The sequence below is a fragment of the Danio aesculapii genome, chromosome 8 (genome assembly GCF_903798145.1).
Source record: "Danio aesculapii chromosome 8, fDanAes4.1, whole genome shotgun sequence".
Classification (NCBI taxonomy): Eukaryota; Metazoa; Chordata; class Actinopteri; order Cypriniformes; family Danionidae; genus Danio; species Danio aesculapii.
The window spans coordinates 26,860,151-27,004,329 of record NC_079442.1 but is presented as its reverse complement, the minus strand read 5'-3'; the positions used below and the strand labels follow the sequence as shown (position 1 = coordinate 27,004,329).

General features: G+C 35.5%; 2 protein-coding genes across 5 annotated transcripts; both read right to left on the bottom strand.

Annotated features, from left to right (window-relative positions):
- Positions 1-47,926: 47,926 nt before the first annotated feature.
- Positions 47,927-56,255, bottom strand: tmem51a (transmembrane protein 51a). The gene is made up of 3 exons (XM_056463518.1): positions 56,037-56,255; positions 52,802-53,278; positions 47,927-49,448 (listed from the first exon to the last, which is right to left on the bottom strand). Exons 2-3 carry the CDS (start codon positions 53,158-53,160, stop codon positions 49,046-49,048), a joined length of 762 nt encoding a protein of 253 aa, XP_056319493.1. The 5' UTR covers positions 53,161-53,278; positions 56,037-56,255; the 3' UTR covers positions 47,927-49,045.
- A 1,457-nt stretch (positions 56,256-57,712) lies between these two features.
- kazna (kazrin, periplakin interacting protein a) lies at positions 57,713-142,627 on the bottom strand. Of its 4 annotated transcripts, none has more exons than XM_056463511.1 (17): positions 142,136-142,627; positions 123,535-123,570; positions 119,079-119,162; positions 95,413-95,604; positions 85,889-86,025; positions 85,621-85,791; positions 80,554-80,637; positions 78,724-78,898; positions 77,358-77,542; positions 73,719-73,842; positions 69,304-69,509; positions 69,032-69,150; positions 67,372-67,603; positions 65,331-65,432; positions 65,078-65,244; positions 63,375-63,495; positions 57,713-61,175 (listed from the first exon to the last, which is right to left on the bottom strand). In XM_056463511.1, exons 1-17 carry the CDS (start codon positions 142,320-142,322, stop codon positions 61,020-61,022), a joined length of 2,478 nt encoding a protein of 825 aa, XP_056319486.1. In that variant the 5' UTR covers positions 142,323-142,627; the 3' UTR covers positions 57,713-61,019. The 4 variants fall into 4 exon arrangements, with proteins under 4 accessions (XP_056319486.1, XP_056319485.1, XP_056319487.1 ...); XM_056463510.1 differs by having other exon boundaries at positions 57,713-61,178; positions 142,136-142,626; XM_056463512.1 differs by lacking the exon at positions 123,535-123,570 and having other exon boundaries at positions 57,713-61,178; positions 142,136-142,626.
- Positions 142,628-144,179: the final 1,552 nt, after the last annotated feature.

Here is a 144,179-nt window from a genome sequence, read left to right as displayed (position 1 = left end):
CACCAAAAAACTGCTATTATAGACAACCATAAATGATTAGCATTTTTAACAAAGCAAAAACATAACAGCTACTCAAAAATGAAATCAATGAGCAAAACTAAACACACATTAAACGTGGTACATCAACAACTAATGGAAAGTAAGCTGTGTATATTCAACGTGCAAAAGTATAACAGCTACAAAATATGTGAAACAATAAAAAAAAAATCCCAGCATTTTTCTGAGCAATACAACACATATATACATTTTGAATAACGTGATCTGAAATATAACAGAAATGTGTCATTGTGTCTACCAAACGAATCAATATTGTTATACAGATAACAAATGTGTGCTTATTATTTGAAATAACAAATATAGTAGTATTAGTAGTGATAATTAATAATAGTATGTTAATAGTCTCTCAGTCTCTCTCGTGCGTACACTCGGTCTACCTTGTGCGCATTTGGTCTCTCTTGCGAGCACACTTGGCCTCTCTCGCGATCACACTTGGTGTACCTTGGTGTATCTCTGCTTTCGCTTGACTTTTGTCCAGTCTGGCACCTCATACATGATGCATCTTCTTTAAGGTGGTTGGTTGTCATCCACCAATACCGCTGTGGGTAGATGTGGGCTAGACTGCAGCCCAAAAATAATTAACATACCAAGTAAGGGACAAAAGCATCATATTGTAAGGATAACGAAGTTAATTGTCCAACTCTGCTATCAACATGCATTGAGAAAGTAACTGTTATTATTTTTCTGACTAAATAAATAGAGGTTTATGAGCAGCTAAATACACTATTAAAGGCTAAATGTAAAAACACCAAGTATTAATCAAGTTTCTTATCAATGTATAAGCAAATAATAATAATAAAAAATCTTAAATGAAAATTTGAATGCACTGTGGTAAAACTATGTTCAATAAATAAAGTTTGCTTTGCCTAGCCTTACCTTCTTCTAGTGTAAAAATATTCTAAGAACTTAAAAGCTCTTTAATGACTCAAATGGTTCATTTATTCAATCTCTGTGGAACAAAATACTCTTGTAACCATTATCTCTTAGTGTACATGGATGATGCAACCACATACTGTACACATACATTTTCACCTGATCCTATCCCAATTTTCCAGTTTATTTTCCTTTAAGTTGAAGGATGATGGAGAACACACACATATGCATAGACAATATCCACACAACATTCATGTCTGTGTGTGAGTAGGCATGAATGGTCCAGGTGGAGAAACAAATCAAGAAACGGTACTGGTGCCGTGAGAGCCATAAAGGCCGAGACCACCCTAAATGAACTAAACACACACGAAATTACACAATCACAAAATATGTGTGTGCTCATTTAACCTGGCTCATATCTGGGATACAACCTTGCATTTAATTCTCAAGTTAAGATTGCTTCCTTTTATCTTCCAGAAGGCCTACAATAAGGGCAGGTTCCTGTAATTACGCAAGTATTTCTGTACAAGCATGAGTTAAGAGGCTCGCTCAAGGGCACAGCGGTGACAGAACATGATGGGCATCTTGGTAACCGTTCATTTCATGGGCTGCCTCAGCCGGAGATTAAACCTGTGACCCCTGTTACCACATCAGCGCTGTTACTCCACACGGCCATTACTCCTCATCTTCATCTAACCTCAGACACAGACAGACCACCGGTGGAAAAATGAATGTCAGGAATCATAATGCACAAAATGTCAGCTTAAATAATGTATAACAGTCCCATCTTTTAGTTAAGAGTCAGTTGTCTTTTAATAGAAGCATCGCTTTTCATTACCTGCTCTCTTGAATGTACCACATTCCCTGAAATGCCCTAAGAAGACTTTATAGCATCATATTATAGTTAATCTTGACAAACTGTTTGGAGGATATCAGACTTGCCCAATTGAGTTGGGTAACTGCTAAAATGGGTGCCAGACTTAAATGTATCAAAACAAGTGGCAGTTCTAGCTTTGATTAAAAGGAATAAATAATTCATTTACACAATTATAATATGTAGCATATACATTTCCTAACATAACCACATGTAATGATTTTAATCCACATTGTTCTGCTTTTTCTCAGCTAAACCGCGTGGGTATTTGATTTTAATTCAATTTAAATGTTTACTGAACTCACAATTAATATATATGACACTCAAAACGAATTATAATTCATGCTGAAGCCATAATTCATGGCTTTGTGTGACAAGTCATTATAGTCTTGCTTCCACAACAATCTATATTGTTGCATTATGAGAATAACTTGATTATGCAATTCATTTTATTACTTCACAAACATTTGGACTTTTTAAGAGTCATGTGTATGCGTTTCTGCTCAGACGGACTACATTGTGAAAACACATACTTCCATTTTTTTTAAAAACAGCATTGGCTTATTCTGAAAATGTAATATATGTAGCCCTATATATGATTCTGGAGTTTGCGAATTATGTATTAGCTACGTATGACTGCATTTAATTTTTAAAATGAACGCTACGGGGTGATATGACGCTGTTCCTTTTCGTGCTTACTAGCTGGCAGCTAACCGCCGTATGGACAGCTTTCCAACTGTTAGCAGTTTGTCCAGTAGGCCGACATGTACGTCCGTGGACTTGAGAGGTAGAGAGGAGTTGACCATGACGATGGGGTTTGAGTCCGGTGAAGAACAGTTCCAGAAAGCAGGTAAGACATGAATAAAATCCAAAAAATAAAATAAACAAGTAAATAACAGGGTGAGAGTGTGGTAAAATCTGAAAACATGGTAAAATACTGACTGCCATGAAGGCTGCCGTGGTTGGGTTTAGGAAAGTTGGTGGGCACTGGTCAATCAGTGCTTTTGAAAACACTATCGGCTTTTCTTTTTCTGAATTGCTTTTGAAAATTGTTGGTTGGGTTTAGGGAAGTAGTCGGGTCAATCAATACAATTGGTTGGGTTTAGGAAATGAGGGGGGTGGGTCAGTCGATTGTTCAGTCGGTCAGCAAGTTAAACAGTCAGACGACAGCGGCCTCTGGTGGATTTATGCGAGAACAGCAGGTGCGAATGGCACTCGCGAGAAATTTGAGATCTGAAAAAGCGTACACAGCGGCCTCTGGAGTATTCGCGAAAACAAAAACTGCAAAAAAAACGTGGCTCCTGTCTCCAGAAATGCATATAGTTTTCAGAATGAGCCTGGGTTGTAAAAAACGGTTCTTATTTGAACGTCAAATTCACCAAAGAATGCACTTGTTTAGAGAGCAGAACAAAGCAGAATAACTGCTTTCAAAATAAGAAATTTTCTGAACACAAAGTCAGCATATTACAGTGATTTCTGAAGGATCTTGTAACATTGAAGACACAATAATATGTAGTGCTGCATTAAAGGTGCAGTGAAGTGCTTTGAAATGAGCATTTTTATTCGATGTTTGACATAATTTCAGATGAAAAATGTAGAGATGGTGGGACAGAGTAGCTACAGTAGCGTTTCGTTTTATCATAGCTCTGCCAGTGAGAGCGGTTGAGTACATCAAATGAAAAGTCTTAAAGGGAGCAGGACATGTCAGATACTAGAGAGTATTTGATTGGTCAAGATTTGATGCAAAAATGTAATATTAAGTGACGTGAAAAAAATCAATTTAGGCAGAAATGACAAACTGCAAGCTTTACATGTTTATATTTGTTTTATATCATCTAAACATGAATTTGTCAATGTTTTAGAGCACACTAGCTAATAGATATCCTTAAAACTAACAGACTAAAACTAACATATAAAATATATATATTTTAATTTTCATGGGACCTTTAAGAGAATAAACAGATTTTGAAACCTAATTTATTATTTCATAAACATTTAAAGGTCCCCAGAAGAGCTTTGAAACTATTTTATTAAATTATTAAATGGAAATTTGATGTAATCTAAATTGAACCATGAAGACAGGGAAGGACATATAGAAACTCCTCTTTATAAAAAAAAAAAAAGCTGATCCAAATAAGTTGAAGTGACAAACTGCAAGCTTTGGATGTTTATATAAGTTTTATATGTTCTAAATGTGACTTTTGTCCGTGTTTTGGACAAAATTATATCTACAAGCAACCTTACATACTAACTAACATACTGATACTAAAATCTAAAAAAAGCATTTTTAATTTCACGAGACCTATAAAATCATTCAAATAAGACTCATCACAGTCATGTAAAGGCTTTTCTGCTCAGATGAACAACAATATCAAAATGGGCTGGGTAACTCATAATGGACTAACTCAAGATCTGCCTTTTATGCCACTAATCTCTTATACAAAAGAGATTTACATAGCCTTGCTAGTGTGCATTTATTTGAGTGTGAATGTTACTGGAAGAAAAACTGATATGGAAAACTGCCAAGTTTCAGAACAAATCTCACTAAGATCGCAGCACATTCGATAGCATCATAAATCACTTCCAGACTTTAATTATTAAGTAGAGCTTTTATAGTTGCAACATCGTTTACTGATGCATCTAAATCAAAAGAACAGGACATCTGCTTCCTTCTCTAAAGCAATTGTATGATTTAAAATGTAAACAGCTCAACTGTAGTTCAAGTGGGGAACAAGGATCCACAGCATGGCCCACCAGAGATGTTGCATACGCTGCAATTTTCGCCAAATCCACGATGATGTTGATAATTAATGACACTTAATACACTGCTTCTCTGGTCAAAGAGTTTAATCAAATCAAAACGTTCCCTGCTTGATCCCTCTGTCTCTCTCTGTTATTCACTTCAACCAGCATTCCTGATGGACTGAGTGGAATTTAGGCATTCCGGCCAAAGTCTTCCGCACACACAAAGCGCACTGGAATTCTGATGTTGTTTCAAAGTGCGGAGCTGAGCCCCTTCTCCCCTCTGATGCATTATTATATTGTGCGTGTATATATTGCTTTACTGCCGACTGTCTGGTCAGTATTGTTCCCATCAGGACGACTTCGTGGACATGCTCTGACTCAGCTGGGGTAACTGACTTTGGATAACAATATGACTACCTGCCAGCAAAGTGCTTGTAGCTTGTAGCTTGATGGTTCATGGCGCATTAGCAAACTGATGAATGTGTTCACATACTGTATGCGCACACACACGTATGCGACTCAAGGCCTTTGCAAGCATTGTGGCACATTTGCTATCAGCGTGGCCGAGTCCTTGAAAACAGTTTATCAATCACTACTGGCTCAGAGAGAGAGAAAGATTGTGATGGAAGAAAAGAGGAAGGGATCAAAAAACAGTTGAAGAGGGACACAGCGGTTTCTGGCAGAAGCAGGTTCCGTTGGATCATACTTGAGTGTGTGTGTGTCTGTTTTGGAGACCATGTATCTATGAGCGTGTGTATGCATCACTCAATTCTAGCATTTAAATCTGTTGTCATTTATCATGCCGTGAGGTCAGTGCTGAAAGTCACCATGCACAACCACTGCCACCACAACAAACAGTTTGAGAGAACAGAAGAATTAGACTACAAAAAATGTGTTGTGTTAACTATTAAACTGGAATGATCAAACAATATAGTAAAGTATAGGAATGTTCAAAAGTTTGGGGTATTTTTTTTTTATATATTGTTGATTTTGTTCTACTAATGCATTCAGTTTATCTAAAAATGTCAAAAAAAGGAACTGCATAAATGATTTATTCTGTTGTTTTGAACTTACAATTCACCAAATAAATATGTGTATTTTATGTTTATATGTATGTACAGTTGAAGTCAAATTATTAGTCCCCCTGTTTATTTTTCCCCCCTATTTCTGTTTAACAGAGAGATTTTTTTCAACACATTTCTAAACATAACTCATTTCTGATAACTGATTTATTTTATCTTTGCCATAATGACAGTAAATAATATTTTACTAGATATTTTAAGACACTAGTATTGAGCTTAAAGTGACATTTAAAAGCTTAACTAGGTTAATTAGGTTAACTAGGCAGGAAAGGGTAATTAGGCAAGCTATTGTGTAATGACTGTTTGTTCTGTAGACTCTTGAAAAAAATATCTTAAAGGGGCTAATAATTTTGACCTCAAAATGGTTTTTAAAAAATTTAAAACTTCTTTTATTCTAGCTGAAATAAAACAAATAAGACTTTCTCCAGAAGAAAAAATATTATCAGACATACTGTTAAAATTCCCTTGCGCTGTTAAACATCATTTGGGAAATATTTAAAAAGGAAAACAAAATTGAAAGGGGGCTAATAATTCAGACTTCAACTGTATATATTTTCTGTTAGTTATCTGTCTTGATTGCAATGCTATTTTTGGGATGGCATGGACTTTGGCATCGCTGGGGGGTGGAGTGGGTGTTTTTCTGGGCGGGCTGGAAAGGTTAAGGAGAGGATCTTGTTTTGTTTATTGCAAAAAAAAAAAAAAAATGTAAAAGATGCTGTGACCACTCACATGTAAAATCAAGAAAAATGTAATCCCAAAAAAGACTAGAGTTATTAAACTTTGCTCTCACAGAAATAAATTATATTACAAAAAATTAATCAAACAGAAAACTGATGCTTAAAATGTATTAATATTGTAATAAATCCCTTACAGACCTACACTTGTCTATTTAAAAAGGATTATAATAGTAGCAATAACAATCACTATACTGTGCAATTTGGTCTATATGAGACTATTTTAACAATTCTGCAAAATACCCAAAGGAGCTCGTTGCAAATTTATTATAAGAGAAAACCCATGAAAATAAATGTTTAAGCAATAATGTAAAGGGAAGTAACATCCATACAATGATGCTATTCTATAAAAGCTTGCATCAGTATAAAGTATTTAGATCAATTGTTTATAATTTAGAGGTTTAACAATGCCAAACATTAATTAAGCTATATGCAAAATACATTAAAAATAAACAAAAACTAAAATGCTAATGGTGTAAAAACCAGTGGAGTGCATCAGCTAATTAATGTGAAGTGGTAATTAAACATTCATTTGCTCAAATTGAGTAATGCTATTTAGGTTCAATTTTGCAAATGTATGTGTTTTCAGTGGGTTGGAAGTCCACTTCTTAATTTGCAAGCCACATTAACACGAACCAGTGGTTTATGTGCTTAATTGTCTGTTTTGGGCCACAAAACCATTTCCTGTTACAGACGAGCACAGGTACTTTAAAGACAGACAGATAAACTAAGGAAACATGCAAAATGCATGCCAGGGAAATGGTCAGTTGAAGAGAAAATAGCCAGATTTATTCATTCATTCATTCATTCATTTTCCTTTGACTTAGTCTCTTTATTCATCAGGGGTCGTCACAGCGGAATGAACCACCAACTTATCCAGCATGTTTTGCACAGTGGATACCCTTCCAGCTGCAACCCAGTACTGGGAAATACCCATACACTCATATGCAAACACATATACTAAGGACAATTTAGCTTACCCAATTTACCTATAGCGTATGTCTTTTGACTGTGGGGGAAACCGGAGCACCCGGAAGAAACCCACACCAACACCGGGAGAACATGCAAACTCCACAAAGAAATGCCAACTGTCCCAGCTGGGACTAAAACCAGCGACATTTATGCTGTGAGGCGAAAGTGCTAACCGCTAATCCACCTTGTCACACACAGCGAGATCAAAGATGTAAAATAAATTCAGGGATGATCGTTGAGCAAGGATGAAACGAAATAAGAAATTCATTTTCAGGAAATAGTTTCATATTCATGCAACATAATTGTACAGAAGCGTGTCTGTGATTTCTGCTCAAACTTTATTACAGTTATAAAAGACACACACACACTTTTGAACAAAGATTGGGACTTCCCTCTGCTTTTCAAACTCTGTAATTGAGAAATTTTAAAGCGATTGGGTTTTCCCTGAGAGACACAGACTGACACACACATCCTTAAGCCACGTGTGAGGGCCTTGATAATTGCAGCTAAACTCAATGTTAGAGCTTTTAATGATTTTTGAGGTAAACCCATCAGCACATGCTCTTACTGAATCATGAACTGTATTTTTGACATAACCAATCAGTCTGTGACAAACTAAATCAGTAAATATTTAATCAGTGGCGATAAAATGAATCAGTAAATGTGTATGCTCATAGTGAATCAGACAAACAAACCTGTAAGTGATATTATGAATCATTCAGCGTACACTCCAATATACTGAATCACTGACAAATGGGTTGGTGTAGTATGAACTGTTAGTATCTGTATGTGTTACTATATAAGTGACAAACTTAAACAATAAATATTAAATCAGATAGAGACATAATGAATCAGTAAATGTGCATACTGATATAGTGAATCAGTTATTGGCAAACAAACATATATGCACACTGTGGCAATCCCGGATAAATAAGGGACTGAGCTAAAAGAAAAGTGAATGAATGAATTAATATGTACAGTTGAAGTCTGTACATTTTTTTCCCTGATTTCTGATTAACAGAGAGATTTTTTCAACAGGGTTCTGTGTTGAAAACAAAACAGTTTTAATAACTAATTTCTAGTAATATTTTATCTAGTAATTTATTTTATCTTCGCCATGATGACAGTAAATAATATTTTATTTTAATATTTTATTTAATATTAGATATTTTTCAAGTCACTTCTATACAGCTTAAAGTGATATTTAAAGGCTAAACTAGGTTCATTAGTTTAACTAGGCAGGTTAGGGTAATTAGGCAAGTTATTGTATACTGATGGTTTGTTCTGTAGACTATCAGAAAAAAAAATTGATTAAAGGGGCTAATAATTTTGACCTTAAAATGGAATAAAAATGTTTTTTTAAATGCTTTTATTCTAGCCGAAATAAAACAAATAAGACTTTCTCCAGAAGAAAAATATTATCAGACATACTGTGAAAATTTCCTTGCTCGGTTAAACATCATTTGGGAAATATTTAAAAAGAAAAAAAAATCAAGAGGGGGCTATTAATTCTGACTTTAACTATATATCTGTTAAAAGTGAGTAACAATTAATGTTTAAGTCTATATAACCTGGCCTGAAAAAAAGAGAAAGACAATTCAAGCCAAATAAAGGCACAGTGGAAAGTGGAAATCAAGAGTGATATTTCACTGACATCACTGTATATGAGTGACTAGCACTGTCTGACCTTTTACTTCACCACAACATCATCATACATATTGTCTACTAATGAATTGCTAATTGTTCTATTACCCACACATTCATACATACCAGATCAGTTAAATATAATACAATGGACATACACAGTTCATTCAAGCTCTGAAAAGAATGGCATACAATCAGCAGAATCTGTTCTCAATCAATTTTTTCTTTCATCCTGCCATCTGCAAATGTACCCTTTTTGCATTTCATAGCATTAAGTTACTTCTCTTTCCTTCTTTTCATGCTCCTGAATTCTTGCCATATCTGCTAAACTGGTAACTTTTGAATGGTGGGTAAATAATAAAAAGTAAATAATAAAATGTGTAGTGATTTAAAGGGATTTTGGGGCCTAAAGCTCTAAAACTAAGATTAACCTATTTCATCACTCATGCTAATTTCTTTGGTGATTACACTGCATCAAAATATACTTAAGTTATTTATATATACATTTTTGAAACTGTTGCTATCAAAGATCATCACAACACACTGGCAAAAAGTACACTGGACCAAAGCTTTCATTCATCCAATTAAAAAGATTCAGGCTAATGGTTTACATCTACATTTTATCACTTGACCCAATGAAAAATAATTAATTTGCCTTAAACAATATTTTCTATGTCCACAAGGACAATTTCATGTAACCTGGTTCAAAGCACATTTATCTTGTTGAAGAAAGTCAATTAATTTAAATTCTCTTTTTGTTTTAAACAAGATATAGCTTTAATCAAAACAACAATTCATATAAAATGTTCATTCATCCACATAAAAAATAGGGTAATGGTTTACTTAGATCACTTGAGTCAATGAAAAATAGATCATTTGCATGAAACAATATTTATTTAAGTCCATGAAAACACAAAGCATATTGTGCTACTGTTTAATACACATGTGCTGGCCTGTGTGAGTAACCTGAATATTTTACATTGGTCAAAACAAATATTTCTAAGTTGAGCTCTTAATCAAAAACATTTATATTTAACTTTGTATTGACCTTAAAATATATAACTTGAAAATAAAACAAATACAAATAAACTGAAATGAAAGATACATTTTTAATTGGATGACGTACTGCTTGATTTTTTTTCAGTGTATGAGTTCACAGTAAACAGTTGTATTATTCAAATCAAAAGTATGAGGTGCTTCAAGGATTAAGGGCTATGAAGTGTGCGACTGTTTAGAGTTATAGTTTATTGCTAACAACAAAGTTAATATGTCTGATAAATAAGATATTTTGGTGTAAATTTCACTTGGTTGAATCAAGCCAAATTTACCAGATGGCGTACTGGGCACAACAATGAAAAAAATTAATTATTGCCAAGATTGTTTTTTTAATGGTTCCATTTTGAATAAAGACAAAAACTGCAGACCACAGATTGCTTTGTGTTGAAATCTTTTGGCTGATGAGAGCATGAAACCATTAAGAGACAAACCAAAAACAATAAGGATTAAGTTTTGACTATAAATCAAGCTCTAAAGACTGTCAGTTCATGTTTGCTGCTGTTTATAAGTTGAAATTTGAAGTCATTCTGTATTGTCTTAATAATTTTGCACATCACAAGGTCAATGCAGGCTCGCTACTTGATGTTTAGCAACTATGCGGTTAGTTTGGTGAACAACTCTCAAAACTGACCAAAGCCTCGTTTTGTTAAAGCCTCTAAAACTGCTTCAAAATGAAGTGACAGAGAGAAGAAAGCTTTCTTTCATCATTCATCTCATTTTTCATCTTCTCCGAAGCAACTCTCTCTCTTTTGTTTGATCTGTTCTCAAACCCTTTGATGTGCTGTGCCATATCATTTATAAAAATGAAGTGTAAACACAATTTTTGAAGACGCACTCAAGTTTACACAAACACACACACATTTATATTAGCTATCAAAAGCTGCCCATTAGACAGATGCCAGCTGTTCTACAGAGCAGCCCTCCACACACCCACACAAAGATGGAAGATGGTTTTCGCCCTTTTGCTGATACGAATCCCTCAATGACTGTTAAACCCTGAAACACGTTTCTTTTCCAAACCGTTTGCCCACTGACACCAAAAATCACTTTATTCCCCCATTCTCTTTCTCTTGTTTTTCTGTCTCTATCTTTCCTCTTGTTCATTGTTAAACCAGATGTTTGCCTGGCTCTTCCATTAGTAGGAGCTGCTCTGTGCATGTGTTTGTGCGTGTGCCTGTATGTGAATGAGGAAACTGAAATGACTGAGCATTTAATATTGAACATGTGGGACAGCATTGAACTCTGGGTAATGGAATGTTGGTGCCACAGATTCCAGTTTCAGGTGAAAAAGTTAAACATTAACAGGTCTGCGTAAAAAGCAATGAGATCAGGGGCTTCCATACTGAAGGTGCTGCACAGTGGTAATAATTCCAAAAATAATGCATGAAATATAATATATAAGTGTAATAATGATAAGCATTTACAAATTACACAGACAATAAACAATACAAACACATTTATAAACCCAGCAACATGCCATTAAACACATCATTATATGACATCAATACATTTGTACATAACACATAATTTTAGTAAAACTTTATTTTGATGGTCCATTTGAGTATTAGTAGACTGTCTGCTTAATATCTGTTGATACTGCTGCTAAACAGACATTGACCCGACTATAAAAAACTTTGTAAGTACATGTCAACTTACACTAACCCCAACCTAACAGTTTACTTCTAATCTGATGTGAATTAGTTGGCATGTAGATGCAATGTAACCTAAATTCAACAAACGGACCATCAAAATAAAGTGTGAACATAATTTTAGAGATGCACAATATACTGACGGCTACATGTTGGCTTTTATATGCTTATTTTAAATGTAAACAGTTAAGGCTTTATAATAAAAGCATCCATTTTATTTGTCTTTTACTTTTGAATAAGGCTTAGAAAAAAAAAAAACAATATCATTAAGATCTTTATTTATCAGCCTACGTATTGGTTATTAGCCTTCAAATATATAAAGTCATCAGTATCGGCCAATGCTCTTTATTGGAGCAATAAAATACAATATTTTACACAATGGTGATATTTGGCCTTCAAAGTATCCCAAATAACTCAAGAAATCTAATTTAATCGCAGCGTTTTTATAAATAAAAAAGAATAAAAAAGAATGAAAATCTGCTCACGATGTTTTAAGGAAAAAAGTCTTATTGAAGGCTACATTAACGAAACATAAATGTACTAAAAACTGAAAAGTTAGTCTTTTGCGATTTGAAAGGTTTTGTGTACAGACGACAATGTTAATAAATCAACTCCTGTTCATAAATATTTGTGGAAACAATTAAAAATGCTGTAATTCTTTCACAAAGCTGAAAACATCATTGAAGGTTTTTAAAATCACCTTGACATCTGTATCTTGAGTTTATAAAGCAGTACTAAATATGATGTTGTATGGTTTTGTGTGTTTTAAAAAATTCACTCACTCACTATCCTTCGGCTTAGTCCCTGATTTATAAGAGGTCACCACAGCAGAATGAACCACCAATTACTCTGGCATATGTTTTATGCTGCACTTCCAACTGCAACCCAGCACTGGGAAAAATAAATAAAAATTGTTATATAAATAAATTAACAATTATATTTATACAAAGGTGAGTAGAAAATTCAACCGTAGTTCATACTGAATAATTACAAAGTTGCAGACACTCAAGATCATATTTTAATAAAACTTGAAGCAACTGCACATTGCAGTATTCAGGACACATCAGCATAAGGCACCATCAGGATATTAAATTTCCGTGAATGCCATGTGGCTAAAGAATTGGTAAGGCCTCAAGAAACTGCTCTCACACACACACATACACACGGCCAAATATCTACAGTGTGCTTGTGTGTGCATGACAATGTTATTTTGTGGTTTGAACTTGAAGTGAATGGCACAGAGCTCTTGAGGAGTTTCTTGGCCTCTATTTTTACCCTCCCTTTCTGGGTCTCTCAAAAACTGCTCATTTCTGAGGATCAGGGAATGGAACAACACTTACACACTGACACACATTTTCTGTGGCAACCAGCGGTGGTTACGGCTAATGAGGTGTGCAAGGACCAAGTGGCCACACAGACGAAAACAAAGAGCTCCATCTGAACTGTCCTTGGCCACACACGCTCATGTTGTGTCTCCAGAAGTTTAACACAAAGGGACAGACTGAGTCACTGGAGTGAAAGAGCCACTGAAAGAATGAGAGAAGAAGAAAAGAAGTGTTGAGAGACTCTGGGGGAGTTCGCAATGATGGATTGTCCGGTTAGCCTGCCTTTGAACTGCACCACTCTGAATCAGATTCATTTGATTCACAATTAAACCTGCACCATTCTGATTCACCCTGAAGTCAAACAAAGCTGGATTCAGCAGCAGGGTAGAGGATGTCAACATTACAAAAAGTATGTACCCCTATATACATTTGAGATCATGAACATCCCAGGAGGTACTTATTTTTTTTTTGTTGCAGTTTTTGTTTTCGTGAATTCACCAGAGGCCGCTGTCTCTCATGAGTGCCCTCCCCACCCCTTTCCCTAAACCCAACCGATAGTGTTTGTAAAAGCAATCCAGAAAAGCCCTAGCGGCCGCCTTAATTTTTCCACATTTTTTTCTTACCATTCTCACCGTTATTTACTTGTTTATTTCATTTTTTGCCCTTTGTTTTTGTTTTACCTGTCTTCTGGAACCGTTCTTCACCGAACTCAAACCCCATCCTCGCAGTCAATTTGTCTCAAGTACGCTGACATACGCGGCAAGCTACTGGGCAAACTGATAACAGCAGAGAAGCCATCCACATGAAGATAAGCAGCTGGTAGCATGAAAAAAAAAACAAGCCGTCGGTGGCTTCATACCGCCCTATAGCATTTAGTTTTAAAGACGAAATGCAGCCATACATAGTTCTGGCTACATAATTCGCGCTCTTCAAAAATGTATACAGATGTACGTTTTCCCTATGAGCCTCTGTTGCAAAAGTCACAAGTGAGATAAGGTAACAAACAATTTACTGAAAAAACAGGCAAACGTTTCTGTCACGTTGACCATTTTCAGTGCCAAGCTAACAGTCAAGTTCCTTAACATGACTATAATCTAATATAATACTTTTAAGTATAGACCTTTTTCTTAGAATGCAAAATTACCTATTATGCTTTGCATGTATGCACAAGGGGAATGCTAAGAACAGCTGATGCGTATAAACAATCACATTTGGACAGCGTTGAGACGATAGTTTTAATCTATTTTTAATCTATTAACGTCTTTGAAATTATACTGTTGTCGATCAGCACCACCTCCTGGACTGATCATTTAAAAAATGTGATCTAATGAGATGAAAAACAACTGCTGTGAGGCATTTTCCCCTCATTGTCAGATGGCATATTGTGCAGTTTAAAAGAAGCCTTGTCATCGCTAAAGTCAACATTTTAAATTCAATTTTTTTCAATTCAATTCACCTTTATTTGTATAGCGCTTATACAATGTAGATTGTGTCAAAGCAGCTTCACATAAAAGGTCATAGTAAATTGGAACAGTGTAGTTCAGTTTGTAGTGTTTAAGTTCAGTTCAGTTTAGCTCAGTTCAGTGTGGTTTAATAATCACTACTGAGAGTCCAAACACTGAAGAGCAAATCCAACGATGCACAGCTCTACAGATCCTGAACCATGCAAGCCAGTGGCGACAGCGGAGAGGAAAAAAAAACTTCACTAATTGGCGAAAGTGAAGAAAAAAAAAAACCTTGAGAGAAACCAGACTCAGTTGGGCACGACCATTTTAATTTCTCTGCTGGCCAAACGTCTTGTGCAGAGCTGCAGTCTGAGCGGCGGAGGCTGGAAGCTGGCCTCAGCGAAGACTCGTCTGTCTCTGGAGCGTCACAGGAATCAGTCTCATGTTCTCCACTCCTCCATGACCCCCACAGTAGCTGCTCAGGATACGGCCTGGTCCAGGATATGGAAACCTTGGGATCTTCTCGTCTTTGGTCTTTTCACTTTCTTTCATATAAATAACCAGCCCAAACAAATGTAATTCACTAAAATGTTTGCTGATTTAAAAAGTGTCACAAAGTGAAAATAAAATGTCATTTTGAAGAGACAGAAAAACACAAACCATGATAAATACTTCACAACACACACTAAATAAATGAACCATAAACGATTAGAATCAACATGCACATCAGCCAGCAGATTATCAGTAACGCACTTTTATTGGTCATTTTTGTAAACTGCATGACTTACACACCTGTTTAGTTTCATGCCAGTAATCTGGTTTGCTCTATAATGCAGAGAAGTATTGCGTGTGTGTGTGTGTGTGTGTGTGTGTGTGTGTACACATTAAAGAGCCGCTGAGCTAACAGCTGAAAGGTCGGTAACACACACACACACACGCACACACACATGCACACACACACACACACACACACACACACACACAAACACACAAACACACACACTGTATTTCTGACGGCAGACACGTGAACTAGGAGTACATGTTTCTCTCGCGCTTAAACCGCATCTGACAGATCATAACGGCTTTAATACACACCTTTCAAAGTTGAGCAAATTACCGGTTGTAAACGCTGTAAATGGAAGTTCTAAACATTCTACCGGAAGACGATGGTCACTATGGCGCCCTCCATACAGCAACCAAGAAAATGGTCTACTACATACCAGTATTTACTATACTATATTATACTAAAATATAAAACAGTATGCTAGGCTTCTAACAATGAACATGCCAACTAGTTTATCATTAAATGTTTTTGAGTCCAAATTAATTTCAAGTAAATCATTTTAGTTTTATTTGTTTTAGTTTCAGTTCACTAAAATAACAACACTGGTTTACAGAGATGAGGGTCCTCTGATTTTAGTTTTTTACAGCACCCTAGTAAATTTCCATGTAAATATAAATATGATAATAATTCAGTCACACATAACATAGATCAGTACAATGGTATAATCATCCACACAATTAGCGTACAGCACACACAAACCTACAATCCTGTCATTCACATACCATGTTTTTTTTCATCTCACCCTCTGTTGCTTGTTCTTGTCTAACATTACCTGGCTGAGCGGTGAACCACAGAAAACACACAATGTGCCAAATTAGTATAGAGACACCACACACACACTCTCAAGCATACCCAGCGCTCAGCACCACAACACACCTGTCAACAACTGAGAGAAAGACTGAGAAACAGAGATGGAAAATATCCTTCAAGTTACATGGCCCTGAACGGACTCAACGGCCCATTCCTAATCTCCTAGAGTATGTGTACATATTTTGGTGTATGCGGAAAGAATAGTATTTGTGCAGGTATCTGCTTAACCCTGTGCTCAACAGGGAGAGAGGAAATTAAAATGGGGTTAGTGATTAATTGTGAGTTCATAGCATGTAACACACACACACAACCACAGAGCACAGTGGGCATGGGATTGGTTGAAGGTAACTTGGCAGATGTCCCTACAGAAGGAGGCAGAAAGCAATAAGGAAAATGAAAGAGAGAGTGAACAGGGAGGACACACTATAAATGATTAATGTTCAGAAAAATATAGCATACCTTATAAAATGTAGGAAAATATTTGACCCAAAATAAGAAACTGGGTTTTAATCAATCATTATGCAAGTAATAAGAATTGGGAAACTATTTTTACTTATTCATGATATCATAAATAAATGCAGAAAATGGAATAAACATAGTAAAATACTAGTTAAAAAAATGTAATGTACTGAAATGTAAACAATACTGTTGAATTACTAAGAAGATTATTCAACATTTTATAATTAATGTGCGAAGTCAAACCTATCTAAACCTTTAGGACATACATCTGTGCAACCTTTTTTTAACAGTTTTGGTGGCCACTGATTACCAAATGTGCACATTTGACAACTATTTTTGTTAAAAAATCACTAATTTGTATATTCCAACTGTGCTGGGAACCAGAACTCAAACAAATTAGTTTATCTTAAGGATGCATTTTCTGTCCATTTTTTATGTACAGTACAAAAATAAAAATACCTTCATTTTTATCCAAAGTTTAGAGTCAGCTTTTAAAAGTCAGCTTTTACAATGAATGTGTGAATCAAAATATTGAGTAGTTTTGTACAGACGTCAATTCATGCACACCTGACCCCGGTTCCCATCTGTCCTCATCATGAAACATGCTGAGGAAAACATGTCACCAATAAACCATCCTCAGGGGAGAAAAAGACTGATAAAATGAGCACTCAGAGGGGAGGAAAGATTGATGGGAACATTTGCGTCACATGTGGATGTGCAATATATTAGCACATATATCAGCATAAACCTCATCTCCCTCTGTTCACCTGGACAGGTGTGGGCTTGTTTTGAAGGACAAGCACTGGAAATGATGTTTACATGGTCTCGCATAATAGAAAAGCGTCCTTTAGTGTGCTTTAGTCATTTCCATGAGATTGTGACTACAACAGCAGGTTCAACTAAGTATTTAGAATAATAACCCATCTGGGTTTTACAATGACCAGTTCTTAAAATATTCCATTTTATACCCACAAACAGGAATAATTTGTTGTATCCTCGGTTTTGAGTGAATTTCTTTTGAGCAGTACTTCAGACAGCAGAAGAAATAAAGGACACACAGCTGTAAACATGTAATTAAGTGGTAATCTTAACGGGTAAACACATTCTCAAACTTTCACATACATTCATTCCTTTCCACCTCACTCTTAAATTTCTCTCTCTATTATTCTGCCTCTCCATTCCTAATCTATGACTCAGTATCAGTGCAAGAAGGAAAAGAGGAATAATATAGAAAGAGGGCAGAGAGAAAGAGGACGAGGAGAGAATGCACCCTCAGGGTGCCATGTTGTTTGGGCCTGCCTCCTAACTCACACTCACACACTTATATACAACAGCCCAAGTGTACAATAAACTCTTTTTCTGGTGTTTATACACAGAAATGTACTGTAAGCAGTCAGGATTACTGTATATCGGAGCACTAATAAGAAAAGCTTTTGACACCCTCCTCTTCCCTCATGTGAGAAACTATAAAGGGAGGGTGAAATTACTGCAAACTGGAAATCATATCATACTGAAGTGACAGAGGAGGAAGAAAGAAAGATGAAGACAGCTGCTATCCTCATGATCTCATTGCACAAAGGCAGAGAAGAAGAGTGAGACACATTCCTGTTTATGGTGTTTTAATCGGTCTCGTTTGTCCATGTTCGGCCAATTTCATGATTTGTGACTTTTAAGGGGAAGGTGTGTGTGCAAGTGCATGTATGGACCTTTTCAGATCTTTTGATTAATATTGTGAAATGCACTTGCACAATTTATATATCCATGCAAAAGAACTCAATGCAGAACAATACAGAGTAGCAGCTTTCATTTCCTCTCTGATACATGCAAAATGACACTGAACACTGTGGTTTTGTGTTATCAGGAGCAGTAGGAAAACACTTTTGACATTTTTTTCCACTTTCAAATCAAACTAACAATAACAGACAGGATAATTGTGTAAAAATTACATCAGTAGGTGGTTGGGTTTTTAAATACCTCCATTTACAGTAGATCTGTATTTAGTGTTGTCCGTTTCAGATTAGACTGACAGAATTTCATTCTAATGCCAGGTGTAAACAAGGCCAAAGTCTACATCTGAAATGACATAACAGAAAACTACAGTAGAAACAGTAAACCAAGTTACAGTTCACAGCATTCATAAAGCAGGCTGCAGTCCTCCTTACTCCCTAATATGTTGTCCGGTTTACCCTCCACATTAAAAAGGTTTTAAAGCAAGGTATAGGGGACCAGAAAACCATCCCTAGAAATGCCCTTCTGCTACATCTACATCACAAATTAAACATGCACAAAGGAACATAGGAGGGAACACTTCAAAGACATTCATTCTAAAGGGCCCTTTAAATTGGTCAGTTTTGAGCACTTTGGTTTGAATTGACCTTTCATTCTGGCAGCCATGAATGTTCTCACTACAAAGAGCCCTTAGGAAAATGAATTTATCCTGTTTGGAATGCAGCAACAGTAGGCAAAAAGTTCCTGGACATGTGAAGTGGCATCGACATTATTGGGCACATGACAACATGACTGATATAGTGCGTCTGGATTACATTCATACAGCACACATTTACTACACAGAATTTACTTTTTTAATTTAAGCTAAATTATTTATTCTAATTAAAGGTGCAGTAGGTGATCTGCCAAAATGTTATTCATTAGTCATAATTGCCGTCCAAAGCCACACCTCCTGAAATCATGAACGACGGGGAAATGACGCTGTAGAAAGGTTCTTTGTTGTGGGAAGAAGAAGACAGAGTCTGCAATAAGGTAAGTGAAAATGTTCTTTATTTTTAAGCGTTCAATATCACAGGGCTCAAAAGTGTATGCAGTCGCTCAGCTCTCTCTCTCAACTGGTCTCTCCCGCTCCCTTATGACAGTGTCTTTCCGGCCCAATTACTGGAGAAAGCAGGTGTTATAAATTATTTCTGATTGGGCTACTGACCAGCCGCCAGTGTCTCCACTCGCTCTCCCCCCTTTCTGAGTGTTCAGCCACCCTCTCTCCACCACAGAAGAACTCAATCATGTTTACATTATTTTGTACATTGGATTCCACTTTAATGAAATGATATTAAACAAATTCGATTAATGAAACTATTTAGCAGAAAACGGCATGTTTTAATATAGCTTTTAGACCAAGGGCGATCTTTTAATTACCAATCATTTGATGGGCTTTGATCTACTCTCTGTATTATGCTGCCTGACTCCCTGTATGGGTTTCAACAAGGTCCACTACTGATGCAATGGAGGCAGGTACTTTCACTACTACAGCTGCTCACTTCTGCTCGTGTTCAAACCAAACTAAGATCGCCACGATTTTTCACATGGCAGGTTTTACATCCTTCAAACATGTTGAGAGGTCGAATTGATCGACTTGAAGAGGGAATATGTCTTAGCATAATCCACAAAGACGTGACTTTGAAAAGTATGTAGTCATGTCTCATTATAATCATTGCATTAGTCTGAATGTAAATCGCCTTGTCAGGTAGCGCTGGAGCAGCGTAAGAGAGTGGACCATAGCACATCAAATGAAAGGTATTAACAAAAGAAAAATACACAACTTAAGAGACAACTTGTATTTGCACCAGCTCTGCGATGCATGCCCACAACTTCATGCATTGGGTTAAATTAGGCTTTGCAGTATCCATGTTCAGTCCTTTATTTCCACTGTTTCTATTCAGTGAGGGAAGGGAACCAACCCTGTGATGTCAGACACAGCGACATTCCAAGATGGCGGCGCCCTAGGTCTAAAAGCTGTAGTAAAACATGCCGTTTTCTGCTAAATGATTACATTAGTCGAGTCTGTTTAATTTATTTTCATTAAAGTGGAATCCAATGCACAAAATAATGTAAACTTGACTGAGTGCTTCATTTCCCCTTTAAAGATGACAGTAGACAATCCACTAGATCATGTCATTCGTCAGTTAGAAATTGTTATAGTACTTTATACTATTACAATTCCATTTTAAGTTGTGTAGCAAGCTAAACTTGACATAATGTGCAATATTTCATGCATGCAAGGATCGCTGGTCTCACTCTCTCACACGCTCTGTCCTAAAGCAACAACTGTATGCTTAGTGGTTGGCCGGCGGGGTACAGGAATTACCCTGATTACTAAGCCATACTTGTTAGCTATTAAAGACAGAATTTTCAGCGTAGCATGGTAAACAATACTGGGTTGTCATTGTTCAAAAATGAACCATGGTGAATATAAAATCAACTTCACCTCAGTAAAGCAGGCTAGGCAGGAATAGCGCCGCCCACATCCCTTTAGCCAACCCTTTTGTTTTTTCCCGTCCCAATCATATTGTACATAATGTAAATAGTATATTTTGGCATTTACCTTTTTTTTCTTATTTTTAATTAATTCATTGTTTTGGTTTACTTGGAAATTGTACATAAAAGTCACAGTTTTTGGTGTATATGCTTTGGTTGTCTTTTGTGCTTCATTAACTGAATACATAAATTTATTTTTAATTGTACTTTGAATGTCAAACCCCATTCCTCCAGACTAACATCAGGGGTTTGTAACAGCCGGAAGATTTCTGTGGCTGAGCAACACTTCAGTCCAAGCTTTGCGTGACTAAAATAGTTTTAAAACAGAACATTACCTGTCTAAAAGCAATACTTCAGCCATGGTGTCATCCTTCCACCAACGTGCAAAAGTAACTCCAAAATTATTTTTATAGTTTTGATTCATCATTTGTTTTTACCGCTCTCTCTCCTGTGCACGTCATGAATGTGGCGCACATGTATACCCAAATGGCAGATCTGCCTGAATGGATGCACAGATGTACAAATCTACATTTGTTGACAGACTGTTAGTCTTATGCCTTACCCAGAAAATAAAAATACATATAAATTATGATATACATTTAGATTATTTACTTTAATCATTACTATTGGAATGTGAAGAGACTTTCAACCAGCACAACAAAAAATGTTTCTGAAGACAAACACCTACTGCACCTTTAAATACTTGTAAAGTACACCAACATGGTGTAAAAGGTAGGGATCTTGTTATGCCGCCTCCTCATTTCGGTTAAAGAACCCCTATTATACATTAAAAATGATCATATTTATGTTTAAAGGGTCTCCACAAACAGGCTGATATGCATGCAAGGTAAAAAAAAAAAACACTTTTATGGTCTTATAATATGCATTTATTTTTTCCTAATTATCCCAGCAACTCGCATATGAATCGTTCAGCGATTCATTTGTTCCCAAACCCCTCCTTAGTGCGAAGCTAATCGGCACTGATTGGACCGATGACCGCCTGTTGCGATTGGTCGATTGGTCAGCGTTCAGTGCGAGACAGAGTGAAATGCCCACCACAGCCTATCAACAATATTGAAGTAGTCAGAGTGCCCACCCATTTGGTTAATTTAACCGAAAAACTCCCATAATTTCAACCAGCCGCACCTCTCTCCCTCAGCATTTTGGTACGGTCTGTGAAACCCCTGGGTCGCCAACACTGGTATAGGATGCGATCCAGGGGCTGCCCGAAACACGCTTCAAAGTAGTTAACTTACTAACACCACAGTACCCCGGTTCTCAATAGCGTTATTCAGACACCTCACCCCTGAACCTAACTCCATAAGTCTCCCGGATTTTTGTGTGTGCATGGGTGCATTAAAGCAGTGCAGATGCTCACAAACACATTTAAGTCTGTAAACAAAGCGGCATGCGTCGCGTTTTCAGCGTGGCTTTAGACGCGATAAGAGAATGTAAAGAGTAAACCAGATACAGTACATGTAGTTACAAGCAACAAAACACAATTAAAAGCATAATTTGCAAGCAAGAGAAAACAAGGAGGCAACCATTTACTTACACTTGTGAAATGGAGCAAGAAACTGATTCATGAACTGTGTACTGATAGTTTCTGTCGAGCTCTGTCAAAGTCCCATACATCAATAGTCTTTTCTGATCCTTTCTTTAACAAACTTCCGACGAATCCCCCGCTGTAAGCATGTAGATTGCAGAAGCATGCGTCAGAAAAATGACAGGAACAGCAGGCTGGGCTATAATGCTGAGGTATTTTTGCAAAAATAAACTTCAACCACTGACTCTTCACAGCCTCATCTTTGGGTAGAGAAAATAATACAAAATTTCCATTACACTTCCAATAATATCCAGCTGAACACAGCGTATTTTTGACTTCAATTCAACTGGGATCTGTTTGTATTCCTCTTTTTCTTTGCTACGGTGTTAGTGGGCGAGATCGCAGGGCTTATGTTTTGTATCAACATCACACCGAAACGGCTAAAGACTTGTTATCAAGACGATTCATTTGAAGCACTATGAGTCGACTCTTTTATAGATGAATCAATAGTTTTAAACACTGTCCACTTTCAGATTTAAGCCTTAGCTAGATATTTTACTTCACTTAGAGTTGTGTTACACACTACATAGAAGGTCGTTTTCAAAAACCCATAATAGGGGCTCTTTAAATCCTAAAGTCACATACATTAAATCCCACAACTGAATGCAGTGGAAGCCATAAATACAAGATGGCAAATAAGGTACAAATGTTGATTTAAAAAGTAAATGAAAACTAATAATAACTCTGTTACGTGCAACAAAAATATATTATTTTACCCAGTATTCCTGGTTAAGTTTTTTTTTTGGCTTTTAGGGCATTAGCTTACACACAGTATATGTTAAAGGTATATTTTGCCCAAAAATGAAATCTCTGTCATAATGTACTCACTCTAAAGTGGTTACAAAACTGTATGACCAATAAACCTTCTTTCTTCTTTAGCACAAACTATGGATGTAATGGCTAGCAGCTTCCAACATTCTTTAAGAAAAAAAAACATTTAAAGGTTTGGGTCAACTGGATGGTCAAAATGGTAAATAAGTGGGTGAACTATACCATTCACATTAAACTCTGTTGTGTTTCATTTAAGTGACATGCAAAGAAGCTACATGTTCCAGATCAACGACTTTTGTAGTTCCGTGACAGATAAAGTGTCAACTTAATAGGGTCAGCTCTCTTTGGAGGAAGTATGCAGATCACTGGGTTCTGGAACAGAGTCAGAGTGTTACATTAGAAGGTTACATTACCCAAATAACAGAGAGAACGGGGTGGTGTTAACATCAGCTGATCCAATAAGAGAAAGCGAGTGAGGTTTATTTCTCATAATGGGATAATCGGCTTGTTTCGAACTGTATTAGAGCATTAAGATGTATTAAATGTCTGGTGGTTTAGCCTTTGTTGGACAAATGTAGCAGTTTATGCTGGCAGGTCTAAAGAGATTATCCTCAAGACTATTTCTGCATTTCCCAACCATATTGTAGGCTAACAGTCACATTATGACCCTTACAATGGAAATTTTGATGGTATGGTGCTTAACAGTGTGTTGCTAAGGTGTGCAGAGTGGTTGTTATGAAGTTGCTAGGATGTTAGTTATTTCCAAAAGTTTCTGTCATATTTTTATTTCTTTCTGTTTCCATTTCTCCCTCTGTCACTTTTAAGACAGAAGGGCTCATTAAATGCATTTCTACATTCACCCTAACATTATAGTTTACTTAATAACTCATATGATTCACCCTTGGCATGTCCCATACGCACGCGTATCCAAGTGTGTACTCGTGTAGTGAGTGTGTGGAAGGCTGTGTTCGGTCTTGTCCATCTCTCAGTGTTTGCACTCACTGGTCCAATGACAAATGCAAATTCCAAAGTCTGTGTGTGCATGTGTTTATGTTGCATCTTGATGTATTTGTTTGTATGTGTACTCAGGTATGTGTGTGAGTCTAAAGGGGGTCTTTGTCAGTAAGGTTCACACCTGTTGTGTGAACACCTGAAGGCTTTGCTAATAGCTGCTCTGTTTGCATTATGTTCAGTACCTGTAGCATATCCTGCAAACAATATTTCCAGTGTGTTTGTGTGTGGTGTGTTACTCTTTTTCCCCGAGTGTCATCGTGAGGCCAAATCTAAATTCTATAAATAGTGAACAGAAAAAGCAAAGGAGAGGTGGAGCTTGTAAAATTGACCATGATCTGCTCATTTGACCAGATTCTTCTGGGAAGAGTCTTAAAATAAAGTTTGTGTGTGTGTTAAGGCACATCTGTTTGACGTAGATTTTCAGCCTTTTTTCTTAAAACAAAATGATTATCACTAAGATTTAATCTAATCATATTAGAAAAAAAAATTTAAACCAAAGTGTGTTTCATATCTGCAACAAAAAGAAATTCCAAAAGTATTGAATGTACACAATTTTGTTTTACAAAAAATATTTAAATGAAATATTTTTACATAAAAATCCTCCTGATCAAACAAACAAATACAAAATTACACCACTGGTTAATCCAGTGTTATGGTCACAGATGCTCAAACAGAGCATTGCTCTGATATACAGTACAGAAAAGATGCAGAAAGCATCTATGAACATACTATGCATCATGATAAAAACTTGAAGCAGATAAGCTACAGTGGCAGAAGAGAACACAACTGTCTGCTGAAAGCGAAAAACTTGTTTACTCTGATTACAGGGTCACAATTTTGCATAAACAACATGAAAATGATACCTTGTATCAAGAGCTCAGATTGCTGGTGGTGTAATGGTGTGGGTACTTTCTGCCCCTTTGTACCTTTTGAGCTGACCAAACTGAGTACTGTTGTTAACAATTTCTATACTTTGATGACCACAGTAGACCAATCTTCAAGCTGGACAACATGCCACGTCACAAAGCTCAATTTATCTCAAACTGGGTAATTAAACAGAACAATGACCTCACTACACTGTAGTTGTGCCTGTCTGAATATTAACATGGCATAGGAGAAAATATATTAAGTGAGGTAAATGACATGTGAGTGGGATTGAAAGGAAGAGAACTTGTGAAAGTGATGAGGGAGTGCAATTGATGAGTACAAGTGGGCAGTGGTGTAAAGTAACAAATTACAAATTCTCAAACTACTGTAATTGAGTAGGTTTTCTCAGGAATTGTAATTTCGTCCAACCTAAAATCAACCAAATAGAAACGTCTAATGATGTTACAGATTGACGTTGTGTGGACGTTACCACTATGACGCCTATCAGATGTTAGATTTTTGTTGCCATACCTGATAAATAAATGTCAGTATTTGTCGTCAATATGACGTTGGTTTAAGATGTTGACTCAATGTTGGATTTTGGTCACTTTCTAACACAAGATAAAATCAACCAAATATCAACGTCGTTTGACATCGTTATTGGACATCAAAATAACATAGTCCTTAGAGGGTGGCTAGACATTGTATTCTGGTCACCTGACATCACAACCTAAATCTAACCTAATGTCTTATGACGTTGTGTGCCTTCTGGGCAATAACTAAATGCACAACAGAATATTACATTTACACACATCCTCAAATTACATGTAAATGCATCAGCATTTTACAGTGTAATATTTACTACTCACGAGTACTTTTAAAAGGTCTACTTTTTACTCATACTTCACAAGTCAGTGGTTCTCAGTTCCAGTCCTCGGGCCCCCTGCCCTGCACATTTTGTATGTCTCTCTTATTTGACACACAAGGATCAGTTCATGGTGTGTTAAGTAAAGAAGACATACAAAATGTGCAGGGTGGGGGGGCCCGGGGGGCCCAAGGACCGGAATTGAGAACCACTGCTTTAAGTAATATTTACAAAAGATACTTTTTGTCTACTTGCACTACATTTTAGGCAAGTAATGATACTTTAACTTAAGTATGATTTTTAAGTACTCTTTCCATCACTGCAAGTGGGTCAGAGTCTTGGTTTACTTTCAGACCAAGACAGTGGCCTCTGAGCTGTAATGAGTATGTGGAACAATATACGTGCGTGTGTGATAGAGAGAGTAAGAGAGCCAGCGTGGCGCATTACACTTGCAGGTAGACATGTGCTTGCTGTATCTGAGCCCCAGAGGACCTGCAGTACCTCTCTGAGATATAAATCACTGTGTCTGTGTGTTTGTGTGTGTGTACTCTACAGATCAGATACAGTTAATGGACAATCTTTTTCCACTTACACACAAACACACATTTAAAGAGAGGGTTCAGTCATTTTTGTCCTCAAAGAATTTTTCAACAAACAACAACAAATTCTGTCATTTCAGTTTGAATGTTTAAAGGATATACTAAAAATCTACCTGACAGATATATAGGATATATATGATTTGCAATATAACAATCAAACATTAAGCACTTTTACTGTCTGATTAACAGCAATTTACTACAATAAACAAGTTACGTAATAGGCTTGGGCGGTAATACGGTACACCGCAGGATCAAAACATAGCAACGGTGTCAGCTTCCATACCGTTACACCGTCATAAAAAACAATGCACTTATATAGGAGACAAGAATTCAATATCAAATATTATTTATTTAATGCCTAAAAATTGTCATCATGGGGCAGTGTGGAGGAGAGAGAGGTGAGGTAAGATGTCGCGCACCAAGTGACCTGGTCTAGAAAAAGAACACAACCTCTGCAGTTTGGCAGTATTTCGGGTTTTGACCGAACGAGAAGGGAGACATGGTAAATACGAACAAGAGGTCTGCATTCCCGTTGCTGTAACACGGGACCCGACCAGTAAATGAAAGTGAGCAAGAAGGTCGCTGGTACGAGTCCCGGCTTGGTAAGTTGGCATTTCTGTGTGGAAGTTGCATGTTCTCTCCGTGTTGGCGTGGGTTTCCTCCGGGGGCTCCGGTTTCCCCCACAGTCCAAAAGACATGCGCTGCACACTATACAGTAGGTGAATTGAATAAACTAAATTGGCCGTAGTGTATGTGTATGTATGCATGTTTCCCAGTACTGGGTTGCAGCTGGAAGGGCATCCGCTGCGTAAAACATATGCTGGATAAGTTGGCGGTTCATTCAACTGTGGTGACCCCTGATGAACAAAAGGACTAAGCCGAAGGAAAATGAATGAATAAATGAAAGTGTTGGTTATAGGAAAGACAAGGAAAAGTAATGCAAAAGTAACTCAAAAGTAGGCCCACACAGAATCTGCGCGTGCAGAATTCTGCCGATTTTTAGCCCATCATTAATTCTGTGTATTTACTTCAGTAAATTTGTGTAAATCTATATTTATTCAGTTTTTAAATTAATTTCAGTAATATTACTGAGGAATATGAAAATGTTCATCTGATTTATGTACAATGCAGTTTGTACGGTAATATTTTCTGCCTTTTAGTAGATATTTTATATAGAAGACTTGCTTTGTTTAACAAATAAAGTGAATCTATTGGATTTGCATTTTAAATATTAAATAAAAGTTTTAAAGATATTATTTTTAATTTCACATATTAAGGTTTTAGTTATGATACTTCCAAAATAATTCTGCAGAAATCCGCAGATTTTTTACCAAAATTCTCAGCAGAAATAGCTAAAAATGTCCGCAGATTCCGTCTGGCCCTACTCAAAAATAATGTAATGCATTACTTACCAAGAAAAGTGACTAAGTAACACAACTAGTTACTTTTTGGAATAACTCACTATTGTAATGCATTACTTTTAAAAGTAACTTTCCCCAACACTGATGCTTATTTATTGCCAACAGCTATCATGTTTTTTTTCTGGATGGACTTTTTGGACAGCGACGGAAGAATTTGCGTCTTTCCCTTCAAATGCTAAAACCACTGTTTATATACAATGTGCACTTTCGAAGCACATGAATTTCAAAGCATGTGCTTGCCAGTCACTTACTAAGCATTGAGTTGTAAAATTCTAAACACCCCTTCATTTCACATAATTGTGACTGCAAAGACTGCTAAACCCTTCTAACCACACTTTTAAATGAAAAGAGTGAACTACTTCCTTTAACCAAGATCATATCAGTGTTTAAAATGAGGACAAGCTGGGGATTAGTTTAGTGTGAAAAAATGAAGAATTAAAATTTGAATAATTGGATGCATGTCTTCTTGAATGTAGTTTGTTTTATTGTTTCTTGCAATCTTGACAGCTCTGAGTTAACCACACCTTCAGCAATCTAATGACCAACACGTTTTGACCTGCATACTGTGTATATGTGAGCCCATGCTTCACACAAACACTAGTGTCAGTCAAGGCATTTCAGTGTTTTAGAAAACTGTGTAAAACATTCAATGATGCCTTTCTGATGTTTGTCTTTAATATTATATCATATAACACTTCCATATAATGCAAACATAACTAACATAACATGCAACATATGAATAATTCTTAATGACTAACAATACAGAAAGTAGAGAAAAGTGTGTGTGTATAGAAGCGTGTGTTAGCATAACCCTGACCTTTTTTGCGATGGGTCTTTACACGTACCCTGAGGATGACTGGGAGTTGTGATTGATGAATGAGCAGATAGACCAACAGTGGCATGGAGGAACAGGTAAGGGAGCAGCTAAGTGTGACACCCAGGACGACCCTGAGGGGAAAAATTGCAAAAGACGACCTTTCTAATCTACACTATGCTGCAGGTGAAGATCTGAAATCAGAATCCTAAATCTGTAACAGGATGTAATGAAGGTGGTTAATCAGAGGAAGAGATCTTTCCTGTTTTGGAAATTTCTTATATATAAATCTTTGACCTGAGAAGATGATCTCAAAACCATCCAAATTTAAGAAAGACAAAGATTGCTTTATAAGTCCCTTAAATAGCTACAGAAACATGTTAACATAACGTATGCCTAATCTTTCAGGTTCATTGATTCATTCATTTTCCTTCGGCTTAGTCCCTTTATTCATCAGGGGTGACACAGCGGAATGACCCACCAACTTATCTAGCATAAGTTTTACGCAGCAGATGCCGTTCCAGCTGCAACCCAGTACTGGGAAACACACATATACACTACAGACAATTTAGTTTATTCAATTCACCTATAGCGCACGTCTTTTTAGCCTGGAGGGGGGGCTGGAGCACTCGGACGAAACCCAGGCTAACACAGGAAGAACATGCAAACTAGGGATGCACGGATTCCATTTTTTATAAACCGATCTGATCACAATTCCAAAATTCTAAATATCGACCGATACAGATCAGATCCTGATACTGTGCCATCTTGTTTTTAACATAATGAGCAATTCCAGCATTATGGATGTGACATTTGCAGTAAAAACTCAAAACATAAATTCACAGAGAAAGTATTAGTTCATTTTATATTGAAACAGCTGTTTATATTTTCCTAAACAACTAACCAAAGAGTTATGGGATCTGAAAAACATTAAAAACATGTTAACATTTTTTTATATTTTAAATGAGGAAATTAAACATGCGTTATGGATGTGAGTTTGCAGCATACAACATGCTTTATAGAAATTCAGTGAATTAAACTTCACAAACCAAAAGAAATAAGGCTAATCAAAACAATAAGAGTTGGCTTTCAATAGAACAAACATGATTGATTTTATTTTATTTGACATTTTTGCATTTATGAGGGAAACACTTCGTTATGGGTGTGCAAATGTGAAACTGCCACTTGTGTGACTTTGGTAAATCAAATATAATAGTTTGAAAACATTGACAGAGACATTTTTGAGTATTATATAGTATAATATTATATTATTAATTATATATTAAATACTAGCTTACACAAAAAAAGTAGAAACTGTTTCTCTATTTTGGTAAATACTTAATTTTTTTCATGGCAAGGTTGACATTTGCATGGAATTGCTCTAATACAGTTTCTATAGTTCTGGTGATACACTCAAATAATCTTTAGTAAAAATAACAGACCAATAGGCCTACTGTATATGACAGACGACGCAATCAACTAAAACATGATGCTTGCTGTAAACTAGGCTACATTATTTGAGCATTCATTACAAAAATTATATGATCTGTTTGGTCCAGCTTCTTTTTTTAATATTAAGATTTTTCTTTGAAATCTGTAATAGGCTACCACTTTTGACCCTCATTGCTGGTAAAATAACTAGCCTTATATCAAAGCCTGATATTTTTCTGCAGGTTTGACGCAGACTAAACTAAACTGTCTGAGGCCAGTGTTTCTTAATAAACACTCCCTCGCCTGAACTCGCCATGAGTGAAAATGAAAAGCACATCAGATGCTCAAGACATAATCTTTAAAATGATGACTTATATTCAACATGTAGCAATTAGATGAAAAGTTTGTGATACAGCAATTACAGTGGAGCATTAATTAAATCCTTATTTTCCGTGGAGCGAAGCAAATCATTCACACGCACAGTTATGTTCAATGCTCATCTATTTATGTCTGAAAAATTATCTTTTGGAATGGATTTTGTTTGGCATAATAAGTATCTTAATTTTATTGTATATTTTGTTGGTCAGTTATCTACAAAATAAACTGGATCAAATGGCATTTGAGGTGAAGTCCAAAACAAGGTATGCTTGTATGCTTCTGCGTCAAAACACGATCTGTTAAATAAAATATTAATATAAATAAAATTACAGTGAAATATTCAGTTTCAGAGTAGCCTATACAATAGAATGGCTTCAATACATTTGGGATATAGTAGGCATACATGACAACTTTCGTGTGCCTTATAATAGGCTACCTTCATGGCTTTTAAATTACACAGAACGGATTTGGATCGGTAACAGCTGGCCGATACCCGATCCAGCAAAGATATGTGGTATTGAACCGATATCCACTGTGTCGCCCATCTTTCAGATTAATAACAATAATAATTTGTTTTATAAACAAAACTTTTGAAAGTCTAGATGTAAAATCATTCGTTTCTCTAGTACAACAGCTGGTCCCAAACATATTGCGTTTTCTTGAAAAAGTTCCATGTTAAAATTGGATTAATCCCATCATAAGACCTGCAGTGTATTGCCAGTAGCAGTGGATAATACTTTTTTGCCTGTATGTGTTTTTTTAGCTTTAAAATCCCGGTAGCTATTGACTTGCATTTCATGAATTAACAATGACCACTGTTACAGCAAAAAATTAACTAACTAAAAAAGTAACGGATGGCCTAAAATTGGGCAAATGAACAACAAATCTCCCTTTTTAACATTAATTGGATTATGAAAGACACACTGGAATATAAAAAAACCATTATAAAACCAAACTAAACAAAAAAATCCAGAAAATCAGTATAAAAATACACAAGCTAACTTCTATATACTCTGATTTATTACAGTGGTACAGTATTCATTTACTCAACCTGACCTGCACTCGCAACTCTAACATCAATCAGAATACATTTTCCATGTAAATATGAGGGTTTTTTAGTCATAAGCAGCCTCAGAACGTGACAGGCCATTTCAGCCCCTCACTTAGTTCCCATTTTTGTAGCACTGCCTCACCCACTGGAAATCTTATTGGTCTGAAATATCAAAACTGTATATTAAAGGAAATTACTCAGGAAATTACTCACTGCAGTGCATCTTGCTGACACATGACAACAGTAGCCGGCTGGAGATGAATAATGGAACCTTCGTCTTTACTTCAATTGGTAGTGGCAAATGTAGAGTGACTTAATGCAGCATGAAGTTCAACTTTCAATGCCAAATTTGCCGCTGTCACTCATTTAGCTGAAAGCCAAAAAGAGAGCCAGCACTCAATGAAACTGAAAGAGTCTGAGTGATTCACAGTGTGAACAGTGATAAGCAGTGTAAATGATCTTTTTAGGTCACCTTTTATGCACACACAAGACTCTGGTGTTTCAGCTTTTTCAGCCTGGTCCTGTTTTAAAAATCTAAACATTTACCTCAACAGCTTTGAGTACATACCAGGTCCTCACATAGAAAATTATAGTCTTTCTCAGCTAGTGAAAGTTGATCCTTAGTAGCAGTGCAAATCAGATAATAACTGCTTCTGCTACATTTAGAGAGATAGAGGCGGTAAGCTGTGGTGAAAAGTAACAGAATTAGCTTGTTTTTTTCTTCCCTTACACATTTCCTCTGCAAAAACTCGATGAAACTAGAAAAAAAGACTATATTTATGCCTATAGATTTTATGTCTAACAAGCCCTTCAAACACAAAGTATATATATTGTTACTGGTTAGGCCTCGGCAATAAAACGTCAATAAACATTTGATTTAATCTTATTTGTTCATATGCATTTAAAATATGATTAACTGCTTGATATGAACTAAAATCATTGACCGTAACAATGCTGTTATCCTCTTTACTACTGGTTATAAAAACAAAATGAATGTAATGTGTAATTGCTCACTCAGCATTTTACCTACAAAATGATATCAATAAAACAAGTTGAAACGTTAAGTTACCTCAGGTAAGCAATCCAATGTCCATAAACTCATTAGTCTTCTAATAAAATAACTCTAAAGAGGGGTATTTTGCGATGTACTGTATACAAACAATTATACATCCATTATATTTATAATGAATTCAGCATTATATATGAATGTTGTTTCTTATTAGCATTATGTTGTCTGTTGCCCTCATTATTTATTGCATGTTTTTCTAAAATTATCATGAAAGTTTTTATTGCAGCTGGAAAAAGATTTTATTTATGCGTTTGTCTACTGTTGGGGAAAGTTTCTTTTGAAAGTAATGCATTTCAATATTGAGTTACTCCCCAAAAAAGCTAATTGTTGCATTACTTAGTTTTTATGGAAAGTAATGTGTTATATTATTTTTGAGTTTCTTTTTTTTTAATAGAAGAGCTCTGCAATTAACAGTGCTCTGTATAACGCACTCGTATTTTCTCACTGAGTGCGTGATTCTATGACTGCATAAATTATTTCATCAATTTATTTTTAAAAGCTAATTAATAAACTAAAAAGTAACTCGCATTTCATTTTTAGGAAAGTTTTATTACAAATATTACTTAGTTTTTTTAAATAATGCGTCACTTTATTTTACAAAAGCAATATTACTTAACTCATATTACTTCCCACATGGAAATAACCTATGAGGATATATGCGCATTTATGAAATCTATATGCAGTATATATGTACATATATGATAATATACATGCTGCATATATGTAGATGTTTTAAATTTTTTAAAAGCCATTTTGGTTAAAGGTCAAAATAATTAGCCCCTTTAAGCTAATTTTTTTCGATAGTCTACAAAACAAACCACTGTTAGACAGTGACTTGTCTAATAACCCTAACCCCCCTAGTTCACCTAATTAACCTAGTTTAGCCTTTAAATGTCACTTTAGGCTGTATTAAAGTGTCTTGAAAATATCTAGTAAAATATTATTTACTGCCATCATGGCAAAGATAAAATAAATCAGTTATTAGAAATGAGTTATTAAAACTATTATGTTTAGAAATGTGTTGAGAAAAATCTTCTCTCCGTTAAACAGAAATTGGGGGAAAAAATAAACAGGGTCCTGTATTGCTTCTTTATATCCACATACAGTATAAGCCCTATATGTACATGTTCCGACAATGTTCAGACTTCTTTAAAACTACAATTAAAAGAATAGTTCACGCAAAATTTTGGTTGATTACTCATTATTTCAGAAGATCATTAAGGTAGTTTTTTTTGATAAAATTATTTGCTTGGTGATTCATAAAATTTAAAACAACTGCAACCAGAAACATATACTGTATAAAATGATTAAATGTGGCTCGTGGCAATATAGTGAAATTGCATGATGCAAAACGATCACTGAAAAACTATAGTTTGTTCTTTAAATGTTCACCTACATCTTAGATTACTTGTATCTTATGTCGAATGCTTATTAATTTTTGGGTGATCTATGTCTTTTACGGTTTACGACTATCAATCTGGAGCAAAAATATTCCTTTAAACTTAAAAGAATTTAACAGAGAAAAGTTTAAGAATGTTTTTCACTTTGAGTTCAGTTTGTGCACCTTTATCCCATTCCAGCAGCCAAAACAGAAACAAAGGCAGATGGCGCATAGCAAATCAGCAAATGTGCTTTCACAATGTGGACACACCAACAGCCTACATTCACACCCACCTACACAAATTTCAAGAGCAGCAGACACTGACAAACTCTATATGGAGTGAGGGTGATTTCAGGTGATCTGTGGACTGCTCCTTGGGTTGATAGGATACAAGAGTAATCTTACAAAACATTTAAAATATTTGATTTAAAAAAATGGTGCGAGCAGTCCTTCCTGAATCAGTCTGTATTCATAACAAACACAAAGCACTCAGAGCTGTTGTCAGTAAAATACAGAAATCCCACCCATCCTGCCACCTGCTTCTCAGTCATCTCGCACTTTATTACGGGCTGTAAGTAACTATGGCGACTGGCCAGGTTGACAGGTGAATGCTGAGGTCACTGAGATGGGCGGGGTAAAGCCTCATGCCCCAGACATCACCGCACCACACGCACTTACACATTAACATCTCCACAGAAACAACCTCTGCCCTTCCAGCAGAAGTCAGAGATTTACAATCTGCAAATAGATGCTGCCATAGTCAAACACACCAAGGCAGACTCTGAGAATGACAAATCTATGCTGTAGGTGTTTTATGGGCTCATGGATCTTCATTTAATTCTGGAATTTAAAACTAAATGTGCAGTAAAGATCAAACTTTTAAACAGTAATTTATTATTATTTTTTTTTTAAATTACATTAAATGTTCTCATGATTTAAATTTGTATTTTCAGCATCTTTTACTGAAGTCTTTATCTGTCCTATGATCCATCGGAAATCTTTCCGATATGCTTATTTGTTCCACCAAAATTAATACTATCATTCATTCATTTTCTTTTCGGCTTAGTCTCTGTACTAGTCTGGGGTTGCCACAGCGGAATGAACCGCCAATTTATCCAGCATATGTTTTACGCAGTGGAAGCCATTCCAACTGCAACCCATCACTGGGAAACATCCATACACACTCATTCACACACATACACAATTTAGCTTACCCAGTTCACCTGTACCACATGCCTTTGGACTGTGAGGGAAACCGGAGCACCTGGAGGAAACCCACGCAAACATTGGGTGAACATGCAAACTCCACACAGAAATGCCAACTTACTCAGCCGAGGCTCAAATCAGCGACCTTCTTGCTGTGAGGCGATCATGCTACCCATTTAATATTATTAGTATTTGATATTTTTAATCTTTGATATTTTTTGTCTTTAATAAAAAAGAACAGGATTTATTAGGGTAGGCAATAGCGGGTCACACTTTATTTTGATGGTCCGTTTATTACATTGCATCTACATGTCAACTAATACTCATTAGATTATAAGTAGACTGTTAGGTTGGGGTTAGTGTAAGTTGACATGTACTTGCAAAGTTTCTTATAGTCAGTTAAATTGTTGAAGGAGCAGTATCTTATTAAGCAGACCGTCTACTAATACTTAAATGGACCATCAAAATAAAGTGTTATCTAATAAAGCTATTTGGTATTCTACTTGGGCTTATTAGCAGTGCTTGTTAAGCAAGGTAACACTAATACTGTCTCATAAGCTTATTAATCTTGCTTAAACATGTTAGAAGCCAACCAAAAAAAGCTTGTTAAAACAGGTTAACAACATGGTAATGTGCTATAAACATGATAGCATAGATGTGCTAACAATAAGACAGATGATAATGGATAAAATCTATTAAGCTGTTAATCTATCCATCTGAAGCTTGACTGTATGACCTTCAAAAACTTCAGACTTTAAGTTTTAAAACTGTGTGAATATTTAAACTAATTCAAACTGAAAACTCTCCTTCAAGCTTTCAAAAGTACATCTCACTTGCTTGTCAGACATTGTCAGTCTAAGATCAAAGTTTGCCTTGATGATATATAGTTCAAAATGATGGCTTGAATTTTATTTCTATCAATGTTAAAGTCTTTACCGACACACATCATTCAAAATTCATAAAGTGTCTTAAAATCTTAAAGTGTTAGTTCATACAAAAATGTAAATCATCTTATTATAGACCTTCGTCTGACTTTGGAATGAAGATTACATTAAGATATTTTACAGTAGGTGAAATCTGACAGCTCCCTCATCCTCCTTGTATTCCGAAGACTAATGAACGTGTCAGGGATTTAGAATGACATAAGGGTGATTAATAAATAAATTAATTTTCATTTTGGTTGAACTAATCTTTTAGATTTTCACATTATACAATTTTATCATGTTAGTAAAGTACATTACAAAACGAAACTTTAAACAAAAACTTTAAACATTGTTTTAACAAGTAAAACTACTTTAATATAATAAAAAGAACACTGAAAATGTAAAAATGAAATAAATTCTGCTTCATTACTACATTCTCTCAACTCAATCCATTGCACTCAAATGAGTTCATAATCTGAGGTCAATAAACTGTAAACATTATGAAAACAAAACCTGGTGTCGGTGCCAACCAGGACAATGACACAGCAGGCATGGTAACCACGGGCACAATCGAGCATATCTTTGTTTACTGCCAAATACACACACTGACACACACTCTTCAAGAGAAAGAGCGGGAGAGATGAGCATACGAAAAGAACCATATCGACCATATCGAATTGGCAGAATGTGGCAAGCGTGAGAAAGAAGTGAAAGAAAATAAATAGAGGACACAGACAAGTTCACACGGTGATCAAAGTAATACATGTTGTTTTCTAAATTACAAACAACAATAAACAAGATAAATACTTAAAATACAGACAGTATATGAAATATTTAGTTAAATATGTGAATATATTAAATGTGTTTCGATAATATATTAGATATATTTTATTAATTATAACTGATCTATTTTTTATGTAGTTTATTTAAACATTTACTTTTTATTTATTGCTGTTATTAGTTTTACCTAAACATACATATTTGTAACTCATTCAAACCATTCTGTTGGAAAACAAGACAAAAATACAGATTTTTTTTTCAGTGCATGCAGCATTTTTATGCCTAACCCTCACAAAAGCCTCTTTTCCCCCTTATTTCTCGGTTCTCTTTTTCTTTCAGTCATTCTTTCATTATTCAGTGAAGAAACACAGGTGCACCTGTTTCAACTGATTCCTTTCAGAAGAGCTATAGTCAAACACACATAATCCCCAACTTCACAGACACACACACACACACACACACACACACACACACACACACACACACACACACACACACACACAAACACACAGTAACACCCACCAGCTCACTCACCGTGCGACACTGAATGTCTGCCCTTTAAAAAGAGAGAGGAAGAGAGAAAAGGCAGTCAAAAGTCATCCGTCTTTCTTCCTCTCCGGCTGTTATTGTGTTTGCAGTGCGTCACCTGGTGGAAAAAAATAAGGGATAAAGAGCCTGTGGATGGAGGGAAGAAAGGCAGAACAAAATCAAAGGATGAAAAGGGATGGAGGGAACGAAAGAGGTGGAGTGCACACAAAATGAGCAAAATAAAGCAAAGGATGTTGTCCAAAGTGAAAAGAGGTTTTTAAAGCTGCCCTCCCCTCTAAACTGCTCTTCGGGCCTGTGTGAATGCTCGCTCTTTCTGTTCTCAAGCTCAGCAGACAAAGAAAGAGGATGGAGAGCAGCTAACAGACCAGTGAAATAAGAATCAGGACAGTCAGAAGAGTTTACCGACTGCATGTTTGAAGAACACCAAATCGTTCCAAAGGGTTGCAAACAACAAAACCACACATAAATATGTAGAAGTAGGCCTACTGAAATATCAAAACAACAGTGGCACACAACAGTTGAGCTAGTTTTGTGCTTTTTCCAGACTTGTTGTACAGTGAATTGTTTATTAGTGTACTCCAAATTTTAAAAAAGGTCTTTGTAGTGTTGTATTTGTGTTTTTAAATGGTTAAATTATAACATATTAAATATTTTAACAACATATTTCTGGATAGGTGGCACAGTGGCTCAGTGGTTAGCATTTTCGCCTGGTTCAAGTTCCAGCTGGGTCAGTTGGCATTTCTGTGTGGAATCTGCATGTATTACCGTGTTCGCGTGGGTTTCCTCGGGGTGCACCGTTTCCCCCACAGTCCAAAGACATGCGCTATAGGCTATTAAACAAAATTGGCCGTATTGTATGTGTGTGAATGAGTGTGTATGGATGTTTACCAGTACTGGGTTGCAGCTGGAAGGCCATCTGCTGTGTAAAACATATGCTGGATAAGTTGGCGGTTCATTCCGCTGTGGATAAAGGGACTAAGCCAAAGAAAAATTAATGTATGAATTAATAAATAAGTCTCTCATGCAATAAATTGTAATGTAGATCAGTGGTTCTCAAACTTTTAAGCCAGCGACCCCCAATGTAAGATCGTCAAGAACTCGCGACCCCCCTCTACCAAAGCATATACAAACAATAAAAACAACTTCTTTTAAGCTGTTCACAATATTTTAACTATAATTTACTATAATTTACAGGGCTCGAAATTAACATTTTTGCTTGGTAGCACTGGTGCTCCTGACTTTAAAAATGTAGGCGCACCAGCCAAAATTTTGTCGCACCCACCAATTATGAGCACCGTTACTGCAAGTTTTATAAACACATTTATTGCATTTGAAATCAAAACTAGTCAAAACTAACAAGCAAAAAAATATATATGCATGCGTGAGGAAAATATGTCTTAACGAAATCCCGTTATCAGAAAAAAACACATTTTTATAACATAATTGAGTAACCAAAAGACACACGGATGGACCGCTCACTGGCCCTGCACGCACTGCTTGATATGAATGAATCTGTTAATGATAACTGTGCTGTGTTCTCACAGGTGGAGTCTGATAATGCAAAATAATCTTTTGACATATACCTTATTATTTGCATACGTCTATTTAATAGCAATACCAGTCTTTTCATGAGCTGCAATATTAGTTTAATCTTAGTCAGTGCAAGCCCTTTCGTGATGGTGTACATGGTGTTAACTTTTACATATAGCTGCATGGCTGACTTGAAGCCACTGGAAGTCTTTTATTCACTCTTCGAAAAGTGTAGATGGTGGATTAACATTCAGCACATGATCAGTAATCAGATGTGCCATTATTTGTTGCTTTAGGTGGTTTCTAAAACTAAATCTGTCAGTGTTGTTTTCATTCGCATCTTCAGCGCTTTACATTTTCGCTGTTGTATCTACTGTCATCTGAAGGCAGAAGGCATTGACTGAGTGATGGAAAGCTTGTTTTAACCAATCCATTCGTGTTCAGTTCTAGAGCAGTGGGCCAATAAAAAGAGCAAAGGCGGGGCAAGCATTATGGGCTTTGTTTACTCCAGCAAGTTGACATGACAACAGTTTTAAACTGTTCCTGAGCACTGCGTTTCAAGTGCAAGGATGCATTCTGCCTGAATGTGTCCTAAATACTTTATGAATTCATCCTGATATTTTTGACGTTTCCTGCTTTTGTCTGATGGGGTTTTGCTCTTATGCTTAGTCAAAGTAGACGGTTCCAGTTTTCACATCCAGATGTGTGCTGTATTGATAACTAGCAAGTGATTCGCTGCACAGTTATGATGTTCCATTCAATTTTTTTTAAATACTAATCAGTAATATCTTTTAAAAAATCTGAAAATATTAGCTTTCACTTGTAATACTGAAAAATATATATTATAATCACTGAAAATTACACAATTTTTAAATCACTCTCGCGACCCCTTGGAATTATTCTGCGACCCCCAGTTTGAGAACCACTGATATAGACGACTTTGAAATATAATTTATTCCTGTGACGATAAACTGGATTTTTCAGCATCATGTTTTTAGCATTACAATGCTGAAAAGGTAAAAAAAAATAATAATAAATTATATATATATATATATATATATATATATATATATATGTGTATATATATATATATATATACATATATATATATACATATATATATATACACACACACACATTATCCTAATTCAGGTTTATATACATAGCTAGCATTTATGACTATATACAGTATCACAAATCAAAATATAATTAAATATGATTACAATATACTATAAATATTTAGGGAAAGATAAGGTGTAAACTTGTGAGAAAATCAGAAAGGAGTTATTACTTTATTAGATTTAAAAATATATATATTTGTAGATGTATTATTATTTATTTTTACTACTATAATTCTGTTCTGTTTTTCTGCAAAAACACAACAGAATAAAATCACTAATATTGCCTAATATGGTACAGTGCTCAGCATATACAAGTACAGCCTTCACAAATATCTTTTAAATTCATATTTTTAATAGAAAGCTATACAATATTATTATTGTGCATATACACTACATTAGTCAGTACCGAAGCCAAATCTGGAGCTTATTTAACAAAATAACTTACGATACCGGTCCAAAATCTTGTACACCCAAATTTATATGTTATAGAAATATATTAAATACAAATTTAAAAATAGGAAAAATCAAGAGAAGCTAAATAATGGAAAAATTTAGTTGAAATTTTTTAGGTTGTATTTTTTTTTATATATTTTGCTTGAATTTAATTGTATTATCCTTCAATTTCTAAATATGTTTGGTGACTAAAATATTATTTTTATAAATATATTTGATTAATAAATTTGTTTTGTTTAAATGGACCAAAATACATTGCCTATATTCACTGAGAAATGGATAAAAATATTCATTTTCAAAATGGGGTGTACTCGATTATGCTGAGCACTGTATGCTCCCGATATATAACTTCCAAACAAAAATACACTTCATCTTTGAATATGCGCTGCATTTCTCTTCATATAAATGAACACAGTAATCAGTATACTCTTATCTATATAAAGATATCAACACAGTTATTAATAAACATCAAGCATAAAGATTCACTTTTATATTCGCCGTCTTGCAGTTTCCTCTAATTAAATCAAAGCTGTAACATACTCTTTGAGCATGTGTGTGGTTTTCCACACTAGCAATCATGCTGAGCGCATTAAAGTACTCACAACAGCTCTTTATGCTCCTCTGAGACTTACAGAAAGAGAAGAACGGCCAAGAGAGAGACTGTGTCTTCCACTGCCCACAGGGTTGGTCAGTGTGTCTGAATTCCCCACAGCGGCTCATATCTCACACAGTATGACCTCACACCATCCTACATACACACTCACACACTTAAACAAGTGAGCTAACGGTAAAGAATGGGACACAGTGCGCAAAGGGGACAAAACATTCTGCCCACAGTGTTGAATATGCCACAATGCAGTACTGTTTTCCACTTCCTCCCCCGTTCTGTTGAGTTTTTTCATTTAATGGGGATTTTGCTGTGGCTGGGAGACAGAGATACACAATGCCATTTGTTTCTCACAGGAAAATGGATTAAAAGTGACCATGGTGTCACTTCATGCAGCAATCCATCAGAGCCTGGTTCTCTGGTGTGAATGCACTGCCACCTACTGGATGAATGACACATTACAGATGATGGTCGCTTTCTTTGCTACTATATGAACTTTTTGTCATGACTATACTTGTAAAAGCAAGTTTCCTTATTTATTACCAGAATTAACTTCGTACATTTGAACAATGCCACAACATTCAAAACAAAAAAATTAAGAACGTATAAGCCTGCAAAGTTTAAGACTTAAGTGTAGCATGAAAAATTATTTTACCCTAAAAAAAAAAAAGAATCAGTTCTGTAACTCCACATGTAACTAATCCATGTAGGCCCATAATAAACTTGCAATATGCCTTGGTCTTCATTGGCTGCCAGCAAACTTGTCTGCTTTGACACTTAAACACTTTAGTCGCTTGGGCTTGTCAATATTCTATTTTGAACATGATGTTGACGAGCCCAGGTGCTTTAACATGATGTTGATAAACAACTATAGTGTTTAAAGCATTTACTGTTAGAGACCATTGGTTTTCAACCTATGGTCCGTGGCCCTCCAGTGGGCCATGACGGCATTGCAGGGGAGTAGTTATTAACAGAATATATTAACAGAATATGTAAAAATGTCTAGTCAAAGTAAATTGTTACCATGTGTTCAGTATTTGATTCTGTTGATTACTTTGATATTAAATTGCCAATTTAAAAATTTTTTTTTGCTCAATACATGGCTGTCAATTAGACTAGTAGCCTAGTGCACCAAGACCCACACTCACAAAACTCAATGCAAGCTGAACAAAATATGGTATTGGTGAATGCCGGTGTGGGTGTTAAAAAAGCCTACTCATGTTTGTGCGAGTTGCAAGTGCTTAAATGATCCGCAGGACTCCCGCAAAATAGATACAAGTAATGAAAAGGCAAATAAATTGATATTTTACTAACTAACAGAAGCAACAAGGATGGATACCTGTTTCCACATGGTGGAAGTACCTGTCGAGCATGGCACACATCAGACATCACCATATACTTTTGTTTTTTCTCAAATCTTACACAAATGATGTGCTGGGGGCAGAACAAAACTTCAACATTGCAGAAAAATCCTTTTAAAAAATTTCCAGTAATGACAAATGACTGAAGTACTTACAGCGGCCCAAATTTGATTCCCGGCTCATGGTCCTTTGCTGATCATTCCTCTTTCTCTCTCTCTACTCCACTGTCCTATCAATTAAAGGTGAAAAAAACATAAATAACAATATATATTTATAATGTTTATATATATGTTTATATATTTTTTAAAACAAGTTCAGTAATGTACCAATGTGATTTTTTTATATTTTAAAACAATTTAAAGTCATCTATAATATCACCAATTATGGTCAGAGACTTGTGTTCTCACTTCCTAAAGTGTATTCATTTAAATGAAACTTCAAAATTTATAAAGGAATCTTCATGATGATCAGCATCCCTATTAGCGCAAACATAGTGGACCAATCAGAGGGTCAATATGGTCACTATGAATCATAAACAAGAACCAAACCGTGGAAAATATTTAAACATATAACTTAAATATATATATTTAATCATTCATGAACTCCGAAAACAATAATCAGAAGATATTTGATGTAATCCCTTTTCTGGGCATGACAGAAAATATAAATATTTTACATCATATTTTTCCCTTCAGAATTCAGGGAAAATTAGTCAGAATGTCCCATGCAGGCCACTGGTGTGGCTCATAAGCCTTGCTCCGCTCCCACAGCTCTTTTTTTAACAGCTTTGAAAAGTTATGTCATTCAGCCCCCATAAAAAACATCCATTTTCCAAGAACATGCGGGATGGACAGTCTGAAGTTACAGTAAGCAAGACAAACAGATTTTTCTTACCAGTAGTGTAACACAAAGCAGATACAAGATTAAAGGCTAGCGTTTAAAATTAGACTGATGTAGGCACAGTTCATAAGTATTGCTTACCTGTGAAGTCTGTTTCATCTGCCTGATGCTAATAGTTCTCCGACAATGTTTAAAGTTTCTACAAAGCTTATTAAAACTTTGCTGTTAATACTCATTCACTTTGGCTAACTTCAGTTGATTTAAATCTGATATATAAATGAATATTACAGTGCAAGCAAATAAAAATATTTGCTTTTTACAGTGTGGGTTACAGTCAAGTCCTACTAAATTTTATTTAGACTGATTATTGTCAGTTATCTTGTTTTGCAGTTGCCTCTATTACATTTTTTAGAATCTTTTACCACTCATGGGGGCAGGAACAGGCCTGTCCTCGTGGGAAAGTGACATCAGTGCATACCCTCTATACCAGTATATAAACAAAACCCTGAGTTCCAAGTAAATTGCATAATTTGGAATTACGAGAAAAGGCAAGTTTAAAGAGTTTATATTCCACAATTCTGACTAAAAAGTCTGAATTCTGAGTTTACATCTCACAATTTCGAGTTTATATTTCAGAATACTTCTTTGAGATTTTGATACAAGCTGAAAATTATGTAAGATTGTATCTTGAAATTACAGCATACATTTCAGTTCGGAGTAAGGAAATATGAATTGAAACAAAAAGTAACAATTACATTTTTTGTTATATAAACAAGGTGAACCTTGGCCTTACTTTTGAAACTAATCGCATCAAAGGACCTCTGCGTGCCTTATGGACATATAAAGCTGAAGAACTAATCTTCACCCTAATCTTGACAAGGCTCTTCTTCCTTCCTCCATCAACAAAATCTCTCTTTACCCCAGTAGAAGGTCAAGCAGTCAATGCCTCCAGGTGTGTTCAAACTGACCATCTCTCATTTATGAGTGGCATTTTGGCTGACAGATCCTGTTGATTTATCCTTCACAACATAAGATAAATGGCTCTTCATTGACAACTACAATATAGCAATCCAGGCCAGCTGTTTCATGTCTAGACTAAAGTAGCTCCTCCTTTACTAGACTACCATCATCCAAGCAGCAAAAAGAGACATTTTATCAAAGAATCTGCATTGAAAGCAATGCGGGTGGGAGCCAGTGTTTAGTTACTCAATTTGCATTACTTATTAATGGTAGCATGGGTATTCAGAATTTAAATCTTCTATAGTCTATGTTTATCTATAGACATCTTTAAGATAAATCTCACTAGTATCACAAAGTAAGTCTAAACAGTTTGGATTTCAATCATTTGCGAGAAGCACATTGGTTTACAATCAAACTTTTAGCCACAGGTCCTGGATCATGTGATTTCTGTACATAATTCTAAATGACATACTCACCTATTTACTATATTAGTATGGAGAATGGGAACAAATCATTACAGCACTGAGCAAGCATTCTGAAAATTTGGGAGAGGGAACCCTGGATTACATTGGTTTATTCCAATCTATAGGTTTATTGTGTCATATAGAGTATACACCAAATTTCAATAATCTATAAGCTCTCACAACACAAATAAAAAAAGAAATCATATATGGAAATGTTTTCTTTGGCAGCTCGTTCTTACACTGTCACTTATGAATAAGCTTGTTTGTTTATTTGTTCTGCTCCATGTGCATCCTTCATTGGCTTCTAGTTACACTTCAGCGCTGGAGGCATATATTATGTAATGCATATTTTAGCTTATCAGATACACAAATAGCATTTATAAAGAAGTCTTATAGAGAGTGTTTGTAAGATATTTTTCAAATGTATTATTATAAAACTGTCATTTTTTCTGTGGTGATTTGCATTGGATGCTCCTCAGGAACAGGCGGAACGCAACTTCCATGACATACTGCTTTATTCAAAAATTTGGGCACCCCTCTGTGGCTGCATATTAATGTGCTCTTTCTTTATAAGAGAAGATCACAGTGAAATGTCATTAGGTTTCTAGAGAAAGCTAGATAATGTCATGTTTTCCAGACAGAAATACGCAGTGTAGCAGTATTGAAATTGATTTGAAACTGAAAAATATGCGCTTGCAAAAGTTTGGGCACCTTCCCCTCCACAGTCAGAAATAAAGTAAAAAAATGGAAGGCCACAGGAACAGTTCTTGTGAAGGAAAGATGTGCTAGACCAAGAAAAATATCTGAAAGGCAAAGGCAAAGAATGGTTAGAATGGTCACAGACAAACCACAGACCACCTCCAAAGAGCTCTAGGAATATCTTGCTGCTAATAATGTCATTGTATATCATTTCACAGTTCAGCGCACTCTTCTCAAAGAACAGCTCAATGGAAGGTGATGCAGAAGAAGCCTTTTCTGCATTCTGCCAACAAGAAGTCATTTGAGGTATGCAAAGGCTCATCTGGACAAGCCTGAATCATTTTGGAAAAATATAATGTGGACAGATGCTACAACCATAGGCGCTTTGCATGGCAGAAAAGAACACAGCATTCCAGGAGAAGAATCTGCTCCCTACTCTAAAATATGGTGGAGGGTCCATCATGCTGTGGGGCAAGCACAGGTACCGGAAAGCTTGTCAGAGTTAAAGGTCCAATACAACCAGTATTAGCAGATTCTGAAGAACAATGTTCAGGAGTCAGTGAAGAGGCTGAAGTTAAGGCAGGGTTGGATGTTTCAGCATGACAATGACTCAAAGCACAGTTCCAGATCTACCAAGTAATTCATGCTCAGAAACGATACAACGTTCCAGAATGGCCATTCCAGTCCCCAGACTTGAACATCATTGAAAATCTATGAATTGATTTGAAAAGGGCCATTCACACTTGGCACCCATCAAACCTGGCTGAACTCGAGAAATTGTGCAAGGAAGAATGGCCCAAAATTCAGGGACTTGGCTAAAAGAAGCATCAACAGGCTATTATTTCAGCAAAAGCTGCCTGTGCAAAAGATTTTTCTGCGTCCCTCTCACTTTTAGAGACAGACCATTTAGAAACAGGTGGTTGGGAATGTAAACTTTTGGATTTCATACAGCTGCACCCTTCCCCACGTTTAAAACGTCCACTACGCCCCTGCTATTGACTATTTGTGAATGGGAGTAAAGTGACAAAGCTGAGGATAGCTAGTCAATTGAGTTACATGGTGAAAGTAGTATGTCTGATTTTGTTTCATACTACCCATATTCATACAACATATTTTTTTACTGGTTAGTAGTTAAGATAATGTGAAGTAAAGAATAAAATAAGCACCTGCTCGAGAGAGTATGCTGTTTCCTCACACGTCCAGAAAAGGTCAGAAGACTGGGGTTACAAATAACACCATCATTCAAAAGAGGAGGGTACCAAACCTGGAACACTTTGGCTTCACTTTATGGAAGAAAGCGACAACACGTCCTCAGTGGTGGATATACATACAGTACGGTTCAATATCTACTGCATTACTTTAACATTCTCAACTTGTTGGCAGTCAATTTAGACGTCAATTTAAGCTATTCAAACCAATAACTCTTAGCTACATGGTACAGTAGTTAGTTTATGCTGTTTACTATTTAGCAGTAAATAACAGCATTGTGTAAAACGTTCGTGTTATTAACATAGCAGCTTCAATACAGCCATGGTTTAATTGTTTACTTACCAGTCTTAGAGACAGCAGAAGCAGGTGTTGAAGTCTGAAATACTAGTTTATACCAGTACACCACTTAGTATCAAGTTAAACCTTAATTTAGGACCTGAAATTTAAACATCTGATGGTGTTTTCGAATAACGTTATGAGAAAAAAACCATTATTCGGTTGACTCGCTGCCGTCTTCATGCCTTTTCCCGCCTGGATACAAAATGACCAATAGCATCACCTGTAGGACGCGAGAAAAACTTTAATTGGTTGGAATAACTAAAGGATACGCCCACTAACAAATCAGTTGAGTGACTCACCCAAACAAAGTAATCTTTGCTCACTCGTCCTGGAGAACAAATTCACTGAACAAAGTCGAAAGTTACACAATAATAATATATTCTGTTTGTAAAATTAATAAATAGTCCCTCCCCATTATTCAGAACATTTTGGTGTATTGATTTCCATTTTGTATTTTAATACAAACACCATGGTTAAACTACGGTTTAAATGTAACAGAATATGGCTAACTTCCCGTGTTAATCTTCTTATTCCCTTCTTTGTTTTCAATGTTTTAAATCTTTAAAAAAAAACACTATGTGGAGACCAGGGCTACAATGTTGACTGAATACATTTATTCAGAATGGAAATGTTAATTTATAATCCAAAAGTAAAAAATAAATATGTTATTCACAACAGATTTCATGGAAAAAGATTTACTTAACTCTTCCATAATCTAAAAATCAACGTTTTTTTTTAATTGAGAAAATGCTCCGGAGAATTAAATGTATTGTTTTTCTCACTATTGCTCCTTCACTTAATTTTTTAATATCCCTCATAAAACAAACATTCTAATATTAGATCAAAAACATCCATATGCAAAACATTTTTTTTATTTCTCATACCATAATATATAATATTACAAAATCAACAATAGAAACATTAAATAGCACATGAGATTCAGCAACACTTTTCCATCCAACTGCAGAGTCATCATCAAAAATTCCAGAAAAAAAGAGACATTGACTTCAATAATGATCAGCAACGGGGCTGTGTCTTAATGTGACAATCCTGAAGTGTGTAGAGGAGTAACGCAAGTGCACACAGATGACAGCTAGCTTGAGCCTCACAGCATGAAGATGCCACAGCTGCCCTACGAGAAACACAGTTGTCTTCTCACAAATCAACTAAAAAGTTACAAAATAAACGAATGAAAAGACCAAGTGTTTTGTGCATCCAAGTGAAAATGGAAGACAAGAAATTCTCTGTATCTGGTGGTGTGTGTTGGTGAGAGAGAGTGATATAAGGCAGCTGCAGGGTCAAAGAACCTCTCTGTGTCGTAAACCATGAGCAAAGACACAAACTGATGACCTCACAGTTTGTCACTCCAGCAACAAGGTCACCAAGAACAATCATACTTGCACACAAACACAGAAACCTAAAGCCAACACAAAAGACAAATTCAAGGAAAAATGAACAAAAATAGCAAGACACGCACTCACACCTGACAAACACACACGCATACATCAGTGCAAAAAAACGCAACAGTGCCGATGTGAATCACAGCTTACACTTTCACATCATTTCCCAACAGTTTGCGGACGTCCTATGAAATAAAAGTCTGGATGGTGAAGTTCAAGTTTAACGGCAACTGCAAGACCAAGTTCTATCAAGTTCTTCAGTAAACAATGCTTGAATATCCAGTACGCTTTTAGTCCAACCAGCTAGACAACATTTTATTAAGATTTCTGTTTTGTTTTTAGCTTTAGCATTTGGCTAAACACAAAATGTACAACCGACCAATTACTGCGTCTTCTGTATTCCTGTGGCACATAACACATGTCCAGAGAAGAATGCAATTCAGTGCTTTAGTATTTCCTAAATGTGGTAGACAAACTTCATCACGGGACATGCCAATATTGGTCAGTGTTCAGTGTTGGGAGGAAACTGAGGAGGCTTATTGTCGTACTCTGGTGGAGGTGTGAGGGGTTCAATAGTAAACACGTTGCTCTGTTGTATATCGCTTAAGCTTTTTCTTCTTAGGTTGTCGGATTTAATGCGCCTTATTTTGAGAGGAATAAGCTTGCGACCAGGACGGCTGTTTCTGCGGGGTCCTGCACCAGTGCTTGGATCAATTTGGGATGAAGATCTGCGAGCTTGACTGGATGTATCTTCTAAGTTGTGCCGGCCTTCTTCAAGCTCCTCGTAGGCTGGCAGCTGGGTGATGCTGTTGTGGCGCTCAGAGGTCTGGCTGATGGGATACTGACCACTTGTAACCACCTCCTCATAGGTGGGGACTGTGTAGCTATGAGCTAGTTGATCCATCCTAGAGATATAAACACATGCATGTTTACAATCATACTTAGACTATTACGCTCAATATACACCATTATTCAAGCATTTGGAGTCAGATATATGACAAATGACCAAATTTCTCTAAGTGACAAAGACATTGTTATAAAAAACAATAATGGGGAGAAAAGTAGCAAGACTGTTTTCAAGACTGACAAAATTAGGGAATGCAATTTGAGCGCCAGATCAGCATATTCGCTTGTTAAGTGTGACGTTACACAAAGCGGCTACTGGTCAAAGTGCTGTATCAAGCTGTGTGGGGAGACTCATCAAATGGTATTAAGAAACGTTTACTAAGCGATGCAATACTCTCGAAAGTCACAGTTGCAATATATTTATCCATGGCTAGTATCCGATGGCCAGAAAGTGATTAATTTTTAATAAATTGTTAAAATATTGGTATCCAGAGACTGATGTGTACACCATGATTTTATCTGAAATTCACTTTAAATGTGTGAACGGACTAAAAAGTGATCTTAAACAAATATTTTCTTAATTGAAAGGAGTTGCGGCTTGGACCCAGAATCAGTAATCCATACGTCATGACTTAATAAGTGGATTAAATGATTTCTGAAGGACCATGTGACACTTAAGATGCAGAAATAATAGCTTTGGCATCAAAATAATTAATTATGATCTCAGGAGAAAAAAATCACAATTTATTTACTTCTTACTGATGTTCCGATACCAATACTAGCATTGGAAATAAATACTGACACTGCAAAAATTCTGGCATCGGTATCGGTGAGTATTTGAAACTATAAACCAATCTGATACCATCTTTTTAAAATAAGACATATGCTTGCTAGCTTTGCTTAACACTGCAAATTTAGTGTCAGTTGTTCTTCGCTGCTCAAAATGCAAACACAAGAAATTGCGCTTTGTTGCCACAACAACCACTATTATATTTAAACAAATGTTTCTGAGTTTTACATTTAAAAGAAGTTATTTTTCTATATTATTTGTATTTGTTTGTTATATTTCTTTATTTTATGCACTGATTTTTATACAGTTATACAGTAAAACTAAAAAAAAAATCTGTGTTTGATTTGTGGCTGAAGTAAGTATAGTAAATAATATTACTGTTGAATGTCTGATAATAAAAATGTCAGATAATAAAAATACTCTACAAATACTGTATGTATTTGTTAACGTTTTATTAATGGATAAGTCTGAAGCACACCATAAATTAATTCTGCAAATTTATACAGGGCTAGTAGTATACATAACTGTTTCTACAGGTTACTCTCAGGTATCAGTTCAGTACTCGGTATTGAGAAAAGAAAAAGGGTATCAGAACATCCATACTTCTTACAAAAATATCTTGCTGACTTCAAAGCTTTAAACATAAGTAATAATAATGTTCAAGTGAAAAAAAAAGTAATAAAAATTGATATTTAACATTTAAAATGAATGACTCTAGAAGTCAGGTAGCACGGTGGCTCGGTGGTTAGCACTGTCGCCTCACAGCAAGAAGGTAGTTGGTTCGAGTCCTGGCTGGGTCAGTTGGCATTCCTGTGTGGAGTTTGCATGTTCTCCTAGTGTTCGCGTGGGTTTCCTCCGGGAGATCTTGTTTCCTGGAGACATGCACTATACAGTAGGTGAATTGACTGGACTAAATTGGCCGTAGTGCATGTGTGTGAATGCGAGAGTGTATGGGTGTTTCCCAGTACTGGGTAGGAAGGACATCCGCTGTGTAAAACATATGCTGGTTCATTCCACTGTGGCAACCCCTGATCAATAAAGGGACTAAGCCAAAGGAAAAAAAAATCAATAAATGAATAACTCTAAAAGTCACACACACACACACACACACACACACACACACACACACACACACACACACACACACACACACACACACACACACACACACACACACACACACACACACACACTGAATCTTTAATGTTTTTAACATCTACGCATTTTTTTGGGAGTTGCCACAAGTTATTTTACATTCTGAGCCAACCATGACAAATGATATATTTTAAGAGACTCGCTGACAAACAGTCATGAGAGTCTGCAGGTGTCCACTCTATGATATCATTTCCTGCCATTTTCTCCTGTATGTTTGTTAGACCTTATAACACTGATTTAGCAGACAATTGTTCTCCACATATAAATAAGTAGAAAGGTTTTGTTGAAGCCAAAATGATTTGTTCAGTTTTGTTAAGAACAAAAACACAATCATTTAACACATAATTACCATACTGCTAAACATTTATATAAAATATAATATAATATAATATACTGTAATATAATATACTGTAATATAATATAATATACTGTAATATAATAATAAATATGATATAATATAATATACTGTAATATAATATAATATATAATATAATAAATATGATATAATATAATATAATATAATAAATATGATATAATATAATATACTGTAATATAATATAATATATAATATAATAAATATGATATAATATAATATAATATAATAAATATGATATAATATAATACAATATAATAAATATGATATAATATAATATACTGTAATATAATATAATATATAATATAATAAATATGATATAATATAATATAATATAATAAATATGATATAATATAATATACTGTAATATAAAATAATATAATATAAAATAATATGATATAATATAATAAATATGACATAATAATATATTGTAATATAATATAATATAATAAATATGATATAATATAATATAATATAATAAATATGATATAATATAATAAATATGATATAATATAATATACTGTAATATAATATAATATAAAATAATATGATATAATAAATATGATATAATATAATATATTCTAATATAATATATTGTAATATAATATAATATAATATAATAAATATGATATAATATAATAAATATAATATAATATACTGTAATATAACATAATATAATATAATACAATAAATATGATATAATATAATATAATATAATAAATATAATATAATATACTGTAATATAATATAATATAATATAATAAATATAATATAATATAATATAATATAATATAATATAATATAATATAATATAATATAATATAATATACTGTAATATAATATAATATAATATAATATAATATACTGTAATATAATATAATGTAATATAATATAATATAATATAATATAATATAATATATTATAATATAATCATAAAATCTAAAGAAGTATATTTAAATCACTGCGTGCATAATTAGCATTTTTGAAAAAACATTACAAGGACAAAAAAAGGTCACATCATTGTCCCTAACATCACGACAAAGTGTACAAATGTCTATTTATCAGTGGGTGTGTATTTAACAGTATGTACTCACGCCGCCCCCTCCTCCTGAGTGTTGGAGGGTGTACTGCCGGCTTCCTGTCCCCTGGCCGCCCGCTGTTTGTTCCGTACGCTTAAACACACAGACAGCAGCAGCAGCGCCACTCCTCCCCCCACCAGGACGAACGCCACGGACGAGGTCTCCCGAACTTGTCCAGAGTTCATGCCCGGCTTCGAGCTGTTCCCTCCAGAAGCCGCCGGCACCACGCTCCACACGATCATGACGATCCCCAGAGCGATGAGCCCTACTCCCAAAGCAGCGGTCGCATACTGAGCCCCAGAGTTGCTGCCGTTGGGCCTCCTGGGGTTGGGTGGAGTCTGGTCGCTGTAGGACATGCTTCCAAACCTTACCATGGACTCCAATCTCCACCAGACAGATTTTGTTTTTGTCCTGTGACTGCTGGAAGGTCTAAAATTTAGGCTTATTTCATTTTTCCATGCGTTTCTGCTTTTTCTGGAGCACTGACCCACTCTGTGAACAGAAAATCAGGCGGTTAATCACAAAAGTGATGGAATAATGAGACAGACCATCATAAAAGAAAGTTTTATATCAATAAACGTCAACATGCCTCCATAAAGCCGGTGTTAAAATAGCATAGAGCAATAGCGGCCTGTGCTTCGATGATAAGGTTTTATCAAAGATTATTTATTGTCTACACATATCGGTGAACATGTTAGACTGGCCTAACTTCCCTCCCCGAGATCAAGCAGGAGTCCCTCCAGCTCAGCTTTAGTTACAGGTGTGTGAAACTGGAAGAAAGAAAGAGTTTGATTCAGGAGTGAAGTGAGAGAGTTCACTGCTTTCTTGAACACAGACTTTGGTGAAATTTCATCTCCGCTCAGGAAGGTTTACGTTAAAGGGAAATGGCAGGCGGCTGAAAAAAAAACTAAACTAAAAATGTCTCTACTGACAGTGTGTGTTTTGTTTAACAGTCACATAGTCACCAAAGAAAGCACATCATAACTCTGCACTGTCATGCCTACGCAGCTCCTGGTTATCTGTGCAGGCAGGTCTGGAATAAGCCTCTTTACCACACCCTTTATCATTTCTCAGCACGGAAGCAACATCATGCGTTCAGATCGGTGTAAATCTTGGACTTATAAGATAAGATGGTTGATGGCGAGGTGCATTTCCTTCAGCAGTGATTCATCAGTTATGACGCGTGTTTGGAAAAGTGTGGGCAGTTGCTCCTGAGCTCGGTCTCATTAAAGTCTCTGCCGACAGGTATAATTTGACTTGTTGAATGCAATTTCCTTTCTGTAAAAGTGAGGTTTAGAAGCGTACATGACTGAAATAGATACAAAACATAGATTTTGCTGAGCACGTCTAAGCACGCAGAGAGATAAACTGATGATAGTTAATCCAAGCTGTGGAATGGCAGGAATTTCCTTCTTTCATAAAGGCCACGGGGCCCAGATTAGACAAGAAAAGAGTGTCACATAAATTCATGTTGCACAGGGGCACCAAACCGGGGGAAGACGTTTTCAGCCAAGGGAGATCAAGGCTATAAAACTGCAGCAGGGATCCAGGACTTCTTGAGACACCCCTATTTTCTAGACATGGTATTCAGAAGGTATGTGCATCTTGGAAGTAATTGTACGCTCACAAACAAGTAGCAGTGGAATTTAAAGGGGCCGATCACACAAAAATGAAAATTGTCAACATTTACCCACACCACACATAGGCATGGGATGATAACCCGTTTTTAAGGTATACCGCGGTTTGGAAAAGTCAAGGTTTTAAAACCGCCCAAATTTTCTGTAATACCGTTCCTAAGGTACGTGTAAGATTTTTTTTATTTACATTTTTTTGTTTGTTTGTTTTTTAGACAACAGTATCTCCAACAGAAAAAATATCCAAAGATGTTGTTCATAATTTTAAAGAAATGTTTTTTTGAAACTAATAAGGACAGCAGAAGTCAATGATTCATTTTAATTATTTAGCCTGATGCGTTTACTGCTCCAAAATATTATAAATCTTTAAAAAAAAATAGCACATATTGTTTTCAAAGGGGAAAAAGGTTGTTGTTTTTTACCCAGACATTTAAAAAGAATATATTTTAGAGCAGTGAGCACAATACCGTGAAACTGTGATATTTTTATCCAAGATTATCATGCCTAACCACACATAATACATGACAAAGATGTCAATAAAGGACAATAAATGAAAGGTATTAGGGCTGAACAATATATCATTTCAGAATTAATATCACAATGCTTGCATCCACAACAGTCACATAGCAAGATTCAATTTTTTACAATATACAATAATTTATACAATGACAACCATAACACACTGTTTAAACTTTGTTTGTCCTCTGTCATATTTATTTATGCTTAATTCATTCCATTTTCACAGATGTAAGATGTAAAAAAAGACTTGATCATCCTAGTCTATCTAATTGAAAGAAATCTTTCCAAATAGAGCTATTCAAGTCATCTGGTGAAATTATATTCATATCGAAATGTCAGATTTGTCCAATATCGTTCAGCCCTAAAAAGGTATCAAAACAAGTTTTCCAAAAGTGTAACATAACTCAAATTCCGAAGTTGCTTGGTTTGTGAATATTTACACTGAGAAACAACAGTCTACACAGCATTGTAAACATGAATGCAGTTTTGGAAGTTTGAATGGACCCTGGTTGTTAGTCCAAAACTTGTGTTAAATCTCTACTTTTTATGTAACAAAAATAGGTCAGTAAATCAAGACAAACAAGTTTAGAAAAACATGATGAGATAAGTCCTTGAAAATGCAAAAAAGACGTTTCTTTTCAGGTGGTTAACGGCCCCTTTAAGAAATCAAATCTGAGTAACGTTAGATTTTGAACATCTTTAGGTGTCAGTCAAAAATATACTAATACTGTTGAGATTTATTTCGATCTCTAAGTTACTCCACATGGTTTGTAGCTTTTAAAAGTGAGATTAAAGAAAAAATATTTTAAAACATTAAATGAACATTCGCTAAATATCTTTAATGTAAAGTTGATTATTAAGATACCAAACTTATCATCCCGTTATCTAACGTTAGGCTATTGTTACTGACAGACAACAAAAGCAAATAATTCTATTGCATTGCGAAGTACAGATTAAACATACAAAGAGAAAAGAAAACAAAACAAACCACGCTGCCTACGGAACCCAGAGAAGGCAATGTAAGATGATGAAAAGTAAGGAAAGTTTGAGAAGAGCGAGTCATACTTTAAGATCACCGGGAGCTTGTTAAGTCTTACCGAGAAAACTTCCCTTCCTTGCGTTTTCCTAGTCCAACGACGCCTCTTTTTAAGATGCACACGTACACCGTAGTATTTGCTACATTCCTTAAGAAAGTGAAGCTGAACTTCTTAAAGCGGGTTGGCCTTGAGTTTCACAAACACGAACATCTTCCTGTCCCTGCAGTCCAGGATTAACCCTTTAACGGACCCACTGTGAATCCCGCCCCGCCCATGTGCTGTGCACGGTGGGTGAAAACTTCCCCATCCCCTGACAGCGATGGTTCATAAAAAGTGATGTTGATGCATTATTCAAGAGTTAGGAAAATAAAAACTCCATCTATAACGCAAATTAAAAGGATACTTTATTTTTCAAATAAAATATAAACTACAATCAGGGTTTCTAGTGTGATAACTGAAGGAACAAGTATGACTTTAAGGGATAGTTCACCCCAAAATGAAGACTGCTCATTTTCTCAACCTGAGGTCATTCAAAAAGATTACTTACTTCCCTCTTCAGTAAAACAGTAAAAAAAACGTTTTTATCTACAACTACGTAGAAACTGGAAATAAAAACATGGAAAACTAAATGAATACCTAGCTCCTGATATGGCTTTATGAAGTAAAACAATATCTTAAGGCGTGACGTATGGAATAGTTTCCAGGTCCAAGCTGCTACTTAGTTGAATTGAGAAAATATTCATTTATGATGCCTTTTTAGTCATATAACACAATGTAATTTTTTATATATAAAATCACGGTGTACATGACAGTCTGCATCACAACAGCAATACTTTAACAATTTATAAAAGATTAATCACTTCCTGGCCATCTGATACTCGGCATGGTTATATATATTACAATCGTGATTTTCAAAAATATTACAGCACTTTGTAAACGTTTATTATTATGATTTGTTGAGTCTCCCTATACAGTTTGATAGAGCCGGAAGCGGCATTGCATGATGTCAAACTTAACAAGCGAATTGGGGTAGGCTAGATCTGAAATTAAATACTTTCTTACCATATACGTACTTACTTACACCCAGGGCCGTTTATATCGAAGTTGATATTTAGCCGCACCATGTTGGGGTTTCGTAACATCTAATTTTCACTCCATCACTCCAACGCTCAGCCCCCAACCTGGACCAAGACATACAGACATACACTATGGACAATTTTATGAAATTTGTCTATAGAAATTTTACAAAATAATAGGCGAGCCGAGAAGTATCCGGATGACCTACTACTTCTGCCAAGATTCTGCATCCAAATAAAGCTTTACTATACCATGAGGCCACAAGAGAGAATTTATGAATGGGAGTGAACTGTAGGTCACACAATAATGATAAAAGGCAGATGCAGTACATCTGAATTCTACTCAAAATCATACTATATAGAACTTATTTTTCGGACAGGCGTTAAGAAAGTTCAAATTTAAATGTATTACCCTCACGAGTAGTAGCCAATTCGATTTTGGTTCAGCTTTCGTCTGCGTAACAATTTAAACAAACATCGTCAGCTCTTGTGGGAGTTTGAGTCCACAAAAGTTTTATTTTGCTTTATAAGAGCTCAATGTATACGTCAGGCGGTATTGATTTTGCTAAATGCTTCTTTGACTCTCAAAAGAAAAGAAAAAAATTTGAAAAACTGCCAGAAGTTGTTGATTTGGATATTATGAATCACCAAGGACAAGAATTTCTGCTAAAAATCTTCTTTAGTGTTCAACCTAAAAAAAAAAAACCTACATCACCTAAATTTCCAGCGACCTGAAGATGAGCAAAATAACAGCAACTTTCCATTTTCAGTTGAACCATTTCATTCATCTCTTTATAATTCAGTCTTTTTACCTGTATAATAATGAATGATAATCTTCAGGAGGACTCTAGATGTGTTGGCATGCTGTCAGACTTAATTTATGACGTTGAAAATCTCTAAAGTCTCTAATCTCTTACAGGTTTTAAGATACCAGCTTTATTAATCACTTTGGTTTCCAGACCCACATAAATCTGTCAGAAGGGGTTCATCCAAACATAAATTCCTAGAGCGGAACAAACGCTTAGCAATATTTAACTACTTTATGGGCAGTTGTGATTCTGGCATTGTTAATGCTGTTGGACAAAGGTTGACCGTATAGGCAAGCTGCTTCCTCATAACTGCGTCTGTTTGAGTTAAAGTACTCAACTTTTATAGTAAACAGAACAAGGAGTGCTCCGAAATCCATTGCGTATGTTTCTCACTATAACAAAGTACATTATTAATCCTGTAGGAATTGATGGTGTGATTTGTTAGATATTAGAGATATGTAAGAGAAAAACCACACTCAAAAGACCTTTTGAAATGGAGAATGTGTTGTCTTTTGAACATGTTGGCCTCTTTAAGACTAGAAGTGGCCTGATAAACAGTGTGAATGTCCAACAGTCATATCTGTGATCTTTGCGCAATTACTAGGATGATTAGAATAATCCCTGCTACTTATCAATGTGCCTGACCTTCACGTTGGTAGCATGCTAAAGTTATGTGTCCATGATACCGAGGTTAGTGATTTACAGCTGGAACACAAAATGCAGTGTTTGGGTAAATAAGAAGTGAACTGCAAACTGGCTTCTCAGAGACAAATGTCTTTTTATACAAAATACAATTTTATACAAAATCCCGTTATTTGACAAACATGAGCAGAGACCTGTAGTGATGGACCTGGGGCCGGATTAATGAAACCTTCTTAAGAAGACATCTGCACTTTACTTATTATTTTCTAACTTTGGAAAAAATGTTAAGAATTGTTAGGATTGTTCTTATGAAATTTGAGATTTTCTTTTTTTTTTTCAGAATTGCGCTTGAAGCAAAAGTTCACCAAAAACTACAATAGATTTCATTATTTACTCACCCTTGACTTGTCACAAAACTGTTTGAATTTCTTTCTTCTGTAAACACAACAGAAGATATTTTTTTAGATGTTAAAACCAGTAAGCATTGACTTTAATAGTATTAGCTGATGCAGAAATGCTTATCCACATCTAGATTTATATTAACATTAATATTGATGTCAATGGTTACCAGTTTCCAACATACCTCAAAATATCTTCATTTGTGCTCAACAGGAAAAAAATTCATAAAGATTTGGAACCACTTTAGAGTGAGTATGCAGCGAGTTACTGTTTTATTTTGGGATGAATCATCCCTTTAACCCTTCTGTACTGTTGGGGATGTTTTCATCCACTCTGGGTTGATTTTGAGTCTTAATTTGGCCATTGTTTTCTCTCTGTTTCAGCTAGCAGAATGATTTTTGGTGAAAAATCTTATTTTGACATATTTTGAGAAAATGCTTTGACATTTTTAAAGTACTCAATGAGACACTCTGGGCAAATTTACTATCCTTTTGTTACAGTATGTTCAAGATGAAAACACCCACTAAATTAAACTGCTGTCAAGATGCATCAGAAAAAAAAAATTCACTTTTTTTATTTTTTGCAAAAATCTGTTAATCAACCTCAGTCCTGATCACTACTAAATCAGTACTAAATTGCTTAGAAAATTACAGGATTTTAACTCTTTAATTGCCAAATTCATAATGTCACTGATTTGGTGAAAAACACACAAAAATGACATATTTTCAATATAAAAACTAGATGTGGACTGTTTTTTTTTTAAAACCTTAATGTCAATGTGAAACAACATTGCCTTTGATGCATGGTTTTTGATTGACCTTCATTTTTTCTCCTTAATTTACTGTTGGTGGCTGTTTTTACCCCATTGACTTCCATTATAACCACATTTTTTTTTATTACAAAACCATGACACCATACAATCATGCATTTTTGATTGTGCAGGTGCTTTTCCCTGTTGGGAAGAGCTAAAACTTGTAATTTTTACTGTTGATTATCAGTTGGCACCATTAACCTTTTAGATAGGCTTATTAAAAACAGCTTAGTTTCTGGTTTTTATATGGAGTAGTACAGCAAATTAAAGTTTATGTATGTGTGTGAGAGTGACCTTTGTGCACTTACCTTGATGTGTCTGTGAAAATCAAAATATGCATCTCAGCTCTCAGAACTACATGGAGCAAATAAAAACAAAAACTTTGAATTTATGCACCATTAAACGTGGTTATAATGGAAGTCAATGGGGCAAAAAAACAGTCATCAAAAGTAAATGAGGGAGAAAAAGATGAAAATCTAACAATGCATCAAAGCCAATGTTGTTACTGATCGTTCACATGTTGAAGACTGTGATAAAAGGTAAAAAAAAATCCAGCTTACAATTACATTGATCTATTAAGAATACGTCACTTTTTTACTAAATCAGTGACATCATTTTACAATTAAAGAGTTAAAATCCTGTAATTTTCTAAACAATTTAGTAGTTTTGATCAGGACTGAAAATTGAAAATAATGTTTATCTGATGTACTTTTGCAGCAGTTTAATTAAGTGGATGTTTTCATTCCAAACATAACAAAAGGGTAGTACATTTGAACAGTGCACAAGGGTTAAGTTTTCATGAATCCTGCCATGATATTTATCTGACATCAGCATAAACCAGCTCGGAGCCTTATTCTAACAGTATAAGCCCCAGTGGAACCAGAACTTTTAAATTTAAACAATAAATGTACCATTTAACATCACATTTTACAGTAAATTCTAATTAAATCTAACATCTAGTATCATTTCTTAAAATATTAATTAAAAAAATATTGATTTTACCAACAACAACAACAAAAAATCCAACTTAAAGAATTTAGATTTCGGAGATCTCACAAAACATCCAAAACCACATTGTTTTCCAAATGAATTCTTAACACAGTCTCACTTTGAGACAAATGAGTCTACCTTCACAATAAAATAAGGTCTACAAAACATTGCCGAGACCTACTGCAAAACTGAGTCTAGAGTCTGAAAATGTGAGATTTCTTCAGTTCAACTTGAAAAGGAAAATAACATCTTCCCCCATTTGGGAGCATTAGGAAAAAATGTCATGTTTTCAGGTGTAGTTTGACAGGAGAGAGACTCAGACATTGGTGAGCTCAGCAGCAGAAAAATGGCGAACCGGGCAACGCTCCCGTTGTAGCGAAACCTCCTGAAGTCCATTCCTTGGAAATGATCCAGATCTGCTCTGGTGGCTGATCTTCCGTGCAGTCAGATTCTTTGGGCTGAGACCGAGCTGCTGCTGTAGGAAGAAACAGGTCTATCAGATTTCTGATTCAGTGCTTTTACAAATATTTGACTTTTAAGAATCATTCAAGCAATAATACAAATCTTAAGTCTCTGCGGATGCTTTGTTCCTGAGGACTACAAGAAATGCAGAAAAAAAGACTCTGAAAAGAGAGCGCATAATGGTTGTGCAAAGAGATGCAGTAGAAAGAAATAATGTGCTAAATGACCACATTTAAAAGACGGTTCTCAAAAGAATAATAACATTTAAACATATCATTCACCTCAAGTCATAAGTCTTCAGAACACAAAAATGATGTTATGAAACACAATAAAGCACCATTGACTTCCATCATAAAAGAGTAAAGAGTGTTTGTGAAGAGACAATTGACTATTCCTTACATTTATATGTAAGCTTGCCATGAATTACTGAAGACACACACCAAATTGGCATTCATTTTGACATTCATTTTGGTTCATGTGTGTACAGTTGTTATGGAAAATATGGGTATATTGGACTTTAGAAAAAACTTTCCAAATAAAAAACCTTGACATTTAGAGCACTTTTTCCCCAGTTTTTTGTTTGTTTGATTGGTTCTCAACTCTTCTGAAGTTAAAAATACGGTACTGTGTAGGGTTGTCGCAATACCATTAATTCATGTTACAATACTATACCAGCTTTTTTTTCTCAAAATTATTGTGATACTTTAATTCATACCTCAAATCTATGAAATAAAGGAAACTGTCAGAAGTACTAGATTTTGTATGTTATAGATTAGATTAGATTTAGATTAGATTCAACTTTATTGTCATTACACATGTACAAGTACAAGGCAACGAAATGCAGTTTAGGTCTAACCAGCAGTGCAATAGCAGCAAGTGCAGGATACAGGTATAAGTTATAAAGTGCAGTTATAGAAAAACTATGGTGATATTTACAGATGGATGTACCATGAACATTATATACAGGTTGTATTAGCTATGAACAGATTTACAATAAATGAATAAATGTACAGGATACTATTAATAGCAGAAGTGTGCAGATAGATAAACATAATTACAAATGTCCATGTGCAGTGGGTATGTCCAGTTCAGATAAATGAATCAGTGCAATGAATATGTGCAAACTTTAAATGTGCAAATGTTAAATAGTGCAGTGATTGTGAGGAGTATAAGTTAGAGGAGTGTGGGGGGTGTATTGGAGGGGCAAAAGAGTCAGTGAGGGGCAGAGTTCAAAAGGAAGACAGCTCTGGGGAAAAAGCTGTTCCTCATATAATAGGCCTACTTGAATTTAATTCATAATTCCCTTAATAAGGGATTATTATTATTATTATTATTATTGAAAAAAGTAATATTTGCAAGTCACTTCACCTAAAATATTTGTTCTTTTTGTTTTTTTTCTTCTAGTTAACTGACCAACAGAAAATACATTAAAATAAAAATACAAATTACACCAAACAAAATTTGTTACAAAAGGAGCATTTTTCCAACAAAATGAGACTATATGAAGTGGCCAAAAATTGTTTAAATGTTTCCTGTTGCTATTTTAGGTTTTTCATCTATTTTTTTGTCTTATTAAGCAAGAATCCAAAGTAAATTTCACTTTGTGGGTCGTTTTTTTTTTTTTTTTTAAGAACGTTGCAGTTGTTGTAGCTAGTAAACCATATTGACAGGAACAGAAATGAACAGCTTCAAATTCCAACTGAAGCGTCAGAAAATAGGCTACAAATGGGCTAAAAGGCACAAATTCTACACAGTTTTGCAACCCATAGAGGTCCATAGACTAATTTACTAAAATGGTTTATTGTTGCACAAGCGTGTGAATGTTTTAGTGGCTTTTCCACATTATCTATAGACTGTTAATGACAATACTACTGTTTACAAACTACAGCGGCACCGCCAGTATTTTGGAGCCATAATATCATGATACTACCATAGTACTGGTAAACTGTGCAACCCTAGTACTGTGTTCTCTAAAAATTAACAACCATTTTTCAGAAAATGAGTAACTATAAATTAGGATATACTGGAATGATACTGTAAAAAAAAAATCAGCTGAAAACAATAAACACATTGACATCCAACCAGAATTCATCTTGCATTAAAGACATTTAAAGCATTAAACGACAAAACACAAATAGTTACTGTTAATACAGGTCTCCTAATATAGTAATCTTTCTTGATTCTTGATTTGGAGCACATAGTTTTGTACCTTCACCCTCCTCAAAGACTGCTGATCATCATGACAGCTTGGCGATGAGCTGCTCAGAGAACTCTGCCGGTGGAGTGTGGGCGGAGTCCCCAGAGGCTCAACTTCCTGCTCAAGTCCCGCCCTACAAGTAAACACTTCTGTTAAGAGACTATCTTGAATGACAACAAATAAAAAAAAAACATTTAATTGGGCCGTAACAAATTAAAAAAAAATTATTTTAATGATATTTTTCTGTAGCTCAAGCAGTAGAGCAATGCTCACGTGTTTATACGATGCAATGCAAGTTGTTCTTGATAAAAGCATCTGCCAAATACATACATGTAAAATGCAAATATGTTTGTTGAGTTTTACTTGTAATGTTTAAGTGAGAGTTCAGCCAAAAAAGTACTCATTTACTAGCCCTCAAGTAGTTTCAAATATTCATGAGTTTTTTTTATTCTGTTAAACACAAATGAAGATATTTTGAAGAGCGCTGAAAACCTGTAACCATTGATTTCCATAGTAGAAAAAGCAAATACTTGGAGCTCAATGGTTACAGATTTCCAACTTTCTTCAAAAATATCTTCTGGAACAAGTGAAGGGAGAGTACATGAAAGCATGTTCAGTTTTGAGTGAAATATCCTTTTAATAATGTTTTTACACACACACACACACACACACACACATTGAACGTAATTTCGTGGAATCGATGCTCAATAGGGTTTGAGAAACGTTTTCTCTTGATTGTTGAATATGTCAAAAATGTCATCCCATTCAACATGTAGCTACCGTTTTCTCAGCTGCCAGTTGTCATGAGTCACGATCACCAGCGATCTACAACCAGAGATCGTTGGTAAATACACTCACATTCACATGAACTACAAATCCGCCATGTTATGGACTACAACACCCAGTCATGCAACACACCAGTTCCAGATCCTGACTGATTACACTCTCACAGCTGAAGCTGCACAAGGACTGATTCATGGGACTATAAGTACTGCTCAAACACACACACTGTTGCTGAGTCTTGTTATAGTGACATTAAACGCGTTTCCCTTGCCTTGCCTTCCTTGTTTTGAACCTTTGCTTTGTTTGATCATTCCTGTATGCTGCCTGATTCTGACCATTGCCTGCTATTTTCACTACGACTCTAAATTGCCTTTATACATCTGTTTTGTTCCTGTGTTGATCATTGCTTGCCTGACCACCCTGTTCAAATAAACCCTGCTTTTGGATCCGCACCCCCATTGTTACATTCCTGGTTACACCATGCTTGCATAATCAGAACAATGTGTCCAAAGCAACACTATTTCTGTTCAAAATACGTTTGTTATGGCTCAATGCAGCCCTGATTTTTAAAAATAAATTCTTTTGATGTAATAAAATGTTTGCATCCAGTGCAGGTAAATGCCAATCACTGATCAACTGAACACCAGCAGTGGAGCCTACAAACTGGAGGCGTGTATATACAAATGAACGCACCCCTCTGACATCACATGGCACCTCGTTGGCAAACAAGATCCTTTTACAGCTTGATTAAATAAATACTTTGGTCCTAATTAGGATCATTTAAAGGTTTAAACTTGCAAGATGATCTAATAGAATAAAGGTATGTCAAAAAATCAAGGCAAATTTGATGTCTCATGTCATGAGGCCTTTAAATGGCAGTGATGAATTCATCTGTAGTGTTCTCGGATGCATACTGTCAGTGGCTCTCTCACCTGGCTGCACTGACAAGAGCCTTCATCTCCTCACTCAGGTGATGACGGACCATGTGCTTGTTGCTTGGAATACATAAAGCTGTTGCCATGTTGTCAGAGCTGAAAGAGGGATCCAACACCATGACGGCACCATGCACTCCACTGTTCTGAAGACTGTCAGCAAACTCCTGAATGAAAACACAAAGACACTTTCTGCTCTTAGTTTTCCCCCCATGCACCAACATCTAGCGTAGCTGTATTCTCTGTTTGGCACCTTCAGATCGATCTCTTTGATCCATTTAATGATGCGATGACAGGTCCAGACGGCAGGGTCTGTGTTTTGATTCTCACACTCTAAACGTCTGGACTGCAAAATCTGCAGTAGAAAAAACATGTGTGTTTAGTTATACAAGTGTTTGACTTCATTAACTTACTATAAAGTGCATTAGTGCCTGTTCGCCTTTTGGCAGAGCTGCTTCGGGAAGTTTTTTTATCATTTATTTTCCCCATAGGGATTTTTCATAAAAAAGTATTTGTTAAAGTGTTACAAGCCATGAACCAAACAAACCAGCTACTGTATGAGATGAATCACAGCAAATGCAAAAACTTGTATGAAAATCTGACACATAGACAAAGGTGGAAGTCTTTATACTTAAAAGCTTTAACAAGGGACAGAGCCACAATTCTATGAAGCATTGTGATCGGCACAATCTAATTAAAAATGTTAAACAATATAGAAAACTCTCTTGCCGCTTTTAAGTCCGTCTGAAAAGTTCAATTTATAAATTGGGAGTCAATTACAGTATGGTAAGGTACACTACCTGACAAAAGACTTGTCGCCTATCCAAGTTTTCGGAACAACAAAAATAACTTGACTTTTAGTAGATCGTTTGGTACCAGAAGTGGCTTATATGAAAGGCCAAAATACCTTTTTATCAAAATAAAATATAATCATGCCTTGATTTTTAATTATTTAATTAGGACAGTAAGGTCTGACTTTGCTTAGACAAAAGTCTTGTCACTTAACAGAAATCATGTACAGTATAGAATATAAAGTCATGGTGCAGTGGAAAAAGAATGAATATTGTGTATGACTCCCATGAGCTTGGAGGACTGCATCCATACATCTCTGCAATGACTCAAATAACTTAATAAAGTTATTATTAAAATAAAGTTATTAATATTAAAGTTATTAATAAAGTCATCTGGAATGGCAAAGAAAGCATTCTTGCAGGACTCCCAGAGTTCATCAAGATTCTTTGGATTCATCTTCAATGCCTCCTCCTTCATTTTACCCCAAACATGCTCAATAATGTTTATGTCTCGTGACTGGGCTGGTCAATCCTGGAGCACCTTGACCTTCTTTGCTTTCAGGAACTTTGATGTGGAGGCTGAAGTATGAGAAGGAGCGCTATCCTGCTGAAGAATTTGCCCTCTCCTGTGGTTTGTAATGTAATGGGCAGCACAAATGTCTTGATACCTCAGGCTGTTGATGTTGCCATCCACTCTGCAGATCTCTCACAGGCCCCCATACTGAATGTAACCCCAAACCATGATTTTTCCTTCACCAAACTAATTTCTACGTGAATCTATGGGTCCATGTGGGTTCCAATAGGTCTTCTGCAGTATTTGTGATGATTGGGATACAGTTCAACAGATAATTAATCAGAAAAATTTACCTTCTGCCACTTTTCCAAATGATCAACTAGAAGTCAATTTTTATTTGTAGCTCTTACAACTGGGATTGACAACAAGACTTTTGTCAGGTAGTGTTCACTTTGTTCAAGTCACCAGTGTTAAATAATTTGTAACTTCTTTTACAAAATAATAATTAAACAATGCACATCCTTGTGTTTTTGTTGCCTGTTATTATTCAGTTTATGAAGGTGTAAACTGAATCGTCACGCATTTAGACATAACTGCACAAAAATATTAAATATTATGCAAATATTGTGAATGACAAAAATAACTAATAGATATATATGGTTATTTTATGAAGTATGTGATTAAACATGAATATTTGAAACATAAGTTTAATCAATATGAACAGATGTGCTCAACAAAATCAAGTATAAAATCTGAGCTCACATCAGGGCTGTCTTTAAAATCCATTTCCCATTTGAAGCCATTGAACGCAGTTTTTGCTTTGCTTCTGGAACCCAACTGTTGTGCTCAATAGAAGCTTGCTGTGTTTTTATGATGTTTGTTATGGTTGTTTTTCCTTTTTGGTAAGCTTTAGTGCCTGTGGGAATTCCCAGCACACTTTTCTTCAGGTTTATGTGTGTGTGTGTGTGTGTGTGTGTGTGTGTTTTTACCTCTTTGTCAAAGTTGAGCGTGTGTAGCAGTTGTATTCCCAGCAGGAGGCTGTTCTGGTGAGCTTTTTTAGACACGTGCAGATGTTTCTCCAGGTCAGCGCGTGTGAGGGTACTCAGGAGACGTCCGTCCACAAGGTGAGTGTGGAAGAACTGGGAATATTGAGGGAGACCCACATCAGCCAGCCAAGCCTGAGCCACCCAGTGATGATCCAGTTCAGCTGCTTTAGAAAGACTGAGACACAAAATTAATTAATTAATTTATTCATTCGTTTTTCTTCGGCTTAGTCCTTTTATTAATCAGGAGTCACCCAAGCGAAATGAACCGCCAACTTATCCAGCATATGTTTTACGCAGCGGATGCCCTTCCAGCTGCAACCCATCACTGGGAAACTATAATGTGTCCACTAAATGTTTGAATAATGTCTGTTTAGTTTGTGTGAAGAAAATAATACAATTCATTAATACCATTTTTTCAATAATCTAGCTTTAATTTTGTGTTTCTGTGTGTTTAAATGACCTCAATATGGTCAATAACTATATAAAATACAATCTTGGGACATTTCAATGCTTTAAGTAAACACCAAAGCTGTGAAATTTGTAACAATGCAAGATTTACATCATAAGTCTTTATTGTTGTGAATAATGAAACATGGACACAAAATTGTCCAGTTAAAATCTTAAAAATCATTAAAAAAATAAATAAAATGAAACATTGTTAGCTCACAAAGCTATATTTGGAGGCGAATAATTAATCCGCACAAGTTCGTCCACTAAAGAAAAATGTGTGCGCCTTGCTTATCTTTAAGCAAATCTGAAAAATCTCCTGTGCCTTGAAATAGCATTCCTTCTCATTTTTTCAACTGTTAATCCACTACAAGAAAGAAATGGAAAGGTAGAGTACTAAGCCAAACAATTATTAAGTATTTCATCACTGTTCAATGTGGTTTTCATTTAAAATCGAAATTTCTATCATCATTTACTCACCCTCAAACCAATTCATCATACAGTAAAGTGACTGTATTCAGTCACAAGAGTTAAACAGCTAGATTCATTCATGTTCCTCTATGATATTTTGGAAAGATCTATGTTTTGGTTTCCTGAACCTTTAAAAAAGTATCAGAAACCTCTTAGGCTTCATTAAAGATGTATTAAAGAAATAGTTCACTCAAAAATAAAAATGTCCTCATCATTTATTCTCCCTCGTGTGATTTTAAACCTTTACGAATCTCTTTCTTCTGTTGAAATCAAAAGAAGATATTTTGAAGAATTCTGATTTCTGAGACCTATCGATTTCTATAGTAAGAAAAAAAAACTACTATGGAGGTCAATGGGTGCCGGCTACCAGCAGTTTTTCTTTTATGTTCAAAATAATGAAGAAGATCAAACAGGTTTTGAACAAGTAAATGGTGAGTAAATGATGGCAGATTTCTTTTTTGGGTGAACTTGTTTCGAACATTTGTTTGTAACATGAGAGTGTGTAAATGACTTTTTGTGAACTATTAACATGATTTGTCATTACAAAAAAAAATCAAATAATCGGATATTTTAAAGAGATGAATTGACCTTGACTGTGTTAGTAATGAGGACTGTAGGGGTTTCCACTATGAGTGAACTTTCTGTTATGTTTTTGTTGTTGTCTTACTTATGGTATGTGTCTCACCCATGTCCTGCTTCAGCATCCCTGTAATCTTCAATGGCCAGACGGAGTTTCCTGCGGTGCATTGAGTTACTGATTCCCAAAACATTTTCCAGATCTTCATCTGTAAGAACTAATAAGACCTAATAAAGCACACAGATTGAACATTCATCCCAAGCATTGCTTGTTCAAACACCCTACAGCATAAGAGCTGATATGATCAGCAGTGTGCAACAGATTAGGGTATAATAACGTAGACAGCAGTTTGTGTAATAAAATGACAGTGTGTCATTTACCTTCCCGCTTTTGACGTTGTCCGCACAGGCGCGTATGTACATCGGCATGGCCATAATAACCTCAAGCCACGCCTGTACGGTTCCTGCCCTCCATCGACACATGGGCGCCGAGCGCGCGAGCTCCACCTGCTGAAGACGATCGAGCTGCTCCTCACATTCTGATAGGCTCACGCTGAGGCGGGCGGTGCTTGGCAAACTGTCGGAGTCTAGATTGGTGGATTATGTGAGAGGGGCGGAGTTTAATGAGAGGTGGATTTACATACGAGCATATTCACTCGCTCGCTTCCCTTTTCTCAGGTATCACAACAATGCGGTACCATGAGTTTACAGTCTACAACATACTTTCTGTGAATTTGAGTTTACAGTATAAATACTTTCTGTGAATTAAATTGCACAACCTAAAATAAATAATAATGTTAATCAAAAGGACAAGAGTTGGCTCACTACAGAACAAATATGATTGATTTTATTTTATTTAATATTTTTGCATTTATGAGGAATGGATATCGTTATGGATGTGACATCTCTCCTTTATGGATGAGACAGATGTGAAATAGCCACTTGTGTGACTTTGGTAAATTAAATATAATAGTTTGAAAACATTGACAGAGACAATTTTTGAGTATTTTTAAAGTACTGTAAAATACTTGTTTACACAACAAACTTAGAAACGGTTTTCATATTTTGGTGAAAACTTAATTTTTTATGGCGTGATTGACATTTGCATGGAATTGCTCTTCTACTTTATTAGTTAATATAAAGCAATGATTTCTAGTTATTTTAAATATGATTAAATTAATTAGGAAATTACCCATGGCAACTATATTTTACATTCGGCACACTAGCCTCAATCAAGTTTGGTTTATGGCCCTTTCATAAGAAAAAGTTTGGGCACCCCTGCTTTAAAACTAGTGAGATGTCAAACACAAATTCCACCAGTAGGCGGCAGCACTAAACTGCCTTCAAAAACAACAACCAACCCAAGCGTTCATAATTGGTTGTTAATGGGGTTGTTTTTAGTGATCCCAAAAGCAAAGCTCCTGGCAGTGTTTACTCAGAATCAGCTTTAAGTGTTTGGGTCCAGAGGTTGTAAATCGGTGACTGACAAAGCAGATGGCTGCTAAGTGCTTGTAAAGACTGACTTTTTTTACTAGTCTCAGATACTGCTTTTAGCTAAACACCCTACTATAAATTTGCATACTAAAAAAAAAAACCCTTATTTCTGTCACTAGAACATCAGAAAAACAAATTTAATTTTTGTGACTGAAAATCACTGCAATTAAACCAAATATTGAGTTTCTCTTCATCGGTTAAAAAAAACATTGTAAAATAAAACAGAATATAAATATGGCACCTTATATGCTATTGTAGATGGTGTTGGCATTTTATATCCACTAATAGAAACATTTTCCTCAAGATTTGAAAGACATGTCATCAGTAGTTTACAGAATTAATCAAAAATAGCCTTTTCCTCCAACCTATACTGTACCCGCTAAGCTCTTGTAAAGACGGAATGTTTTTGGAAAAGATAAACAGCCTGTCAGGTCTGTTTTCCCCTCAGTACCTGCCTTCAGCTAATCTACACACTATTTTTCTCTTCTTCTTCTCTAATAAGCCCTTCGTTATCAGGATTACGGAGTTTGCACATCACCAGGAGCTAATGAGGGCCTGCAGAGAAAAACAATATATACAGAATTCATCCTGAGCCAAACAGACTCTGAGAGCCCCTATGAAGACTTCAAAGTAAGCAAAAAAGGACAAACATACACACACACACACACACACACAAATGCCCCATGTGGTTAAGAATATTTAGTAATGAGTTAGTTAATTATGATAACACACACGCTACAACCTGAGCCGTCGGGCAGATGATGCGGCCAAAGGCAAGCTCAGGGAGGCAAAGTGCCAAAACACAATTACAAAGAGCGAAGAACTCAGCCACACGCTGTTCAGTGTTTCTCATTTTATTTCAAAATAGTCTGTAGTTATATAACTTATTACCATTTTTCATTTCCATGCCATTTAGAGTTCCATGCTATTCAGCACCAGCTCGAGCCAACACAATATCTTCCATCTCCAGCTGACGAAGAACACACTACATGCTCTGGAAAACGCGTTTATTTCTTCATTTCGTGTCAGTGCAATATTGAAATGTACACAATGGTTAGAGTCTGCCACTGAATGATAGCTAGCATTGATTTCAGAAAAAAATAAAAGAGACTATAATTACCAAGTTCAACGATGAAAGGCCCTGTAGATTAAAGGTAATTCGGTCCCCACTCGCAAAAAGCAGCATGGGAAACTACAGTGGAGCTCTGTGTCGTACCCTGCTTTATTTAAGGGTTAGTTCAACAATGAAACTTTGCTGTTGATTTATTCACCCCCAGGTCAACTAAGATGCGTGTGACTAATTTATTTCAGTAGAAAGTTAATGTTATATATACATAGTTTTAGCTGACAGCACTTCGAGAGTCAAAAAAAAAAAATTACAGGCAACACTAAAGTTATATGTACACCGTTTACAACATTATTAAGGATTATTAAATGCAATAGTGCTGTAACTATTGTTGAGTTTCTTGCACTGAAGTCCTCCAGGTATCATCAGGAGCAACATGTATACATTTTGTTTTGCCTGTACTGCTATGGAGAAAATGTAATCAATAATGATGATAATAATGAAATATATATCTTATCAGTTTCTCTGGACTTACTGGATTTATTAGGTATGGGAGTGAATTAAATTTTAATATTTGTTTTATTCTATAAAGGTCTGAGAACATTTCTTTCAGATTTCAGACTAAAATAGTGTCCTACAGATCTATTTCATTTGGTCAGAATAACACATTTTCATTTGTTTAGACCGAAAATTAGGGTTATTCCTCCAAATAGTGAAGCATTGTTCCCGTTTTATTATTTAATTATTATTTTTATTAATATTATACATTTTTTATTATTATTTCTAAATTAACATTTTGCATTTCAAATTTTTAACTGGGAATGTCATCAGTGGCTTACATAATAAAACTGAAATGACATTTCAAGAATACATAATAATAAATTGTAAATCCTAATAATAAGAATAATAAGAATAAGAATATACATACATACATACATACATACATGCATACATATACATCTACATTATACATATACTCTCAGTTTCTCTGGACTTACTGGATTTATTAGGTATGGGAGTGATGAAATTTTAATATTTGTTTTATTCTATAAAATTTTGAGAACATTTCTTCCAGATTTCAGACTAAAATAGTGTCCTACAGATCTTGTTTTATTTTTAATTTGGTCAGAATAACACGTTTTCATTTGTGAAGACTGAAAATTAGTACTGAAGCATTGTTGACATTTTATTATTTAACTATTATTATTATTATTATTAAATTATTATTTTTTCTAAATTATTTTGTATTTCAAATTTGTAAATAAATTGTAAATGCAGACAAATTGAGAATTATCATTCATTTTATTGCATAGCTACAGTATATATATATATATATATATATATATATATATATATATATATATATATATATATATATATATATATATTTTTTTTTTTTTTTTTTATTTTTTTTTACTTGCCATTATATAAATAACAAATGACCACAGCTGCAGCTAAAAATCTTTTGTAATATTCTTCTGTAATAAAATGTCACCAACATATTGAATGCCTGAGGATGAGTATATAAACAGCCAATTTCCATTGGTCCATGAACTACCCTTTGTATAAGCACTGATCTGTGATTTGTATCTGGGTTTTGCCTCTGGTGGGTTAGTGTTGCAGTGAAGGCAGTAGTCAGAGTTAGTGTGTGTAACGGTGATCATAAACTCTCCTGTGGGACGAGCACTGGTGGAGTCACTGCTCACTACGAGTCACACCACGACACCAAATGTCCAAAACATCAGAAGAAGCTTCAGTTTGTGCTTAAAGAAACATACATTGTTTTGATCACAGTGTGAAATGGCACACATTCCTTATAATTTCACACACACACACACTGAGGGTCCTGCTGGCATCCTACAGGAGAGCTCCATCAATATGTTTTTAAAAACAGCCAGACACAATGAGCGTTAGATGATATAAAAGGCATCTGGAAACATTTACAAGCACTGAGTGCACAATGACTAGTATTTACACATTCAGCAGTCCTTCAAGTTTTCAGTGAGATGCTAAAGTGGGTAAAAAATGAACACACACACACACACACACAAAAACACACACGCTCTTCCTCTGGATCAACTGCGGCACAGTTTGGAAACACTGTACAGTCAGCTTGTGCTCATAAAGATTAGTGACACACACATTCACACACACACACTGAAACAAGAGTGTAGGGGCACTCAGCGACGTCACCAGTCTGCATCCTCCTCTATATAGTAGTCGGGTGCGTTTGTACCATCAAATAGAGTGGGGTCCATGGACTTTCTCTGCTTCCCTCGGCCGAACACCCGGGACAGAGAGCCCAGGCCCATGCGCTCTTTCTTCTTCCTGCGCCTCTGCTCCTCCAGGTCCTCTAGGGACTGCAGACGGGGACAGAGACAGAAATAATGAGCAATAGGAAGTAAAGGTGATACATCAGAAATGAGCAGGCGAAAGTTATTTTGTATCGCGGCTCAGTGCACAACCAAGGCTGTCACAATGTCTCAATCTCACGCTACAATAGCAGCTGAAGTGTAACAGCAACACTCCAGATTTATCATTTAAAAGGTGCTTCATGTAGGCTTGACTCTTTTAAAGAATAAAATTACCAATATATGTTTGCAGATATTTCGTTTTAGACTTCTAAAGCATAAAAATACCCTAATGTTTACATTTTATTTAGTTTTAGACTCTTCTAAAGTATAAAATGACCTTAATATGTTTGCATATATTTCGTTTTAGATTCTAAAGCATAAAAACACCCTAATGTTTGAATTTTATTTAGTTTTAGACTCTTCTAAAGTATAAAATGACCTTAATATGTTTGAAGATATTTCGTTTTAGACTTCTAAAGCATAAAAACACCCTAATGTTTGAATTTTATTTAGTTTTAGACTCTTCTAAAGTATAAAATGACCTTAATATGTTTGCAGATATTTCGTTTTAGACTTCTAAAGCATAAAATTCCCTAATGTTTACATTTTATTTATCTCTAGACTCTTCTAAAGCAGTGTTTCCCAACCCTGTTCCTGGAGGCACACCAACAGTACATATTTTGGATGTCTCCCTTTTCTGACCCATTAACTTCAGGTGTTGGAGTCTTTTCTGGTGTTATGATGAGATGATTCAGGTGTGTTTGATTAGGGAGAGGTTGAAAATGTGTACTGTTGGTGTGCCTTCAGGAACAGGGTTGGGAAACACTGTTCTAAAGCATAAAATTACCTTAATATGTTTGCAGATATTTCGTTTTAGACTTCTAAAGCATAAAAATACCCTAATGTTTACATTTTATTTAGTTTTAGACTCTTCTAAAGTATAAAATGACCTTAATATATTTGAAGATATTTTATTTTAGACTCTAGTAAAGTGTAAAATTACCTTAATATGTTTGCAGATATTCACAGAAATTGTTAATTTCGAAGTGAAAACTAGATTATTTTGCTTACCCCATGAGCAGATTTTTTTGATTGATTTAGGGAAAAACTCAGTTAATTTTGACATATAATTTCTGAAAACAAGACAATATTATTTGCTTGTCTAGAAAATGCTTTTAGATTGATGTATTTTTAGATATTTATACTAGAAACAAATAGGAAAAGCATTTTGTTTGTTTGTTTGTTTGGTTTATAAATATAGCGCATTTGAAAACAACAAATGTTGACCAAAGTGCTTTACAAATTCAACCAACACACAAAATCTACACTTGTATATGTAAACAAAGATAAAATTAATTACAATCAAATGCAAGAGACGTGTAGTGTAGAAAACATACTAAGTGAACAAGTGTTCATCTGAAAAACAATGCAAAAGTCGGTTATTCTCCTTTGAAAGTGTGTTCTGTGTTGGGATGTCTGTCTTTGTTTTGGTCTAACACCCACTGCTATTTTATCAACTTATATTTTGGCATTCCGGGTTACCTTGTTGGAAAACACAGAGTAGTTCATTTCTGTCATGAATTCTACCTTAATGTACGCAAATGTGGCTAAAAATTTACAAATTAGCTAATAATACAACTGTAAATATTAGCTGAGCAGCTTTAAGGCTTGATCATCAGACATGCTCGCTCCTGTTTGTGTCATTAATCTGGCGACCTGCATGTGAATTGAGTCGACTTAGGAGTGGCTGATTGAAAAAAACACTCACTGATATTTTGAATTTGGACTGCAATACCTAGTTCAACCTCTAGGTGTCAATCCAACATGCTGCACCTTTAAAGGTTCAGGACACCCTGGAGTACTTTTTTTATTATAACAGATTTGTGTGTGTTGAGCATCATTTAAGACAACGTCAGCACCTGTCAGCTTTAATAGTGGAGAAAAATGGATAATTTGGAGGTTTTGTCAGCTAATTTCATCTTCTGGGTTTAAAATAATTTTTGGGGCGGGATCAAAATCAGTGATGTAGCACGAAAGTGAAGTGATGATGCGTCGTTTCTCATTATTATTCCTAGCAAAGTTTTCTTATCCTATGAGAAGACCCTGCTTCTTAATTATTCATGACTGCATGTGCTTTCCGAAGGCAAGGCAGACCTGCCAAGCTGTGAGTCCCAATGATTGGGTGAGACCACGTCTGCTCATGGCACGTGTCGTATGTGTTTGTTTTCATGATCCACGGAGTTTGTTGCATGTTTTTCCTTGCGATGCTGTCAGGGCTGATACAGCAATACTGTTGGTCTACAGCAAGCAGCAAGCCTTTTTGTTGGGGGAGCTGTTCAAGAATTGGAGAGTGGCGGACTTCGTCTTTATCAGTTGAGTTTGTTACAATTCAGACACATCACCCATCTGTGCTGCTGTGTTCGCACATGTTTAAAATTCTCCAGATTACCAGCAGGGCTAATGGTTAAAATAAATAGGGCAAGAGACCTGCTGCACTGCTCCACTGTGTCTGTATTCAGACCTGGGATTAAGGAAGAGAGAAGTCTTCCTCATTTATAGTGTTTATTTAAACATGATTATCTTTATGATGATGTAACAAATAGTGGTTATGTGTATATGAAATTACAAATAACATGTAGCAGGGCATTAAATTAATTGCTGTTTATTTCTTTGTAATTTAACTTTGTAAACTATAAAATCATGAGTCTCCTCATGGTTTGTGTTCCATTTTGTGAGCCAACTGATAGTTGTTTGCTCCCCTTTTTGACCCCTGCTCTGCTGGCCATGCCCACTCCTCCCTCTGCTCACAGCACTCCAGGCCCATAATGAAGCATTTTTTGAAAAAATTCTGAGGTAGACTTGAACCGAAAGAGGGGGGTTTCATTACCCTTTAAAGTGCAAGGATTAGAGTATGGTGCTGTGTGTTCTTTTCACGTTGTCACGGTTGCAATTTTAATAACTACAGCAATAATAATAATACAAAATAATTATATGTTAGTATTATAATAATATCATATAACAAAAAAAGAATAATATAATTTTAAATAATTATTAAATCACAAATTAAACTGATAATTATTACTACTGCTGCTGCTGCTGCTATTGTTGCTGCTGATACTTTTACTGTTGTTACTACTAATAATAAATCATGAAAAAATATTTGTAATACTACAAACTATAAAATAAAAATATTATATTTTACAGAAGTTTACTGTAATATTACAATTAAAACAACAAGTCAACAATGTCTTCCACAAATTAGCCAATTAACAAAGCTATGAATATTTCTGAGTACGGTTGTCTTGAATTACAACACATTATTAGTTATTATTTTTTAGTTATTCTGGGTAAAAGTTGGCTAAATGAAGAATGTAAATCCACATGCAAATCTTGTTTTGGAAATAGGTTTGGGAATCAGGTGGACAGTACCAAGCCACTGTACACATTAGTCCGTTTGTGTATTTGTTTTGCAATGCAAAAATGCCACAGCATGCGTGTGTGTGTGTGTGTGTGTGTCTTACATTGCAGAGGGAGTGTGTTCTATGTCGAGGTGAATCTGACGGTGTTGAGGATCTTTCTCCCTCCATCACTGAAGCGTCTGACATCACAGATGCTTGTTTCGAGTGACACGGACTGATTCTGGCCGCGGCTGATGACATCATGCTGATTCCATCACCGTCACACACACACGGTGATGCTTTCAGGACTAACACACACACACAAATACAACCAGAAAACACAAAAAGATTTAGTTAAATATTCCACTAATAGTGATTAGCCAATTTCCACAGTTCATTGTTTTCATTAAGAATTGCAAATTGGTTGATTGCACATTTCTAACACAAAAATCTAAACATTGAATAAGGTCAGATTCAAAATTATTATTATTTTTTTTTTTAAATATATATCCTATGGGAACTTAGGAATGTCTTTATATTACATAATTCTGAAATAAACCTTTTTATTTATTTATTTATTTATTTTTATTATTCATTTTTATTATTTATTTATTTTGATTATTTATTTATTAATTTATTTATTTACTTGTTTATTTTATTTATTTATTTTCCTTATATATTTATTTACATATTTATCTTATGATGTATTTATTTTATTGTTTATTTATTTTATTGTTTATTTATTTTATTTCGTTTTATTTATTTATTTATTTATTTTTCTTATTTATTTATTCATTTTTGTATTTAATTGTTTATATTATTTATTTATTTTTCTTATATATTTATTTACTTATTTATTTTATTATTTATCTATTTATTTTATTTTATTATTTATTTATTTATTTATTTTATTGCTTATTTATTTATTTTATTTTATTTATTTTAATTTATTTAAATTAATTTTTATTTATTTATATGTCTTTATATCACTTCATAATTCTGAAATAAACCTTATTTATGTATTTATTTATTTGTATTTATTTATTTATTTATTTTACTAAATAAAATATTGCATATAATTAGGCATATTATGTAAAAACACATTCCTCTTTAAAAACCTTCAAAATATAGATACAAATAAAATTGTGAAGTGGTTTATGCAAGTGCTTCTGAAGTGGAGATTTATGGCTCAGCGCATAATGAACTAATATTTGAGAAAACAGCCTTAAATAATATGTATTGTAATTGAAATCTACAAACCCAAACTGATGTAGTGCGACAAAATAAACACTAACAAAATAAACACTGTATTTTGATCTTTACATTAGACAAAAAAATCCCCCCAAAAAGCACACAATCTCAAACTTGAAGTGTATTTTTTGCCTGCAATTTCATGTGTTAAGAATTAGAAAGCTGAAAGGAACTGATTTAACAGAAGAATCTTTCAGACGCAGGCAGGTCATGATTTGTGTGTAAAATGTGTGTGTACCCTGTCTGTCCATGGAGTGGTAGAGGTTCTGTTGACTCTGTCGTATGGCAGCAGTCAGAGGAAGCTCTGCATGCATCGCCCACTCCTGGTTGCCGTTGACGACAGTCTCCGTGGGCATGGCCAGTGAGTGGCGCTTAGGAACATCTTTAGTGAGAGTAGCCAAAGACTGTTTTGCCTGAAACACACAGACAGATTTAATTCAATCAGGTCCGCTTCCTCGTCCAGAGACAGTGTGTTGTAAACAAGAGTAAAATGTGTGAAAGGGAACGTGTGGCGCTGCCTACAATAACTGCTCACCGTAGTGGCAGTCTGGAGCTAAAGTTAAACTTAATCACCACAGGCCCACACAGAATCTGCACTCGCTCAGTTCTGCTCAAACACTACATATGTCGGATTATATCAACTGCTATCAACATTTTACATCACGTGGTTATTTTTATTTTCTCTGTTTTTTGGCTGCTGAAAAAAATGGATCGGAATAAATGAACATGCATACAGTTGAAGTCAGAATTATTAGCCCCCTTTTGAATTTTTTTTCTTCTTTAAATATTTCCCCAATGATGTTTAACAGAGCAAGGAAATTTTCACAGTATGTCTGATAATATTTTTTCTTTGAGAGAAAGTCTTACTTGTTTTATTTTGGCTAGAATAAAAGCAGTTTTTAATTTTAAGGTCAAAATTATTAGACCCTTTAAGTACATTTTTTTGCGATAGTCTACAGAACAAACCATCGTTATACAATAACTTGCTTAATTACCCAAACCTGTCTAGTTAACCTAATTAACCTAGTTAAGCTTTAAATTGGACTTAAAGCTGTATAGAAGTGTCTTGAAAAATATCTAGTGAAATATTATTTACTGTTATCAAGACAAAGATAAATAAATCAGTTATTAGAAATGAGTTATTAAAACTATTATGTTTAGAAATGTGTTGAAAAAAATCGCCTTAAAAAATAATATACAGGGGGGCTAACAATTCAGGAATGCTAATAATTCTGACTTCAACTGTATATACAGTTATATTAAAATAGTGAAATAACCCAGTGAAATATTAATTGTTTTTCAAATATTTTCCAAGTGATGTTTAATGGAGAGAGGAGTTTTAAAAATAATAGCTTTAATAACTAAGGATGACAGTAGATAATATTTATCTAGTTATTTACTAATATTATTCAGCTTTAAATGCAATTTAAAGGCATAACTTGGTTAATTTGGTTAACAAGGCAATGTAGATTAATTAGGCTAGTCATTAGACAACAGTGGTTTGTTCTGCATCCAATAAAAAAAACTTAAGGGGGCTAAAAATATTGACCAAAACAAATATTTAAAAATTATGCAAAAACTGCTTTTATTCCAGCTAAACTAAAAGAAAGAGAGTAATGTAATAAAATCTTTCAGCAAACAAAAAGGCAGAGTTCTCTCTTAAAATACATTTTACCATTCTGATTTCTACTCTGCAAATTTCAGCATTTTCCTCTCCCTCGACCCGTGCAGAAAACACAAACTGTGCAGATTCCATTCTGGGCCTGGTTCAAAATCACTTCACACCACAGTCATGCCAAACAACAAGCCAAAAAGAAAAACACCACCACCACCACCAAGATCTCCATCATCACAGGGTTAGGATGCTTCCCAAACTCCTAAACACTGAAAAAACTAACATGCAGAGAGAAAGACAAACACACTCCACACTGGCACAATGACACATGCTTTTTTCAATTTCTCAAAACAATCACATTGCATAAATTGTGCACACATCAGAGGGTGGGTCAACACAGCAGACCAATCACAGAGAGAGCTGGGATTGATTGACAGGCCTGGCTGATCTTACCGACACTGTTTTAGGTGAGGCTGGTCTTTCAGGAGATCGAACAAACACGCGACTCTCTAGTTTCTGAGCCATAAAGCTACTCATCTGTTAAAGAAACACACACATAAACAACAGCACACATACACACACACTGCCCAACTCTCAAGTTTTTTCAGCTACTTTTGTGACAGATAGCATAAAACACATATTTATCAAATGTCAAATGTTTATAAACCCATTCAGCTGACGAAGTAGGTAACCCAAAAGGGCCATTCACAAAAAGGATGATAATGATGAAGATAGCATCAAAGGTTTCATTCTAAAAATCAATGTGTTTGTAGATTTCACACCATAGCAATAACTATGCAGAGAAATATTACAGTTGGAATCACTTTCAGAACAAATGATTTCAGCTGATAAATGATAAAACAAATCACAAACAATCCCCAATTACAAACAATGTGAATTAGATGCATTTTCATCAAGATATTAGAATGGTAACGGTGGTATTGGTAGCCTAGTAATTGAGGAAGTGGAATTACACTAGGGCTGGGTTATTAATCTAAATAAAAAGTGACTAAGAAGAGCTGTGATTGTCATGCACATCTTGTCAGGGAAGGTACATTTCTGTGATCAGTAGTAAATATCCAAAGCCAGAGGTCTTACACAGAAACTTTAAAACCCCATGAAGAAGAAATCCAGAGAATCCCTATATGCTTGTTAAGTGTGACGTCGCGCAAAGTGGCTTCTAGCTCCAAGCACCATATCAAACTATGTGAGGAGACTCAACAAACGGTATTAATAAACGTTTACAAATCGTTGTAATACTTTTAAAAATCCTGATCGCAATATACGTTATATCCATGCCTAATATCAGATGGCCAGAAAGAGCCAAATATCGGTGTCTGAGATGCAGCAAGTCCAGAGACTGTTGTGTACGCCCTGATTTTATATAAAATTCACCTTAATGTGTGATATGACTATGGCCAGACAGAATCTGCTGACATTTTTTGCTATTTCTGCAGAGAATTTTGTAGAAAATCTGCGGATTTATGTGGAACGATTTTAGGAGTATTGTTGGAATATCAAGCCAATTCCATGCATGTTCAATAAGAAAAGGTCTGGAGAGGGTTTTCTTCAATGCCAAAAATATTAGTAATTTATTAGATCCAAATGAATAATTCGATGACAAAGCTCTGGGTTATGTTACCCCAATGCAAGAATTACATTCAAGAGATTCGCAACTAAAATACATTTCCCTGACTCCAGCATATATATACACAACTGATATTAACAGGCGGAGTTTGTGTAACGTCACTTATCAGTCATTCTGCAGTCCTGTGAGTGTTGCCCCCAGACATACTTCCTCTTTCTGTAACCCTTCTCTATATACCAGAACTGAATAATTAAGTGCATCTTTAATATATTTCACAACTTCTACAAGCATCATGCTCCTTGTGACATGTCTAGACTTCGTTTTAGACAGCAGTTTGGAAAAAGAGTCCCCGCACTATATTTATTCGTATTCTGCTATTTCCCTCTTGTCAGCAGTTCCTTCTAAAAAGTATGCACAGTAAAAAAAGAAGAAGTATGCCTGGTCAATATATGGCATCATACAATAGAAAAAGATTGATTAATCTGTTGTTAGTCAAAACATTTTCCTAATAAAAAATAAAGACACAAAAGTAATAAAAATAAATTCCTTTTTTCCACAGTATCATAACTAAAAACTTAATATATGAAATAAAAAAATAATAGCCTTTTAACTTATATTTAATGTTTACAATGTAAATCCAATTAGATCCACTTCATTTGGTAAACAAAGCAAGTCTCTCATTTAATATATATCTACTAAAAGACAGAAAATATAACTTTACAGACTGTATTATAAATAAATCATATGAACATTTTCATATTAGTCAATAATATTACTGAAATAATTTAAAAATGCAATAAATATAAAGTTTCACACATTTACACAAGTCAATAAATAAACGGGCTTAAAATGTTTAGAAATCTGCGAATTTCTGCATGCGCAGATTTTGTGTGGGTCTAGATATGACTAAAAAGTGCCCATAAACAAATATTTTCTCAGTTCAAATGAGTAGCGGCTTGGACCCAAAAACAGTATACTTTACATCACGACTTAACAAGTGGATAGACCTTTTTGACAATTCCGGGTCACTCGGTAGCGGAAGGCGTCATAGCTGGGTAAACTTGGAGTGCAGTGACTCGGAGAAAACAACAAATAATTTGTTTTAAAATCCTATTTGCTGAAATAATAAAGGAAAAACTCCATAATGGTGTTATCAAGACTGTCAGAAAAAAAAATGTGTGAAACTGATAACAGCAGCCAAAGGAGAGAATAACGTCAAATTTACTCTCAGCCCATAGATGCTGAATTAGAAACACCTCGCATAAGTGGTAATTCGCTTGTACTTTGACGCAAAGATGATATAAAACATAAATAAATGTATATAAATATTCCTACATTAAAAAAAAGGGATTTAGGATTATAATGACCGTTAAACGTGTTATAACAGTTTTGTGAAAAGGGTCCATTGACCTAACTCTTGATGTAAGAGCAGGCCCAGCCATTGGAATATTTTTAGCTTGAGACTTCCGGTTTCATCCACTTCAATTGATTTTTAGAGATTAAAAACAGCTTGTTAAGCTTCTTGAGGTTTCAAACTGATGTTTTTTTTATTGTATTATTCAACTTGTTTAGTCATGAACACACTTGCTTGTAGAGAAAGTAGTTTGACCGTTTTTTGACGTTTATTATTTCTAGTCATTTCTCCCATAATCAACTGAAACGAAATTCTAAAACAAAACGCAAAAACGAGTGCACTTTCGGATTGCAGAATATAGTCAATAGCTATTAACAGATGATTTGACCATTTTCATTGATTCTGCTTGACAAACAGTCACACGACTATGGAATCATCTAACAGAAAGCTTGATTTTAAACATTTCGCTTGAGTTATTAATTAAGTTTGGAGTAAAAACGTTTTATGTTGTGTGGCAATTTCACATGAAGTGCTTACTGCAAAGTTCACTGAGAACTGATGACACAAACATCGGCCATTTGATTAAATCCATTTCAATTTTGAACATGATTTTGCATAGCTTGTTAGTTACCTACGACTGAACATGGAAAACACATTTGATCACTCGCCCAGGCCTGAATTACATCATCAGCGGTAACAGGCGATCATATCAGCTGAAATTTTCCTATATATGACAAATGCATTTCCATCTACAATTATTCATATAAACGTTTTCGTAAAAAGTCTGAGGGTGCTTTCACACTTCAATTGCCTGGACCGAACCCAAGTTCGATTGTCCCCCTTTGCCACCTTCTCGGCTGGTTTATGTTCATACCTTCTTTTTTCCTCCTGAACCCCGAAACGAGCTGCTGCTGTGTGTACAGCTGTTGCTAAGTGACGGCCACGAAAGCAAAGTGTCAAAATGGAGACATCCGCACATCGCAGTCGTTCTGCTTTTACTGAATCGTCTGGTTTTGGACGTACAGAAAGCGACTCATGTCCATTTGCCGCAAAAATATTATAAATGTTCAGAACATAATGTGATGTCTGCAGAAGCTTGTTTTAGAGGAGACAAGCAGACATTATCACTGTGTTTTCCCTGGCTCGGCCCCGCTTGTCACCAAGGTACAGTACATGATACACAGACACACACATGTGAATGAACGTTATAAAAACAATAGTTTGTTGTACAGTTGGCAGCAGGGGTGGACTGGGACAGCATTTTCAACCGGGAAAAGTTATTGAAGGTCAGGCCAAAGTGCACGGCAGGCCATAATCACGGTGGCAGGCTAGATAGAGCGTCAGGCCACCGGGAAAAATGTGCTCCCTTTGGCCAGTCCGCCCCTGGTTGGCGGTTCCGTGAACCGAACCAGAGTGCACGCAAACCGTACCTCAGATCACCTCTTTCAGTGTGCACCTCAGAAGACAGCATTCACACTAGCTAAATGTACCAAACTCTGACGTAAAACAAACCCAGTGCTAGTGTGAAAGCACCCTAAAACCACCTCAAGCAAACGTAACTTTTTTGTGATAAATAATTTTTTAAAATCATATACTGTACATATATTTGAAAAATATTTCATTTTCAGGTCATATAATACTATTATAGGGGTGTCAAAATTAATTGTTTCTTCTGAGCACCGGTAGCATCGGTATCAGTTCAGTAATAATCATAATCAGTTATTGTGTACGGACGTCATTTATCTCATATGCGCTATGTCACTGTAGCTTACTATGGTGAGGGAGGCGAGCACGAGTATTTACAACACTCCAACTACTTAAAAACGCACAATTTCACTGCGTGTGTGTTTGCTGAATCAGTCTTTCACTTACAGCAGAAGCCCCTATTTCACTGCGATTGAGAGAATGAAAGTAAACTCTATTTCTCTCTCTCTCTCTCACTGTGGCCAATTTAAACTGCTGGCGAGACTTTTTTCCTCTCCTTACGGCTGTTTTACAGCGATACTTCTGGACACAGACACGAGCGCGTGCCTGCGAGTTTTCTCCACAGTGTCTATCATGGATCAGCTGTGATCGCCGCTGCCGCTTATCAGTGTCACTCATCTGTGTAGAGCGCAGCGTGCAAGAGCCAATCGCAGCCCTTTTTGTTGAGCATGTGACCAATCAAAGAGGTGTAAGAGAACTTGGTAGACATCAATCAGAAAAGAAAGCTAGCGGGATATTTATATTTGTTTATATTATTTGCTATAAATGCTCGTGTTGTTTAAAGGTACAGTTTATATATCTGAGTGTTTGTATTAAAGGACAAAATTTAATGCACCGAGTTATCGAATTGAAGGCATGATAATCGTAACCGATCCGTGAGACCAGTGTAGGTTCACAGCTCTATCATATAACATATATTTGAATGTACTTTAAAACTGCAGTGCACAGGTTTAAAATAAACTGATCGTTTTGGTTCGCTAGTGTGGATGCAAATTTATTTAGCACTGTTTTCATATTTACTGTTAATATTGTTATTTTTGTACTTGGTTTGAAAAGACCTCTAGCCCGTTTCCCTACATTATGTGCATCTTACCATAGTCAGTTCAGCCTCCAGCTCCTTGATCCGGTTCTCTTTCAGGTCCAGTGCTGAGCGGAGAGCACCCGCGTGTTCTGTGGCCTCTTTGGTTTGTCGTCGAAGGTCCCACTTCTCACGCTCTAACAGATCCTTCTCTCTCGCCAAGACTCTCACTGCATCTTCACTCTCCTGCGACACGAAAGCAACACGTTCACAAGTTTAAAAGTGGGAATATATCCAGATTTAGACTTTGTAAATGTATTAATGCATGAGAAATGGAATCTACTTTTCGGTGTTGCTCGTAGTTGCGTATGAAATCTCGGAGCTGCTCCTCGCGGCTCTCTAGTGTGGTGTAAAGCTGCTGCATCTGATTGACCAGATCAGTCCTCTCCAACCTCAAACGCTTCCTGTCTGCCTTCATTGCTGGAAAACAGAGAGACAGAGATCCAGATATACATACATACATACATACATAATAATAACAAAGACTTTTGATTTCCTCAGAAGGACCCCTAATGGAGAACCTCAAGACAACCTTTTATGTTAAATGTCCTTATGAGGTATTGGAACTTTATTATATCTCTCAAATGCAAAACTATTTATCTCCATATGTTGGGTTTCTAGAAAGAAAGCCTGATAAGACTCTAAAGTGGTTTTATTTATTAAAATATACAGTGGAAATCAAAATGTATTTCTTTTAAAAATGTTTGCCCAAGTGCTGTTCAACGAAGAGAGAAGATTTTTTCAACACATTTTTAAACATAATGGTTTTAATCATTTCTAATAACTGATCTCTTTTGTCTTTGCCATGATGACGATGCATATTTTGCTACTTATTTTGCAAGGCTGTTCAGCTTAAAGTGTGATTTAAATGATTAACTATGTTAATTAGGCTAACTAGGCCAATTAGGATAATTAGGCAAGTTATTGGATAACAGTGGTTTGTCCTGAAGTAAACAATTAAGAATAAATATCTTAAAGGGGCTAATAATATTGAGGTTAAATTAGTTTTTAAAGATTGCTTTTATTTCAGCCAAATTAAAAGAAATAAGACTTTCTCCAGAAGAAAATAATAATAATAATAGGAAATACTGTGAAAATTGTCTGGGTCTGTTAAACATCATTTGATAAATATTTGAAAAACAATAAAGAATAAAGGTTTCACAGGAGGGCTAATAATTTTGACTTCATTTCTATAAAAGACTATATAGGATCATAGTAATTTTTGAATATTGTTAGTTAATAATCATTTGACATTATTGTTATGTTTAACTTATTTTAAAAGTCTTCTTATAGTAATGTTTTAAAGAATAGTGGCACATTATAAAGGTTTAAAAAGGCAATTACTTAATATTTTGAAGCTGCACTGTGATGCTTAAACTGAGTTGTTTAAAATGTCATTAAACAATTCCTGCTGTAAATTTGACTGACAGGATTTTCTGGAATATAAATCATTATAGTGTCTTCTGCATGTCATGGCAAAAATGAACAATAGTCATTATTTTTTGTAAAAAAATAAAACTGTATAAAATTAAATAGGACACATTTTTAAGTACAATAAAATGAAAGATATATTAAGCTGACCCCTGTATAAAAATCCTTCAAAAACAAAAATACTTTTTTAATCTGTTCAAAGAAAAAAAGCACATTATGGTTTTCACAAAAAAAACAGGTTTCCAGGCACCACAGCTGTTTCTTTGAGCACCAAAATTCACCATATATTTTAATAGAAATAATAATAATAATAATAATAATTATTATTATTATTATTATTACAATTTTTAAAATATGTTATAATTATTCATTCATTCATTCATTCATTCCTTTTTCTTTTCGGCTTAGTCCCTTTATTAATCAGGTGTCGCCACAGCGGAATGAACCGCAAACTTATCCAGCATATGTTTTACACAGCGGATGCCCTTACAGCTGCAACCCATCACTGGGAAACATCCATACACTCCTATTCACACCCATACACTATGGACAATTTAGCTTACCCAATTCACCTGTACCGCATGTCTTTGGACTGTGGGGGAAACCGGAGCACCCGGAGGAAACCCACGTGAACACGGAGAAAACATGCAAACTCCACACAGAAACGCCAACTGACCCAGCCGAGGCTCGAACCAGCGACCTTCTTGCTGTGAGGTGATCGTGCAACCCACTGCGCCACCATGAGGCCTGTTATAATTATTTTAATACTTAATTTTTAGAATGATTAAGTTTCATAATTTCGCTGTTTGCAGTCATTTTTTGTATAAGATTCTTCTTTGAGGAACATTAAAAACTCTGACTAACCCCAAACCTTTCAACAGTGGTCAGTTTCATCATGTTGCATGATTATAGACATCAAAACCCCAACTCCAAAGTTTAATACAGAGTTATGGGTTTAAAACAAATCCTAACCCTGAGCATAAGAAACAGCAATCCTCAGCAGAGCCCTAGCGAACACCAATAATTAAAGAAAACAATCAAAAAAAAAAGAAAGACAAAACAAAACAAAGATCATTTGCTCTTCTAACTATGAAATGGCTTTAAAATATGCTTTTTTGTGTATGTTAAAACCTTTTTTTTTAAATATATACTGTTGGTCTTTCTAGTTTTCCACTGACTACTCAAAAGCGTGTCAAGACTTTTATAATTATCAACTTTCTGCTCTGATTTAAACAGTGTGAATTAAAATCCGATTCAAAAGGAGCTTGCAGCAAGGCTGAGAGAATGCAATATCCCAAATGAATAACTAAAAAAATAAGATTTCCTCATCTCCCCATTATAACAGAGAAGCTAAATGTCATCCATCAGTGAAATTTTATGCAGTAAAATCACATCTTAAACATTATCTGCATTTAAAATGATTTTTCTTATGCTCTTTAAATTGCGACCTCAATCCATTTAAACACAATTTGCATGTAAACGTTGCCATTTCCACATGGCTATTATTCTGTTGATGTCCGAGATGTCCATTTCCACACTCCAGTCTCTCTCTCTTCTCCCTTTCCTTTTTTTCGGGTGTCTCTTTCTCTCCAGCTGGCTGTGGTTAATACTGTGCGATAACAGAGGCAGTAATTGACTGTTTTAGGTTGTTTGTAGCTTCTGCTCTGACTTGCAAATTGCAGCTCATCTTTTCCAAGGACATTGAGTCCATTCACCCACCACTTAAAGACTCATTATACAGGAGCCAAACGCCACACAAAAAACCTTTTACACACTCATGTGCGCACACACACACACATATACAGGAACACCTGGTAGGAGGTGGACAGAGATTGTGAATAGCAGTGAACATTCAGATCAGTAGAGCCTCCAAAAAAAAGCTGTTAAGATTTTCTCACAAGCTGTAGGTTGAATTGAATCCTGTATGTTCCTCTTCCATTAGCTCACACACAAATCATATTATGGGTTACTTGAGATTTCAGTCTCTTGGAGATGTGGATTGTGCAATGGTTGTTTCAGAATGACTCAATGATTTCATTAAGCAGACTGTGATATTAACAGGATTTTGCCACAGATATTTCACATGTGTATTTTTGAGCAGCTTAATATTGCAGCCCTCATACAGATTTAAGCAAGCTACAGTTGACGGCACTCTTGAAGTGTTGCCATGTCTATTTATTTTAAGCATCTTTGTTGTTTAGGCTTGATGTTATTAAATTTGTATTAATTTTTTAGCACAGTTTTTGGGTTTATTTTGGTTAATTTTGGTCTTATTCTTGTTTGCCGTTTTTTTCAACAAGAACTAGCAACACAAATGAGTCAAGGTCTTGTTGTTCAGTTCGATTCTATACACATTGCTCAGAATTTTTTGTTTATGCGGTTGTCACTATGATAAGCCATAAAAATGTAATCTACAGATCACAAGAATCTGCTTTTGCTAACACTTTATTGTGACGCTCCATTTGAGCATTAGGGCGTATTCACACAATGTACAGTTGCCTTGAACCGGGTCAAAGCACACTTGTCCCCCCTCCCGTCTCCCCCGACGGCCCGCACTCACATTACATTGGGGCCTGGGCACGCTTCCATCATAGATGATGCGCTGTTCAGTAAGCGTTTTCGTTCAGCACAGTGGAGATTTCTTTAGTTATATTGTTTTAGTCATTTGATATGCAGTTACACACAAATATTTCGCCGAACAGATCCGCCACTTTTGACGCTCATAAACAATCATTAGGAGGTTTGCTGAAGGTGCAGCTGCCGTGCAGTGAGGGTTTTGAGTCTTTAATAAACTACGACAGTTTGCTTTCATTGAACAGTAAGAATAATTAATAACTCCATATCACACAGTCCCTTAAAAGTTACTTCTCGCTTTCAGTTTCGGGCTCAGTTTCCTGAGCCCAAGGGAACCAAGCTTTGGCACCCCTCTTCCAACCAGGCCAAGGCCGGCCAAGTGAACCGTGCCTGAGCCCGATTCAGAGAACTCAGACTTCTCAAACAATCCGGGAAATGGGCCTGGGCATGGTTCGGACAGCATAGTGTGAGTACGTCTAATATACTGTCTGCTTAATATCTGTTGATACTGCTCCTTCAACAGACATTTAACTGACTATTAGAAACTTTGCAAGTACATGTCAATTTACAATAATCCTAACCCCAACCTATCAGTCTACTTATAATCTAATGAGAATTAGTGGGCATACAGATGCAATGTAACAAACAGACCATCAAAATAAAGTGTGAGCCTACTTTTTTGTTTACATAATGTTCTCTTTTCTATTAAGTACAGTACAAGTACTTATTCCTTGATATTCATTCTTTAGGTACAAATTGAAAAGCTACTTTAGTTCTTAGTGCTTAGAAACTAGTTCTTATTAATTAGATACTCATTCATTAGACACCATTATTTACTAAATAGACATTAGTAATTATTCATTAGACACTAGAACTTATTAATAAGATACTAGTACTCATTCATTAGATTCTTGTACTTTTAAAATAAATACCAGTGCCAATCATGAGGTACTTGTACACTGTAAAAAGTGAATAGTTGATTTTACTTTAAAAATCTGAGTAAGGGTTCTTTCACATCTGTGGTTCGGTTCGTTTGGTTTGCATTTTTCTGCTGTTTTTTTGGGATTCTTTTCACACCACACTGATTGTTTTGGTCTAAACCAGTTAAAAAGAACCAAAATGCAGTCATGTGACGAAATCCACATCACTCATTGGCCAGATGTTATTGAACGTATTTCCTAAACTGCTTTTAGATTGGTCAGAATTCACGTGGGGGAAATTGCCAATGGAACACCCGCAAGTAAACAAACCGGCAGACACAAAATGTCGCTTTTTACTATGGATGGGATGACTGCGCTGGCTGATTGTATCCCGGGTCATAGTGTACTATATAGTTTGTATACCTAAATTTACACAAACTTTATATTTCGAGTATGAAACGCGGCTGTGGCTAGAAAACAATGTTTTAATGCATTGTAAACGGCGAAGGTGCATCGCAAATAACTTCAGGAGGAGATGTGAATTAATTTAGCTAAACTGCGACATGGTCATCTTTCAGAAATATTACCAATGATTTATCAGTACTGTTTTTCCCTCCCTCTCTCTCTGTTTAATATTGTTGGTAAAGCGCTGTCAACAAATATTTTTCCTCCACATCCCATAATGCACAACACATCGGACTACGGCAGCTAGATTAGTCCAAAAAGGTGCAGTACTTTTCGCGGTTGGGTCTGTTCTAGTTCGGATCATGTTCTCACCACAAACTAACCGCACCAGGATTGATTTGAAAGCGTACTAAGATCATCTCTTCAAGGAGGTCTCGGTATGCTTTTTTGGTCCGCTTTTGGTGCGCACTCGAGTGCGATTGCTACATTCGCACCTGCCCAAACGAACCGCACCAAGAGGGGAAATTAACTCTAGTGAGATTCAACCGAACTAAATAAGACAGGTGTGAAAACACCCTAAATCTGTTGTCTTAAAAAATATTAAGTAAATGAACTACAGTGTGAAATTGTCATTCCAATGCAAATCAATTAAACTAACTTAATGGTTTTTACAATTTGAAGTTGATTAAACATAAAACAATTAATTTGTCCCAAAAAAAACTCAAGAATTGTGTCATCTCAGCTCATTTTAAATAAGTAATTTGAACTTAATTATTTTTGAGTGTATGCACAATACATAAAATACACACAATAATAACAGTTACAAGTTACAAAAGGATTACTTTAAGTAACTAATCACTTTTTACAGTGCACAGTCTTCAGTTGCGACTAACTCTTCTACTGTAACGCGTAACAAATTTTTACCATTTATTCTGTGGTGATCTTCTATTGAGATTTCAACTATTCAGTTATGAATATGCAAGCAGTTGTGACTAGTACTTTGACTAGATCTTTTATATTTACAGTATTAGTAGTTATTCAAATGGTACCCAGGTATTCTACACTTTAAAATAATACTTAAATACTACTATTTTACTGCTCATTCAAACTACTTATTTAAAATGAGCTGAAACAACCCAAATGAGGAGATTTTGGGGACAACTTCAGTGATTTATGTTCAATTCACTTAAATGTGTTAAGCTAACGTAATCGATTTGTGTTGGGACAACATGAATGAACTGTGTGAAACCCTGCATTTTTACAGTGTAGTAAGTAATTATTTAATACTAACACTTCTATATTAGGCAAAACTTTATATTTATAACACAGTAATATTTATTCACTATTTTGTATTTTATTTTTTGCTACTTTTTCTCTTTTATAGTAAGATCTATTTTATTGAACTTTCCTGTGGCTATTCTGACTAGTCATATCATGAATACAACTTAATGACTTGTAAGAAAAAAGGTATAAAAATATTAGTGTCCAATCAATACTATCGCATGAATAAGTACTATTAACATATTTTTAATAGGTTTGAGTGCCTAATGAATAAGTACAGGTCTCTAATTAATAAGAAATAGTGTCTTATAAGTACTAGTCTACTGAACATTAGTAGCTAAGGAATATGTACAGTATTAGTACTTAACAGAGAAGATATTAGAACAAAAAATAAGTATTAGCATGAAAATAGAATCGTTTTTTAGAATAAACATAAAACAGCTTGAGTGTGTACAGAACAGCATTAAAAACGAAGGTCAAAATAACAAATTAATTAACCATATAATGCGCACACACATACAAGCACAGACAAACACACAATCATCACTGCAGTCCATTTACTTCTCAGATGAGCACAGGAGAAAACACCCACAATGCAAAACTGTTTAACACTCAAAGTTGCCATTTAACTCTCCCTGATCTAGCATGCGATCACACAAGAACATCTATTCCTGATTCAGTCTTACACCAGGCTTTGAGGATCACAGGAGAAACTAGATTTCAACACAAAGTCAGACGAAGGAGAGCAGAATCCCCCGATACCTTAACACAGAGAATATTGTGGCAGTTTTGTGGTCATTGCTGTTCTGATTACTTCTGCATTTTACAGCTACGGTGCAGAAATTGAGCTGCAGCACAAAAATGGAGAAGAGAGATGACAAAACATTATTGAGGAATTTCAGTTCTCCGCAGATTTAAAAGTCTCCTTTCAAACATCCTTTCCACAGTGCAAGTAACACTGCAATTTCACCTTTGCCTGTCAGCCATTTTACACCCTCTTTAAATTATATATTAGCTCGGAGTTATACTTACTGCAAATAAAAAATTAAGAAAATATTCAGTAAGTAAAAATAAAGTGACTAATAACTGGTGGTTAATAGACTTTTCATTGAAATGTGATGTTGGGTCTTCATGTTGATCAGACAAGCTGGTCAATTATGATTCAGTGTTTCCTCTAGCATTTTTTCCACTGACCTTTTTTCCACTGACCATTAGGCGTTTTTTTACACAGATCTACCAACTACCTTTGCCGTTATTTCAATGACAAATGTCGTGAGCGCAGTATTACAAGTTGAGATTGCATTTATGTAATAGCCTACAGCATGCGAATCTCTTTGCTTGCGCACCAATTTCCTCTGCTCGTGCACAAAACTTCTTGCACGCCCCTTCAAATATAAGCCACTTCAAGAGCGTGCAGATCTTCTTGAGCGCTCTCAAATAAACACTACTGAAGTGCGATTTAGTGCGTTTATGTAACGAGTATGTCTCCAGCATTTATTAGAGTTGCTAGGAATATTTATGAATGTGTCCAATAGACCTACAGAGCGGCAGTAATGCATCCTGAAGTAAAGTAAAATGGCTTTACGTCATGTTTGCTGGGTCTCACGCATCACGCACCTGTCAGTCAAGCGAACAAGCGGAGGCATCAAGTATAATCCTGGCTTCTGTCAGCACGTAACCTTAAAGGGTTAAACAAATGACGCACAGCACTACTACGGTTACAGAAAAGTTCGCGCTGATATAATTCACTTACCCTTTAATACGTTTTGGTGCGATTTTCACCCGCTATTAAAAAAATAAAATATTTTTAATGAGAAGCTATAATGTAGCCGTGGTGGGATGAATTTTGGCATTGCGCCCTGCCATGGAAGAATGAATGTAGTGGAAACCATGTGGTTAGTTTTACATTCCGAGTTTTATATTTCATGTTTGCTACAAACAATACAGTGTAAAAAATGTATGCGAGTTTAATTGGTAAAACTTTAAAAATGCCACAGTGAAAATCTGTTACTTGGTTAACAGTATAAGTTTCCTTAATATATGGTGATTAACTGAATGGAATTTCTCAGAATTTCTTGCATGATACTTTAAACTTTTTTAGTTTTTTGTTGTTGTTGTTGTGGTTGATATTACAATGTAATATCATCACCAGCACCACCTGCTTTTGGTTGTGTTTTTGTAAAAATGATACAATGTGTATATGTTAGTACTACTAATTTATTGTAGTAATTCAAATAAAACATTGGTGAACTAACACTGTATAAAGTAATCAAAAGCATTACTATAAATTTAGAAATTTATACTATTTTTAATGGTAAAACTTTGCCAACCACAGCAGTTTTTTTTTACCATAAATGATACTTTTTGTGTGTGTGTGAACATATGACCTTTGAAATGCACATATGACCTTTCAAAATAAAATAAAATAAAGTAAAATAAAATAAAATGCATATTTATTACGTGTATATAAATACACACATGCATGCATATATTTGATAAATTGTTTATTTATGTTTAGATGTAAACACAAATACATGTAGATACAAATAAAATGTAAATAAAAATTATATAAAATTTCAATATCTGGAAATGTGTTTTATATACACGCACGCACGCACGCACACACACACAGTTGAAGTCAGAATTTTTAGCCCTGAGAGAAGATTTATATATTCTCTCAGGGCTTATATGCATATATATATTATATATATATGCATATATATATATATATATATATATATATATATATATATATATATATATATATATATATATATATATATATATATATATATATATATATATATATATATATATATATATATATGCAATTAAAGATGAATAATGTTTGCCCTTAATAAAATATAATATAAATGTAATGTAATATAATATACTTTAATATTATATAATATATTATTTGATCAAATGTAATAATAAAATTATACATTTCCAAAAATAAATGAATGCAAATGACATTTTAAAAATAGACCAAAAATAATTGTATGAATCATTACGAATCACTGTAAATCTGTGAAATCAATAACTGAATCCCACAAATGATTGTGTTTTGTCACAATCTTTAAAGAGCACACGTTTAGGGTTTGCGACAATACAGTTTAGTTGAAAAGAACAGGTCTATCACTGTTTGCTGGGAGCTGCAGGTGAAAGGTTAAGCTGATAGTGTTGTTTCTCTCACCTTGCAGTGCCTCCTTGGCTCTGTCCAGCTCCTGCTCCTTCTGTGTGAGCTGCACTCGGAGCTGAGAGACGGACAGCAGCTCCACCGAGCAGCCTCCTCCTGTCTCCTCTAGCTCCCGATTCAACATCTCCCTGACCTGCTTCAACACAGACACCTCCTCCTGTAGACGCAGCACCTCCTCATGCAGCAGCACTACAGTGAAAAGGACACAGAGAGCCATTTAGCAAAGAGTCACGTAGCACTGTGATGTGTCCCTTATTTATGTGATGTGTCCTACTAACACGGTCACAGCTCAATGCTTTGTCCTTTCAAATGATTTACAGTCATTGTTATGTGAAATACATTAAAACACTGGAAAGAATATTGAATGTAACTACACATAAAAAAAGAAAGTATTTATTTATACCACATACCACCACATCTTCCTTATTTCTACAACATTTCTACCTTATTTTCTCTGCTCATTTAACCAAAATTTTAATTTTATTTTTCAAAATAAAAATTCTTACACTAAAAAATTCATTAAAGGAAGTAACATTACTTTCCCAAAGCAAAAATAAAGGTTTCAGTCTCTCACATTCCATAAAAACAATAAAAATAGTTTCTCATTTTGAACAAAAAGGACAATTGGCAAAGAAATTCATGATTGAGAACTGAAATAAAAGTCTTAACTGAAATAGCCTGAAAGAAAGAAAGAAAGAAAGAAAGAAAGAAAGAAAGAAAGAAAGAAAGAAAGAAAGAAAGAAAGAAAGAAAGAAAGAAAGAAAAATAAAGATCAAAGGAAAATAAAACAAAATAAAAAAATTAAATAGGAAAATGAAAATAATAACAGTTACAATTTATTTTATAATGTTTCTGTCCCACATCATTTAGTTACTACAGTAGCAACAGAACAGTAACTGATGCATAATTACACATATTAACTCCAAACCAAAGCTGATGCTTTGACATAATCTGCATCATATGAAGCACTATAAAAAGTGCCCGCTTTAGGGCCCGCTTACACTAATACGTTTTAGTTTTAAAACGGCATTTTAGAATGAAAACGATCCACGTCCACACTGACGTTTCACCTGCCGTTTCTCAAAAGATCTCCGTCCACACTCCGTCAATCTGCAGCATATGTAGACGCCTGAGCCTCAGGCAGTCAGCCTTTGAGCACAAAACCCCAGGTGAGAGCTGCGCACATCAGATGTTCATCAAGGACCTAACACTAGATCTAATCTTACTTTATTTGTTAAATGTGATATTTAATTCATTTTGCTGTCTACTGTATATCTAACGACATATTCCCCAACTTCGGTCTTTTGAATTTATTACTTGCTCTCAGGTAACGTGTTTTGGCTGAGCGCAAAGATAAGTTAATATATTATTAGCATATATACTGTAAGAGCACCCCTCACAATGCTATCTTTTAAATTCATATTTTTAAGCTATACAATATTATATTTGTGCATATACATTAGATTACTCAGCACTGAGGCCAAATCTGGAGCTTATCTAACAAAATAATTTATGATAACGGTCCAAAAAATAGTCTATCCAAATTTATATGTTATAGAAAAATATTAAATACAAAATAAAAAAAATAAAGAGGAAAAATCAATAGAAGCATAAAAAAGTACAATTTATTTGAAATTTTGTACCTTGTTTTTTTCTTACAATATTTTGCTTGAATTTAATTGTATTATCCTTCAATTTCTAAATCTGTTTGGTAGTTAAAATATTATTTTAATAAATTTATCTGTTTAATGAATCTGCACCAAAATACATTGCCTATATTCACTGAGAAATGGATAAAAATATTAGTTTTCAAAATGGGGTGTACTCAATTATGCTGAGCACTGTATATATTCAAAAATGTACTCATTCATAGTGATGGTTTTCTAACTCTACAGTTTAAGTCAGAATTATTAACCCCCCTGTTTATTTTTTTCCCCAATTTCTGTTTAACGGAGAGAAGATTTCTTCAACACATTTCTAAACATAATAGTTTTAATAACTCATTTCTAATAACTGATTTATTTATCTTTGTCTTGATGACAGTAAATAATATTTTACAAGCTATTTTCAAGACACTTCTATACAGCTTAAAGTGACATTTAAAGGCTTAACTAGGTTAATTAGGTTAACTAGGCAGGTTAGGGTAATTAGGCAAGTTATTGTATAACGATGGTTTGTTCTGTAGACTATCGAAAAAAGGCTTAAAGCTTAAAGGACTTAAAGCTTAAAGGGGCTAATAATTTTGACCTTAAAATGGTTTTAAAAAAATTCAAAACTGCTTTTATTCTAGCCGAAATAAAACAAATAAGACTCTTTCCAGAAGAACAAATATTATCAGACATACTGTGAAAATTTCCTTGCTCTGTTAAACATCATTTAGGAAATATTTAAAAAAGAAAAAAAAAAATCAAAGGGGGGCTAATAATTATGACTTCAACTGTATTTAGAACTTCTGGACAAATGTTTGATTAAGAATGTATAAATATAAAATAAATATGAATGAAATATAAAACATTAATCAAGAAATATTATTTTCTGGCCCAACATAAAATATTGGTAATTAAAATGCAAAATAGCTTGCAACTTTCTCGCTATGGTGTTAATCACATGTCTTCCTGCATCCCTGTGGTTGTGTATCAGATTGAGCTTATGCAAATGAGGAAAAAGTATTACCATAAACAATATATTTTGCAACACCACAAAATAAAAGAGAGCACAATATGTAACAATAGACTTTTTTTGTTCATCCAATTTATATCATCGTATTGCACAGCCCTAAATCAGAAGCTATATTAAAATTAAACATGAAATTATATAATACAAATGGCTGGAATTACTCCAATGCAATCAACATTTAGCACCAGAACTATCCCTAAATCCATCAAAGTAGCGCATCAACACAACAACTCTGTACACAATATGTAAATCTTCCTCCTACACGCGTCCTGAAACAAGTATCTCAACAGGTGCGGAGACACAAACATGAGAGCATTCCTGTCATTTCTGCGCAGGGAAGCTACAGAAACTCAGTGTAGGTAAAAGGGTGAGCTGCCACTTCAAGTAAAACGTAACAAAACCACAGTAACCATGCACAATGCACAAAACCGAATCATACTTTAACAAAATACACACAAGACATGCAAAAATTAAATCAAATGCACAACAACAATAGCTGCTTTCATTGCACTTTAAAAGCACTTGTATAGATTTCCACATGGAGAATATAAATATGCATGCAGACACAGTAGTGTGGGAATAAAACCAGATAGTATGAAACGGTAGCTGGGAGGTATGTTGTAATATGAAGTGTGTGTAGCATTCAAAATGAGCTTTGACCCGTGTCTGTCTGGCTCACGTCCATTTGTATGACACATTTACGTGTTTGTTTGAATTGTTGCCTATTCCGAGGAGTTTAATCACATTTATTGTGTGAATCACCCTCTATCCTCTATAAAACACAGCCAGGGCATCAAATGAGCCTAAAAAACACAGTATTCTGCTAAATATTCCCATCACAGTTGGCTCGGGAGCGTGCGATTTGGAACAGGTGAGGAATCCTGAACACCTGGTGTTTCTCTTTGTCAGAACAGGCTGAAGCCTTGACACTGGCATCCAATGCAGCTCCAGAATTTGCTTTAGTTTACTTTCAGACCGCAGATCTACGCGACAGCACTGCAGACTCCACAGGCTGAATTATGCGGATTAGAGCTGTAAGGCTCGAGCATCAACTAATCCAAAAATGAGGCTCTAGAATGCAGATGCAGCTCTAGATTAGCTGGGTTCGGTGAAGGGTTACAGCCACCTCTTGCCCTGGAGTTTCTTGTCCAGACAGGACATTTTTATTGTTCTTTGTTATGTAATTGTATGGTGTGTATTTTACCTGGACCCTATACTTCGTACGTGCCCTGCTATTTTTAGGGCTATTAAAAACAGGATATCGGGTCCAATTTAAACAAGTGAGTCGGAAGCGAGGCACAATCACATGCACTCAGCTTGAATGCACAGTGGTCCAAAAACAACATCTGTGCAACAATTAGATTATGTTTTGCAGTGGTTTTGAAGTAAAATGTCAAGTGAGAGGTAGTAAAAGGTGTTTAATTTTCTTTAAAACACATCAGCATGACTGTGGCATCTCATAAATCAAATGAGTGAAGACTGGCCTAAAAAGCTTCAACTTTATCATGTTAGAAAATAATATACAACCTACACCAAAGAGATGTTTACATGTCAAACTGTTCAACTAAACACAGAAACGTCTTTTTAAAGACTTCATTTACATGACTAAAGTGTTTTGGGAGTGTTTAAAAGGGACATATATTGCAAAAAAGCACTTTAATAATGGGTTTAAACAGTTGTGTGGCAACCGTGTGTGAATATAACCAGCTTCTAATGGTAAAATTGTAATAATTTTATATTTTTTATAATCACACTTCATAAAAACAGTCTGGAGAAACACTTTAATGGACATGCTCCATTTGTACATGTCATTAGACAAGCAAAGCCCTGCCCATTAGTGATGATATCTCCTTCATTAGCATAGGACGATAGTCTTGTTTTTGATTCTGCCACTATGCTGACACACAGGCATTTGTAGCTCCTGTTTTGAAAAGAGGGATGGGAGCACGATCTCGTTTGAATTCAAAGCGACAGTCACAAAAATGGCACCAATTAGGATCAAAGCCTAAAAGAGGCAGTTTCAAAGAGTTATAAAACATCATTCGTGGGGTATTTTGAGCTGAAAGTTCACATACACATTCTATGGACACTATTTACATAATCAGGCATAATAAGTCCTCTTTAGAACTATACCATTATCGTTTCAATTTAAACTACAAAAAAAGAGAAGGTTTTGTGAAAACGGTGAAGGCATTTACATTTATTATGTTTTCATTCTATTGTCATGTGGGAGTATTTGATAGTGATGGGAAGTTCGGATAATTTTACTGACTCGGAACTTTGAGGCCCGTTCATCAATGAACGAATCTTTTTTCGAGTCATTTAATTCAATTTGCCAAAATAACATTAAAATGTTACGAGATGTTTCCAAACACATCTACAACTAGCCCAAACGTAGATCACACTACAAACAAGTAATAACTAGAATGCCACTACAATACAATGCCACTTTTCAAAGAGAAAATTATCCTTCATTGTTAACCTGCTGTTTTATCTATGATTAGCTCTACTCACCTCTTCGTGAGTCATTCGTTCACCTGACACTGACAGTCCCATTTAAGCTTAACCAATGCGTACAGCCTAAGCCGGAAACACCCATGATTAGTTCACGTTTTGAGTCTTCGAGTTTGAGTCATTCGTTCATCACGTGACATCATATAAAGGGATGACTTCTCGAATCAAATCTTTTTCTGGCTCTAAATGCATATGATTGGGTTCTGTTTTTCACAGGATAAACAAACGACTCAAACCAAGGACTTGAGAGATGAGCGGATCAAATTTTTGTCTAGTTCTAAATGCATATGATTGACTTCTGTTTTTCACGTGATATACAACTGACTCAAACCCTACAGAGGACTCAAAAAATAAACTAATCTTCTCCTCCACCTAAACAAATGTGCGCATGAACGAATGAACGATCCACTCCCTGAGTTTCTCGAGTCGCATAAAAGATTTGTTCAAAATGAACAAATTGTTTAAGAACGACCCATCACTAGTATTTGGCAACCAAAACAACAATAGTGGAGGGTAAGATGAACAATCACATAGTGTTTCTTGGCAAATTCAAAATTCTTTACAAAAGTATTAACCTGCAATGCATAAAACAGCATTTTAGTCGCCTTTGCATGTGAATGCTATGGTAGGCAATGGTTACCAGTCTCCAAACATTCTTTAATGTATCTTCTTGGATGGTAAACTATGAAACTCGTGCAGCATGAGCTGTTTCATAACTATAAATCACAATTTTAGGATCCTATTCACATTCTTTGCCTTAAATAATAATAATAAAAAATCAAACCAAATGGTGTCTGGAAATGAAGCGAGACTTAATTTAACTTTACTGAGCCATTCTTCCTGTCAGTTCCACTTTAAACTAAAGGCCACATAGCTTGATGTTTTATTAGCCATAGCAGTGACATTAATACATTTAAGTATGACAAAGAAAGAAAATAGCAGAGAGAGAAACAGAGAGAGGCATATGTGTGGGATTTGCGTGGAATTTAAAGAGTTTTGAGTGTCTTGGCCTTTGAAGACACTGCAGAAAAGGGCAGAGATCTGATATCCACGTTCTGAAAGGTTCGATTAATTCTATTAGTGCAGTCAACCACAAAATGAGTCTGTGGGCCTCAGGGAGATGACTGGAGGAGGACTGAGCATTGAATTCAAATACAGCAAATACAGGCATATATTCATCACTGGTTCATGACATGACTTTAATGGACATCTGAAGAAATGACCTGGAAAATGGCAACTTTCTATTGGTAGTTCCACAAATAATGTGTTCCCTGACCTTTGTTTAAACAAAGCTTTAGGCAACATTTAAAATTATATGCTTATGTATAAGTGTCCGGTAAGCATTTCTTTGTATTTTACATGTACTTGACATGTATTTTTAAGTAAAGAGTGGTTATAGAAACAAACACTTGTGTTTGTAGAGACACTGAACGTTGTTTACATATGAACAACTTTATGGACCCGTAATCCTTCTGATTCTGGTCATAATGCGCAGATGTGCATTTAAATAGACACTTAAATTTCAGCAATTTACATGTCTTTGTTGCCTCATTACAAACGTACATGTGTTTGTTGCTTTATTACAAACACGCTGTAAATTTCTCAATATACACATTAAAATAACAAAAATAATATTAAAATGTAACACTAAAATAGTAAAATTTAAATTGATTATCCTACATTGTACGGTCTGACAAGCTGTAAACAGAGCGCTTCGTTACTCTTGCTAAAAAAGCCTGTACTGTTTTCAAAGTAAGAGTCCCATATTAATAGAAAGTATAATATAAGCTTATCTAAACCTTAGCCATAAGTAACCATTATTGTGATCTCACTAGGTAACATCATAGCCAACCAAATGCAGCCTGAGATGTGCATATTAATGATCCTGTGTGCAATGTAACAGTCTGTGTTTTGTTCGATTGGCCTGTTTTAATACAAGTTAAGATAAACCTTAAATAAGCGATAAATTACCATTGTAGTAATCTCACGAGGAAACATCATAGCCAATCAAATGCAGCCTGAGATGTGCATATTAATGATCCTGTGTGCAATGTAACAGTCTGTGGTTTGTTTCGATTGGCCTGTTTTAATACAAGCTTAGCTAAACCTAAAAATAAGCGATAAATGACCATTGTTGTAATCCCATGAGGAAATGCAACAGCCAATCAAATGCAGCCTGAGATGTGCATAATAATGATCCTCTGTGCAATGTATCAGTCTGTGTTTTGTTCTGATTGGCTTGTTTTAATACAAGCTCAGATAAACTTACAAATAAGCGCTAAATTATCATTATTGTAATCTCACGAGGAAACATCATAGCCAATCAAATGCAGCCTGAGATGTGCATATTAACAATCCTATGTGCAATGTAACAGTCTGTGTTTTGTTCCGATTGGCCTGTTTTTTTCCATCAGGATTTTAAACTCACTGTATTTACATGAGAATGAAGAAACTATGGTGTTTGAGACTCACAGTATGTCATTCCCATGAATTCAACCATTACTATTCAGCTATGCCTATCCAGATTTTAATTCAAGGCACCTTTAATAAATGTAAATCAAATCGCAAATGCATGAAATAGAATCTCTCGAAACAGCCATTAAACACGACAGTAGTTATGAGTGTTCAAAACTGGCTTTTGTTCAATATCTGCCGCTGGATATATATGCAGTGTATATTTATGTATATATGTGTGTGCGTTAGTCTATCCTGGAAGGCCTGTGCTTGATTTTATGTCGAGTGGGATGAAGTGATGCCAGGCCTGTCCAATGTGATAAATACATCTCCCATAGTCCCTCCACACTCTGTGTTATCGCTCTTCTGATGCAAACAGCTCCCCGACACTGCATCAATGAAGGTTTTGTCTGCTCTTAAAAATGAATTATACATTAAACAGAATGCTGACGCCATTTAAAAATAACAGCCATTTATTTTCTCATAAACGATCATGCTTTTTCTGGACATTTATTACTGTAGAGTCACTCTCACAAATCAATCGAGGAAATAAACAAGATATTTTCAGTGTTCCTCCTACTATTAAGTCATGTGTATGTGGGAGTACTTCAGTGTTGATTTAATCCTGAAATATGACACTTTCATGAAATAAAAATAAAGATTTTCAATATTATTATGAAGAAAATTATTTATATAATGTTGTAATTGGGCAGCACAGTAACTTAGTGGTTGGCACTGTCGTCTCACAGCAAGAAGGTCACTGGATCAAGTTCTGGCTGGGCCAGTTGGAATTTCTGTGTGGAGTTTACATGTTCTCCCCATGTTCGTGTGGGTTTCCTCCGGGTGCTCCGGTTTCCCCCACATGCGCTATAGGTGAACTGAATAAACTAAATTGGCCGTAGTGTATGAGTGTGGGTGTTAATGAGTGTGTATGGATGTTTGCCAGTACTGGGTTGCAGCTGGAAGGGCATCCACTGCGCAAAACATATGCTGGATAAGCTGGCGGTTCATTCCGTTGTGGCGACCACTGATGAATAAAGGGACTAAGCTAAAGGAAAATGAATGAATGAATGTTGTAATTATGCCTATTTTTTTTAGAGAATGTTTTATCGTTGTTGTTATTATTGATGCAAACTGCTAAATGTTATTGCATGACTGCATGCTTTTGAAATTCATTTTAAATGAAACAGAATGCTCATGGCATGTAAAATAAAAGGTTTTCTTGTTTCTGTTTTGTTTCTCTCCATGATTCATCTGGACAGGCAAGAAACCAAAACATTTCCCTAAAGTCGCAAATTTACCTCTTGCCAGAGAACTTTAAGACTCATTTACTCCAGATTTTCAGTATTACTGCATTTAACAAAGAACATCCAATTAACTCAATTATTTAGAAATTAAAAAGCAAACTCAAGCTAATTATGCAAATGCATTGTACTGTGTAATATAAATATTAAGATGCAATTTTATAATATCATAAACATACTTGCTTTTGAATAAACTAACAAATATTATTATTATAACTATTAGCATTAAAGAGCCCCTAGTATGGGTTTTTGAAAATGGCCTTCCATGCAGCGTGTAACACAGCTCTAATGGATGAAAACATAAAGCTGAGGGTTTAATCTAAAAGTGCAGCATGTTTAAAACTATTGATTCTTTAGCAAACTATTTGACTCGGAGTTGAATAAACGAATCGAGTTGGGTTCGGATCTTTTGTTTAATCGCATCTGACAGAGACTTTGTCAGTAACTGTTACAGTTCATATGGAGCAGTTTCTCCTTCCTCCGGATCATAACATGTAAGTGTCATTATAATTGTTGCCTCGTTTTGTGCAGTTTGCAAAATATGTTTAATTGTGTGTTATAAGTTGTAATCCTGCATATATTATAGATCAATGCTTGTGCTGTATCTATCAGGTTAAATCTGTTTAAATGTTCAAATATCGCATCCAAAACCTCGTTAAAAATGTGACGCGTGCTTCTTCCTTTACCGATTTTAAGTGCCTTTCTGAACTGGCGATCCTCTGCTGTTTGCCTTTGCTATGGCCACCATCAGCGGTTCCTACACACACGCGGCGCGGTAAATTTTCAAAATAGTTCAACTTTTGCCACTGTGTGGATTAATACTTAATAAGTTTAAGAGTAGAGTAACATGCTGGTCTGTATTTATTGCATTCCTGCATTGGACTGCATTGGTCACGTGCTGAACGCAGTCGACAGACTGAGTCGCAACAGACTGGGTCATCGGACCAATCAGCGCAGATTAGCTTCGCGCTAAGGAGGGGTTTGGGAACAAATGAATCGCTGAACGAATCATATGGGAGTCGCTGGGATAATTAGGTAAATAAAATGCATATTATAAGACAATAAAAATGCTTTTTGAACTTGCATGCTATCAGCATGTTGGTGGGGATCAAAATATGACCTTTTTAATGCAAAATAGGGGCTCTTTAATATTACTACATTTATATGCAATTTTTTATCAAATGTTAGATTTTGTTATTATTATTATCAAATAATTTTTATATTTATGCAATATTAAATCACACATTGCTTAATAAATCCACATATTCTAGTTAAAATGTAATACCTTGCTAAAATATAAATGTATTACAGTATATCCATAATATGAACAATATTAATGTTTAGGTATATTCATTCACTGATTTTCTTTTCGGCTTAGTCCCTTTATTAATGAGGGGTCGACACAGCGGAATGAACTGCCAACTTATCCAGCATATGCTTTACACAGCGGATGCCCTTCCAGCTGCAACCCATCACTGGGAAACATCCATACACTCTCATTCATACACATACACTACAGACAATTTAGCCTACCCAATTCACCTGTACCACATGTATTTGGACTGTGGTGGAAACCAGAGCAACCAGAGGAAACCCACACGAACATGGGGAGAACATGCAAACTCCACACAGAAATGCCAACTGACCAAGCCGAGGCACGATCCAGCGAACTTCTTGCTGTGAGGTGATTGTGCTACCCACTGCGCCACCGTGACATCCTGTTTAGCTAAATACCATTTATTATTTGTCAGATGTATGAAATTATTCATGGTCTGTCATCTCCACCTCTCAGTCAGTTTGTAAACATAAGGAACACCACACACAGAGCAACAAGAGGGGCAGCTAGAGGAGACTGTATTGTCCCACTCCGGAAAAGTGCCTTTGGTCAGGGTGCCTTTTCAGTTACAGCTGCACAAGAGTGGAACTCTGCCCCTGGCAGCATCAGAGAAATAACCTCATACAATATGTTGCAAAACATTTAAAAATCTGGTTTATAGAACATCAGACGTGTCATCATTCGTATTAGCATAAACCTACCCAGCATGTTACCCAGGAAGTTGTGCCTTCCATCTTAATGATTCGTTGTTTAAATATGTTTTAACTATTCTTATTTCTATTACGTAATGTTGGTGTTCTCAGTTTATTTTGAACATATACACCTTTTATTAAGATCTACATAACTACAGTTGAAGTCAGAATTATTAGCCCAAATAATAGAAATTATTTGAATTTTTTTTCTTTTTTTAAATATTTCCCAAATGATGTATAACAGAAAAAGGAAATTTTCACAGTATGTCTGATAATATTTTTTCTGCAGAAGAAAATCTTATTTGTTTTACTTCAGCTAGAATAAAAGTAGTTTTTTTAAAAGTAAATTTTTTTTAAAGCAGTTTAATTTTTTAAAGACATTTTAAGGTCAAAATTATAAGCCCCTTTAAGCTATATTCTTTTTTGATAGTCTACAGAACAAACCATCGTTATAAAATCACTTCACTAATTACCCTAACATGCCTAGTTAACCTAATTAACCTAGTTAAGCCTTTAAATGTCACTTTAAGCTTTATAAAAGTGTCTTGAAAAATATCTAGTCAAATATTATTTACTGTCATCATGACAAAGATAAAATAAATCAGTTATTAGAAATGAGTTATTAAAACTATTATGATTAGAAATGTGTTAAAGAAATCTTCTCTCCGTTAAACAAAAATGGGGAAAAAAATAAACAAGGGGGTTTATAATTCTGACCTTAACTGTTTGTCTACTTTAGTACTTCTTAAATATGCTTGATTGATTGTATGAATTTTGAATTGTTTTTTAGGTTGACAATTTTAACACCTGTCTAGGGACAACGAATGAAAAATAGCCTTCTGGCTAATTCTGGTGCATTTGCAGCAATGCTAATTAATGTACACTGTCCCTACCAAATAAACAAATAATATAAATATAAATAGATAATATAAAGAATTATTTTTACTAATTATTATTGTTATGCACACCATTAAATGGACATAAGCGAGAGCATCTAAAAGTTCATTTTCCACTTTTTTTAATATGAAGTTTAAATTCTTCTTCATGTACATGTGAGCGACTGTGAGCATGACTGTCTGTTTGAATATAAACACACCTGATGATGTAATAGTCTATTCTTATGTCTCAGTGCATTCACAAAAACAAACTTTGAAAGCCACTTGAATCACATCAGCCAATGCATCATCTGAACACACACACACACACATACACACGCACATCCTCTCCCAGTGAAACCAGTCATGCAGCTACAAAGAAATTTTTGCTTCTCTCCAGCCTGAGGGAAAAGCTGATAATCATTGGTTTACTCACCCACGTTCACCTCTCATCCTTTCTGTCTCCACCAAGTCAAACAAATGACTGAAAGAAGCCGGACTAACACTGAAACCAACAGCAAACTAAACTGAAAAGCTCAAACTCTCTCTTCACCTGCCAAGAGCCAATCCTGCTGCTACACTGATAGAAACCATCCTCAGCCTGCCTTCTGTGCTCCAAGAGGAGGAGCCACAACTGACACACACACAAACACACAGACAAACACACAGATGCATGGGCACTTACAGACACTGAGGTGCGTTTTTGTGAATTGTGGAGACATTCCAGAGGTGTAATGCATTTATATGGTTCAAGCTGTATTTCCTATCGCCCTACACCAGGATGTAAACTTTGCGCAGTTTTGTTTTCAGCCTTCAGCGTTTTGCTCTTCTAACTTTAAAAAAAAAAAAATGCCGACATGAGCCAATTTCCTCATGTCACCTTTTCCTTGTAAAACCCATGTCATAATACAAATTTGTGTGTCCTTATATTCACAAAAACCCATGCACTCACACAGGCGCACACACACTGGTAAAATAAAGGAAGGATCTAAGGTCAAGGTGCAGAATTTCAAGCAGGTAATGACTCTCTTTTCAGAAACACACGCAGACAAATACACACTGCACTCTCACTTTCCAGATTCCAGTAAGAAGAAACCACACACACATATACACACACACATAGAAGTTACAATCCACAGGTAACACAGTGCTCTCAAAATAAGCTACAGGAAACCCCTGGTTGTTAGCGTAAGCCTAAAATTGGATGCACAACCTTTTAAAGTCCACTACATTTGAAGTGTGTATACATTCACTTGAAAGATTCCTCTTTGTCCACTGTGTTTTTCTCTCCAGAGGTTATGATGCGCACATGTCAACATGGGTCTCTGTTGTTTTTTTTTGTCAACTTCAGTAGCTCAAACTGTAAAGGGAGACTCATCAAATGGTCATAATAAACGTTTACAAAGCGCTGTAATACTTTCGAAAATCATGATCGCGATATATATATTTTAAAAATATATATATTTATATATCCATGCCTAATATCTGATGGCCAGAAAGTGGAAATTTTTTTAGAAATTGTTACAATTTTGTTATTTGTGAGGCAGCAAGTCCAGAGATTGCAAGGTACACCATAATTCTATATAAAATAAACTTTAATGTGTGATAGGACTAAAAAGTGGTCATAAACAAATATTTTCTCAATTCAAATGTCTAGCAGCTTGGACCTGGAAACAGTAATCCATACGTCATGACTTAACAAGCGGATGGATTAAGACAATACTCTGATTAAGAGTCCACCATGTAAACAGTGATTTTTGATGGCATTAATCTGACTAAAGTCATAATCAAACTCGACAGAAATGGGATTAGGACATGTGGAGTATGCCGATTTTAGTCGCATTACTGAAGTGCAATACAGACATTTAAACACCGCAATCAAACCATTACCATTTTTTGGTAAATTTGGTAAATTATTTGGTAAAATAATACCAACAGGATCGTCTATACACACATGGCTGTTTGACCGCCTGATCTTATGGGAAAACATAAGTATTTTACGTTTTGTCAGTTTAGTGGCTAATCCGTACGAATTCATACGAGTTCAAGCGTGCCACCCAACCCCGCTCAACCATCATTGGGGGATAAGCAAATCATACTAAATTGTACTAATGAAATCGCATGAATTCATACAAATTAGCCACTAAATCTAAAAGTTACGAATTGCTGTGAAATTGTGTTGGTTTGACAATATTCTCTGCACCTACTGAGTCAGTAAAGGACCACAGACACACACACTGCGAAATGTGGAGATTTTGTTTTCTTTCATTCGGCGTGCGGTATCAAATTAATTTAAAACAACATGCTTCCACTAGTCCTTAATTCTTACTCGCATCCAATACCTGCAAGCATGAAATGTTCCTGAATGAAAGTGAAAGTGCCAAACTGCTGTTAAAACAGAAATTACATGAAACTCCAGGAGAGAAAGGATGAAAAGAACAATCAAAAAGTAACTCATGTAAACACCTTTATCATATTATTGTCTTATTTGATTAAGGCAAATAATTCGATTACTGATGTTCATGTAAACGCAGTCACTGTTAAATTTAAAACAAAACCTCTAAATAGACTCATACACACACACAGATATATTTTTGATAAAATTTGACAATATGGTCAATGATGAATTAACTAAAAATGAGAAATACATTTCCTAAAGAGTTTATAATTCTAAAAAAAAATTATAGTCATTAAGTGCGAGTCTTTTGATTTATTTAACCAACCCCTGTTGAATAAAAGTATTCACTTTTGAACAGTAAATGTTAGAATAGTAACTGCTTCTTTTGTCAAAAAACAGACCAGCACTACTGTATATGTACTATGAAGAGAAAAAGTTCACAACTGTTAATTTGGCAAACGTCCCCTAAAGTGACATACAGTTTGTTTTTTAATTGATTTGCATCTTTTTTATTTTGGAATTGAACCAATGACTTTCACATTGACAGCATTATGTTGTAAAAACTGAGCTTCTGCCACAAATGTCAATGGCTGTGCACACAATACTGCACACATATTTCCCTCGCATACACAAACCAAAACTGACGCACGCACGCACGCACGCACGCACGCACGCACGCACGCACGCACGCACGCACGCACGCACGCACGCACGCACGCACGCACGCACGCACACACGCACACACGCACACACACACACACACACACACACAAAATCTGCAGGCCTGATTGCAGCTGTGTTGCTTTTCAACACTGGGCTAAATTTTACAGATCCCTCAGGATAGTTTGTCAACACAGACATTACACCTGTCAACAGGATGGACACACACACACACATACAATCCCACTTACACAAAGCAATGTAAAGTGTGGTCAACTGCTGTGCCAACCAAAGACTACAAGCTGGCATCACTTTCTGACAGCAGCGATTCTATACTCCGAGCAACAGAAACAGCATTTATGCAACAGTATATGATCTACTATAAGACACTCACAAAAGGTAACATGAGTTGACAACATGATCCAGGGGTAAAAACAGAAGGAGAGTAAACAACTGATAGTGTAGAAAGGAGTGATATAAGAAGTGTAGCCACAGATGAATCAACTGATCCATAATTTATAACCATTGATTCAAAGCCAGTGATAAGAGAACCTGAATTAGATTAGAGTCTCCACGAGTCAATCCACAGTCAGGGCCAAGAAAACACTAAGACAATAGCCCATTCACACAGTAATGCCAGTAAATTGCCATAAAATTTCTTGAATGACTTTACTGGTCATTTCAGAAACGTGCTGTTCACGCAGGCAATGGGAATTCCTCAATTTGTCAGGAAATGCAGCCTTCACATATCAATTCCTGTAAATTCTGTGACATAATCAACCAGAAATTAGCTCTAAATGACTTAAAAAAGATTATAGAAAGTAATTAGATGCATTTCCTTGTCATATATTAATATGTAAAAGAGATCCTAGTTTATTCCACTGTCACAGCAAAAATGATGAATATTAAATTAGGCAAGTAAAATTTTGTGGACAAGAAATGTACAAATACATTTATAAGAAAGTGTCTCATACAGGAATGCTATCCTGGTCCTATTAAAAGAAATGATACTTTTTAATAAGAATTTAGTTAAGAAAATTAGCAAAATATGCAAATATTTGACATTTCCTCCAAAAAACAAAGTAGTACATTTTAAAATTATGTACGATATTTACCCTGCAAAGGAGTTTCTGAGTAAAAGATTTAATGTGAATTTTAATGTTTGCCAATTTGGAAATAGTGATATTGAAACTGTTGAACATCCATTTCTTCATTGTAATTTGGTTAATCCTTTCTAGTCTGATGTGGACAACTGGATAAAACAATATACAGTATTTCAATGTTTCCTTCCATTTGTTGGGACATTATGAAATTTGAAGTACATTTGGACAGTAAAGAGGCTGACTGCAAATTGCAAATATCTTGACTGCAAATTGTTTATTTATTTTACTTAAATTCTTCATTCATAAATGCAAAATTTTGAAAACAGTTCTTCAATAGATTGTCTTTGAAAAGGAGTAGAATCCATGTAGAAGCTTGAAAAATAATGAAGGGCGAGAAGTCTAAATAGTTGTATGATTAGTTTCAAGAATATGGTTTTATTTAACCCCTTACAGAGTTTCTGTTTGATGTCTGCACAGTATGTTGTTCTTTTTTTGTTAAGTTATTTTATAAATGTTTTTGTTTGTTTGTTTGTTTTGTGTAATTTAATGGCTTTATATTTGATTCACTGTATATCTGACATGTCTCAGTCAGTTTGCGCAAGATTATGTTTGGGTTGAGTTTGGCCTAAATTGTTGTGTTAGGCAAATAAAAAAATAATAAAAAAAAGCTCTAAACAGCTGTGCTTGTTTTTGTAAACATGAAGGAAGCAAGTCTTTTTGTTCATGGTTTCATATTTATTTCAAACTTTAACATTCATGCAGTTGCGTTTGTCCCAAAATACTGAACTATAGGAGAAAAATGTTGTCGCTAGCATCCGAAAGCATTGACATTATCTGGAGCTATGCTTAAACATGGCCACAGAGGTGTACGAGACAAACATGGATAGATGGAAAAGTGTTTTGATTGAAAAACTCTGTTAAAGAGATGTGAATGGAACACTTTTGCATGCCATGAAATATGTTTGTGCAGGGGTCTCAAACTGCCGGCCCTTGGGCCATTTGCGGCCCACCCTTCTCCTTCCTTCGGCCCACAACTGACGTCAAAAATATAACAAGATTCAGCCCAATAAAACAATTATTTTTGAATCACTATCATTGTTGTGCAGTCGCATATACACTTGTGGTTTTGACCACCACCTACTGGACATTTAAAGTACTGTATTATATGTTACTTTCGGTTTCCCTCAGTGTGCGGTCAAGAGAAACGCACATGGCGATTATTTTTTGGGGCTGATTTAAACGTTGAAATATATGTCGGTAAGTGCTTTATTTTTATTCAAGCTATATTTTTGCAAATATTGAAGGGTCATAAGCAGTTTTATACCACTTGTATTTTGTGCACAAACACCTCTTCATAACTTACATGTTATGCTGGTTGTGTAAATATAATAATTTTGCTAATATTTGATTCAAATGCTCTCATTAATAGATTTTCCTAATAAGCATATTAAGAATTGAATGAAAAATGTGCATTAGTAAAATTTTACTGCTGGCTAAATTAAACATGTTAAAGTGAATGTGAATATGTACTTTTCCCCTCTGTGTTGTAGTTTTACAAAAAAGAAAGATATTGAGAAGAACAATTGCCAGTAAAGTCAATAAAGTTACCCAAACTGCATTCTGCTGTCTTACACTATCTGTTAAACTTTTGGTTAATTGGTTAATTGATTGGGACAGAATAATTATAATAATTATTATTCTGCCTATTATTAAATTGTAATATTTTCATAACAATTTAAACTCCCCTTTCAATATGTACAGCTAGAAACAAAAAGATGGAGCTTTGATACTCTGGGGAAGAATGTCTAAGTGCATCAATAACATAAGGTTTCCCCTTTTTTTCATGTGCTAGAATGTTAAAACTGCTCTCCTATGAATTGTCAGTCACTGATATGGCCCCCTGCCAATTTGAGTTTGAGACCCCTGTATTTAAGTACGTGCTAGAGCTTGCAAGACCCTCGTTGGAACAAAAAAAAACTATTGGTGTTGTACCGAAATCTGACTCACCAGTTAATAAATGGCACTCCCCTTCAATTGCACGTGCACCGCACGGCCAAAAACAAGGCTTTGTTAAATTCACAGCAGTTTATCGTAAGCATTTTATTGATCATTTTTCTCCCACAGTTGGCACTAAGAAAGGACATTGAGTAGGAGCATTGTACGATTAACAAGCAGCAACTCAATGTGCCTGGACAAAGGATTCAAAGGCTTTTATTTTCATTAATAGCATGAGTGAATGCATCATTGTCATCAGAAAATTCTGATTGGCTCAGAGTAAATGACTCACATCAGTGTGCTCTGAACTTGTACATGCTCGCAACAGCAATTTTCCTTCTGCGTTCACACAGCAGAATTCCAGCAATTTAATGGTAATGCCACAACATCTCATTCTGGAAAAATCTATCTTGGTATATGTTTAAAAAAAAAAGCACTGTTCTGATATTAGATCTTAACGGCTGCACTATATTGGAAAAATTTTACATTGTGATTTTTTTTTCTGCGATATATATTGAGTTATAATTTCACCAGATGATTTAAAAAGCTCTATTTGCATTACTTGTTATGATTTTGTAGGGGAGAAAAATATGAATATATATTTAATGTAATTTATTATATACATAAACTACAGTCATAAATAAAACTGAGCAAATATTAAAGTGAATTAAACCGAGCTTTATGGTTGTCTGGAGAGAGCAACAGTATTCAGGTACAGAATTGAATAATCAAATGTAAAATAGCACTTTATAGACTTGCCCATATAAATAATTTAATCAAATTAATCTTTATGAAACTCCTTTATGCACTACTCATTCATTTTCTTTTCGGCTTAGTCCATTTATCAATCAGGGGTCACCACAGTGGAATGAACAGCCAACGTATCCAGCACATGTTGTCTGTAGCGGATGCCCTTCCAGCTGCAACCCATCACTGGGAAACATCCATACACACTCAGTCACACACACTACACTTCAGTCAATTTTAGCATACCCAATTCACCTCTAACCACATGCCTTTGGACTTGTGGGGGAAACTGGAGCACCCTGAGGAAACCCACGCGAACACTGGGAGAAATGCCAACTCACCCAGCTGGGGCTTGAACCAGCAACCTTCTTGCTGTGAAGCGAAAGTGCTACCCACTGCGCCACCGCAACGCCTTTTATGCACTACTAAAATGCTTTAAACTTTCTTCAAATGTTCACAGTCACAGGCCTTAAATACACATGCAGATGATAAACTTTCACTCTATTACAGTTCAATTCTGCAGTGTCTCCACCAGTCTTGTGTGTTTTGAACTGTGGTTTCGGGTCATCTATAGTCCTAACTAAACATTGCATGTTTTGCGATGTAAATATTGCGAACGCACACACTGCAATATCGATGCTCAAACGATATATTGTGCAGCCCTAATATTAGTGAATTTTTTTCTGGAAAAAAAAAAGTGTGTAAAAGTGATTAATATGGCAAGGCCATAATGGCCATATACATGAAGGTAAAGGTATTCCCCGATAAATTACTCAAACCTGATAGCAAAGATGAATTCTAGCATGACACAAATATGTGGGTATACCTAAGCATAGTCGAATAATAAAAGATCAGTATATGAAAATATAACGTGAGCCTTAGACACCACGGTTTACTTGTTCTCATGTAAATTCCACAAGTGTAAAACCCCAGTGGCCAATCAGAACACAAAGCAGACTGTTTCGTGACTCATGGGCAATGCCCATTTCATTTGCGAGTACTTTAGGTTGTTCATTCAGACCTGAGAAGCAGCCTCGTCATTTAGAGAACACAGACTTATATGTAGCTTTAAGATCATTACATCATGTGCACGCCTCATCTGTTTATGCAGAGGTTTATATACATTTCTGACTGTTTTCTTTGACATTAAAGCTTAAAAATACAACACAATAGATCTCAATTTGCCTCTTTTGTCTTTTAGTCTTCATCCAAAACAGATCTAATGAGCAAAATAGGTTAACGTAACTCTGATGGGTTAATATTAGAGTTCACTCTCTCCATGTTAAAATAAACCTCCACCCATTAAGTTAAAAAGACTTAACTAGGAATCTTTCTCCTTTGGGTGTTCAGCATATGTCATGCTGTGTGTGTGTCTGTGAGAGCTGCATGCTAGAGCTCATTAATATTCATAATCGATCCAAATATGGTCAAGTATGGTCCGTCTGATTGTAGGGATAATTTACAGAGTAATAAATGAGCATTTTTGAACTCGCCTAAGCCCCAAACCTAGATATACATGTAGCTATCAGAGAACTGATATTGATCTAATGCCGTATATGGCACCTTTAAAATTGAAAGTGTGTAAGGTAAGATGCAAGTAGCGAAATTTCTCATTTTCAAAACTTCTTTATAAATGAAAACATCAGATAAACTATGTGCTACATGTAATTCATGCTATTTATATCAATGTGATGAGACAACAACCCTTTCCCACTTTACATTAAGCATATATTCACTTCTATTCATATTACAACACCAATTCAAATGAGCTGAAAATGATTACAACAAATATGTAAATCCTTTATGTAGCATTCACAGCTTGATGTAATTATCATAATTATGAGATGACAGCCCATAACATTCTACTCGGGGTGCTCCAGGTCTTTTATGCATTTCCATGGGAACGGCAAAATTAATATGCATTAATATGTCAAGTAGTACAGCGGTCATATGGCACAAGTTAAAGCTCTCAGTATTGGTTACATGTGATGTGAACACTTTATACTAATCGCAATCTAAAAGTCGTGTTCATTTCATTATGGCCACCGTAAAAAAAACAAAAAAAAACAATGATTCCTTCATAAGATGCTTATAGCTTTATTCTCAACCACTCTACCATCTCTTCTCTTTTTATTCTACCTATATGATAGGATGTGGAGAAAAAGCTAACTGCAAAGAGGGTGACAGGCTGCTGACATGTTCGCTAGAGAGTGAATGTGTGCAGCCTTGCATAGACAGACCGGACCGCTTCTCCACAATGCATCTTATTCCAGCCATTTAAATAGGAACTTGACAGTCACCCGACTGACATATGAAGTAACCAACTACACTTTCAGATGATTTTCAGGTGCTCTAAAGCTGAATCTCCACAATAACAAGGCATCAGAGCACTGTGGCTCTCAGGGATGCAGGTTCAGTCCAGCACATGTCATGTACTTTTCACTGTCATGGAAAATAATAAACAAGCAAGCCAGAGAGGAAATGAACTGGCAGCTGATTCAGATTCACAGCAGTTCTCATAACTGCATAGACAATGATGAAATTACTAGAAAAGCTTACAGTTGCAGTAACCGGATCTTACTCAAAATAGATTATTACTTGGAAGTGCTATCGAAATTAGACTAATTACAGTAACTAGTAACTATAAATATAATAACATTTCACAAAATTATTACAGTAAAAATTGTTTTAACACAAATGCAGCCTAATGCTGAATTCAGACTGCACGATTTTTAAAATAGTCGTGTCACATGTGTTTTCACACTGCATGATTATCTGGGGTAGCATTTTGTCACTGCTTTGTTTACACTGCAGGATGTACCGGTGACAGAGGGTTTCACACTGCTGACTTTAAAATAGAAACCGACGACCTTGCCCAAAACACGTCTCGCAACTAAACAAACGCGAGAAGTGACATTGAAACAACGCAAGGTCACATTGTATATCTTTTGACATTAATTACATAAAGAGAAAGAAGCTTTTAGTGGGGTAGAAAATGTACTTATTTTGCTCACCTGGCTTTTGAAGGGAATTAGCAATTTCTCCTTAACTTTTTTCTGTTTCATCCAGGTTGTGATATTGCTCAGATAACACGTCAAACAGACACAGGTGCTTCTGCCAAATTCACACTAGTTTTTTCTCCATTTCTTGGGTCCATATAAACTGAAAATGAGCGCTTTTAACTTCTCCCCAACATCCCTGGCCTGCAGATACCCACACTAGTGAATGCTGCTCTCTCATTGGCTGTAGGTAATCAGCAATGTTATTTTTAATCAGAACACATTTCACACGACATGATTTGAATCACCCGCAGCTCCAGATATTTAGTTAGCCAAATATCTCACTGGCATCGGCGACTCATCTGCGATTCTCTCAGCTCACGTCTTTGATAGTTCACACTGTGTGATTTTTACTTGCGTGAACGAGCTTCAATTTTCCTGTAATTTCAGGCATTTGTCAGCGATTTCTCAAAACCTGTTGGCATTAGTGAGCACTTGGGAGAACCTTGGCATTAGTGAGCACTCTGTTAAAAAGTAGATAATAATAATAAATGATAATAATAATTACCAACAGCAAAATGTTGCAATCCACTTAATTCTTTTGTCAAATTTCAGCATTATTGGCATAGCTTAGTCTCTATTTCCCAAAATTAGTTTAGAAACTTCACTTAGTACCTCTGAAAGTGAGAGTGATTATCACAATAGTTGATGACAAATGTTCTCTTAATAAATACAGCATAAACGAAAAATGTATTACACAAACCAACCACAAGACAAAGGTAATGGATCCTACTGATGGAATTGTGCAACTATAGTTAGTGTACGAATCTCTGGTAGTGATGAATCTCTCAGACCATTTGGTGATCAGTTATGCGTCACAAACCATTCCAGCATATGTTTTACGCAGCGGATGACCTTCCAGCTGCAACCCTCATTCACCCATTCACACTCATTCACTACGGACAATTTTGTTTATTCAATTCACCTATAGCGTATGTCTTTGGGCTGTGAGGGAAACCGGTGCACCCGGAGGTGAACACAGGGAAAACATGCAAACTCCACACAGAAATGCCAACTGAATCACCTGGGATTTGAACCAGCAATCTTCTCGCACTGAGCCACCGTGTCGCCTGCCACTTTACATTAAGCATATATTCACTTTTATTTATATTACAACACTAATAGACTTCTTTTTTTAAAAGTATATAATAATAATAATGACCAAAAACAAAAACATTTACAACGGTAAAGTAAAAATATGTGTATAGTTGTCAGAAAAAGTCAATTCGACGATCCATTCATTCATTTTCTTTTCGGCTTAGTCCCTTTAGTAATCTGGGGTCGCCACAGCAGAATGAACCACCAACTTATCCAGCATATGTTTTACGCAGCGGACGCCCTTCCAGCTGCAACCCATTACTGGGAAACCTCCATACACACTCATTTACACACATACGCCACGGCCAATTTAGCCTACCCAATTCAATTATACCGCATGTCTTTGGACTGTGGGGGTAACTGGAGCACCCAAAGGAAACCCACGCGAACACGAACAGAACGTGCAATCTCAACACAGAAATGCCAACTGACCCAGCCGAGCCTCGAACCAGTGATCTTTTAGCTGTGAAGCAATCGTGCTACCCACTGCGCCACTGTGAAGGCCTCATCAGACAATCCAATTTGAGGTTATTATTTATGTCTGCTGCCTGATGTTGTGTGTGTGTTCATTCTCCGGCTAAGGAAAATTCACTACTCTCTACTTCTCGGGCCTCATATATCACTGTGTGTTTCAATCTGACACACACACACTCGCATTAATTTTCATTCCACCATTCGATGCATTTTAGTGGCGTGTTTGTGCTTATCTGATTTGGTCTTATCGTGCTTTTCAGCATGTGTACTATTCTTACCTTTATCTAACGACGTCTCTTGAGGAGCGACGTCACCTTTTTGACCGAGCTCTGTCAGAGCTTTCTGTCTCTGCACCGGTGCATCTGAAAGAAAACACACACACACAGAGATACATACCATTAGAATCATTAGGATTACGCTGGATTGATGAGGATGGAAGGAAGTTCACATCATAGTGAAATAAATGTCTGGAGTTCAGCTCAAATGACCTCTGCTATCACCAGCGCAGCATCTCACCTCTGATCCGGCTGAAATATCACACCACTCACTGCAGAAGGAACTGGAAGCATTTAACGCACAAATCAATGCCAAAATAGAGGCGCAGCCGCGGGATGCTTGTTATAACGCCTTCAAGATAGATTTCAATGCTTAGAAAGCTTCTTTACCTAATTAAAACGAGCATGATCTTATAAATCAAAATCGCCGGCTTTACTTTGCTGAGGAAATGGCTTCTCTCACTTTTCCTAAAAAATGCTTTCTGTTGCGTTTTGCGATCATCCATCACCCCGCTGTAATATCAGCACTGACGGATAAGAAAACCTGTTTAGCAGGTGCGCAGCATCAAAGATCAACATCCTTCAAAGGAGCGTGATAAGGTCCTTTAGCTGTCAGCCGCTCAAAACACTTACACATAACACACATGTACACATGCACTCGGAAAATATTGATTCTGTGATTGTGAGTGACATAAAATCACTAAAGTGCCAAGACATCGAGATACCTTTTCTCATCCTCTCTTCAGTCTTTTCCCCAAACCTTTAGCTGGTTGAATGTTCTTGTTAAAAAGACATATAAAGTCTGAGGCCACTATGCTTTTTGAATTGTTCTGGTTTAATCCAAGTTAATGTTTTGCGTTCGAATGATGTTCTCAGCTTGGCAATTTGAGAGAAAAAACATCTCTTTGTGTCTCTTGCCTGCTGGGTTTAACAGATCGATGATGAACGGATGAAATGTGTTGTTTCCCAGACAGAGACAGAAACAAGATCAAAGAGAGAGGGGGAGGAATAGCGTGTCAAACTAGGAGGAAAATGGAAGAACAATGTCTGTCAACACTTCAAATTCGACTAAACATTTTAATAAACGAGTTTGAGCATTTTTTTTTTATTCTTGATGTAAATCCTTGAGAAGACGAATGAATTCACAAGGCATCATAACCATCCCGTTGCCATGGGAACCGACCAGGATGACGAGAGTAAGGTTCACAGTTGGTTCAGCAGGCAGATTTGACATTGCTTATGTGTTCTCTGTCAGGATGTCAAGTTTGAAACGTGTCATTCAGAGGTCAAAACCCGTCTGTCTCTCTGACAGGAAGTCTGGAGCATAGTCAGGGCATGACCAGGGGTTGCTAAGCAACTGATGCCCAGGTAACAGGGCCCAAAACTAATGTCTTTTTCTGGCAGAGGTGGAAAAATGGTGATTTTCATGAAATGGTTTTAATAAAATTGTGAAAAAGTTTCAGGTATTGCACATACTGGGCTCTGTTTTAACAATCTAGGCGCAAAGTGTAAAGTGCATCACGCAAAAGCATTAACGGCATGTCCAAATCCACTTTTGCTATTTTAAGGATGGAACAATAGGCTTTGCACCACGGCGCATGGTCTAACAGGGTTGTGCTTATTCTCTTAATGAGTTGTGTGTGTGTTTTGAGCATAACATATATTAAACCAATCAGAGTCTCATCTCTCATTCCCTTTAAGAGTCAGTTGCGTTGCGCGATGGTGCATTTGCTATTTACATGGTGGACTTTGTACATGGAAAAACTAAACTCTTCACTAGCGAGAAAACAGTTAAACAGACCATCTGCAGCGAGAATAAGGGAGGAGCCTCCTCCATTTGGCCTCTTTACTTTCTCTTTACTTTCATGGATAAGAAAACGGTGTTGTACGCACTCCACATAAGACATCGATTAGCCTACATATTTAATTTCATATGTTAAGCACAAAGGTTGGTTTCAAAACTATTTTTAAATTCAGTTCTAATTTTAAGAAAATTAATAAATGAACAATATTAATGAAGTGTGGTCAAAAAACTGGGTTATAGCCAAACACACATACTATTCCCCATATGGTCCAAAATCCGACAGGTGGACAAATCTAAGCTTGTTTTTGATTGAAACAAATATAAATATGCATACAATAAATAATACTGCTAATAATAATACAAATTGTCATGAATAAACTGAAAAAAGTCCCCCGACATGAAGGCATGGAGGTAGTGGTTTTTATATTTATGTAGAAAACATTTTTATTGTAACATTTTAATCCTTTAAATTTTGTTTCATATGTAAAGATATTTTTGTATTGCATCCTGCGTGTATTAAGCAATGTGTACACGTTTTGGACCAGCATAGGCACATAATTAACACGCTCTGCGCTGGACTTTAGACCAGCTTTCAGTTGGTCAGTGGCACAGTCTATTTCAGTTCCTCAAAATAGCAGTAGGTAGTGCTCTCGCCTCAGAGCAAGAAGGTCGCTGGTTCTTTGGCCGGGTCAGTTGGCATTTCTGTGTGGAGTTTGCATGTTCTCCCTGCGTTCGCGTGGGTTTCCTCCGGCTGCTCCGGTTTACCCCATAGTCCAAAGACATGCGGTACAGGTGAATTGGGTAGGCTAAATTGTCCGTAGTGTATGAGTGTGAATGAGTGTGTATGGATGTTTCCCAGAGATGGGTTGCAGCTGGAAGGGCATCCGCTGCGTAAAACATATGCTGGATAAGTTGGCGGTTCATTTCGCTGTGGTGACCCTAGATTATTAAAGGGACTAAGCCAAAAAGAAAATAAATGAATGAAAATAGTAACGTGTCAAAAATGCGCCTTAATACACCTCCTTTATAGATCGGCACACCCATTAATCCACAAAGTGGCACAAATGGATTTGCCATTTAAAAATGTGTCACAAAACATGAAAATTAGGGTTGGGCTGGTCTGAAAATAGCAGAGCAAAAAAAAAAAAAAAAAGTGAGTGTATGATAGGGCCCAATGTATTTTGATATATCATTTATTTTACAAATCTACTTTTGACCTTAAAATCTACACTACCATAAATATACAGGTGGTGAAATAGAAAGTCACAATATGAATTATGCTCAACAAGAAAGAAAAAAAACTGTGTGCCTAAAACTTAAACACAAACTGCACACATGGTAATTTGCACAATTACAAAACACCTTCAGAATAATACACATGGCACTAATACAAGATGCAAAAACTAAACATCATTGACTGTTACACTTACAATTAAATAAACAAATTACATTAAACAAAAATGTTTTTTCAGCAAAATTATCCAATAATAAATAGCTTTGACTAGCAAAACAACAAACAAACATTCATTTGATTTAAATAGCATGTTAAAACATTTTGTTTTTTTACTCTTAAGATACATATATGTTAGCATGGAAAATATGACATGGCATTATAATAGATGAAGCATTGGTGGTTCTCTCAGTTAGTGTCTTTGAAAATACACATGTTTCAAAATACAGTACAAACTATATGACTGTCATTCACATATGCCATCAATTTGCCTCAGATTTTGGTCTCCGTCAGTGATTTCCACAAAACTCTCAGTGAATGAAAATCTGGGCTAAATTCATGCAGTCAGTGTTCTCGCAATAAGCATAAAACATACACACTTTACAATGATGCTCCATTAGTTAATATTAGTGATCATTTTAACATTTATGAATTTGTGCTAAAATCCTGTTAATCGGTTAATAATGGAGTTAACAAGGACTACAATATAATTTTCATTCAGTAACATTAACAGAGAAAAATAAAACTGTAATAAACGTGTTGTTCATGTTAGTAAATGAACAAACATTAAGTAATAGAAACTTATTTTAAGCTGTCAACCATATGGACACACACACACACACACAAATGGGAACATTTTCTTGGGATCCCATTCTCCCACATTCATGTTTCTCTATCAATGTTAATAGCCAGTAATGTAGTAGTAGTACTAAAATTTTCTGAGAGTTTATTATTAGTTGTAAGAACAGCTCTGAGCTTTAATTTCACAGTTTTTATGACATTACCACAGACAACCATTTAAAAACAGTCTATAAAATTGAGAATGTACAGTATAATGTAATACAGTTACAATGTACATGCAGCTATCATTAAAAAAAAACAAAAAATCAAAGAAAAATGAGTTCTTCCTTATTTATTCCCCAAGCTTGAATGCATAAATCATGTATTCAAGCTGGATTTGCTTGTACAGAACAAAAACAAATTGAAGGTTAAAAGGCACTTGAATGAAATTAGATTGGCCTGCACGGACTTAGAAGAAATACAGTCCCTAAAATGACAAAAGCATTTCATTCAAGCATTTCACTCACTTCTAACCATGACTATGATGGTTAAATCAGAGTGCACCACTTAAGAGACTCAAGACCTTCAGAGACTCTTAATAGGATAGTTCACCCAAAAAAGAAAATTGAATCCCATTTACTCACCCTCAAGTGGCTCCAAACCTTTGAGTTTCTTTTTTTCTGTGGAACACAAAAGAAGATATCTTGAAGAATGCTGGACAGTGGTGAATTCAATAGTAGGAAAATTTGACTTCAATAGAAGGAATACAAAATACTATGAAAGTAAATGGCTTTCAGTTTCCAGCATTCAGCAAAATATAGTTTTGTATGCTCGACAGAAGAAAAGCAAGGCAGGTTTATTAGCACATGTCATAAACAATGGTAATTCAAAGTGCTTTACATAAACAAGAATAAAAGAAATATAAATAGCAAAAATAACCAAATCAAAATGATTAAAAGCTTATTGTGTTAAAACGGGTTTAAATGAATGAAAAAAGAAAAATAAAGGAAAACAAATAGTGCAATCTGTTGGACATCGCACAGTTCTCAATCAGTAAAGGCACAGCTAAACAGATGTGTTTTAAGCAAGCAGCAACATTCCGCACTCTCTCATGAAGCTGATACAGAAGTAGCTGAAACTGCAATTCATTGAAATTCAGCTAGGACTGGCTCCAAAATAGAGCACATTTCTATTAACCCCAATGTTAAAATGGCCAACTTTACAGCAGAAAAAAAAGGTGTTTACAGCCTGGTACAAAGATGTATATAGCTAATATTACACTTAATGACAACTGTAAAAGGGGTGAATTTTTTTTTAGAATGAATCTGTTTAGTTTATATTAAGTTATATTATGTCTGCATAATTAAGGGCGTGGCTACTTGAGAAACAGCTAGGTCTCGCTGGTCGCCTTCACATCACCTCAGCTGATTCCGGCTGATTAGCTGCTGAATTCGGCATATACATCATATTTTTATTTTGTTTTATGTAGCTTTACACAGTTAATTACCTTTTGGACTTATTTTCTACAATTATCAAATAATATGGCATGCTGTGCACTAAATTGTGCTCACAAACCATTCAAGTGGCCTCCATATCCCAGGTGAGTGAAATTATATACTTATATACCATATCTATAAATGTATTTGTTTTATTTAAAGGCCATTTATCATTTTCTTTAGACCTGTAACGCACACCAGAATCTGACAGATTGATTAGCTGTAGGCTATAGAACAGTCATCTGAAACACAGTGTTATGCCTGTACTTCATAAATAGCCTTGCATTTACTAACACAGACTATATTTGAAGTGTTTGGAAGTTATTCACGTTTTCCTACTGTAGAAAAACATCATAAGAATATTTAGTGGCTCAAAGTATTACAACAGTGTTTTTAAAAGACTAAACACTTTATTGATATAGTATACAACCTGGCACATGTGGTCAGAACACAAACGAGTTGCAGGGAATGAAGTATTAAGCGTTTCTCCCAAAGAAAAGCCAGTCTAAACAAAGTGCTAGCAGGCTTCTGTAGCTCCACTTACGCTCCGCCTCTTTGCCCTTTTTAGGTAACCCCTGGTCGGCATGATGATGCACAAACAAAATAGCAATAGACTACTTGTAGCTTCATTTGCACTCTTTAGAAACCTATGGGTGACGTCACGAATACTACGTCCATATTTTTTTTACAGTCTATGGTTTTAAGTCTTGATTTAACTGCTGGAGCACATCTGATCATTTTGAGGGACCTCTTGGAATTTCTAATTTACTTAATCCTAATGATCTGAGTGATCTGTTAGGTTTGTATTCAGTGAGATATCTGCAAGGTATTGAGGTCTTGGGCCATTTAGTGATTTATAAACAAGTAATATTACTTTTTCATAGAAGAAAAAAAAATTAAGATCTGAACAGGGGTGGCACGGTGGCTCAGTGGTTAGCACTGTCGCCTGACAGCAAGATGGTCACTGGTTTGAGTCCCAGTTGGGTCAGTTGGAGTTTCTGTGTGGAGTTTGCATGTTCTCCACGTGTTCACATGGGTTCATTTGAGACGTGCTCTCGACCTTCAATGCGGAACTGCACTCGTTTTTGCTATTGTTTCAGCTAATAAACGGCAAAAATTGCTCAAACTACTTGTGTGTGCATGACTATACAAAGTAGAATAATATAATAAGTGAATGTCAGTTTGCAACATCAAGCAGCAGAACGAGCTGTTTTTAACATCTAAAATGAATCTAAAAAGTCTCAAGCCAAAGAGGTTCAAATGGCTGCGCCTGCTCGTATGCAATAATAGGGTGAATAGGATATGCGGTATATGGGTGTTTCCCAGTACTGGGTTTCAGCTGGAATAGTGTTCGCTGTGCAAAACATTTGTTGGAATAGTTGCCGTTTTATTCTGATGGACGACCCCTAATAATCAGGGACTAAGCCGAAGGAAAATGAATGAATGAATGAAGATCGGAACAAGCAAAGAGGCTGATAGGACTTTTTGGGGCGAATGATTTCACATTTTGGTAAATAAACCAATCAAAATAAAGAAGAAGAACATCTTAAATGTACCATAAGCTACCAACACTCAAAATATGTGTTAAGATTAGCTTAACAAGCGGAAAATTTAAGATTTAGCTGCTTGTTTAAATTACTTACTTAAAATGAGCTCTTGAGATTTTTTAAAGACAACTTATGTTTCACGTTCAGTCCACTTAAATTTGTGAAGTTAACTTAATTGAATGAATTGTGTGAAACCCTGCATTTTTTACAGTGTTCAGAATTTCAAGAGACACAAATAAATCATTAAGAGTGAAAGAGAGATCTGTTTAAAGCGATCAGCTGAAGCTTTGCTGATGGCCTTGTGCATTCCTTGAATGACAAGCGATCAATGTTGCTCTCACAGCCGTAGCTTCAGGCCTTCACCAAGCTCTCATGTGCCAAATTTCAATGCACCGGTGATTTTAAAGTGTAAAGAGACCACCGTGAAAACTGTCAGTGCTTTTCATGAAGCCTTTTAGCCTTGTTTAACCTCCCGTTAATACCCGTCCCAAATCTCTCCTTTGATCAGTACGCACATATTTGCAGAGCTTTTCCATCATGAAACCCAGCAAAATAATGTCCAGATGGCAAAGCAATGATAAACACCTAGGGTTCAACAGCCCAAATATTGGAAAATTGATTTCGCTCCAGGACATCAAATAAGAAGCGGGATTTAAATGAAAGTCTGTGACTGCGGAGCACAATCTCTATGATCCAAAACCTTGACCAAAACTTTCAGTTTGTCCAGGCTTAGTTTGGCATCTAGCTGTAACCTCTTAAACCTCGTTGGTAGGCAGGCTACAGGGTTTATTTCCGAAGCATATCATCTCCGACTACTGCAAATAGCTAAATACACACACACACACACTTTCTTTCTCTGGCTGGTAACCCCATACAGTAGTTCTGATGCCAAACAGTAAACAGATATAAGCTCGCCCTCGACATCTGTGTTTAACATTAAGGTGAACACTGGCAAACACACACAATCTGCATCCTTACAAAACAAAAAATGGTTTAATCTTCTACTTAACACAATATATGGATCATTTGTTTGATAAAAGTATGCAAATGTAATGTCCAAAATTCAATATAAGTCACACACAGACACTAACAGTGTAACTGCAGTCTAGATTCCGGCATCATATAAAACAAGTACAACTGGATCCTGTTCAAACGGTGCAAAAGAAATGAACTGAAACACCACAGTAAGTGACATAAATGTTTAAAGACTGCAACAAATGCCATTCATCCAAATCCAGCTGAGCATATTACATGACCAAGAGCAAAACAAATACTCTACAGGTTAGTGACTGCCTTCGTGCGAACGACAACAAATGCATTTGCTCTCACATGCAGACAAAATTCAGTAGCTACTAACTTTTTTCCTCTGTTTTGTAGCCCGGCAGAAGTGAAAGAGAGAGAGCGAGAGGCAAAACTGTCCCGTCAGCTGCCCTAGATCTTCCATACTAACACAGCAGGTGGAATATGACACCCTCTGAAGAGTGTGTGTGTGTGTGTGTGTGTATATGTGTGTATAAGTGAAGTGAGTTCATTGAGAAGTTTAATGATATGCTGTGCAAAGGTTGAACAGGCTGCACCTTTACAACCTCTTTCACACATTCACTAATCCAACCCAATGTGTTATACTGTAGCTGACTGTGAATATGGACGTGATGTACTGTATATGGGAGCCAAAATGAAAAAGATGGGTCGCTAAAAACTGAAAACCATTCACTCATCATTAACTGTTGATATCCATACCACTGTAGGTAGCCAGTGACTTTAATAACAGAGGAAAAAACTACTATGGAAGTCTATAGGGCTACAACGAATGGTCTGGTCATCGAAACATAAGTAACTCATATAGGTTTGAAACAAGTAGAGCATAAGCACATTTTTATTTCTGGGTGAACAATGCCTTTAACACTTGACTATCAATGGATGCAAGTGTGAAAACATTTTAATTAGGAGCTGCGACACCGCACATTAAAATACACCCAAATGTGTTAAACTGGTGGACTGATAGTCTGCCTCTCTCAGATGGTTGTTCTTCATTAAATCAAATGACAAACTGTCTTAACCAGCACAGGCTCATTATACATAAACGCTACAGTTTATTTAATGTGATATTTCTACAATTACAACACACGTGATCTGCTTCCCTTAAAGCACGTGTCAAACTCAGTTCCTGGAGAGCCGCAGCTCTACACAGTTTAGTTCCAACACTAATTAAACACACCTGATCAAACTAATTTAGTCCTTCAGGCTTGTTTGAAACCTACAAGTGTGTTGAAGCAGAGTTGCAACTAAACTATGCAGGGCTGCAGCCCTCCAGGAACTGAGTTTGACACCTCTATACTTCTGCATGGAGTGATCGGCGTGACACACGGCGCATACCTTGAGCGTTGCTGTGCATTTATACTTTTGCGCGCTGTTTGTGTTGCTCTGCAATAACACTTCTGTAATGCTAGTTGGCAGTAGGTGTTTATGTTCCTCTGTGTCGAGTTTCTTCACTGGTGTTTTGTTTTTTCTAAATGCTACCTTAATGTACAAGTGGCTCAAACTCGCTCATTTTGAGGTGGGAACCGGCGGACGTGCAACAACTTTAATCATAAGGTAAACAAAACAAAACTTTCCATCTGGAGCTCCTTCACAGGACTCCACACTTGATAACAATCACTCCAACGGGTTCACACGGCTCTCGGTCCCGCCCACACTCGTCAGCGCTACCAAGCAGACCAATCACAGAGCTTTCGCTATTGCGACGTGTAGTTACATTTTTTGAGAGGTGCACGTCAGCATCGGCAATGGCAACGGCGAGGGCTATGCGACCACACGAAGGCTGTGCTGGAGCATAGGCATGCAATTGACACAGAAGTATAACTCAGCCTTTGTAAGTATGTCAGGCTTAAAGACGTTCACTTCTGACTGCAATTTTTACTCATTACCTTGTAAATTCTATGTATCTTTTTATTAGTTCTTGATCTACAGCACAAACTATGAATCATATTTTCGCAGCTCTTTACTTTAGGCCAGCGTAGGGTTGGGTGATTAATCGAAAAGTAATTGAAATCGATATTCATTCATTTTTCATCATATTTTTTGATTATTTCTCCTACACTGTGTGAAGTCACATGATCCCGCTCCGTTACATTATTCTGCCAACATGTCGAGCATGGACAACGTAAACACTGAGAAAACAGAGCGACAAGAGCAGCTTGTACCAAAGAAAAAAAATGCATATTTACTTTACAAAAATTGTCAGCAAAAATAAATGAATAAATAAATTAATTGTTCATAAATCGTAATAGAGTAAAAATGTTTAATTAATCGAGATTTAAATTTTAGGCCAAATCGCCCAGCCCTAGGTCAGCGTTTCTCAATATTGGTCTTCGCACCCCACCGCTCTGCACATTTCACTTCAGATTTTTGTTCTAATTTAAACACAAGTGCCCTAATAAGTGGGCTCCAGACGATATTCTGCCATGATTTCAGCTTTGAACCATTTACAGTTGAAGTCAGAATTATTAGCCTCCCCTTTGATTTTTTTTTCTTTTTTAAATATTTCCCAAATGATGTTAAACAGAGCAAGGAAATTTTCACTGTATGTCTGATATTTTTTTTCCTTCTGGAGAAAGTCTTATTTGTTTTATTTTGGCTAGAATAAAAGCAGTTTTAAATTTTTTAAAAACAATTTTAAGGTCAAAATTATATGCCTCTTTAAGCTATATATTTTTGTTTCGAGAGTCTGCAGAACAAACCATCATTATACAATAACTTGCCTAATTACCCTAATCTGCCTAGTTAACCTAATTAACCTAGTTAAGCCTTTAAACGTCACTTTAAGCTGTATAGAAGTGTCTTGAAGAATATCTAGTCAAATATTATTTACTGTCATCATGGCAAAGATAAAAAAAATCAGTTATTAGAAATGAGTTATAAATACTATGATGTTTAAAAATGTGTTAAGTAAATCTTCTCTCTGTTAAACAGAAATTGGGGGAAAAAAATAAACAGAGGGTCTAATAATTCAGGGGGGCTAATAATTCTGACTTCAACTGTATGTTCCATTCAAATGGCATTTTATTTAGATATGTGAATTTCTATCGTATATATTCATGGAAGTATATTATGTCACACTTCATACTTCTCTAGTAAGATGGCATTGCAGGCAATGCATTTGTGTAAATCTGTGAATGAACACTTCTCATGCTTAGGTAAAGAGCAATGAAGCGGGTAAAAAGCAATGAACACTGTGTAGGGACATGTCAATTGGAACACAGTTCATGCATGGGGCTCATCTAATGAGCTGGTTGTCTAAATCAGGCATGCAATAAGAGAGTTGATATGCAAAATATAAAGAGCAGTGATTTGGAATAGGTCATACAAGACTATTCGACAACAAAAATATATAGATTTTTAATTGTCACCATTAAAGATAAACTCGACTAATCTTGGTAGCCCTAATTAACTTCTTGTCCTTGTTAATTGAAGGACAAATCCCCATGAATAAATGTTTTAATAAATGTATGCCAAATACCATTTCATGGTACGTAAGAATTATTAATGGCCTGTACATTTTCTCAATTCGCCGTTGGCAAGTGTGGAAAGAAGTTATTTTCAGACTTGACTACCTTCATGATTTATTATGTTTAAATACAGCAACACACATATTCACATTCAAGTGACTCATTTAGAGATCAGACAACTGTATGCTCTTGAGGAGTAAATAGCCTCAATCAAGGGCATTAGAGCAGCAGGCATCAGCTGACCCCAACAATACCTTCAGTACTGTGATAGCCAAACATATCACCAACATGACAGTCAAGATTTATGACTAGAGCGTTCATCAGTTTAGCATGCATGTGGATACCTGCGGGAAAGGATAAAAAAAAAAAAACAGGGAGGGGGAAAATCAAGAAATGAGGTAATGGACTGATCTTTCTCAGATTCTCATTGCTCAATGAATGCTTACAGGAGACTGAAAGATGCAATTTTCTCAAAAGATAGCAGATTATAAGTGTTCTATGGTACAATATGCAGGTGCCTTTGAAATGCTACACATCAATCCAGAAGAAATATATAAACTGTAGCAAGTCTTAAATAGAAGGTGCTATTTAGAGAGCAAGATAGCTGATTTATTTATTTTAATTGACGATCATACATAGATTTGGATAATGTTTTGGAAAGAAGTGACTTGTTTATCTATACCCAGGCTGCATATACTTGATTTGATATAAGAGCAGTGTTAATGCAATATGTGGTGGCAATGCTGAGCTTTCTACATCATAATCTTTTATTATTCTAATAGGTTTAAGAAACATTTCTTATTAGCATCAACTATAGATGTGCATCTCAGAAGTGAGGCAGATACGATACATTAAAGGTATATGAAACAGCTACTGATAAGATCCGATACGATTCCCACCTTTCATGATGCTGAACAATCTGATTTCAACTGGATTCAATTTAACACAATGTGATTGGATGCAATGGAAACAAAACAAAATAGCTTTTTTATTTCCTTAACTGCCAGTTAACTACCAGTTGCTCTAAAACTGATAAGAATGCATCTGATGTTACCCCTGACTCTCACATAGGATTCTATTATAGCCTTACAGATTTTCTACATGGTTTTAAGACAGCTTTTCACTTTATAATTAGCTGAATAAATAGTAGAACAGAACATTGCAATCTAAAATTGTTCCTTAAAGTCTTAAAAACACCAAAAGTTATAAAATAAATAAATAAAATGAGCAACTAATGGGAAGAAGATACACTGGAGCTTGCGACTGCTTACATTTTATTTACCCATTACTCCCTTTACATCATAAAAATATATGTATGCAGGTTTAAAATTCGACATAAGAGACTTTTAATGTCAACAACAAATATCTAAGTAAAATGAACTTAATATTCAAAGTGTACACACACACACACACATATATATATATATTTTTTAAGATTTATTTTTTGCCTTTATTAAGTTGATAGGACAGTATTTCAGAAAGGAAGTGAAGTGGGAGAGAGAGAGGGGGTAGGGACGGGAAATGTCCTCATGCCGGGATTCAAACTCTGGACGCCCTGAAGTGCTACTGCACCATATGTCAGCATGCTAACCACTAAGTTATTGCGCCGACTTGATTGATATTTTTTACAAATGCATTAATAAAAATTAAATGTAACATAATGAAAGTGACTAAGAATTGAGGATCCCAGGAAACAGAATTGAGGATTGCGTCAATGTGATGGGTTGGGAGAGAGAACATGTTGTTTAAACAGCAATAAACATGCTCAATGTTTAACTTTTAGAAATTTTAGTTTAAAATAAGAAATTCTTGGCAGAATTTTCAGTAATTATGACTTGCAGCCAAAATACCAGCCTTTGTAATCACAAATCAGCCTTTAATGCCACACAACTTCAGAACTATGCTGTGTCTTAGAGAAGCAAATCAGTGACAGTCATATTTGCGATAAGCACTTGTAATCAGACTGTGTTTTGTTGTTTGACTGTATGGAAATAAGTGAGTCACAATCACTGATGAGGTAATAAGGGGTGAATATTAACATAGTTCAAGACTGACTCCACATCATCAGAACATACAGAAAGGGCAATATTATCATCAAAATAATAAGTCTGCATTATTCAAAACATGGTTCAAGTTCCCATTAAATGGAGTTCCGTCCATTTTAAAATGTCCCATAGAGAGCAGTAAAGCAATGATTGATTTGCTGAAAACCTTCATATACAGCACATCAATTGCTGCTCTTTGAGTGTAAAGAAATGGCAACGTTACAAGGCACAAAATCTAATTCAAATGTGAGTTTTCTTCTATCTCAGTATAGGGTATCAGGAAATAGGCTACATGATGCCAGTATATCACTTTGCTTTTTGTACACTCTGTCTGTGCACTAAGAAAACTGTATATGAGAAGTTTAAACTGATTAGGCTTTAAAACATGAAGATGTTTTTCTTTTCCAGAGTGGGGTCTTCTGGAAGTAGGGTGAAGTGATCAGCAGGTTGTTTGCATTTAAAGAGATACACTCAGGGGCATAGCGGACATTTTAAAAGTGGGGGGGGCGGCTGTATGAGATCATGTTCATATAATTATTAATCACCTGTTTCTAAATGGTTTGTCTTTAAAAGTGAGGGGGACGTATCACCCCCATCCCCCCCGGTTGCTACGCCCCTGGATAAACTTATGAAACATTGGATTTTAAATGATCTGTGATATTTTGAGTTGAAATTTCTAAGGCATAATCTTCGAACATCTGTGATTTACTTTTAAAAACAAGTTGACTTAAGCAATCAATACTTAATCAAAATGTCTTAACCAGTTGGCAACATAAGCAGGAGTCTAATTATTTAGCCTGCTTAAAGGGAACCTATTCTGCCTCTTTTTTTACAAGAAGTAAAATATGTCTCTGATGTTCCTAGAGTGTGTATGTAAACTTTCAGCTCAAAAGACCACACAAATAATGCTTTATATCTCATTGAAACTGCCCATTTTAGGCTTTGATCCTAATTGTGCCATTTTGGTGACTGTCGCTTTAAATTCAAATGAGTTTGTGCTCCCAAACCTCTTTTCAAAAGTGGGCGGAGCTACAAATTCCTGTGTGTCAGCATAGTGGCAGATTCAAAAACTACATGTGCGTCCCAATTAGCACACTATACACTTATGCACTATGTAGTTATGCACTTAGACACTCAACAGCATAGTATATGTATGTAGATGTTCCCAAATGGAACACTAGTGTTTTTTTTTTAACTAAGCGGAAATTCAACCCGTTTCCCAGATGATATTTGATGGTAGCCAAATTAGTGAAATAAATAACCAAACTACCAAATAACACCTGCCATGAGTATAACCGCATTCACCATCGGGAGGTGGTATAATCACTCTCGTAGGATAATTTTGCTTTCACAATCCAAAATAAATAAAGTAATCCAGCAAGTGCGCCCGGAATCTCCACCACTACTGCTACGCAAGCTGCGGTTGTTGAGTGCGTAAAGTGTCCAACGTTCCAAACATCTGTTTAGGGGTTGAATAAGTGCATCACCCGGGTAATTAAAGTACTCTTATTATTTTTAGAGTTTTAAGTGTGAACGCACGCCTTAAAAGTGATTTTTGCATAATATAGGTCCCATTTAAAGCTAATACTGCAAGATCATGTCTTATGCATGAGTTTGACACTCATTTCAAAATTCAGACAAATAAGTCATGTATACATTTTTCAAATATTTCCATAATCCATTGCACTTGCATATACATCCCAATGAGGAAGAAAATATCTGCTACTACTTCAATTTCACCACAACTTTAAAAAGAATCAAAAGCCAAGCGAAACTTCAGCTAGCACTATCAGGAATTCAAGTGGACTCAAAGAGAGAGAGAGAATGAGAATGAGTTATCGCAGATTAGTTGAGAGCACATCCTACTCATATGTCTAATAATATTAGATTAAAACTGAGCCCGGAACTGTCTCTAACTTGATGGTGGTGATTTAGCCTGACCTTTAATGCTGCTTTAGTGCCATTTAAAGCCTTACATCTTAAATTATGGTGATTCCTTTTGATCCGAGCGTGAAAATGATCTTTATGGGTGAGCTGAGCTCTTGACTGCTTCAATCCAGTTGCTTGATCTGGATATATGTCGAGATGTTTCATCCTCTGCCTTGCATTTAAATGAGACAGCCTGCATGTCAGGCAGTTTAGGCTCTGGACTGCTTTCAGTCGCCGTCTTTCCCAACACACTCACACTGATAAAACACCTGTCTTGGATGCAAACAACCAGATTTAATGTGCATCTAAATAATACATACACAAGCACCTGGACAAACATCCTTATGGAAATATAACCATTTTTATACAAATCAACCTAATCGAAATCTGAAGAGCTAATGTCCCCCTTAATAGCTCATTAATGTCAGCAGGATAAACTAAAAGCATTGATCAGCTGGAGAGCGTGTGTGAGTGTATGTGGAGCGAAGGGAGAAAAAGCTTTTAGCTGCATTATCAGTCCTCCCCTTTGTGATGTCATAATGAGAGAAGATTGCCTAGCAACCCACACTGCTGCCTAGAGACAGATAGACAGGGAATTCAAACTTGAACAGCCCCTATATGACATAATGCAAGGCGAACAGAAGCTCACCTGTATGGAGCCAATCCTCTCTCTCAACACAGCCAGCCGTTTATCATAACTTATTAGCTCATATTTGCCATTCTCAAACGCATAATTGGCATAAACAGGAATAACCAGCCTTCTGTAGGTGCACGGCGGTCGACAGCTGTTACGCTGAAACAATTATGCAGACAGGCCATTAAGGCAATTTGGAAACATCAATATCGCATAAGTCAGATATATAGCCAAGTGCACTTAACGCTTGCTTTTGACGGCTGTGGCGAGGACACGCTCTATAACATAACAAGGTACACTATGCTATAATTGGGAAATTAACTACACAAGTAGCACAGAAGTGTATGTAAGTGCTTGTGTATGCGTTTAGCGTCTCATTCATTAACAGCAGGTCTTTGTAGGGCCATCTGCACTGCTACTCTCTCTTCCAGGAGATAAATAAGCACTGTTCACATCTACACTGACAGGCCTGTGTCTGGGAGCATGTGTCCGTGTGATTTTCCATCTTGATAAGTCATTATTTTGTCAATACACATGCCCTGCGTTCTGACATGTGTCAAAATGACACAAGCAACAACAAAGTTCCCGATTAGCTGATAGAGCAGCTTGGCCAAACTGAAATACTTGCGTTTGACCAGCACAAGGTCATGCATTTCATCCCAAGAAAATCCTGTATCATCAATACTTTCAAAATTGAATTGAAATACGTGTAAAATCCAGCCGGATTTCACAAGGAAACGTTACTATTTTACATTTTGTCGGTTTAGTTTCTAATTCGTACAAATTCGTTTCGAGTTCAGACGTATGAACATGTAAAATTTTAAAAGGAGTCATGTCACCCAACCCCACCACTAAACAAGGGCTGGACGATATATCGTTTTAGCATCGATATCGCAATGTGATCATTCGCAATAGTCACATTGCAAGTATACGCAATGTTGAGTCTGGATTGTAATTGATCATTTTCCAAGTGCTTTTCGAGGCCAGTGACTGTGTGAGGGTTATAAAAGCATTCAAGCATAAGAAAATGTACCGTGAAAAATTAATAATGATTTATTTTAATGAACTGTTTATAAATCAAAGACTATGCAGTATTATCTTACATTTGATTATTCAATTACTCTATACCTGATTACATTTCGACTCTTTGGAAAACAATAAAATACTGTTTATTTAATCTGCATATTTTTCTTTTTTGAATTTATCAATGCTCGTAGATTGTTCTATTTTATCCATTCCCCTACGGAATCATCCCAATCAATCTAAAATGATCAATTCTATCCAAACTGTTTTTCAACTCATCTAGTGAAATGGTTTCTTATAAATCGCAATATATAAGCAGACTAAAAAAAATTGCAATGTTTAATTTTTTCAGTATTGTGCAGCCTTAAGTTAAACCCAATCGTCATTAGGGGATGAACCAATCGGTACTAAATTGTAAATGAAATCGTACAAATTTATACAAATTAGCCACTAAATCAAAATGTTACGATTTGCCGCAAGATAGCGTTGGTAAAATCCCTGCAAGTGAAGTTGCAAATAACAACAACAAAAGTCACAGTAAGTAATGTTACATCGTCAATCAGCGTAAAGTATGGAAAAATGAAACAACATACTCATACCTGTCAACATTGGGACATTAAAAAAACGTGATTCTCCTCCCCAAAAAAACAATGGGATGACTAAAATGACTTAAAATGACAATTAATAAGTATATTAGAGCTGCACTGTGATCCTTAAAGATAGTGGTAAAGTATTAAGACTTAAAATGACAATTAATAAGTATATTAGAGCTGCACTGTGATGCTTAAAGATAGTGGTAAAGTATTAAGACTTAAAATGACAATTAATAAGTATATTAGAGCTGCACTGTGATGCTTAAAGATAGCGGTAAAGTATTAAGACTTAAAATGACAATTAATTAGTATATTAGAGCTGCACTGTGATGCTTAAAGATAGTGGTAAAATATAAAACTTAAAATGACAATTAATAAGTATATTAGAGCTGCACTGTGATGCTTAAAGATAGCGGTAAAGTATTAAGACTTAAAATGACAATTAATAAGTATATTAGAGCTGCACTGTGATGCTTAAAGATAGTGGTAAAATATAAAACTTAAAATGACAATTAATAAGTATATTAGAGCTGCGCTGTGACGCTTAAAGATAGTGGTAAAGTATTAAGACTTAAAATGACAATTAATAAGTATATTAGAGCTGCACTGTGATGCTTAAAGATAGTGGTAAAGTATAATGACTTAAAATGACAATTAATAAGTATATTACAGCTGCACTGTGATCCTTAAAGATAGTGGTAAAGTATAATGACTTAAAATGACAATTAATAAGTATATTAGAGCTGCACTGTGATCCTTAAAGATAGTGGTAAAGTATTAAGACTTAAAATGACAATTAATAAGTATATTAGAGCTGCACTGTGATCCTTAAAGATAGTGGTAAAGTATAATGACTTAAAATGACAATTAGTAAGTATATTAGAGCTGCACTGTGATGCTTAAAGATAGTGGTAAAATATTAAGACTTAAAATGACAATTAATAAGTATATTAGAGCTGCACTGTGATGCTTAAAGATAGTGGTAACGTATTAAGACTTAAAATGACAATTAGTAAGTATATTAGATCTGCACTGTGATACTTTTAATACACCATTAGTTAATTCTTTGTCTAAAAATGCATGACAAGATTTTTTTGCCATTATACTGTTACACTGCATGACGTTTTAATGGGTGCCTTTTGTAAAGTGACTGAAAAAATATATAATTGTCATCATTTTTGGAAATAGAAAACCTCTATTCGTCTTTGACGCGCACACATAAACCAAGCCCAAGGCAGAAAAGTGCCTCTCCTGGAGTGGATGTGGGACATTAGACACAAGATCACAATCTGCTGAGCTCTCAATGAAGTGCTGAATGAAATCAGAGAGAGCTGCAGGCAAGAGCCTCATGGTGATCCTCCGAGTGTCAGAATTCATCTGTGGTCATGAGACGAGTTTCTACTGAGGAATACAAGCATTTTATATGCTTTAAAGTCATTTCATAACAGAATCATAAGGGTATTCATAGTGTACAGCTAGTTAATATCATGAATATTCAGAAGGAGTTTATTTTGCAATGAACTGTGGCTACATTATTCCACTTGATTTACGATTGTTTATTAAATAAATACTGCATGTAAACAGACATAAAATAATTGGACAAATAAAAAATGATAATTATACGATATATCTGACCTCATTACGCCTCAAAAGATCAGCGGTTTTTAAAATATGTTTAAAAATTTTGTAAAAATGTATTTTACTTAATTTACAGTAAAAAGTCACATTTTCTCTGAATTTACAATTTATAGTTTGAAAAAATTATTTGAGTTTGAGTAAATTTATTTTTATTCTGTTTGTTTGCTTGCTTTAACTCTATTGCATTTCTTTCAAATATAAAATAAAAATATTGTCATTAAAATCAAAAACTGTTCGTTTTTGTATGAAATGAAAATCTGGCATGTTTTCAGACTAGGGCTGCACAATATATGGTTTCATCATCGATATCGCAATGTGCGCATCTGCAATATAATCGCAGGATATGTAATGCTGTCTGAATTATAGTTGACCAGGAGCCACAGAATTGTATTTAATTACTGTATTTATATGGAATTTCTATAATTTATGCAAAAAAAAAAATATTCCTTCTTAGAATTTTGTCTTGTTTCTAGTCAAAATATGAACATTTTAAAATGAAAACAAGATTATTTTACAAACCCCAGGAGCAGAAAATTTAGCTTGTTTTAACTCTTAATTTTGACTTAACAAAACAAAACAATATTCTACTTACTCCAAATATTTTTTGATATTTAGACTAGAAACAAGACAAAGCAAAGTAACAAAAGCCTTTTTTGCATTGTGATTATTCAATGTTTGTACCTGAATACTGTTAGGCTCTCCTGAAAACCATCAAAATTGCAATTCAAAATTTCATGTCAATTTGTATTCATATCGCAGTATTTCTTTTCCATTGATTGGATTTTTCCAACATCATGCAGCCCTATTTTAGACAGTAATACTGATTTCCAATCACAACAAATGAAAACTTTATTCTGTCTGAACAAAAGTCATATTTTGAGAAAAAAGCTCTAAATGATAGGCATACATTGAATATTCAGCCACCAAAAGTTTTCAGGCAAAAATGTCCCAAAAGGGAATTTCGGTTTTCTGCCTCAAATTATAATAGGAAGGCTATTCTGTTCTGACTATGAGATTGTAGTCATATTTCTGCTAGATATTTTTTAAATTTGACACAAATGTTAACTTATGCACCAGAACTATTTAAATACACTCTATCAAATGTCACTCAGACGACTGACATTTCATGCTCAACCACTCAACAGTTAGATGGTTGTCTGTATGGAAGTCCCCCTGCTAAATAAATATTTCCATAACATGTAGTCGATTTATTTTTTTAACACTTTAATAATAATTTATGCAAATGCGATGCCTTGACTTTATTAAAGCTAGTACACAGTCATAGCCATAAATGCAATGGTATTAATAATTGACATCATTTATTTAGGTGTTTTGATTTTCGGCCTTGGATTTTTTCTTTTCAGCTTTGGCCAATAATTTTAATTTCAGTGTATCCACACTAAATGACAATATTTTTATTTGAAATTTGGTAGCAATGTTTATAAACCTTTTTACAATAAAACAAGCATTAATGCTTCTAAATTCATACCTAATAAATCCAGAAATACCAATAATCATAAAAGGAATTGTTCATTTTCTTCAATAGCTGTATAGGATGCCAGAGTTTCTGGCATAATCAATATGGCATAGCGCAAGGAATTATTTTTAGCATTACTAAATAAATACGATATAAAAATAAAATAATATCATATGTGATCTGTCATGCAGGGAATTCTGATAATGTCTTTCAACTGTCTACTGCTTTGGAAAATATCATATACAGTATTTACTAACCAAAAGCATCAAATGATGTAGTAAATGACAGCAAAATTCCTTACGATATTAAACCATTCAGAGTTTTCCACTGTATTTGGTAAATCAAAATATCTTTTTAATTTACAGAAGAATTTTTTTGTAAAAAAGATTTACAAATTGTCTGTATAGCTAAAGGTACTGCATGTTTATCAAAGCATACCCAAACAAATCAAACCTTACTTTTCGTTGAACAAAAGTGTCCATTGATAGCTGCATGTTTGCACAGTGGAACAAAGCTGCACTGTCACTTTAGGCACATTCAGTGCATCAGCAATTTTAGGAAATTGTGGAGTAATTATGGAAATCCCAGTCCAGATTCATCATCATCATGCCCTTAAGCGAAGCACACAACCGCAGGGTACAGTAGGTTTGCTTTGGATAAAAAGCATCTGTTAAATGTTACGACCCACACCAGCCCAGGGTGTCTACTCCACAAAGTGAGCGCAGGTGGATCTCAAACAGAGATTCGCTCTGAACTCCCAAGAGACTCAAAACCAAAGCTACGCCACACAGATTAGACAGAAGACTGAACAATCAATCAATGAATGGCCACAACAATAGCACATACAGAAAGGCAGGACAGCCTTATATACTCTCTCATCTGTAGTGTGGTACACTTAGTCTGACAGCATTAATGGAAAATGAAATGACGGGCCATTTCCTGAAACAAGAGCCATGCTCGATTACACTACGTGGGTTCACAGTAAAACAGTCTCTCTTGTGGATGTAGTCTGGTTCAAGTAGAAGAAAGATCTGACGTGCCACAAACAGTGACCAAATTTTCTACTAATGGTGACAACAGTGACAGTTATGTACCAGTTCATATCCATATTAGGTTTTGACATTGTAATAATCAAAATTCAACTCCATCAACTGTTGTTGGCTGTTATGCCATCAACTCAGGGTAAACATTTCCTCTAATAACCATCTGAAACATGCTGATAACCATAAACACTCTCTCTTGAGAGGATAGTTCACATAAAAATTACATTTGCAATCAACTTCTCAATCTCAAGGTATCCTATATATTTGACTTTTTTTCTTCAGTAAAATGCTTAAAAAGATGTTGAGCTGAAACCCTGGTTATTCGTAGAATGCAAGTCAATGGCTTTATGCAGCAATACAATAATAATAATAACAACAACTAGTGTTATGGTAATTTTTTGCAATGATCCCTTGATAAGACTAAGGTAAAGTTGATTTTATATTTGCACATTCATTCAGTGACAACGTGTGACATGCTCCCTATATTGTTTACCATGGTACTTTAAATATTTGGCTTGAAATCACATGCAAGTATGACTTTAAATCAGCATTAACACTATTTATTTGACTGTGACAATGTTGTACTTTGATCGGTTGAGGTAAAGTTGGTTTTATATTCGCACATTCGTTCATTTAACGGCCCATATCTTGTTTACCACACTTAATTGAATATTGAGTCTGAAATAGCATGCAAGTATGACTTCAACACAACATTAGCACTATATAATTGACTGTGAACAATGCTGTACTTTGATAGTCATTGGCTGCTAATATGATTTCCTTATTTAGAATTAGCAAAGAATACTTTTCTGAAATGACATTATTAAGCCAAAAGTTTAAATGTGCGAATATAAAACTTAACCTCAATCTTTGATAGTCATCGGCTGCTAATATTATTTCACTATTTAGAATTTGCAAATAATACTTTTCTGAAATTATATTAGTAGGGAGAGTCTGAATGTGTGATTATAAACCCAACTTTACCTCAATCTTGATAAGTGCTCACTGTTTCAAGCATCATGAGCATTAATTATGTTTTACCTGTATGTGTTTTTTATTCTAAATGTGTGTCAGTAGCTCCTGTCTTACATTCTATTAACAACCAAGGAACATGGTTTATGTGAGAAAATAAATTAATTTTACTAAAACACTAATTCGCTCAAAACTGTCCTGAAGAACACTATTATTGATGAAAGTGAAAACAGAGTCTCATTATACTGAATCAGAGAGAGAGAGAGACAGAGACTTTCAGTCAGTCACTCGAAGGTCACACAGGTAAGTGACATAAGCGGTCACAGGTGCAGTTCCTTACCCTGGTGGTTCTGTTGTTGTTGCTGCTGATGATGTTCCTGCGGTTCTCCCGGTTCTTCCAGCTCGCCGAGTTCTGCCAGTCTGTGGCCGGTGGCTGTGAGCTCCGCGCGCAGGTTCGCCACCTCCTGCTTCGCGCACTGGATCGCGCCATCGATCCGTTGCGCGAGCTGCTTATTCTCCTCCATCATTCTCCGGATCTTCGCCTGCGGGAAGAATCCACGGAACCCACGGAGCGAGTCATATAGCCTGCTGCATCATAAGCTCACTAAAATCCCATTCTGACTGTGTCCTCTCTTTTATAAGCGCAGAAATCCCCCAGAATCCACAATCTGAGGGCGGATTTTCAGAGTGTCATGCTGTCTAATGCGTAGATGAGACTGTCAGGGGGAAAGATAAACAGAGAGACACGGACACTCGGGAGAGAATAAAACAGCGTGCTTCACTAAACGATTCCTGCCGCCGCGCGCGCTTGTGGAGAGAGTTGAACGCACGAGAGACTCTGAGCGGCTCTTTAAACGGACTGTACCATCTGAGAAAGACAAGGGGACGCACCTATTGACAGGAACGTGCCATTCACACTCATTCATTCATTCATTCATTCATTCAATCATACATTAAATATGCCCCATGTTTATTTATTTCTAAAGTTATAGAAACTTTTATAATAGTTACATCAACAATAAAATCATAATAAAAATTAAACAAATACAAAAATGTAAAAAATAACACCCCAATTTATTCATTTTCTTTTTGGCTTAGTCCCTTTATTCATCTGGGGTCCCCACAGCGGAATGAACTGCCAACTTATCCAGTATGTTTTACGCAGCGGATGCCCTTCCAGCTGAAACCCATCACTGGAAAACACCCATACACTCTCATTCACACGTACACTATAGATATTTTAGCTTACCCAATTCACCTACACCACATGTATTTGGACTATGGGGGAAACCGGAGCACTCAGAGACTACATTTTAATGTATAATAAATCAATATTTGGTTTGAATAACAATTTATACATTAATCAATTTTATTTATAATTTATTTATTATATTTATACATGTTTTTATATATATATATATATATATATATATATATATATATATGTGTGTGTGTGTGTGTGTGTGTATACAGTTGAAGTCAGAATTGTTAGCCTCCCTGAACTATTAGACCCCCCTGTTTTAGTTTTCCCCCTTATTTCTGTTTAAAGGAGAGACGATTTTTTTAATGCATTTCTAAACATAATAGTTTTAATAACTCATTTCTAATAACTGATTTATTTTATCTTTGCCATGATGACAGTAAATAATATTTTACTAGATATTTGTCAAGACACTTCTATACAGCTTAAAGTGACATTTAAAGGCTTAACTAGGTTAATTAGGTTAACAAGGCAGGTTAGGGTAATTAGGCAATTATTGTATAACGATGCTTTATTCTGTAGACTATCAAAAATATCTATAGCTGAGTGGGGCTAATAATTTTGACCATAAAATGGTTTTTAAAAAATTAGAAACTGATTTTATTCTAGCCAAAATAAAACAAATAAGACTTTCTCCAGAAGAAAAAATATTATCAGACATACTACGAAAACTTCCTTGCTCTGGTAAGCATAATTTGGTAAATATTTAAAATCATTATTCAAAAGTAACCTGTATATTCATACTGTATGTGTGTGTGTGTGTGTGTGTGTGTGTGTCTGTTTCTTTGTCTGTGTGTTCTTGTACAGGTTTTACCGCAGCTGTGAAGGTCACTTTAGAAAGCGTCCTTGCAAATACAGTGAAATGTGAAAATCCTACTTGTGATGACATTTGAAAAGTTCTTCACTATTTGAACGATCAATTCATCTATCAGTTTCTGCTCTTTTTAAATCAAATAAAGAGAGTAGATGTGAGGGTTGAATAATAGAATATGTAATCAAATATTGTTTCTATGAAACACCATATAGCATTCATGTGTCATTCATTCTCAATGAATCAGCTCTTACCTTACACACTTCTCCCACACAGTTATTTTAATGTCAAACCAGACTTTCAATGAATTGG

What these genes read in the sequence shown, in the direction of transcription:
- tmem51a (XM_056463518.1), bottom strand. Translation starts at nt 53,160, where the DNA reads ATGGTAAGGTTTGGAAGCATGTCCTACAGCGACCAGACTCCACCCAAC. An exon ending in ACTCAGGAGGAGGGGGCGGC is followed by an intron (nt 49,449 to 52,801) that starts GTGAGTACATAC and finishes TTATATCTCTAG; the next exon opens with GATGGATCAACTAGCTCATA.
- kazna (XM_056463510.1), bottom strand. Translation starts at nt 142,322, where the DNA reads ATGATGGAGGAGAATAAGCAGCTCGCGCAACGGATCGATGGCGCGATC. An exon ending in AGCCAAGGAGGCACTGCAAG is followed by an intron (nt 86,026 to 95,412) that starts GTGAGAGAAACA and finishes TCTGTTTTCCAG; the next exon opens with CAATGAAGGCAGACAGGAAG. An exon ending in TCAAAGAGATCGATCTGAAG is followed by an intron (nt 65,245 to 65,330) that starts GTGCCAAACAGA and finishes GTTTTCATTCAG; the next exon opens with GAGTTTGCTGACAGTCTTCA.